The sequence below is a fragment of the Heptranchias perlo genome, chromosome 9 (assembly GCF_035084215.1).
Source record: "Heptranchias perlo isolate sHepPer1 chromosome 9, sHepPer1.hap1, whole genome shotgun sequence".
Lineage (NCBI taxonomy): Eukaryota > Metazoa > Chordata > Chondrichthyes > Hexanchiformes > Hexanchidae > Heptranchias > Heptranchias perlo.
In genome coordinates, this window is record NC_090333.1 from 45,458,237 (window position 1) to 45,561,394 (window position 103,158).

At 43.2% G+C, this 103,158-nt stretch overlaps 1 protein-coding gene across 1 annotated transcript; it reads right to left on the minus strand.

Moving 5' to 3' along the window:
• Nucleotides 1-9,789: 9,789 nt before the first annotated feature.
• On the minus strand, nt 9,790-80,546 carry cyp4t8 (cytochrome P450, family 4, subfamily T, polypeptide 8). The gene is made up of 12 exons (XM_067990323.1): nt 80,239-80,546; nt 74,492-74,636; nt 64,476-64,520; nt 60,764-60,891; nt 52,503-52,630; nt 43,760-43,911; nt 39,325-39,431; nt 21,658-21,848; nt 18,189-18,322; nt 15,011-15,075; nt 13,739-13,821; nt 9,790-12,520 (listed from the first exon to the last, which is right to left on the minus strand). The coding sequence occupies exons 1-12, from the start codon at nt 80,434-80,436 to the stop codon at nt 12,352-12,354; spliced, it is 1,545 nt and encodes a 514-aa protein (XP_067846424.1). The 5' UTR covers nt 80,437-80,546; the 3' UTR covers nt 9,790-12,351.
• Nucleotides 80,547-103,158: the final 22,612 nt, after the last annotated feature.

Sequence of the window (103,158 nt, forward strand, 5' to 3'; positions counted from 1 at the left end):
ATAACCTCAGTTCTTGTATCGTCCTTGTAAATCTTTTTTGCATCTTCTCCTGTACCATTCCCTAGCTAACATAATTTATATTGTGCAGTTACACAATGCATGGTTTTTACTATAAATCAAACCATTGTGCAATTTTTTTTTTGCATGACAATGTTCAGAAATAAACTGGGAGAATCAGCCACACTGCTGTACTGGCAAGGCAGTCTCAAAGGCTAATTTTGAGAGGATGAGAATGGAACAAGGAAAAGTAAACTGGAAAAAAAAATTGACAAAGAGAGAGGACAGCAGTGGGAAATATTTAAAATGGTGAGTTCAGGAGAAATATATTCCTCTATAAAACAAGAACAAACTAGCAAATAATGAAACACCATGGATGAATAAAAAGATAAGGGTAAAATTGAAACTAAAGACAAAGGCTTACTCTAAGTATGGGGGTGTCTCGGCCCTCGGAGGGGGGGTCTCAGCCTTCAGGGGGGTTTCGGCCATCGGAGGAGTTTCGGCCGTTGGGGTGGGTCTCCGACAATGTGGAGGGTCAGCCGATCGTGGGGGTCCGATCGTGGCAGGTGAGCTTTGTTGGGCCTGGAGGAAACACTCCTGCTCCTCCTGGCCCACAAGCAGTGCAATAAAGGCACTTACTTCATGATCCGGCCCCTCTTGTCTCCTTTTTTCCTGGCAAGATTCACGAGTCCCGGGAAAGCCGTCCTGGAGGCATTAAATTTAAAGCTCAGTTGAATTCAATTAAAAAAAACGCTACTTAACGTCTCTTAAGGCCATTAAGTGCCCCGCTGAATGCCCACCCGCCGACACTAATTGGGAACGTGATCTCGGCCAGTGCATTCCTCGCAAGCATCCAAACATGCCAATGTTAAACCCGGAAGTGGGCGGGTTGGAGACGGGTTGTGGTCGCGACCCAAAAATCTACTATTTTCACCTCCCACCTGCCCCTCAACCCACCTGTTCTTGGGAGTTAAAATTCCCCCTTTACATCAGTATTTATCAGGGAGACTATCAAGGTGGGCATGATAGTAGAAGAAAAGATCATGTTAAAACATTTAAGATAGAAAAGGGGAACTAATTGATAAATTAATCATACTTAGAGAGGATAAAATCCCTAGTCCAGATGGATCGCATCCGTGAATATTAAAAAAATGCTAGGGAGGAGATAACAGAGGCACTATAACATATATAAAAAAATTAATTAGAAAAGGGAATAGTGCCAGAGGGCTTGTGGACAGCTAATGTTATTCCTATATTTAAAAAAGGGGATAGAACAAGTCCAGGGAATTATAGACCAGATAGCTTAACTTCGGTGGTAGGAAAGATAATGAAATCTTTACTCAAAGATGTAATAGAAAAACATCTAGAAACTGAAAATATAATAAAGAATAGTCAGCATGGATTTCAGAAGGGAAAGTTATGCTTGACCAACCTTATTGAATTCTTTGAAGTAGCAGAAAGGGTGGACAAGGGTAATGCTGTAGATGTAATATATTTGGATTTTCAGTAAGGAACCGCATTGCAGACTCATGACTAAGGTCAGAGCATGGGGAGTCAGGGGACAGGTAGCAGAATGGATAGCAAGCTGGCTACAAAACAGAAAATAGAGAGTAGGGGTTAAGGGTAGCTACTCAGACTTGCAAAAGGTGGGAAGTGATGTTCCACAGGGATTGGGGACAGCTGTTGTTCACAATTTACATTAACGATTTGGACTCAGGAATCGGAAGTACAATCTCAAAATTTGCAGACAACACCAAATTGGGGGTTATAGTTAATCAAAAGGAAGAATGCAACAAAATACAAGAAGACATTGATAAACTTGCAGAATGGGCATGTAATTGGAAAATGAAATTCAATATAGGTAAGTGTGAGGTGGTGCATTTTGGTAGAAGAATAAAGAGGCCACTTACTGCTTGGATAATAAGAGGCTAAATGGGGTAAAGGAGCAAAGGGATCTCAGGGTATAGATACATAAATCACTAAAAGTAGTGACGAGGTTAATAAAAAAGCATATTGGATCCTGGGCTTTATAAATAGAGGCAGAGTACAAAAGCAAGGAAGTTATGTTGAACTTTCATAAAACACTACTTCGGTCACAACAGGAGTATTGTGTCCAATTCTGGGCAACGCACTTTAGGAAGGATGTGAAGGCCTTGGAGAGTGTGCAGAAAAGATTTACTAGAATGGATCCAGGGATGAGGGACTTCTGTTATGTGGATAGACTGGAGAAGCTGGGGTTGTTCTCCTTAGAGCAGAGAAGGTTGAGAGGAGATTTGATAGAAGTATTCAAAATCATGACGGGTTTAGATAAAATAAATAAAGAGAAACTGTTCCCAACAGCGGAAGGGTCGAGAACCAGAGGACACAGATTTAAGGTGATTGGCAAAAGAACCAAAGGTGACATGAGGAAAAACTTTTTTACGCAGCGAGTAGTTATGATCTGGAATACAGTGCCTGAAAGGGTGGTGGATACAGATTCAATGGTGGCTTTCAAAAAGTAATTGGATAAATATTTGAAGGGAAAAAATTTGCAGGACTACGAGGATAAAGCAGGGGAATGGGACTAACTGGATTGATCTTACAAAGGGCTGGCACAGGCTCGGTGGGCCGAATGGCCTCCTTCTATGCTGGTAATGATTCTATGATTCTACAAGGCCATAAAAAAGGGCAAACCAAGCACTGGGGTTCATTTCTAGAGAGATAGAATTGAAAAGCAAAGAAGTTATGTTAAACTTGTATAGAACCTTGGTTAGACCACACTTGGAGTACTGTGCACAGTTCTGTTCTCGATATTATAAAAAGGATATAGAGGCATTGGAGAAGATGCAAAAAAGATTCACAAGGATGATACCAGAACTGACAGAGGATTTCAAGATTATGAAAGGGTTTATAGGGTAGATGTAGAGAAGAAGTTTCCATGTGTGGGAGAGATCAGAACTTTTTTTTTATTCGTTCATGGAATGTGGGCGTCACTGGCGAGGCCGGCATTTATTGCCCATCCCTAATTGCCCTTGAGAAGGTGATGGTGAGCCGCCTTCTTGAGCCGCTGCAGTCCGTGCGGTGAAGGTTCTCCCACAGTGCTGTTAGGTAGGGAGTTCCAGGATTTTGACCCAGTGACGATGAAGGAACGGTGATATATTTCCAAGTCGGGATGGTGTGTGACTTGGAGGGGAACGTCAAGGTGGTGTTGTTCCCATGTGCCTGCTGCTCTTGTCCTTCTAAGTGGTAGAGGTCATGGGTTTGGGAAGTGCTGTCGACGAAGCCTTGGTGAGTTGCTGCAGTGCATCCTGTGGATGGTACACACTGCAGCCACAGTGCGCCGGTGGTGAAGGGAGTGAATGTTTAGGGTGGTGGATGGGGTGCCAATCAAGCGGGCTGCTTTGTCCTGGATGGTGTCGAGCCTCTTGAGTGTTGTTGGAGCTGCACTCATCCAGGCAAGTGGAGAGTATTCCATCACACTCCTGACTTGTGCCTTGTAGATGGTGGAAAGGCTTTAGGGAGTCAGGAGGTGAGTCACTCGCCGCAGAATACCCAGCCTCTGACCTGCTCTTGAAGCCACAGTATTTATATGGCTGGTCCAGTTAAGTTTCTGGTCAGTGGTGACCCCCAGGATGTTGATGGTGGGGGATTTGGCGATGGTAATGCCGTTGAATGTCAAGGGGAGGTGGTTAGACTCTCTCTTGTTGGAGATGGTCATTGCCTGGCACTTGTCTGGCGCGAACTAGGGGCCATTAATGTAAGATCGTCACTAATAAATCCAACAGGGAATTCAGGAGAGACTTCTTACCCAGTGGTTAGAATGTGGAACGCGTTACCACAAGGGTTAGTTGAGGCAATTGGATAGATGCATTTAAGGGGAAGCTAAATAAGCGCACGAAGGAGAAAGGAAAAGTAGAGCATGCTGATGGGGTTAGATGAAGAGGGGTGGGAGGAGGCTCGTGTGGAGCATAAACGTCAGCATAGACCAGTTGGGCTGAATGACCTGTTTCTGCACTGTAGACTCGATGTAACTGGTTTAGCCATCCATCACCAGATCTGCTTGGACCACACCAAGTGCTGTCGGTCCTTAATCTTCTCTGCCAGAACCACCCACTGCTCCAGGATCATCCTGGAAAGCAAAGATAACCCCCGGTCTCTGGTCTACACTACTAACCATCTTCTTAAATCCCCCCTCACCTCAAATACTTCACTTAGACTGAGAGCATCTGTTCAGCTGGTTCTGCTCCTTCACCCCGTTCTCCTTGCCCACCAAGCCAGACCTACCTCCATGCTCCATCCTCCCCTAGTCCTGAACCTGCATCTTTCTCCAGTTTCTCTCCTATTCCCCCCATGCCCTCTGCGCTCATCTTGTCTATGAGATGCATCTTTCAGCCATCTAGGTTCCATGCTCTGTAATTCCCTCCCTCTATTTCTCTCTCTCTCTTCCTTTAAGGCCCTCCTTAAAACCCATCTCTCTGATTAAGCTTTTGGTGAGCTCTCTTAAGTCTCGGTTGTCTGATTGTGCCTCTGTAAAATGCCTTGAAATGTTTTTCTATGTTAAAGGGACTATATAAATGCAAGTTTTGTTGTTGTAGGAGAGTTCCACAGATAAATGTAGAGATTAAAGCAAAAATTAAATACAAAGAAGAGGCAGAAGACAAATATACAGGGAAAATACAGAAAAAAACTTTGAGATGTATACAATGTATATAAATGAAGCAAAAGGAAAATTAGGAAGGCTGAGAGTATGAAAGAAAATTAACAGTCAACACAAAGGGAAATAGCAAGAACTTTTATAAACACACACATAAAAGGGTGGGTCATAGAAGGGGTGGGGCCACTTAGTGATGAAGTAGGTCTTCCTCTATTTGAGAGTGCAGGAAGGTGGGAGGTGCTTAGCATGTTTTTGCAGGGGAAGGTGAAAGTGGAGTACCTGAGGAGATATGAAAGAGCTATAATTCGAGATAAGGACTACATGTTCCGCTATTGGCGAACTGGGGTGCATCTTCAGCATGGCATGACTTCCACCATTCACAAGGATACAACCCAATTCTGCCCAATTTTCTAGCCTTGGACATTTACAAGTGTTTGCCAACCTCACTGACCCCTGCTTGGGAGTCTGCCTGGAGGAGGGGGGTGGGGCTTTGGCTGCAGCAGAGGCATCAGAGGCCTGCCACAGCATAGCGTGGCTGGCAGAAGATTATTTTTTTTTAAAAATCACATTTTTGAAAATTGCTTCAAAACCTGTGCAATCGAGTGCCCCGCAATTGGTGCACAGACTTTGCAGGCATGAAATTTTAAATAGCTCCCTCTACCACCATAACAACACAAGACTCCAAGAACAGTTGTCCCCAGTGTTCAGCATTGCAGTGGCACAAATGATTGAAAATACATCAGTTGTAGTATTTCCATCACTTGAATATCACTATAATACGCTCCCCCATATATGGATGGACATACTGTACATTGGCCTATGAATTCGGCCGTGCAGCGCCCGCTTTTCAGGAGCTAACTGGCCGACTATGCCCCCAATATGGCTGACAGGAAGCGCGTGCACATTTCCAGTCAGATATGCACCGCTCGCCATATTGGGAAAGGAACAAAAATCGTCGTGCAGTGCCCATGCCTGAAACAGGCATTAGGCACTTTGCACATGCAAATAAGGCGCCTAAAGCCTGTTTGAAGTCCTCACTGCAAGATTGGTTTGCCCAGAGGCAGCCAGCGACAGGAAAACCAGACCTTGGGATCACCTGGTACCAACAAGGTAATTTTTGTGAAATTTACTTACCTGAACGTGGAGCTGGGAGGAATCAGAGTGCTCCTCCCAATCCCACATTTAAAGGATGCGGGCCGCTACTCCCCTGACTCAGCTTCTGATGCCCCCAGCCTCTGATTCCCACCCCTCCCGACCTCTTATCTCCTGACCCAGCCTCCATTCCCCCCCCCCCCCCAACAACCCGGCTTCTGCTTCTCCCCCTCTCCGTCCTCCGTTTTTCCCTCCCCAGCCTTCACTTACCTGAGGTTCGCTGCAATGTTAGCACTGGCCCGATCTTTGTTGATGGCGGCTTGATGTCAATAAGGCTTGAGGCCCAATATCAGGGGCGCCTTGAGCCTCACCATTCAGACGCAGGAACTGTACCCTGTGCCCCCCCCCCACGAATGGACACACTCGAATTTCTACCCCATTACTCATCACTTCCAGAGAAAATCAAAACAATGTAAAAGTGGACAGGGGTGCACAGAGCGTGTCCATGACCCATTTCCCCACCCACAACCTACCCCTGTTCCACTGAAAATTCAGCACAGGAAAGATAGAATGTCCTGGCCATTTATTCAAAAGGAAACTGCATCAAAAAAAGTTAATGGAACTAAAAGTGGAAAAGTCACCAGGCCCGGGTGGTATGCATCCCAGAATAATGAAGGAGATAGGGGAGACACTACCAGATAATTTTCCAAAAATCTTTGTAAATGGGAATTGTGCTAAAGGACTGGAGGATGGTAAATGTTTCAGCTCTGTTCAAAAAGGGGAAAGGGATAGGCCAGGAAATTATAAGGCAGTTAGTCTTAGTTGTGGGTAAACTTCTAAACTGAAATTAATGAATGCTTGGAGAGGTTTGGCCTAATCAGAACAGTCGGCATGGATTTGTAAAGAGCAGGACATACTTGATTAACTTGATTGAATTTTTTGAGGAATTAATAGTACATAGATCGAGGGAATACAGTGAATGTTGTGCATACAGATTTTCAGAAGGTATGTGATAAATTCCCACATAAGAGACCTGTTATGAAAATTAAGGCATAAAGTATGAAAGAGAATGTAGCTAAATGGAGAAATGGCTAGGGGACACAAAGCAGAAGCACCATAGAGGATGAAGGAGATGGGGAAGGAGGTTTACCGTCAGCTCTGGGTTTCCTAAAAAAGTTTGGCTGCTCATTGTTCCCATTCTATTCTCCAATTCACTTACAGTCGGCCAGAGATATATCAAGCCATGTTACTCCTTCTGCAGATATATGTGTAGGTTGCTTATCAGGACACCATTGTAACCTGTCTGTCTCTTTCTTTCCTCCAGCGGTGCCACAGGAACCAGAGCCCCCCTACTATTTTTTGTCTTCTTCTTGATGTGCCAGGGAGCCTTTCTCTGCTTGGGCCTTCATGTTGGTGCCTCTTTGTGGGGCAACGTTGTGCAGTATGCAGCATTCTGCAATAATACTTGGAATCCTTGCCGGTCCATATTGCAGTATGGCCCAGATCTATCTAGGCTTCCGAAGTACTGCTTCAACATGCTAATAGTGTGCTAGACGATTTTTCTGGTGGATGCATGCACCTTATTATACCTGTGTCTAATTCTTGCCCTGGCATACTGCACGTCATAATCCAGGAGCCACTCTGAGTCTTCCCTTTTGTTGATCAGATAATGGTGGACTGCCTTGAAATGAAAGCATCATAATAGGTACATTTGAAGTGAGCATTAACTTGCTTAATCTGTTGCTGATGGTCACAAGCAAGCTGCACATTCAGAGAGTGGAATCTTTTTCTATTCATGTGGTGGCAATGTGTAACGGAGCATGTAGATTCATTCGGGTACAATTTATAACGCCCTAGACCTTCAGGAATCCTGACGCTCTTTAAGATTGCAAAGCTCTCCGGTGTTGCTATCAGTCGTCTATGGGGAAGATAAAATTGTTTGCACAGGGGCATTAACCCTTATTTGACGGATGATTGACTTGTGTTGCTGATGTCTACAGTGGAATCCTAAATTGGAATGAATGAATAGAAAACTGTAGGTTGTGCACCTGTGATTTTGCAATATACCGACCACTGTGTGTGAAGTCCTACCAGCAGCACAATGTTTCGGAAACTTTTACTTCACTTGCCTGATTCTGTCAATAGCTGCACCTTATAATTCTCAGGCTAACTTACTCTGAGTGCATTACAAATGAAAAAGCAGGAAACTCAGATTTGCTGAGCCACTGGCCCGCTTTATGAGGTTTGTTAATGACCTCACTTGGAACTAGGTGGGACAACTTCCATATCCAATGAAGCTTGAACAATTGTGGTCAGAACCTCTACTATTTTTTCTTTGACTTCCTTCAGCATTCTAGGATGCATGACTTCAGGGTCCAGTGCTTTTTCCATTTCAGCTCCACCAACGTTTTCAGTATTACTTTCTTATTTATAGTTATCCTATCTGGTTACTTCTCCTCTTGTACCTTTTCATTACTATTCTCACACTCTTCTGTGAAAACTGTGGCAAGGTACTCATTTAGTCTTGTCTTCATCCTTCAGGAGATTTCTTTTTCCATCTTCAATCAGTCCTACTTATAGGAACATTAGGAACAGGACTGGCCAGTTCCACCATTCAATCAGATTATGGTTGATCTGCACCTCAACTCCATTTTCCACCTTTGCTCCTTATCCCTTGATACTCTTACCAAACAAAAATCTATGTATCACAGTCTTGAAAGCTCAAATTGTCCTAGAATCCACAGCCTTTTGGGGGAGAGAGTTCCAAATTTCTATTACCCTTTATGTGAAAAAGTGCTTCCTGATTTTGGCCCTGAATGGCCTAGCTCTAATTTTAAGATTATGTCCCCTTGTTCTTGATTCCCCCACCAGAGGAAATAATTTCTCTGCATCTACCCTATCAAATTCTTTTAACAATTTAAACACCTTGATCAGATCATCACTCAATCTCCTACACTCAAGAGAATACAAGCCAAGATAGACTTTTGGATTCTAAGGGAATCAAGGGATATGGGGTTTGGGCGGGAAAGTGGAGTTGAGGTCGAAGATCAGCCATGATCTTATTAAATGGTGGAGCAGGCTTGAAGGGTCATATGGCCTACTCCTACTCCTGTTTCTTATGTTCAAATGTAATCTGTCCTCATAATTTAACCCTCTAAGCCCCATATCATTCTGGTGAATCTGCATTGCACCCCCTCCAAGGCCAATATATCGTTCCTGAGGTGCAGTGCCCAAAATTCTTCAACTATTTTACTTATTATTTGTTTATAAAATCCTTTACTATTTATTTTCAGAACCACAGATACTGCTGTCACTGACTTCAAACATTGTCTATGCATCACAAAATGTTATTTTTTGAAATAAATCTATCTAATTTTCATTTGACTGAATCAATACTAACTGCTTCCACCGTTTCCCTAGGGAGTCTATTCCATAGATTGACCACTCGCTCACTGAAATATTGTTTCCGCAGATTAGTTTTGAATTTACCCCCTTCAAATGCAGGCTGTGTCTTCTGATTCTACTGTTCTAGACAAGGTGAAACGACTTGTTACAGTCTATATTATCTAGTCCCTTTTGAATCCTAAAAACAGCAATCATATCGCCTCTCAACCTCTTTTCCAGTGAGACATGCACAATTTACATAATTGCTCTTCATAATCCAATCCCTCCATCTCCTCAATCAATCTGGTTGCTCTCTTCTCTTTCCTTTCAATAGCTGGAACATATATCTAAACAATGTGAAGGAGAACAAATTAACAACTAGTGGCGTGAGACAACTGCTACTCTACAGTCAACAAACATTAAAAAAGGCCAACTTTATGGAAGTTGAACACAAATACCAGCTTTTTAAAAGAACATGTTTGTATATCCTCTTTTCAGCTCTTAAAGCCAATTCCTATCTATACATATATCATTTCTCCATAATCTATTGTGCTCTTATATAAAGTTTTGGTCGCTGAATCAGTTTGCTTATTATATGGCCTGTTTTAAGTTCTTCTTGTTTTGTTAGGTTACCTGATCTTATAATTTTTAACTCAGTAGGACAATGTACAAAGAGAAAACTATTAACAAATTAGCTACTTTATTAACAACAATCAAAAATAATAAGCACATTGCAGATTATGTCATTTGCAACAAAAACATCTCATTGCCCTTTGATGTACTTGCTCAATTGTCAAAGGATGAAGAGTTGTGACAAGTTAGTAGTTCTTTAAGGTACTACTTTAGTCATTTGTCTGCAAGCAGAAGCAGGACTCTTGCTTTGGGTCAAGGCTGTTAGTCTAGTTCCAGAACAACTAACTTTTCAGCAGATTTAAAACTACAAAGGACAGAAAGATGTTTCTTATACATCAATCTTCTTTATAACGATTAAAGTACTGTAGTTAAATCACACATAAATTTTAAGCATAATTAAAAATACAAAGATCACATTTTCAAGTCCATGCAACATTCTTTTTAGGAAAGGCTTTGATCTTTGATAATGTCATTAAATTTCTTTAGAGACATGTCCATGGCCAGGATTTTCTGGGCTGATACTGGTATATACTTCCTACCACTGTTTCCCCTGCTGACAGTAAGTATATTATTTCATGTTACAGATCTTCTGCAATAGTTTACAGGTGCATTAATGTCACAAAATATACTCAATGATGGCTAGAGATCTAACTCATTAGCATAGCACAGGATGGATGTAAAACACGAAACTCCATCACCCCCTATGAAAACATGATTATTATGAAAACAATCATCCAGGAACTTGCCATACAATGATTGTGGCTGTGTCAGAAGATTTTACTCTTTTGCAATTCATTTGTTTTTTTTAATATACTTTGTTACATTTGATTAGCAAAGACTGGAAAAATTGTAACAAGCATTCATCCCCCATCAGATTTATTTATCATCAGGCTGAAGCTTCTTGATTACCTTATTCTGCCAATATTGGCAATAAGTGATTACTACCAATACAAGCGCAAAGTGGAAAATTGGTTTACTGGATCCAAGAAAATCTGAAAAGTAATGCAATAATAATCCAGAGAAAAATGTAATCCAAGCCACTGAGCAATTTACAAATCATGGAATAAATTTGGGGGGGGGTGGGGGGGGGAGGCTGAAGATCCACATAATTGCTCGACCAGCATTAGGTGCTGGAGAGTGCCCACTGGGAATCTGTTTCTGACCCTGCCGAAGTATCTGGGGTCAGGGAGAGGTTCTTCCATTAAAATAATCCAGGCAGGTGTCTGTGTCACAATGGGAGCATCCTGGGTGCCCACTAGAAGGGGGAAAATGGAAAATGCAGCCATAGCCAGCTGCATGAATTAATGCCAGTGCCACAGTGGAACTATTTACTAAGTTTACTAAGGGGTTGGCCATTTAGGACTGAGATGAGGAAAAATTTCTTCACTCAGAAGGTTGTGAATCTTTGGAATTTTCTACTCCAGAGGGCTGTGGATGCTCAGTTGTTGAGTGTATTTAAAACTGAGATTGATAGATTTTTGGACACTAAGGGAATCAAGGGATATAGGGATAGGGCGGGAAAATGGAGTTGAGGTATAAGATCAACTGTGATCTTATTGAATGGCGGAGCAGGCTCGAGGGGCCGTATGGCCTACTCCTGCTTCTATTTCTTTTGTTCTTATTACAGATTGAGCTAATTGGGTGAAAGGCAGCCTTTAGACTTTCTTTACTCATGAAACGGTGGTCTCCTTTGCCAACTTTTACTCTGTCCCCCACTCCCCTCCCCCCCTAATCTGGGGACAAGTCCTTTTGTGCATTCAATCCATGTTAGAAATAGTGAACAGCTGCAGCAGGAGAAACAATTTGCTCTGAGTGATGTTGGTTATATGGTCTTCCCACCCTTGCTCTGTAATAATGGTTGTAGTTTGTTGTACCTTATTGAATTTCCAATAAAATTGAGTTATTCAAACAAAAACACTTCATTTTTTTAAACCCTGGTCAGACTCTGTGACCTGTGGTTGTTAATTAGCTCAAGGGGTAACTAATAAGTACTGTTATTTCCCAGTTATCTACTATTATTGCTTGTTTACTGTGAAGTAATTAAATAACAATAGTTGGTTGTACAATGTGGATATCATCATGTATCAATTGTAGGAATTGCCACAATAAATTGTCCCACTTACAGATTGATTTGTCTGACCTTGAAGTTATTACAATTTTTATGTTTTTCCAAATTTACTTATCCTTGCAGCTGACGTTAATCCAGTTTTTTAATCTTCAGGTGTACCAAAATATCCACCACCACCAACAATAGATGGAGACAGAATAAAGCTGTCCCCAAGGAACATCAGAGTTTACATGAGATATATAGGATACAAGGGAGAAATATAATGATTGTCGGAATCAGATGATGGTTATAAACTGCAATTAATCTTGCATTTTCTGACATGATTTGAATCCTTAACGAGATTCCAACATTAACACATTTATGAAATTATATCGCAGGACTGGTGAAACACCTTCAACACAGATATGCCACAATTTTTTAATACTCCTTACTGTCACATTAACTTTGCCACAATAAATTGTCCCACTTACAGATTGATTTGTCTGACCTTGAAGTTATTACAATTTTTATGTTTTTCCAAATTTACTTATCCTTGCAGCTGACGTTAATCCAGTTTTTTAATCTTCAGGTGTATTCCATTTTTGGATCTGAGGACTAACTGGGGTATTTTAATTGGTAGTTTTGTTTCATCAACTTCCAGTTCAAATCGATTAAGAATCAGCGCGACAGCCACCTTCATTTCATTCATGGCAAAGTGCTGACCAATGCAGTTCCTGCAGAAGAAGTGAATCAAGAGGGAAGTTTTGAATCTAACTCCATGAGATCATCAAAGTCAAAGAAATCATTTAAGCCAGAAATGTATTTTATTGGATTATTACATAATCCTAAATATAAAAGGTGGGAGGTAACTATATATTTAACAGTGCCTCTCAGCCTTCCATTGTTCCTGTGTTTTACACTTTCAAATTGCTAGTTAGATGCAGATTGAGAGATGACATGTGTGTAAATCGATCTATTCAATAATATGAAATTCCTCCCTAAATAGAGAGTGCTGTCAACAGCTCAATGTCCTTATTCATAATGACACCGGAGAGGAATTTGTTCCGAAACCTCTGCTCCTAGATGCCTCTCCACCGGCAGTTTCAAAGCATAAAACACAAAAACAGAGAGGATTGGGAGAAACCAGGCATGGAGTGCTACAATGTTTACAATAATGAAGCCACTCAGTAGAATACCATTCCCCTTTAATATTCTAACCTCAACCCATGAAATTGTGATCAACTTCCCCTAAAATACCTGGTTCATTTTCTTATATGTACAATTCCTCAAGTTACAACTGTCTAGTATGTCAAACACCTCATAGGAATTGAAACAAGTATGCCATGGTTGTCAGAAAATACAGCACATTACTAGGAGCTAAAGAAGGCAATCTGTTTCACAAAAAAATCCTAGCAACATGTGTCATGAAGGTAGTCAACAGAAGTTAATTTTAGCATCACGCAGTTCATGTACTGATGCCAGAGACTTTCACTCCTTTCACTCCACCCACCCCCATGTTCTGACTGTATAGTTGGCAGGATCCTGAGGTAAGAAGAAAAAATCAGTGACATAAATACACAACTGGGTTTCACAAGAAAGCTTCCTGAACTCCATTCTGCACAATGAAAAAACTAGTTTTGCAACTGTTATGGGGGGGGGACGGGACACTATTTTAAATAACAAATCTTACTGTGAGTAATATCATCTCCCAAAAACAACCTGGTCGTGTTACCATTTTATTTTCCCTTGAAAATTGATCTTCGTGCAGTAACTCCCAATATCAAGTGTCAGTCAACACTAACAGAAAGAATTTGGAACTGCTCCAGTGAACTGGAACACACCCATTTGATAAACTATAAACCAGGCCTTCATTGAAAACAAATTAGCTCAAGAACTACACTAAATTGACCATCAGCTGCTCTATTTTGCTAATATTAGAAATATTTTGCTACCTTGGTCCAGCAGAAAAAGGTATGAAGGCAAGTGGGTGTCTGTTTGCTGAATTTTCAGGGGAAAATCTTAAAGGGTCAAACACCTACAAAAGAATAAGGTATTAGCAAACTATATGGTTCAAAAATACATTCTTTATATGAGATCACCAGTGCATACAAACACTAGTCATTGCTAGATAATTGTTAATCAGATCTGTAAAGAGTTCACTATGTCAGCTATAGTCCAGTTGATTATTGATTTAAATACACTGCTCATAAACTAAGAATGTTCAATCAGAAACTCAACGTGGAATTTATCTCAAAAAGACAGAGATCGAGTAACTCAGAATTCTACTCATGAGTGAGGTAAATTCTACATTCTATAGCTTGACATTGATTATTCAGTTTATACTAAGTGAGAACATTCTTCAATATATACCTGTCAATTTCCCATGGCATTGTTCATGGGCAGTTAAGAATAAGTGCAGCCTTCAAGTTGAGAAGGGTTAGAAGGCTGGCCTATAATTGCACCAGGGTCAAGAGAGGGCTGATGCTGGAGGCCAGAAGAGGATGGCGGTGTAGGGTGGTGGGGAGGAGGAATGTAGGGTTAAAGGGGGGGAGGTGGTAACCAGGGAAGTAGAAAAGAGTGAGAGACTGGAGACTGGAGGGTGGAGGGAGAAGGTAAGGTTCCAGAGAGAGTTAGAGGTAAAGGGGGTGGGTTGGGGGTATAATTTCAAGGCCACCAGAGGGAGGAAGTGGTCTCACCTAACATTCCATGTTAGGCAAAAGGCCCATGGAAGCACATCTACTGAATCAAGTAAAAACTGCAAGTCCACTTTAATATGCAATACATTTTTTATTTGCTTTCTTCTTTGTACAGCTCTTTGCCTTCCAATATAGTGTTGGCTATTAAGGTGTTTAAGCAGCACCATCCATTATCCTATGGTTTTTAAAATAATGCATTTATGATATACATATTCCTAATACAGTTGGTTACACATTCTGGGCATACCATGTTTTATGTGTGATATATACCCTAAATATGTAATAGTATAATAAATGAATCCAATAAAATATAAATACATCCAAGAGGTATTTTTAAAGTTACATCTATATTTAAGTTTTAAACTCTACTTGCTATGAGTTAGCAATGATATTGTAGGTTACTTCAATGGAAAAGCATCCAGTGGTACTTGTATAGAGGTAGTGGCACAATGTACAAAAGCAAGGAGTGCATATTGTTAAGGTAATGGTGTGAACACTTCATATTCTAGTAATGGAAGAGGAAGTTACCTCTGGATTATCCCAAATCATCGAATTCCTGTGAATGCAGTAGATACTTACACCGACCAGACAACCTGTGAAAATACAACTGAACATTAACAACAGTTGCACAAGCATGTAGGGATGTACTGCTTCCTTCTGTTTTTAAGGTCTCCTATACTGTGCATCATTTTCCTGCCTTTCATGTATGCTCAAAATAACATCCTCCTGACTTCTGCTGCCTATGTTTGGTAAACAGGATCAGCAATGCAGGCAGAGACCAAAATGGAGTTGGGGGGTCGTAATTATGTCATTTGACCCCAATATGCACGCATTCATGAGGTTTCTGCCTGTTTCAGGTGGGAGATCTGACTGCCTAAATCAAGGTCTGTCCAAAAATCAGAACAGGCAGACAACAAGCGGTCGGTCCGATGAATTTGGTCCCGTTACTACGCCTACAGCCCCCACCCGCCCCCATTTTTAAAGTGCTAACAGGGTGGGAAACACAAGAAAATTACTCCCCTTCTGTCTTAATTTCAAGAATACTTAAAAAGTACAGGAAGATTTTTGTGTAAAAAATATTTTTAGGGTTGAATATCACAGTGGATTCGATGTTGGTCATTCACCTCGGCAACCTGGGCACAAGTTCAGCCCAAACTGATGTCTATGCGAGACCTACATAGAATCTGTTTGGCCAGTCATTCCAGTTCCAGTGGCATGAGCCCAATGCATAAAACTGCCTCTAATTCAGCATTAAACTGGCAATCTCACTTTGACAGGAATGGAAAAAATGTCACAATGGTAGAGTAGAGCATGCTGTTCTGAAGTGGAGCTAAGGTACATGCTGGGGCAGACTAGTAGAAGCTTTACTCTGCATTTAACCATGCTCAATGCGACTTGGCAATGCTGGACAATGGGGGGCTAATTGTTGGCCCAAATGTTGGAAATGGGGCAATATCGGAGTTAAAATTGCTGTGCACTTAACACTCCGTTACTGCTCCGCTGCCATATTTACTGGGGCCTTCTGTTACATGGTCCAGGCAGTAGCCTTATTGATGCATGCAAATTGAGGCCCTACGATGTACCAGCCTCAAAAAGGCTTGGGCCTACCGCTGCCAGGAGCGGACGGGCATTCCGCCCTCTGCCCACTTGTTCCAAACCTACTGTTAAAATCTACTTGCAGGTTTCTGAAATGGAAAGAACTACAATCCATCTCCTTGATAAACACAGAGCGATGGTTAATTCTGCAGTTGAGAACATAATAAAGCAAGGAATGAAATTCAGTCCACAACAGGCCAAGTTTTTATAAAACACTGGTTTGGCCACAACTGGAGTATCATGTCCAGTTCTGGGCACCGTACTTTAGGAAAGATATGAAGGCCTTAGAAAGGGTGCAGAAGAGATTTACTAGAATGATTCCAGGGATGAGGGACTTTAGTTTCTTGGATAGACTGGAGAAGCTGGGGTTGTTCTCCTTAGAACAGAGAAGGTTGAGAGGAGATTTGATAGAGGTATTCAAAATCATGAATGGTCTAGACAGAGTAGATAGAGAGAAACCGTTCCCATTGGTGGAAGGGTCAAGAACCAGAGGACATAGATTTAAGGTGATTGGCAAAAGAACCAAAGGCGACATGAGGAAAAACTTCTTTATACAGCGAGTGGTTAGGATCTGGAATGCACTGCCTGAGGGGGTGGTGGAGGCAGATTCAATCATGGCTTTCAAAAGGGAACTGGATAAGTACTTGAAAGGAAAAAATTTGCAGGGCTACGGGGATAGGGCGGGGGAATAGGACTAGCTGGATTGCTCTTGCATAGGGCCGGCACGGACTCGTTGGGCCGAATGGCCTCCTTCCGTGCTGCAACCTTTCTATGATTCTACAATTTCTACTATCATGTACTCTGTCCACCTTGGGGAATAGAATACATGATGGTACAAATTGATCAATTTCTTCAGGGAGCTGAATAATCACAGGTTAAACTGTCAAAATGATTAAACCCTGTAAAATTTCTCCATACGCACAAAGGTAGCTGAGGGCATCAAATAAACATCATGATCTACATTTTTCAAACTTGCTTTCCATAGACGATCATCGCAGCCCTTGATGGACAATCTATCCCAATGGTTATCCTTATAACAACTCTAGTTTTAAAAGAATGAATTGATATAGCATTGACTGTTTGGCAGGACTATATTCCATACTTGTCTGTGTGAGCAAAAGTTTCCAGTCTCGCTTGAAGTTTACTAATTTTGTATTTACAAAGGGTAGTGGAAATCTGGAATTCTATTCCCATAAAAGCTATTGAGGCTAGGTCAATTGAAAATTTCAAAACTGAGATTGATAAGATTTTTGTTAGATTAGGATATTTAAAAGTTATGGAACCAAGGTGGGTAGATGGAGGTAAGATACAAATTAGCCATGATCTAATTGAATGGCAACAGGCTCGAGGGGCTGAATGGCCTACTCCTGTTCCTATGTTTCTATTTGTGTCCTCTCGTTTATTACAATCACATTTAGCATCCAATTTACACAAAGAAGAGGATATCTAAAAAAAAACATGGATAACTTACAGCTGCAGTTATCTAGCCAGAAAAAAATGATCAGCTCTTTGTTTTCAAACCCAGCAGAAGCATAACCACAGAAAGAAAAGAGCTCTTCAGCACTCAACAATCTGTTCTTCAGTGAGCCTTACTCGACAATGCAGTGAAAATTATAATATTGTTAAGCATATAAACAGTTCTTGAATCCAGCATTTTGTTCCATCAAATGAAGTCACTATCCTAACTGATTTACACCCTGTAATGTGATGGTTAACAGAAGTTACAGAAGTAGAGGAGGGAAAAGCAAGAGACACACAAATGAGGCAGTGGCAGTAGTGCCAGGTGTGCAATATTTCAGAGAATTGGCAATGATAAGATATAAAACCCACCAGCACGGTTAAACTCAAAACTTTCACCTCCTGTTTTTAAAGGGGCATTGTCATTCTTAAGCTTAGCTCATAGGGCTTTGATTTTGAATGGATAAATGACTATTACTTTGCTGGCACATGACATCATTATATGTCATGCTCATCATGATGCTGCATCCATTGTACTCTCTTTGGAAAAAGGCAGTTGCTTAAAAGTAGATTCATAGATATTAGTACAGACTCAGAAGCTCAGTGTTTAATAAGAATTCTCTAATATCATAAATGTACTTAAAAATGAAACCTTCAGGTAATTTCCTCCCATCAAAGAATGTGAGTGGTTTGGTCAGCCTCCTGGATATTCCTGGGACAGGGGGGCAAAGTCGCAGAGACTCCTTTATGCACATTGTAGTGTAAGGCATCTTACTGAGTAATTCCCTGCAAAGGAACAAAAGGATGTGACTTAGTAAGACAAGGGTGAATTTATGTGCATAAAACAGAAGAGTAATGGGGTACAAATTCATTGGCACCCGATGTGGCTGAACATGAGCCCGAACCGGGAAGCCTGATGCCGGCCCATATTGGGCCTCAGGCCTCATTAATATTAATTGGGCGAGCTGCCGGTGCCTGTGGTAACTCGTCCATTTGAAGAAATAAAGTTCAAGCCGCTTATGATCAATATACTGTGGATTGGGGGAGTACTCCCACTCCTTCTAGTTCGACAGCAATGATTTATTGGGAGGGGTTTTTTGATGGCAGTTGCCCAGTTACCATTTAAGAATCTCAAGCGGAGCAAGTCCACTTCTTGTTCCACACTGATATCGAATTTCGGTGAGGGGGCCTAAAACAGGCATTGGCCTCTCATTTACACACTTTAGTAATACCTCGACCATGCCAGTAAATACTTCAGCTTATTAAAGTCTTAAATAAAACTGGCACATTCTGAAAGAAGCTACAGCCCTGATTTTAACCTGGAGTGGGAACAGGATGGTGGGTCATGAGGCTAGCGCCAGCCCCCCACCCACCTCGGCAGCGGAGGCGTGGCCAATTTTAACTCCTGAGCTTCATCTGCATGTCGCCAATCAGCCCGCCCAAAATGGGAAGCGGCAACTGTCCGATGGGCGGGAGCGGAATTTCGGATGACAGGGGGCTGCTCGCTGACACTCAGGTAAGTTAAGGGGAAGGGTTTTCGGGAGGATCTAGCAGGAGGGAAGGAGGGTAGGGGGGAACCCAGAGCAAGGAAGCCTGAAGAACTTTTGGTCTCCTCTGGTTCCAGATCTCCTTCCCCCTGTCTTCATCTGGCAGGAATGCTGCAATGATTTCCTCACACAGGCTACAGGTAAAATTGCAGTAGGCGCCTGACGACATCATCAGATCCTGATCCGTAAATTTAAAGGACCCCGCTGGCTTCAGCGGGTGTCCTGCTGCTTGCTCAGAAGAGCAGATTTAAATTGATGATGGCAGGATCTGTGTGATACATCAGCAGGTATGTGTCGCGGACAATTTTAACTGCCCAACCATCTGGTTCCTGTTGGGCGAGTAAAGGTAAAATTGCCCCTTACACGTAGTTTCTATTGAATTTCAATCTCATTGCTGCAATGTTAGCTTTTTGGTGCCAGTGATTTTCTGTAGTATTGTTCAGGTGAAGTTTGTAAGATACTCTTTTCACATAAGGCTGGCTAGTTCAGTTCTTGATATGTTTAATAACTGATTTCTTTGGGTAGAGACAGATAAGACTGAGATTGTAGCCCAGATTTTTCAACTGATTACACCTGGTGTAAAGTGGATGTAAGTGATTGGTAAATGTGGTGGAGCTCTGTGATGCTGTACTTCTGCCAATTTAATGCATCATGAGTATTTCTGGAGGGGGACACGGTGGCCACAGGCAACTCCCATGAAATAGGTGGGAGAGTCATTTCAATATGCTATCTCACTGATAGCATTTAGATATCTATGAAATTTCCTGACATTTGTGTATGCCTAACACTGAGTCATCTATACACCCACATAAAATGAGCTCAAAGGTTGCTAGAGATTGAGCTGTAAGCAGAAGGTCATTTAAAGAGCCCATTAAAAAGATTCTTTGCATAACTTTCAGTCCATTTGTTAGCCATTTTTCTTGGTTTTTTGTTTTTTTTTGCTGCTGTCACTTAGGTGTTCGGGAATCTTTGCGTCAACTGTGGCATAGCCATTTGTTCACAGCAGCTACAGTAATGCCAGAATGGGTTTCCCCATTGGAAGGAAGGATGTCAAGGCCTTAGAGAGGGTACAGAGAAGATTTACTAGAATGGTATCAGGGATGCGTGACTTCAGTTATGTGGAGAGACAAGAGAAGCTGGGTTTGTTCTCCTCAGAGCACAGAAGATTAAGGGGAGATTTGATCGGGTGTTCAAAATCATGAAGGATTTTGCTAGAATACATAAGGAGAAACTGTTTCCAGTGGCAGAGCGTTGGTAACCAGAGAACACAAATTTAAGGTAATTGGCAAACGAACCAGAGGCGACATGAGGAAATGTTTTTTTATGCAGCGAGTTGTAATGATCTGGAATGCACTGCCTGAAAGGGTGGCGGAAGCAGATTCAATAGTAACTTTCAAAAGGGAATTAGATAAATACTTGAAGAGGAAAATTTGCAGGGCTATGGGGAAACAGCAGGGGAGTGGGACTAATTGGATAGCTCTTTCAAAGAGCCGGCACAGGCATGATGGGCCGAATGGCCTCCTTCTGTGCTGTATCATTCTATGAACTGGGTCCGCCCATTTGTACACAGATTTCAATCGGGGTCTTACATCCAGCATTAGGACCCCAATTTGCATATGCAAGGCATCTAGTGCCTGTTTTAGGTACACCTAACAGCCGGCCACTTCCAATTCGGTGCACTACTGAGGGTGATTGAGCGCAGGAGATTGTGACACAAAATTGGTCTCCTCAACATTAATTTACGCCTTTAAAAGGGGTGAAACAATGTTGAATTTCTACCCCAAGTCTTTATCAGCCTCTTCTTTAGCTATTTCAACACTGAGTATGTGCATTGCCCATTTTTTATGTAGTACTTTACACTTGTCGTCTGCCATTGTTCTTCCTAGATTCTATATATTAAATACCACATCATCTTAATCTGTGGTATATCTGAGGTTTATTATCTTGTCCCTTTCTAAAACTTCACAGCATTTTCTTTTATTTCAACTCATAATAGAAAATGCACCAAAGACCTTTGAGTTGCAATATTTATTCAAAGCGAAGATCTGATACTGCAACACACAAACAGTTGAGTTCACCTCTTGGACCGATATCATATGCAAATGGACCACAAGGCCTATTCTTCATATTTAAGAATGCAATGATTATGCAATGACAACATCGTCATCTCGCGTATGTATCATGGGAAAGTAGTGCCAATAAAAACAAGTTGTAATAGCGAAAGCTGTTCAAGAATGTTTGTGCGACAGCGCAAACTGAGCTCCAGCTGCTATTATGATGTTTTTAGCAGCACAGGGCGTTCCATGTTAGCTACAACATTGCCCGAGTATCAGAGGAGCAATGGTCGTGCACCAACGGTTCACAAGGGAGGGTGTTGTGCCGCATGCTGCAAACTGACCGACAGCCAACCTCATGCACAGTCCAGTGGCTGGTTTCTGGCCAAGAAAAATTCTGCAGAATCATTCTGACTCTTCAAGTAAAGCACAATGACATTAAAGCCCATTTTCCTGATTAAGTGCAGCTGGCTCTGTACCATTTAACAACAGATAAAAGTAAGATTAGCTTAAAACTCACCATTCGATTTGTTTGTGCTCCTGCAGAAGTTCCTGGATCTCTTCTCTACACTTTTGCTGGTGTTCTGGATGTTGAGCCAGACAGTACAAGAGCCAGGAGATTCCACTTGCTGTAGTATCATGGCCTTCAAACATAAACGTGTCCACCTCTGCTCGAATTTCTTCATCCATTAATCCTTTTCCATCTTCATCCTGCAGCATAACATTAAATGACCTTTGAAAGAACCTTAGCCTTTATGTACAATTAGGATTTTTCAACAGACACAGGCATTTTTTTTAATCTGAGAAAGCCCTTAAACAGCAATTATGCTCAGGTCGTCTTCCTAACTACAATGCATACAATTGTTCATTCTGGATTGTACCCAATGAGGATGATTTTCCCCATAGTCATTTGTAGCCAGATTATAAACAGGAAGATTTCCTTCAGTGAGTAGAGAGAAATCTTTTTGACCATGTTTACAATTTCGCTAGAAATAATGAGCCAAGGAAATCTACACAAATCTGTTTACAATGTTACTATACGACGAGTGGAAATCATCTCCCTTAGTTTTTTAACAGTAGACAACATAGACTTTGAATGGCAATGCAATACAAAAAAATTCACACCTAACAACTTATTCAAATGCCATCTATTGCTATGTTACGTTGGGATCATGCTATATTGCAACCAATGACAAATAAATACTCAGCACAATGTTCAAGTCCAGTGCATGGCAATTAAGAGCTAATTTTCCAAAATTATGTTCATGCCGGAGAGCCTTGCTCACCAGAAATGCATATTGGAAATTAGAGCAAGGTTGTGCATGCTTTTCTGACTATTGAAATGAACGGTCAGAAAATTGTGTTCCTAAATTTCCGATATGTGCTCCTGAAGACTGAAGCTCCCCAACAGGAGTGCAAAGCTACAAAATTACCTCTGGAATTCATCTACTGTGTAGTGCGTTAATGTTGGCAGCTTAAGTTGGTATGGTGCTGCCCCTTAGTGCTTGCACTTCATTCCAGATGTGTGACACCTAACATCTCACTCCTTCTAAGAGATTCCCTTGCTGAAGCAGTAAGTGTTTTGGCTAGCTGCAGGGTTTCACTTACAAATTGCTGGGATCTGGTGACCCTAGAACTCCCTGGGCTGTGGACTGTGAGGGTCTTGCATGTGAGTCTGCCACATCCAGAACTATGGCGATTGAATGGTATTGCTACCTTTAAGTTACCTTCTCCAATCACTGGTACCAAAGGCATCTGGCGGGGGTGTGCCTTCTCTCCCTGAGTCTTTAGAGAAAGTTTCCCTTGGTCAGTATCACATAAATCTACAGCAAATTGGTGAGCTATCAGCAATCTTTGCCTTTCCAGTGTTTTTTTGCGTGCTTTTAATTACAGATTACAGCTGATTTAGAGGATCAATGCTGCTCTCTTCACATTGGCTACCCAACTGTGTGGAAAAGAACGCCCACACTTGTACTCACAGACTGAAAATAGTAATATTGTGGGTAAACCAGCCGGAGTAAATCTCCCAGAAACCTTTAGTAACCCACAGCTTAGCGTACCAACAATTTCTAGGCTGTAACGAACCAAACACTTTGGGCTCGATTTTCGGACATCCGAGCCAGTGGGTTCGTGGCGGGGAGCTCCGAAAATCGGGGCACTTCCGGATTCCCCAGTGATGCACTTAGATGCGCGCGCAGCCCCCGCATGCGGGACTCCCGCCTGCAATTAAAGCCAGCAGGATCCCACTTGAACCAAGTAAGTAGATAGTTCAGATCGTTTGCTTACCTGATTTGTAGGATATTTTAGGAGGGATGGGATTTTCAACTCAACTGAGACTGTTTCCCGTACTGGGGGAAACACTCCCAGTTGAAATGGACGTGTTGCAGCCACCAGCCTGTGGCAGCTGCAAAGGTGATGGGGGAGACCCTCACTCATTACAGGCGGCCACTCTGTCACTTTGGACAAAGTTTGGCCTCCACCACCCTCCTCCTAACAATAACATTCACAAACTTGCACACTTAACCCGGTGTGTAGACACATTTACCCACCTTGCGGACCCCTTCAAATGTACATCTTCTGGATGGGGGCCGCCATAGCTGCAGTCATGACCTCCTCGGAGGACGAACAGCATCACCGGCCACGCCGTCCACCTCTGACATGTGGAGCTCCACAACACTGTGCTGTGACACATGCACCTGCACAGCAGGAGGGAGGGCAACCGCAGAGAGAGATGCGTCGCAGAAGGCACTACCCTCGCCACAGGGTCCACAGACCAAGGCTCAGCTTCCTGGACCTCTCTGAGCAGCAGTGCACACGGAGGCTCAGAGTCACTCGACATGTAGTCGTGGACATCTGCAGCCTCCTTCATGCCGAGCTGCTCCCGGCTGGCCCGAGCACCATCTTCTTATCTGTCGCTGTCAAAGTCACCACTGCCCTCAACAACTTCTCCTCCGCATCCTTCCAGGGTGCAACCGGGGACATCGCCGACGTCTCTCAGTCGTCTGCACAAAAGAGCCCTGCAAATACACCTACATCCACTCTGCAGTGACACAATGGGTGGCATCAGGTGTGGGTCTTCATGGTGATCCTCAGGAAGGGGCATTATTGCACAAACCAGATAAGATTTGCAAAGACGTGGCAGTAGTGGTGACAATATAATATGTAATGTGAGTTGATCAGAAATCAAATATAAGTAAAAACCATGACAAACCCTCAAACACCCTTGTGCATCCCCTTCATGCTCACAACACGTTTGCCTTACGCTTCCTACTACACATATGTGATGCATGCCCTGTGGCTGCAGCACAGGTAGTGGCAGATTGAGTGAGGCTGATGGTGAAAGAGATGCATGAGAGGGTGAGTATGAGACGGAGCCATGAGATTGTAAGAGGATTGGGTTGAGTGGTAGTGGTGGGATGAGTACTGGTGAGGGGAGTAAGTGCAGGTAAGATGAGGATGAGCTTTGAGTGGGTGTGAGGAGTGATGTGATAGAGTAGTGTTGGCCGTGCAGAAGATGACATGGGGTGGGGGCGGTGATGTGGCAGACGGAGTGTAGGGGAATGAGTAAGTGTACTCACTTTGGCTGACCTACTTAGGTCATTGAAGCGCCTCCTGCATTGTATGCAGGTGAGTGATATGTTGGTGGTGCTGGTGACCTCCTCTGCCATCTCGAGCCAGGCCTTCGTGGTAGCAGAGGCAGGCCACTTCCTCCCGTCCGCTGGGGAGAAGATCTCTGTCCTCCTCCTCCTTACCCCATCCAGTGGGACCTGGAGTGAGGCATCATTAAACCTGGGAACAGCCTTCCCCCTGGGCTGCTCCATGCTGTAATTTTGGCTCCTTTCTGCAGCATCAGTCAGTGGAGGACTGCCCCTTTAAATAGGGCTCCTCCAGCTGACAGCCTATGATGCGGCTGCACAGTCCGCCCACTGCGCAGCTTTCCAGCGCGAAACCCGGAAGCCAAGGTAAGTGCCTTCAATTAGGCTGCAATCGCGTGCGGAGCACCCCGAATTCACTGGGCGCGTTACCCACGCACCCAGTCGACCTCCCGCTGCCAACCCGCCTCCCTCCTAAAATCGAGCCCATTGATTGAGTTCTTAAAATGATTAGCGGTATAGATAAATGTTGATAATGTGGACTATATAACTTGGATTTTAGACTTCTTTAGACACAGGTTTAAAATTAAGAGGTCTCCAGTGAGACTATAGGTGAGAAGAAACATTTATTCCTTCCCACTTGTGTGCCATCAATGTCTATAGCATTTCCAACGGACATTACCGCAACTTACCCATATGATCACTCGAAGCGCGTGTGTGACATCCCATTGTATTCATTAACGGAAAAGGATACTATTCAACAAATATCCAAATGGTCTCTGACTATCACCAAATTATTACACAAGTGAATGCATGATTTCCAGGAAATGTCCACAATGTCCATATCTTAAGGGTGTTATGGGATTCCCAATATTCCAGAGTGAAGACAAGTTGCATAGATGGGTTCCTCAGTTATTCCAGGGTAATAGAAGTTTGGTAGCTGCCTTCTTCAAAAAATGGGTTACCATACCAAGACACTGCTGCACAACTCCTTGTAACCCTGGTAAACAGCATACAATGATGCATATTTGAGAGACACAAGCCTGATCAAGCAGACATTTGATATGCTCAAGCAATGGTTTGTATGTATGGACCGCACTACAGTGCTCTATAAATTGTCTCAGAGAGAACTGGCAGAATGGCAGTGGTGTGCTACATGCTGCATAACATTGCCATTGAAAGATGCATATACTCGTTTGTGGAAGAAGAACATCAGTGTTGCACAGGAAGGAGAAGAGGTACAGGATGATAATTGAAAGCTATCAGAAGCTCAGCAACCTTTGGAGAAAAAAGCACGGTTTCACCAGGTTCTGATTGAATAGTCTTTTTTCGAGGCCTGCTTTTATATTGCATTGGATTTTTTTTTAACTGAACTTGTTTATGTGGGACTGTTTAATTTCAAAAGTTAATAATGAGGTACATTTTCCACAATGTGCATGGTTATGGCTAGAACATTACACTAAAGACTTTGCACCTGTCTGAGTAGCACATGGCCGGCTAAGGTGAATTTTTTCTGGGTTATTTATTGCGATCACCTGGTAGGTAATCCACTTGGTGCTCGCAGATTCAGGAGTAGGATATCTGGCATTGGTACAGCTAGTTAAAGGGCAGCATCAGTCCATCATAGAATCATAGAATGATACAGCACAGAAGGAGATCATTCAGCCCATTATGTCTGTGCTGGCTCTTTGAAAGAACTATCCAATTAGTCCAATTCCCCTGCTCTTTCCCCATTGACCTACAAATGTTTCCCCTTCAAGTATTTATAAAGCATTTCCAGATTAATTCTTCTTTTGTGCAATCCATTGAAATATGACTGATTCATATGTTACACTTTACTCAGGAGTGAATGATCATTGATGATTTTCTTAGCCTTATCACAGTCTGAATGATTTCCAGTATTAGACAGCATGTCAAATATTCACCCTCTGAAATGAATCTCCTCCCCCCAGCCCCCATCACTACTATTCCCATTAAGTAAGATTAGGTTCTGCCCGTGTACTGTTCTTTGAAAGATAAGGAAGCTATTATCAGTCAAAAAATTAAGCAGAGTTGTTGTTCTTTGTGTATTGATATAAGTATCTCCACATATTGATATAAGAGCAGCACCAAGAAAGAACACCCATGTTTACAGATCCAATAGTCAAGATGCTCATGCAACAAAAAGGAGAAAGGAGAGTTGCCCTGTTTAGCATTCTAGGGCTTCCTCCCATTGAGAGAGCAGTCTAAAATGCCTGGCAGGAGATTGCACAGCATGTAAGGGCAGTGGCACATATTAGGAAAAAGTTTTTGAATCAGAAGAATTAGCCAATGTAAGGCTGTCCACCAGTAACTTACACAAAGTATATGGGTGAAGTTGGCATGTCAAAAAAATGTTTCCTCATAGCTTGTTACACATTCATTGCTGTTGCATGCAAAGAAATCAGTCTTCCTTAAAAGCTACAAGGCACAAATTTGAGCTGCAACTTGTACTGAAATTCTTGGCAAACTAACACTGTGCTGCAGAAACCCCATTTTCAGGTCTTTATGTGCTCCAAGCACTACCAACGTTGCAATACTTCTTTATTTCAATACTACTCTGCTTGCAGGAGAATGTTTCACATAAGAACATAAGAGATAGGAGTAGGCCATTTGGCCCTATGAGTCTGCTCCGCCATTCAATGAGATCATGGCTGATCTGATTTTTACCTCAACTCCACTTTCCCGTCTGTTCCCCATATCCTTTGACTCCCTTGCTGATCAAAATTTTGTCTAACTCAGCCTTGAATATATTCATTGACTCCGCCTCCACCGCTCTTTGGGGCAAAGAATTCCAAAGGTTCACAACCTGAAATTTCTCCTCATCTCCGTCTTAAATGGGTGACCCCTTATTCTCAGACTATGCCCCCTAGTTCTAGATTCCCCTTTGAGGGGAAACATCCTCTCAGTATTTATCCTGTCAAGCACCCTCAGAATCTTATACATTTCAATAAAATCTCCTCTCATTCTTCTAAATTCCAGTGATTATAGGCCCAACCTGCTCAATTTTTCCTCATCAGACAACCCTTCCATACCCGGAATCAACCTAGTGAACCTTCTCTGAACCGCCTCCAATGCAAGTATATCCTTCCTTAAATAAGGGGAACAAAACTGTACGCAGTACTCTAGGTATCCTCAATGATGGCGGAGTCCAGCACGTGATTGCAAAAGACAAGGCTTAAGTGTTTGCAACCATCTTCAGCCAGAAATGCCAAGTGGATGATCCATCTCGGCCTCCTCCCGATGTCCCCACCATCATAGAAGCCAGTCTTCAGCCAACTCCATTCACTCCACATGATATCAAGAAACGGCTGAGTGCACTGGATACAGCAAAGACTTTGGGCCCCGACAGCATCCCAGCTGTAGTGCTGAAGACTTGTGCTCCAGAACTAGCCGTGCCTCTAGCCAAACTGTTCCAGTACAGCTACAACACTGGCATCTACCCGACAATGTGGAAAATTTCCCAGGTATGTCCTGTCCACAAAAAGCAGGACAAATCCAATCCGGCCAATTACCGCTCCATCAGTCTACTCTCAATCATCAGCAAAGTGATGGAAGGTGTCATCGACAGTGCTATCAAACAGCACTTACTCACCAATAACCTGCTCACCGATGCTCAGTTTGGGTTCCGCCAGGACCATTCGGCTCCAGACCTCATTACAGCCTTGGTCCAAACACAGACAAAAGAGCTAAATTCCAAAGGTGAGGTGAGAGTGACTGCCCTTGACATCAAGGCAGCATTTGAACGAGTTTGGCACCAAGGAGCCCTAGTAAAACTGAAGTCAATGGGAATCAGGGGGAAAACTCTCCATTGGCTGGAGTCATACCTAGCTCAAAGGAAGATGGTAGTGGTTGTTGGAGGCCAATCATCTCAGCCCCAGGACATTGCTGCAGGACTTCCTCAGGGCAGTGTCCAAGGCCCAACCATCTTCAGCTGCTTCATCAATGACCTTCCCTCCATCAGAAGGTCAGAAATGTGGATGTTTGCTGATGATTGCACAGTGTTCAGTTCCATTCGCAACCCCTCAGATAATGAAGCTGTCCGGGCCCGCATGCAGCAAGACCTGGACAGCATCCAGGCTTGGGCTGATAAGTGGCAAGTAACATTCGCACCAGACAAGTGCCAAGCAATGACCATCTCCAACAAGAGAGAGTCTGACCACCTCCCCTTGACATTCAACGGCATTACCATCGCCGAATCCCCCACCATCAACATCCTGGGGATCACCATTGACCAGAAACTTAACTGGACCAGCCATATAAATACTGTGGTTACAAGAGCAGGTCAGAGGCTGGGTATTCTGCGGTGAGTGACTCACCTCCTGACTCCCCAAAGCCTTTCCACCATCTACAAGGCACAAGTCAGGAGTGTGATGGAATACTCTCCACTTGCCTGGATGAGTGCAGCTCCAACAATATTCAAGAAGCTCGACACCATCCAGGACAAAGCAGCCCGCTTGATTGGCACCCCATCCACCACCCTAAACATTCACCCCCTTCACCACTGGCACACTGTGGCTGCAGTGTGTACCATCCACAGGATGCACTGCAGCAACTCGCCAAGGCTTCTTCGACAGCACCTCCCAAACCCGTGACCTCTACCACCTAAAAGGACAAGGGCAGCAGGCACATGGGAACAACACCACCTGCACATTCCCCTCCAAGTCACACACCAGCCCGACTTGGAAATATATCACCGTTCCTTCATCGTCGCTGGGTCAAAATCCTGGAACTCCCTTCCTAACAGCACTGTGGGAGAACCTTCACATTCGGACTGCAGCGGTTCAAGAAGGTGGCTCACCACCACCTTCTCAAGGGCAATTAGGGATGGGCAATAAATGCCGGCCTTGCCAGTGACGCCCACATCCCATGAACGAATAAAAAAAATGTGTTCTCACCTGATAGAAGGGAACAGATCTGAACTGGAGGTGGGGCATGCAACTATAAGCCCTTGAGTGCCTTCATAGCAGCCACCTTGGGATTGACAGCATAGAGAGCATGGAGCAAGATGAAGCCAGGGGCCTACCCCATTTAGGGTCTAATACTTTCTTCTCTCATTCATTCACTGGCACCCAGGTATACACTCCAGCACAACACCACGGCACATGCTTTATGCTCAGTACTTCACCTTGTGCTCCTTTCCAAGCTCACTAACTAATTTCCCTGGGGTGGATGTATCTATGCTGGTGTTTTTGACAGCGAGAGTGAGCAAAGCAGGGTGTTCTGAGTTGCTGACTTCTTCAGTGGCACTAGAAGCTTCAGCTGGTTTTTGGGAGACTCCTATAAACATAGAAGAGGAGCAAAACCCCTTAAAATATTACTTGTATGCCAATATACTGTGTGCCATGGTGTTTGCACATTATTTCAACTTTGCCCAGAATGTTTCTCTGCTGTTTTTCTACTGGTGTAAAATGAAGTAGAAGCAAATCCAAGGCTAGGCTGCCTTGGTAGTTGAGCTAGTGCAGAGGACAATGTTGGGAATGGTTTATTGGGCAATTGTATCATACATATGCCCACAGAAGTGTTTTAGATTTGGGTGGCTCGGGTGCCTCATCTGCAGCCTCATGCACTGGACTTTCTGGATGAAAAGGCATTTCAGCGGTGACATTCTCTGGTCTATAGTCAGTATTGTCTTTTAATTTTGGATGCTGATGACCCACATCTTTGATGGTTAGATCTTTTTTGAAGGCAAAGTGTGGAGCATACACCAGACAACTATGATCTTGGAGTCCTTGGTGGTGTTGTACTGCAAGACAATCTCTGATCTGTCCAGGCAACTAAAGCGTTGCATCAAGATACCAATAATCTGTTCTGTGATCACCCCAGTAGAAGCATGGCCCTCACTAAATCTTGAAGGATTTTGGACTTTTCAACATAAGACCAAAATATCAGTTTTATGGAAACTAAAAAAATGCGCTAGAAACCCTGGATTAATTACTTGCTAAAGGAGCTGAATTTGGTTAAAAGCATTAATCCAATAAAGGAACTGTTAAATTGGCAGCATGCTAGGGAGGTTGGCCAAATTCAAAAAGTATTATTCAGATTGCCTGGAAGACTACAGATAAGGAAGCCTTGAAAGACTGGGAAGCCGTCATAAATACCAGGTGTTGTTTTAGTAGCATCAGTCTGTATAACCATGGGAAATTGAGAGAGGAAAGTTATTGAAAACTTGTTTTTGTCAGCGAGAATGGTATAAGAGCAGCCATTCTAAAGTGAAGGAAGGAGAACACGAAGACAAACCAGAGACTAACGAGAAGAACACCACGCAGTATGTCAATGGAGAATTAACCTCTCAGTGTCTTGACACAGAAGAATTGGTCATTCTGAGTTTCGAATTGTAATTCTAATTAAGGTTGTATGAATCACTATCTGTAAAACTTGTTGTATTTTAATGTTAATAAAACCAATTGTTAAAAAAGTTTAAAGCCTTGGTTGATCTTACCTCTGATTACACTAAAGAGCAAAAACCCTACAATCTGAATTCATTTTCTGACCATGCGTCTTGCAAGGGTGTCACTGCCCAAGAGCTTGAGAGAGCAGCTTTAGTCTCTTAGGAGCCATCCTTCAAGTTTTCCTTCTTCTTTAATTAAACCAGGTACTGAGGAGCGCCTAAAATAAAATAATCATGATTGCTTCCTGGGAAGGAGGCACTGACCTGCATGATCTTGTCCTGTTGGTCACTGACCACCTGGAAAGTGAAAGCCCTTGTGTTTAATAAAAGCCACAGTCCTGTGTTCAGGAATTCAAATGTCTGCATAGGTGCAATGGATTTTGGGATCATAAGATTTGCATCCTGTCATTCTGCTGTTGTTTTTTTTTCATGAGGAAAGTAATGAAGCTGTTTGCTCAGGTTAAGAGAGCATCAGTGACTTGCTTAATGCCTCTCTGCACTGTGGATTGACTAATAATGCAGATGTCCCCTATGAATTACTCAGAGGTTTAGAAGTTAGTTAGCACGCAGCTTTAGGCACCACACTATAGGAAGGATATGAAAGTAATGGCAAATCTGCAGCATAGATTCACTCAGCAGATAAAAGAGATGAGGAATTACACTGATGAAGAGAGACCGGAGACGTTATGGCATTTTTCACTGGAGCTGGGAAGGTAAAGGGGTGATCTGATAGAGGCCTTCAAAATAATGAAAGATTACATTAGGGTAAAGAGTGATGGAATAAAAACAGAAAATGCTGGAGAAGCTCAGCAAGTCAGGCAGCATCTGTGAGAAAGAAACAGAGTTAATGTTTCAGGTCTTCGAAATGTAAGGTAATCCAAAAAGAACTAAAAGGGAGGTTAAGAAAAATTATTTATACAGATGGTGGCTAGAATGTGGAATTCTCTGTCAAAAACCATTATTGATGTCCATAAATACTTTTAAAGGGGAATTAGACAGTTGCTTGCAATATTAAAGAGTATCAGGAGTTAAGCAGGAGAGTAGGTTTCAACAGGACAGCTCATGCACCGGTGCAGACTTGAGTATCCGAATGGTCTATTTATATGCTGTAACATTCTATGATTCTAAATTGAGGACGATTGTGACCTTGATTGCTGCTATAAATATCGGCTTTGTTGTGAAGCTCTCTTCAGATCAACTTGCACTAGTTGGCACAACTCCACTACTGACTCGCTGGTAAACTTTAGACTGTAAAGGCATTTTTGTCTAACCATCCAAGTTTGCTACACTTGGATCTGTAAACGTACCTCAGTGGATAAGTGTGAGCAAAGGAGTAATGTTTCTGGTTCAGGCGCAACTTCTTGACACCCCTTTATTCATTTTCTTCTTCATCTCCAAAAATTGCAGGGTTAGAGATGAGAATCCCTACGTGGTCAGTTTTCAGTAAAATATTAAAATGCCTACGTGGCAAAGAAGCAGAATGCAAAATGGTTAGAAAGGGTTAATTAGTTAGTAACTGAGATTGATACAAGTGGCCTGGCCCTCCTGCTGGGCCATATGTTTGCTTAGTCAGCAGGCCTGCATTGTCTTATCAATGATAGGTCTTTGATGTGAGTCAAGGACTGGTCTGAATGTCTCCATGTTTATGGCAGATCAATATAGGTAACGAGCTTAGCCAAAGTTGAAAGACATTCCAGGTTGGGAGATAAGGAACAGAAGGAACGGGGAAGAACATTCCAAGTTGGAAAGTGAGGAAGTTATCCCCTTTGATGTCTAACAGCAGCATGATCAGCACATGGACGATTTATGATTGGCCGGAAATAATGTAACCTCGCATGGCAACCTATGCCCGGCTTATGATTGGTGTTGACCCTCGTTAAGTATGTTCCAACCCTATTGATTTGTATAAAAACGTGTGGATTTCTGTATGTTTTTGTTCTTGCTCTGCCAGCATAGAGGGACTCTATCAGGAGTCCAAATCAATGCTGCAGACTAAGAACCCTGCTATTAAAGATGTGTTGGACTTTAAAATGTATTCGACTTCAGTTATTACTGAACCAGACTGAGGGGAAAGAATCCGGATCGTCATTTGGTGGCAGCGGTGGGATCTTAACGGTCGTTCACCGAGAGTTCGCGGAGTAAGAGGCGGATTTTCTCAGACACGGAGGAAGGAAATGGCGCCCCGATGTAAGTAGTCTTAATTTACTACGTCGGTTTTCCTCCAATCCGTCAGTCTGACGACGAATCGTCCAATCGCTAACACTCGTGTGCGTCCTTACAAGATTCAGGTCAGTCTGGCGAATACACAGAAATAGCAGGTAGGTCAGTGGTTAATATCACTGAGGGGATAACTTGTAAGCGGTAGGTCAGTGGTTAATATCACTGAGGGTAGTCAGGGTTTAAGTTCCTGATGATTGGATATAAATGTTCGGAAATACCATGAGGAAGAAGAGACTGGCCAGCAGAAAGTTAATATCCAAGAACACTAAGCTCATTCCTATGAGATGCTGCTAGTATGCGGAGATACATGAAGAAGATACAGTGAAGAATGAGTCTCAGACAGGCTCAGTTACTTGACAACAGCACAACAGGAGAATGGTTAATGTGGTCCAGGCGAGTGAGAAATCCTTTTAAACAAGGCACTGACACATGGTCCATAGAGAAACCAACTAATTAATGAAACAGTCAGGAAACACTGGTATCAATCAAAAGGACTGAAATTAAAGTAAAGAGGGACACAGTAATTTGGATTTCCAAAATTCAGGGTTAGGTTCCCATCAGTTAACAATAAAATTGGGAGAAACAATATTTAGAAGATATCCGCACGATGGATACAAAATTACAAGATTATGAGGGGCCCAGATAAAGTAGACCGGAAGTACCTGTTTCCTCTAGCAGAGGGTTCAAGAACTAGAGGATGTAGATTTAAGCTGATTGGCTGGAACAAAATTAAAGGGATGTGTTACCAGACATGCTGTCACTGTGTGTCCACATAGTGTTGGACACAGCCTAGAAGCACAGTGTGGGTTTAATAATACCGGTACCAATCGGGATATTAACTGTACCATGGAGGCCCTAGAGGTGGATCTAAAACCCACTTAAGTGGTATATGCCGGAGAGGGCGAATATTGTGTTACAACTAATTTGAAAACGTTTAAATATGCCAATCTAACTTGTGATATTTTAAGTCCAGAATTCTACTCCATTTCTGAAGTCCTGGTTCGGATTGGACCCGAGGAACTGGTAGAGATACATCGGCATAACCTCACCACCTTACAAGTTTCTGAGAATGTCAGAAAGGACTTAAAAGCATATCAGGACACATTTGGGTATCTGACACCCCTGTTGCCTAAATACTTGGAAGCATTGCGAATGGAGATACGCCTCTCCCAGAAGGTTTATTATAACCTACAACAGGACAATAACAACATTAAGCATGACATTGACCAAATTAAAGTCACCACCTGGTGAAATGACCTCTGGAATTTGGGACTGAATATACAGATCCATCTTTGGATTAGATTAGTTTCATATGTATTAGTCGTAGTGCAGTTTGTTGTAATGTGCTTCTTGATTTTCATTGCATGTAATAAATGTAAGCAGAGGATGAAGGGTTTGGCAAAGATAGTAAAACAGAGCCTGGGTGAGAATGTCCCCATTGTCTCTGTGGTTTCAACTAAGAACACATCTTAATGGTACCGGGAGTAGCACCCGCTGGGGTAAGGTGCATGTAAAAGGGAAGACAATTATAGTTTGATAGGATTATCAGATGCTCTGCCTCTCTTCCACCCGGACTGGTAGCCAACACGAAGGGAACCTGGTTAAGATGAGGTACAGCATCTAACGGGATATTGTAGGGAGAATTTGGATTAAGGGATATAATGGGGAGGGCACCAATTCACAGGTGTAAAATGGTCTGAAAGGTACCATTCAGTCTAGTTAGGCTGGAAACAAAATATAAAGCACCATGAGATATGTGACTATGTTAGCCTTTTCAAACTAACATGAATAGGTTTAGCTGACCAAGGACATTCGCAGCTTACTTGAGAGATGTTTAGAAGGAGTCTGTTCCTGAGAACAGATAAGAGTACAAAGGCGTATTGATGAAACATGTCTGTGTTCTATTGGGACTTCTCTAGTTCAAGGGCTAGTCATATTCATTGTTATAATTCTTATAGTTTATTGCTTACTTAAATGTTGCTGCACTGCAGAACCAGTGAGCACCGTAATAATTGGTTATCATGAAATGATAAAAGGGGGGAATGAGAATCCCTACGTGGTCAGTTTTCAGTAAAATATTAAAATGCCTACGTGGCAAAGAAGCAGAATGCAAAATGGTTAGAAAGGGTTAATTAGTTAGTAACTGAGATTGATACAAGTGGCCTGGCCCTCCTGCTGGGCCATATGTTTGCTTAGTCAGCAGGCCTGCATTGTCTTATCAATGATAGGTCTTTGATGTGAGTCAAGGACTGGTCTGAATGTCTCCATGTTTATGGCAGATCAATATAGGTAACGAGCTTAGCCAAAGTTGAAAGACATTCCAGGTTGGGAGATAAGGAACAGAAGGAACAGGGAAGAACATTCCAAGTTGGAAAGTGAGGAAGTTATCCCCTTTGATGTCTAACAGCAGCATGATCAGCACATGGACGATTTATGATTGGCCGGAAATAATGTAACCTCGCATGGCAACCTATGCCCGGCTTATGATTGGTGTTGACCCTCGTTAAGTATGTTCCAACCCTATTGATTTGTATAAAAACGTGTGGATTTCTGTATGTTTTTGTTCTTGCTCTGCCAGCATAGAGGGACTCTATCAGGAGTCCAAATCAATGCTGCAGACTAAGAACCCTGCTATTAAAGATGTGTTGGACTTTAAAATGTATTCGACTTCAGTTATTACTGAACCAGACTGAGGGGAAAGAATCCGGATCGTCAGAAACATTCAATGCTATACCCATTTTCACAATTTTGGTTGCAAGAATGAAAATTCCAGCAGTCCAGCTTTAAGAAACTGCTTCCTGAAAGAGCAGTATGTGAATGGTCATTAATGCCCATTTTATATGAGCTGGATAAGCACAGTATGATTCATTCATAAAACATGTGACATTGCATCACATTATCATTAAATTGTCCAAAAACCAGCCATAAAATAGTATATCATGGAAATCCAGTGGGGAGCTGATAAAGTTAGAATTTCCAACATTCTTGGCCCCAGTATTCCCAAATCGTGCCAGCTGGGATGACTCTGTTGGATGTAAAATCCATCCCCACTAGGGTAAAATTAAAGGTTGATGTGCTGAGCATTTATTAAAAATAATAGTGAAGTGTAACAGGTGGTTAAACATGATGTACATACCTGTTGTAGGACATGAACAAATGTAGCATATTTCTACTCCTATAAGAACTAAGAACATAAGAAATAGGAGCAGGAATAGGCCCCTTGAGCCGGCTCCGCCATTCAATAAGATCATGGCTGATCTTCTACCTCAACTCCACTTACCCACCCTATCCCCATATCCCTTGAATCCCTTAGTGTCCAAATATCCATCGATCTCAGTCTTGAATACACTCAACAACTGAGCATCCACAGCCCTCTGGGGTAGAGAATTCCAAAGATTCACAACCCTCTGAGTGAAGAAATTTTTCCTCATCTTGGTCCTAAATGGCCGACCCCTTATCTTGAAACTATGACACCTAGTTCTAGACTCGCCAGCCAGGGGAAACAGCCTTTCAGCATCTACCCTGTCAAGCCCTCTAAGAATTTAATACATTTCAATGAGATCACTTCTCATTCTTCTAAATTCCAGAGAACATAGGCCCATTCTACTTAATCTCTCCTCATAGGATAACCCTCTCATCCCAGGTATCAATCTAGTGAACCTTCGTTGCACCCCCCTCAGGCAAGTATATCCTTCCTTAGGTATGATGTGGAGATGCCGGTGATGGACTGGGGTTGACAAATGTAAGGAATCTTACAACACCAGGTTATAGTCCAACAGTTTTGTTTGAAAATCACAAGCTTTCGGAGGCTTTCTCCTTCGTCAGGTGAAGTGTGGGATTCCTTGAAGGTTACCGCATTTATAGTCAGAGAACAATGCCTGGTGATTACAGATAATCTTTCCAACTCCTTAGGTAAGGAGACCAAAGCTGTACACAGTACTCCAGGTGTGGTCTCATCAGAGCCCTATATAATTGCAGCAAGACCTCTTTACTCTTGTACTCCAACCCCCTTGCAATAAAGGCTAACATACCATTTGCCTTCCTAATTGCTTGCTGTATCTGCATGTTAACTTTCTGCGATTCGTGTACAAGGACACCCAAATCTCTCTGAACGCCAACATTTCTTAGTCTCTCACCTTTTAAAAAATATTCTACTTTTCTATCCTTCCTACCAAAGTGGATAATTTCACATTTCCCCACATTATACTCCACCTGCCACCTTCTTGCCCACTCACCTAAACTGTCTATATCCCTTTGCAGCCTCTTTGTGTCCTCCTTACAGCTTACTTTCCCACCTAGCTTTGTATCATTAGCAAACTTGAATACATTGTACTCGGTCCCCTCATCTAAGTCATTGATATATGTTGTAAACAGCTGAGGCCCAAGCACTCAACCTTGTGGCACTCCACAAGTTTACAACCTGCCAATCTGAAAATGACCCGTTTATTCCTACTCTCTGTTTTCTGTCCGTTAACCAATCCTCAACCCATGCTTATATATTACCCTCAATCTCATAAGCCCTAATCTTGCATAACAACCTCTTGTGTGGCACCTTATCGAATGCCTTTTGAAAATCCAAATATACTACACCCACTGGTTCCCCCTTATCTACCCTGCTAGTTACATCCTCAAAAAACTCTAATAGATTTGTCAAACACGATTTCCCTTTCATAAAACCGTGTTGACTCTGCCTAATCATATTATGATTTTCTAAGTGCCTTGTTATTACGTCCTTAATAAGAGATTCTAACATTTTCCCTACTACTGATGTCACCTCTAATTCCTTGTTTTCTCTCTCACTCCTTTCTTGAATAGTGGGGTCACATTTGCCACTTTCCAATCCACGGGGACCGTTTTAGAATTTTGGCAACTCTGGAAGATCAAAACCAATGCATCCACTATCTCTGCAGCCACCTCTTTTAAAATCCGAGGATGTAGGCCATGAGGTCCAGGGGATTTGTCAGCTTTTTGTCCCATTAATTTCTCCAGTACTTTTTTCTTTACTAATCTTAACTACTTTAAGTTCTTCACTCTCATTAGACCCGTGGTTCCCCATTATTTCCGGTATGTTTTGTGTCTTCTACAGTGAAGACAAATACAAAATATTTGGGTAACATCGCTGCCATTTCCTTATTCCCCATTCTAATTTCTCCTGTCTCTGCCTCTAAGGGACCCACGTTTACTTTCACTAATCTCTTCCTTTTTACATACTTGTAGAAGCTCTTACAATCTGTTTTTATATTTCTTGCTAGTTTACTCTTATTTAATTTTCTCCCTCTTTATCAATTTCTTGGTGATCCTTTGCTGATTTCTAAAACTCTCCCAATCCTCAGGCTTACTACTCTTTTTGTCAACATTATAAACCTCTTCTTTTAATCTAATACTATCCTTAACTTCTCTAGTTAGCCACAGTTGGATCATTGTGATCCATTACTTCAAGGAGTAGGTATGGAGGTTTCCTCCTATGTTTGCTGTAACCCAATATGATTCAGCTGGCTGATTACCTCAGATGCTAGGAATAGACTGTCCAGGGCTAGCTATGTGTGGGGGCTTGTTTGCTTCTGGCAGCTTCTCCGATCTCCTATTAAGAGGCAGCTGCAGGCATTGGACTGGTGGTGAGTTGAGAGCCACAAACCTGTGCTTCCAGCCCTTACTGGAGGCCAAGGCCTCACTGCAACCACCACTCTGTTCACTGTACTACTATGAGGTCAGTGAATCTTTCATTCATGGTTATCTAGAGTCTGTCTCCAAGTGCACTGAAGCTAGTTTTAATCAGATCCTGCGTGCTGACATCAATGCCCTGATATCGTTGGTAGGAGCATTCCTGAGATATGCTTCATCGTTAGTACAGGGTGAAGTTGAAACTACTGCAGATTTCATTACAAAAGTTAATTAAAAACAGTAGGAAACCATCTACAAAATGGTTAATTAGGACAATTAACTATTACTACATATAGACACTTACCCTTGCACAAAGCAGAATATCCAAGAAGTCTAGGTATCTCTTGTCCTTGATTTTTTCCAATTCCTTTTCATTTTTCAGTGCCTCCTTCCTCTGACGTATCACTTCCTCTATCAGACAGAAAGCCTCATTGGGACTTAACGTACATACAAACTATATTATTATTCTATGCATGCTTGCTGATTTCACTAGTCCAGGAAAGCAATAACTCTTCGCAGAAATGTTTCTGATTTTTTGTTTTCTGTCCTTTTTAAATATTTCTTTTAATTAGTTCGGAAAATTATGCGTGCATCAAAGTGAGGAATGTTGATGCTGGGGAACAGGACAAGTGTATTTCATACACTACAGTGTCAACATCAAGTACTCTCAGGTCAAGGATTGCAAAGTTAGAAGCAGAGTAAATCACATAGAATTACAAAGAACTTACAACATGGAAACAGGGCATTCGACCCAACCAATCTATGTTAATTTTTACCCTCCGCACGAATAGCTGTCTTAATCTCATGTGCACGCCCTTTATCACCATGTCTTTCAATCACTTATCTGACCTATTCTTAAATATTGACATGGTGTCTGTTCAATCATTAATTCCAGTAGTGCATTCCACAGCCTCACAACACTCTGTAAAAAAGGTTTCTCTTGCTCTCTGTCCTAAATCTCTTACATTTAATCTTGTATCTATGTATCCTCATTCTAGACCCCTCAACTAATGGAAACAGTTGGTTTCTATCTATCCTGTCCCATTATTCATAATTTTAAACACCTCTACCAAATCACCAATAATCTCCTCTAACAAAAACAGCCCCAATTTTTTGAGTCTTTCTTCATATTTGTATTTCCTCATACCTGGCAGCACCCTACTGAATCTACGCTGTACCCAGTTTATTGCCTCAATATTATCCTTCCATTAATGTGGAGCCCAAAACTGCACACAGTATTCCTGTACACAGCACTGTGGACTTATTAAGGTTTCGCTAAGATTCCATATTTTCGACTTTTATATTCTAAACCACTTGCCACAAAACCTAGTATTCCGTTAGCTTTTTTTTAATAGCCTTATTCACTTGAGGTGCTGTTTATATTGTCTTGTGAATCTGAACCCCAAATCCCTTTGCTCTTCCACATCACCCAGCCTTCCCCCATTCAAAGTAGAATTATTACTTTTATTTTATTACCAAAATGTACCATCTCATATTTCCTAATGAGAATCCCTGTGTGGTCAGTGTCCAGTAAAATATTAAAATGCCTACGTGGCAAAATAGCAGAAGTAGCAATGTGGTTAGGAAAGGGTTAATAAGTTGATAGGCGAGGTTGGTAAAGGCCCCCCCCCCCACCGCTGGGCCATATGTTTGCGTAGTCAGCAGGCCTGCATTGTCTTATCAATGTAGAGTCTTTGATGTGTTTCAGGGTCTGGTCTGAGTGTCTCCATGTTGCAAGCTAATCAAGATTGGTAACACCTTAGCAAGACCAAAAGGCACATTCCTAGTGAGAAGAAAGGATGCATCCATCAGTGTCTGTCACTGCGGCATGATCAGGCCATGGGCTACCTGTGATTGGCTTGAAATCATGTAACCTAGCATGGCCAACCTGTGCCCGGCTTATGATTGGTGTTGACCCTCGTGTTAAAGATGTTCCAACCCATATTGATCTGTATAAAGGTATGAATTTCTGTATGTGTCTTTGTCTCCTTATTCTGTTAGAATCGTCCAGACTCCCTCAGGAGTCTGAATCGAAGCTACAGACTAAGACCTGCTATTAAAGTTGTGTTGAACTTTAAAGGTGTATTCGACTCAGTGTTTACTGAACCAGACTGAGGGGAAAAAAGAATCCAGTTCATCACTGACATTGAATTCTAGCTGCACTTTTTTTTTGCCCACTCCACCAACTTATCAATATCCTTTGGAAAGCTCTATGTAACCTACACTAATAATGTGACCCAACAGTAACCTCAGAAGAATACTCTGCTGCGATATTTCATTACCCATACCAGTCACTCTTATACCCTCACGGAATGAGCCTATCAATATATGGGTAGATTTGTGGCATGGGCCCAGCCATTGGATGCTGGGTTGAGCCAACACAAATTTAATGAAGCCTTACAGCCACTAGAGAGAGGAGACTTTCATAGCTTTGGGCTGGATTAAAATGAAAGAACAGTATACAATTCCAATACCATACAGGTGAAATAATAGTATGTTTACCAACTGTGACACCCAATCTCCACAGAATCATAGAAGATTAAAAACACAAAAGGAGGTCATTTGATCCAACCATTCTATGCCAGCTCTTTAATAGAGCAGTCCAAAACTAATCCCACTGCCTGAGTCTCTGCTCATATACCTTTAACTTCCTCCACTTCAAATATTTACCCACTTTTCCCTTAAAGGATGCAATGGTCTTTGCCTCAACTATTCCCTATGTCAAAGCATTCTACGTTCCAACACTCTTCTACATATATAAATTTCTCCTACCTTCTCTTCTCATTCTCTTAGTGCCAATTTTGATGCATCAAAAGGGGAGATTTAATAGGGGTGTTCAAAATTGTAGCGCATTTCAGAAGGAAGAAGGAGGAGAGGCAATATAAACTAAATCGTAGAATTTTAAAGGGGATGCAGGAACAGAGAGACCTGGGGTGCACATGCAGAAATCTTTGGAGGTGGCAGGACAAGTTCAAAAGGCTGTTAAAATAGCATACAGGTTCATGGGCTTTATAAGAGGCATAGAGTACAAAAGCAAGGAAGTTATGCTAAACCTTCATAAATCACTGGCTAGGCCTCAGCTGGTTCAATTCTGTGTTCAATTCTGGGCACCACACTTTAGGAAGGATGTGAAGGCCTTAGAGAGGGTGCAGAAGAGATTTACTAGAATGGCGCCAGGGATGAGGGACTTCAGTTATGTGGAGGGACTACAGAAAATGGGATTGTTCTCCTTAGAGCAGAGAAGGTTAAGGGGAGATTTAATAGAGGTGTTCAAAATTCTGAGAGATTTTGATAAAGTGAATAAGGAGAAACTGTTTCCACTGGCAGAAGGGTCAGTAACCAGAGGACACAGATTTAAGGTAATTGGCAAAAGAATCGGAGAGGAGATTAGGAGAACTGTTTTTACGCCGCAAGTTGTTAAGATCGAGAATGCGCTGCCTGAAAGAGTAATGGAAACAGTTTCAATGTAATTTTCAAAAGGGAATTGGATAAATACTTGAAAATGAAAAATTTGCAGGGCTATGGGGAAAGGGCAGGGGAATGGGACTAGTTGGATAGCTCTATCAAAGAGCCAGCACAGGCACCATGGGCTGAATGGCCTCCTTCTGTGCTGTATGATTCTATGATAATTTGCCCACAATAGACATTAGACTAATTGATCTATAATTACCCGATTTATTCTTCTCTCCTTTCTTGAACGAAGGTGATGCATTGGCGATTCTCCAGTCCCATGGAACAATTTGCGTTTTTAAGGAGTATTGAAAAATTGTAGCCAAAGCTTCTGCTATCTCCTCTCTGAGTTCTTTTTACAGCCCAAGGTGTATGTCATCAGGGCCCAATGACATCCACCTTGAATTCTGTTAATTTTTTGAGAAACAATTACTGTTCTGTAGTTATCGCTAACAATTGATTTATATCTTCTTCAAGTACACCTACATTTACAAGGTGTCAGCTATAGCTCAGTGCTGGCACTCTTGCCTCTGAGTCAGAAGGTTGTGGGTTTAAGTCCCACTCCAGAGACTTGAGCACATAATCTAGGCTGATACCTCAATGCAGTAGTGAGGGAGTGCTGCACTGTTGGAGATACTGTCTTTTGAATGAGATGTTAAAAAGAGGCCCCATCTGCCCTCTCAGGTGAACGTAAAAGATTCCATGACATTAAGCAAAAAGAGTAGGTGAATTCTGACCAATATTTATCCCTCAATGGTGTTTCCCTACATTACAACAGTATTCATTTTAAAAGTATTTCATTGGCTTTGGGACAACCTGAGGTCCTGAAAGCTATATAAATGCAGTAGCCCAAATGCCACAGGAAACATTAGCTAATTATTTTGTTTTCTCTTTGCTTTTATGTGTCCCTATATTCTTCCCTGGCCAAGAGGGTGCGTAGACTACCTCCTCACCTAGGTCCCTTCCCTTCCCTTGCCAATGTTTTAGGGAGAGTAGCCAAGGATAATTAGCCTTCTAATTTTAATGCACATTTTTTGGACCTCTGCTCAGCATCTTACAGATATCACAGCTGATAATGGGGGTCAAAAGTGGATGAAGATTTTTATTCCCACTACTGACATCCCTCAATTTGATGAGAACAAAAGCAGTCACTAAAAGCATCTAGGTTTAAAATCAAAAATATTCCTTAAGGCAAACTAGGTCATCTTCACAACTTTACATGTTGTGACCTTGTCTAATTAACATAGTTCAGTTGTGCCACAGTAATTTGGTAAGTGCATCACACTTACCAGTGTGGCGGTGTGCCAGGTTGCAGGCTTTCCGAAAACGGAATCCATGGGGACTCAGATAGTAGATAAGGTTGTTGTGATATGGAAAAGTTCTAAACCGCTGATTGGAGAGGATGCACAGTTCATACACAGCCTGGACGTACGAGCTGTCACTGGAAAATTAAAAGAGAATCTTTGAAATTCCATTTAGTTAATAGTCATTTTCATGTATCATGCAATTAAAATGCTGACATTTATAATATATTGTCGCATTTGAAATATCGATTTTGATAAGGAAATTCATTACTTCAGGACTTCTGCTGGCCCCTGATGTTGGCTGATCTTCCAGCCTAGAAGTAATTTACATTTTGGAAATGGTCTCTCCGCCTTTGCCGTGGGAGTCTCACCAGATTGATGACGGAGCTTTGCTACTGCCTCCTCTTCAGCCTGTACAAAGTAATAATCTGTGAGTGCTTGTACAGGCTCCATAATAATAAAAAGATTCTGGGACCCGCCGCTGACCTTAGAGTGCTGGATACCTCGGCGTGACAGATGTTCCTTTCCTTCAGCATTCAAACAACACAAACCATCATCATCATCATCATCATCAACTTGCATTTATAGATGGAAATATGCGGGAGGATATAGTTATCTCATTTGCCTGTCATTTCAATACATCTTCCCTTACTGAATGATGACTGACCTGAGCAGGTGCATCAGGGGGCGACGTGTGCCCTTGAGCTATTTTCTTCCCTGCCCACAGGGAATTTAGAGGTGGGATGAATTTATCAGTTTGTTATTTTGCAACTTTTTAAATAATAAAGTTGGATGATTCAACCATTATAGTCAGTAGAGGAACTCCAACTTCAACGTAGGAACATGAATAGGCCATTCAGCCCCTCGAGCCTGTTCCACCATTCAATGAGATCATGGCTGATCTGTATCCTAACCCCATCCACCCGCCTTGGCTCCATATCTCTTAATACCCTTGGCTAGCAAAAATCTATCGATTTCAAGTTTAAAATTATTAATTGAGCTAGCATCTACTGCTTTTTGTGGGTGAGAGTTCCACACTTTTACCACCCTTTGCGTGAAGAAGGGTTTCCTAACTTCTCCCCTGAATGGCCTGACTTTGATTTTAAGATTATGTCCCCCTGTCCTAGACTCCCCCAGCGGCAAAAGTTTCTCTCTACCCTATCAATTCCTTTCAAAATCATAAAAAACTCAATCAAATCACTCCTTGACCTTCTATATTCCAGGGAATACAAGCCTAGTTTATGTAATCTCTCCTCATAATTTAACCCTTGGAGCCCTGGTAACATTCTGGTGAATTTGCGCTACAGTCCTTCCAAGGCCAATATATCCTTTCTAAGGTGCAGTGCCCAGAACGGTACACAGTACTCCAGATGTGGTCAAACAGGACTTTGTACTGCTGCAGCAAAACTTCCTCCCCTTTATATTCTAGCCCTCTAGTTATAAAGGCTAACATTCCATTAGCCTTTTTGATTACTTTTTGTACCTGACCACTACGTTTTAGTGATCTGTGTACATGGACCCCTAAATCCCTTTGGACCACTGTTCCTAACTTTTCACCATTTAAAAAATACTTGGATCTATCCTTTTTTGGTCCAAAATGGATGACCTCACACTTACCTGTGTTGAAATCCATCTGCCACAGTTTTGCCCACTCACTTAATCTATCAATGTCTCTTTGTAATTTTATGTTCTTGACTACACTACTTACTATGCCACCAATCTTTGTGTCATTGGCAAACTTGGATATATGGCTCACTATTGTATTACCTAAGTCCTTAGTAAATATAGTGAATAGTTGAGGCCCCAGCACAGATCCTTGTGGGACACCACTAGTCACTTCCTTCCAATTTGAGTACATACCCATTATCCCTACTCTCTACTCTCTATTCTACCACCTAAACAATCTCCTAACCAGGTCAATAATTTACCTTCAATTCCATGAGCTTTAATTTTAGCTAACAGTCTCTTACATGGAACCTTACTGAATGCCATCTGGAAGTCCATATAAACTACATCCATAGACATTCCCCTGTCTACTACTTTAGTTACTTCGTCAAAAAATTCAATGAAGATCGTTAGACATGACCTACCCTTTACAAATCCATGTTGGCTCTCTCTAATCAGCTCAAATTTCTCTAAGTGATCAGTCACTCTTTCCTTAATTATAGATTCCAATAACTTCCCCACAACGATGTTAGACTAACAGGTCTATAATTTCCTGGTTTCTCTCTCTCACCTTTCTTAAATAATGGAGTTACATTTACAATTTTCCAATCTAAAGGGACAATTGCTGAATCGAGAGAACTTTGGAAGATTATGGCTAAAGCATCTGCAATTTCCTCACCTACTAGCTTTAAAACGCTGGGGTGGAAACCATCAGGTCCTGGGGATTTGTCAGTCTTTAGTGCCATTATTTTTTCTAATATTGTTTTCTTGCTTACTTTAACTTTAGTGAGTTCCAGTCCGTGATTCATTATTAGTTTCCCTGGAATGTCAGGTGTATCATCAGTCATAGAAGTTATTTTGTGAGTCTTTTATAACAAGATTTGGTTGTTTGTTAAAAGAGTACAGTTAAATAATTATTACTTTGCAAGAGGCTCAAAGCTCAACTGTTAAAATATTATCAAGTGAGCTGCCTTCTTTAATCTGGAATTGTTGGTAATCAGCCAAACCAAATTTTTACATTTAGAAATCCATTTTTAAATTTTTTTGTGTGACTGTTGTGCATATTACCACAAAACTCTCCTCCATGTCCTTTACAAATAGTACAAACAGCAAGTCTGTGGAACTCCACTATTCACTACCACTACGACATATTACGTCCATTTATCATGATATTCTTCTGTGTACCCTTAATCATTAATTTCTTTTGTACTATTGTCAAGCCAATTTTAAATCCAGCAACTTTTTAATGTTACTAATGTACTGTTATCCTTTTAAAGGCTCAGATGCAGGACCATCAAGAGCTGAAAATCCAAATAAATAGTTCTGGGTGAAATTGTATCTTTCATTCATTCATCAATTCAGTTATTTCCTACAACAATGTCAGAAGATTTGTCAGACATGACAATATTAGTCTAGATTTGCTGATCAAGCATACCTGAGAAGAACAGGCACCTCACCTATAGTGTGCATCACTGTGTTTGGAAACATATCGGCAAGCATTTCAAGGAAGCACACACTGTCTGTCCCATGTTACATTTTTGGGACTTTTCTACCCTTTTTACTCTCATATTTTAAATCACTGTCTTGGGCAAGTCCCAAGTCCATATACCTTCAAGAGTTTCTATCTTAGCCTTGAGATCGAGATAAGTTTTTTGGTAACATGCATAACAAATTGAAATAGAAAACCCTGTATGTTAATTGCTTTTAATAACTGGACTTATCCTGTTGTCTATGATAAGAAAATAGGGCATCGTACCGTCAAAATTTGTTATAAGTTTAAATCGATTAAGTAAATTTATTTTAACAAAAGACAAGTAACAAATAAGTGATAGTCATATAATAGTTATATATTTACAGTAGGAACTGTTATTTGACTGTTCAAGTAGACAAATAATATAGATTTCAACTTTATTGACTAAACTAACCCTTTGCAAATAACTTTCAAACACACACAGTGGCCTGGACTTTTCTTAGAAAAAGTGTACATTTTCCGGCGGTGCAGAGGCAGCCTGGCAAAGAAAATGGGGTGGAGAGGCCTTCTGTCAAAACCTCACTCCAAAATATGGCTACTGTGATTTGCCTCCCATGATTCTGCTGTGACCTTGGGCTGTCTACCAGAAGCCCACCCCACTGCTTGCATCAGAAGGAGGGAGCATGGCCAAGTGCTCCTCAAGATTTCCCTTCATTTCCATCGTTTATCACCTCTGCAAATTACCACCACTACAAAGGTGGTGCTGTTGAGTCTGTCTACTGACCCACAGGCAGGAAGAAATAGGGAAAGTGAAAAGTCACGTAGGATTGCGATTCTGCAACACTCTCTTGGCTGGGAGCCACTTCCATTACTGAGAGCAGCATTTGAATGTACTTCGTGAAACCTGCAGAGAATTTAAAGGGAGCTGTGCATAGTGAAGTAATGGATTTTCCTCTAAGCATTCCATTGTTCCTGTGCTTTGAGGAGAAGGATGATGAGGACATGGAAGAAAGACTTGAAGCCAGGAGAGTGCAGCATCATACACCCAATCCATAGATATCTATGCCACATGGTTTACAGACCACAGAGGTCCTGTCTGAATTTTTCCTATAGGCAGTGTTTGAGAAGTATGTGATTTCCCCATGACCGTGTGACAGAGATATGCCAGTAATTGGAACCTGACTTGCAGCTTCTTTCCATCAGGAGCATTACCTTTTCTATGGCTGTGAGGGTAACAAGTGTACTTAACATTTATACATTCAGATGCTTCCAGGCAGCCTTTGGTGACATTAGTCGCATCGGACAGTCAGCAGTTTTACTGCTGCATTCGAAACATCACAGATGATATGTTCAGGGAGGCTTTTAAGTTTATTCAGTTCCACATAGTTCCAGCAAAACAGAGAGAGCTATCAACTCCCTAAAATGCCTAGATTCTTACAAGTGCAGGGTACCACTGATGATACCCATGTAGCTATCAAAGCCCTGTCTGAAATCCCCATCTACCTCATCAATATGATGTCAGAATAGCTTCAGTGGTAGCACTGACGTCTCTGAGTCAGAAGGTTGTGGGTTAAAGTCCCACTCCACAGACTTGTGCACATAAGGGAGTACTGCACTGTTGGAGTTGCCATCTTTCAAATGAGACGTTAAACCAAGGCCCTGTCTGCCCTCTCAGGTGAACATAAAAGGACCCATGGCAGTATTCAAAAATTCATTCATCTCATTGCTGTTTGTGGCACCTTGCTGTGCACAAATTGGCTGCCGAGTTTCCTACATTATAATAGTGGCTACACTTCAAAAGTATTTAATTGACTGAAGCTCTTTGGGATCTCCTGACATTATGAAAGGCGCTATGTAAATGCAAATTCTTTTTTCTTTCTTATCAATATGAAGGGATTTCATTCCCTGAACGTCCAGGTAGTTTGTGATCTAAGGCACTTCATTATGTATATCAATGCATGCTACCTGGGGTTATTGTCAGGAAATCCAAAATACCTGCAGTACTCAGCCAGAGCAACGTGACAGGGTGGCTGATAGGAGATTAGAGGTGCGGGCTTCAGACTTGGCTGATGGCTCCTTTTCAATATTCCATAATAGAGGTCGAAAACAGCTTCAATGACGCCTTGGGGGCTACCTCCAGGATCATTGTGGAACAGACCATCAAAATTCTCAGGTCCCACTTCTGGTGCCTGGACAGGTAAGTGGAAGCCCTGCAGTATAGTCCAGCAAGGGTTTCCAGAAGTGTAGTAGCTTGCTGCATCCTCCATAATTTGGCCATTACAAAGGGATTGGGCCTTCCAAGCACAGAAGGTGAAAAGGAAGGTAATGGAGACCAAACCTCTGCTCATAACGTGGATGCCCAGACAAGGAAAGAGGTGAGCCCAGACCCCCGCTGCCAGCAGCATGTGCCAGTAAGCAGGTCATCATTACCAACTTCTTCCAATCAAGAGGGTGCCACCTTCTTCTGTATGACAGGATGAAGCCCTTTATGATCCTTTGCCTTGCTCTCAGAGAACCATTATGCAAATCTGTAATACCTCAAATATCCTCTCCGGAGGGGGCAGTTATAACATTAACCACCATAGAAGATAAATAACAAGTGACCTCTCTGGAAAAATTAAGGAAACACACTGAATTGCTAGATACATACATGTTTACTACCATCTTGTCTCTTCATTGTGCCTTACTACTACTGCTACTTTTTTTTATCACTGTGACTACCTCTTGTGCCTAAAACTCCTTTCATTCATGACCCTAACCTCTTACTCCTACATGGTACTACCTGAGTGTCAGGAGGTTTATGGCTGGGATTGTAGCGTTGAAGCCCTCAAGGACTGAGTTGGCACTTGACAGTGATGTCCTTGCAGGACCTGCTTCCAGTGTCATGTCATTTTTGCGCCCAATGCCTAGTGGGCCCAGACCAGAAGTTCTCTCTTGTGCTGGCACTTGAGGGGGCTATATTGGTGTCAGTGCATCGTCACTGTTTTGAGAAGCAGCAGCATCTGTGACTATTTCTTTCAGCCCTGGACATTGGCACAGTTGGGTTAATGGTCTGAGTGAGAGCAGACCGAATAGTCCCAATTAAATTTTATGAAAGCAGTCATTGCTGCCACTCTAAAAGTGACAACTGCCTTCACAGCCTCTTTCTGATGTCTTGAGGCTCCATTTATCTGGACTGCCACACTCACCAGGGTGTTCCTCACATCATCCCATACCTCCTGCATGGTGTTACAGATGTGGTTTGTGGATTCCTTCAACTTGTACACCATCTGCATGACACAAGAGCATTGTCTCCACTGATTGTACATGAGATTTATGTTCCTGAATCATAAATCATAGATAAATGTTTCTGCCATTGAACAGTCATTCGTAAAGTTGTAGAGTTGGCACTGATGCCAGTGGCCCCTCCCTCCAGACTGCCCGCACATCCTTTATCTGGGGCATCATTCCTTGGCTGCCAGAGTCTTTCTCTTCTTGCCCTTATCTCTGCCAGTATTATCAGCACTGCAACTTCTGAAAACCTTAGGGCCTTTGTCATTGTAGACTCTCTGGATGGTGCTCCTCTACCATCTAGCTCCAGTTTCTCTCACTCCCCTTCTCATCCTCCTGCTGTGCTCTGGCCATTAACCTTTTAACTACTGCAGTTAGACCTAATTCCCTCCCTCCCAGCAGCGGTGAACCCACCCTGCAAACTCAATGAGGCCCCCTCAAAGAAAATGCAGTCAGGCGCTGTCGGGATCATGTGGGCAGGCAGAGGTCCTGTGCTGCAATTCCTCTGATGATCTCAGGTAAATCTAGCCCAATGTTTCTTCTTTTTTTGAATTTCTTTTCACTTGCCCTTCAGGCAATTTGCTCAACAAGAATGGCAGGAGGTACCAACCAATGTGAATACATGATGAATTTGTACAAAACTGTTAGACCACAGTTAAGAGTACTTTATGCAGTTTTGGACACTCCTTTATAGAACGGACATTAAAGCCATGGAGAGCTTTTAGCATACATTCACGAGATGGGAAGCTATGGTTATGACTTAAATTACTGGGACTATTATTGGGCAAGTGAAAAGAAATTCAAAAGGTTAGAAAATTAACAGCAAGGGAGTTTGACAGTGCTTAAAGGTATACACATCAATGCAAGTAGTATAGTGAATAAGGCAGATGAGCTGAGGGCACAGATAGACACGTGGCAGTACGATATCTTAGCTATTACAGAAACATGGCTTAAAGGGCAGGAATGGCAGCTCAATGTTCCTGGTTACAGGGTTTTCAGACGAGATAGAGAAGGGGATAAAAAAGGAGGGGTAGGTGGCAATTTTGGTTAAAGAAACAATTACAGCTGTGAGAGGGACGATATGTTAGAAGGATCATCAAATGAGGCCATATGGGTTGAGCTAAGGAACAAAAAAGGGGCAGTCACACTACTGGGAGTGTACTATAGATCCCCGAACAGTCAGAGAGAGATAGAAGAGCAAATATGTAGGCAGGTTTCTGAGAAGTGCAAAAACAGTAGGGCAGTAATAGTAGGGGATTTCAACTACCCTAATATTAACTGGGACACAAACTGTGTGAAAGGTATAGAGGGTGCAAAATTCTTAAATTGCATTCAGGAGAACTTTTTAGCCAGTATGTAGCAAGCCCAACAAGGGAGGGGGAAGTTCTGGATTTAGTTTTAGGAAATGAGGCTGGGCAGTTGGAAGGAGTATCAGTGGGAGAGTATTTTGGTGGTAGTGATCATAATTCAGTTAGTTTTAGCATAGTTATGGAAAAGGACAAAGATAGAACAGGAGTTAAAGTTCTCAATTGGGAAAGGCCGATTTTACTAAGCTAAGAAGTGATTTAGCAAAAGTGGACTGGAAACAGCTACTTGAAGGTAAATCAATGTCAGAGCAGTGGGAGGCATTCAAGGGGAAGATTCAAGGGGTGCAGAGTAAACATGTTCCCACAAAGAAAAAGGGTGGGGCTGCCAAATCTAGAGCCCCCTGGATGTCAAGCAGATAAGGCCAAAAATCTGGGTCCTCTTTTGCCAGATTTCGGCCAATAATACCTAAACTGAAGAGTCCATAAATTTGTGGGCCCAGTACTGTGACGAACCAACAGATGTTCCAGTGATCTAAAATGTTTCAGACACAGGATGACTGCCAAGCCCCTTTAAGCTGCTTTAGCCAGTTTAATGCCGCAGCAGCATCAGCTCTCCTTCCCCCGCCCCCCTCCCCCACCCCGACCAGATACAAACTCCTACAACAGGATGCAAATAGTGCTAGGAGCCCGCTGACAATATCAAAATGAAGTTGACCAATGATAATTGGACAGAGTCATGGCAGGATCACCCTGAGGGCAGAAGTGTAGTTTAGGTAAACCTGCCGTGGTGAAAAACCTCACCCAGTTCTCCAGTTCTGGATATAGATCCTATCATTCGATAACATTTTTAACTGATTTGCCACATTGCCCCTTGAAAGTGGCATCACAAGCACATTATATCATTTGATACAAACAACACACAGCTCTTCTCTCTCTCATGCATACATTTTCCCAAACAAGTTTTTCATAAAAGCTGTACTGCAAGTTATTTTGTAGTACTTTTTCAAATGCTGACCTTTCAATCTGGCAGTTGCTATGGTAACTGAAGGCACATTTCAGAATACTATCCAATGTCATAAGGCTGACATGCTGGTAGAGCTCCAGGGAATGATTTTCTTTTGTGCAAAGTTGTTCCCATTTATCCTGTGCAGACAGACATATTTATTTGCAACTTATTTTAAGAAGCAATTTATAAACAACAAACAGCTATTAGGTTATTAATCAGCATTGAAAAAACACAATGTAATACTTTCATTGTAGATTTTTTTTCTATTTCCAAAACAACCATTAGACTGGCCTCATGGTTAAATGATTTACCATAAATATGTTAATACAGTTTTATATAGTAAATATCCAAAACATAAAGGGGCTGAGATTCCACTATGGGCTCACCAATGGTGCTTGTGAATTTTGGCTGGACAATTTTGCAATGTTGGTACAAAGAGGGAATATCCCCAGGTTTTCCGCTATCCTCTTAATTAAATGCAGCTGGTGCATTCCCAGTGCAGACGTCAGGGTTTTCGAGGCAGGAACACAAATGTGCTTGTGCAGCTTTGTAAAATGGCACCTGCAGTTCCTGTTGATGGCAGAGATGGAAACTGGGTATTTTCTAGTGTGTTTTGTGCTGAAATGAGGCCGGAGGCTACTGGTGTCCAGGGGGCAGGCAGAGCAGCGTACGCCAGGTAAAGTTTTGTGAATGGTGAGGTCCAGCAGTAAAGTTCAAAGCAAACAAAAGGCAACAAATAAACATCCAATAATAAAAATGATCAAAGTCATAACGTTATGTCTGCAGCTTAAGCTATGACAAGCTTATGCGCTACTGCACATTCAGTCGGACTCCTTGGGGTAAATTTTAACCCCACGAACAGGTGGGTTGGGGGCGGACAGGAAGGTAAAAATTGTAAAAAAGTAAAACCCGACCCCAACCCGCCCACTTCTGGTTTTAATAGAGGTGGGCCGAGGGGCGGCCAACCAACCCTCTCTCAGGAGGTGTGTCGGACAGTAAAATCTTTTAAGGAGGCTGTGGGCCTCCATTTTAATAGGTTTTTTATTTTTAACTCCTGGGGGCTGGCATTCCTGGGCCTTCTGCTTTACGCCACATAAGAGAACATGAGAAGGCCACGATCAGCAGTTAAGTGTCTTTATTGCACAGCTTGTGGGCTAGGAGGAGCAGGAGTGTTTCCTCCAGGCCCAACAAGCATACCTGCCACAATCCCATGCCCGACCCCCCCTCCCACGATCTCCGACCCCTCCATAATCTCAGACACCCCCACAAGATCTCCGACCCCCACAAGATCTCTGACCCCCACAAGATCTCCAACCCTCCTCCATGATCTCCGAATCCCCCATGTCCGACCTCCCCATGATCTCCGACCCCCTCCCCAAGGATCTACAACCCTCTCTACGAACTCCGACCCCCCCCATGTTCGACCTCCCCATGATCTCCGACCCTCCCCATGACTGAGCCCCTGATGACGGACCCTCCCCAATGACCGCCGACCCCCGATGACTCCCCTTGATGACCGACCCTCCCCTGATGACCGACCCTCGCCTGATGACCGAACCTCCCCACCCTCAAAATCGTACGGAAGTCCGGGAAACTCATTCTTCTGGGTTTCCCGTCAGGAAATCCCACACCCCCATCCCGCTAAAATTTACCCCCTTGTCTACTTGTGTCAAAAGGCTTATATTCTAGGCTGTTTCTCAGCTGTCAGCTTTTTGTGCCGTTAGTCAGTCAGCTTTTGCTAATTTTGCAGGTTGTAATGTAAGAAAACTGTGTTTATTTTTCAGTGACACAATTTAGAAACACCATAATTCGAATTATAGAGAAACCCCCATTACTGGCCACAAAGGAGAGGACTTCCCCCTCCACCCTGGTGAATAATGAAAATTGGTGAATTATTCCCACATTTTGGCTGTACGGATTTTCTTTTGGTCATCTAGGTCATGATGTTTAAGAGTTTTCAAACTAGAAATCCACACAAGTCTTTTCTTTTTCCTGATATGGAATGCACACTCCTCCCGTAGTTTCAAACCACTTATACCCTAGTCCAGAGAGCTTAGATGCAGGTTGGCAAGAACCAAGATATGGGGACCCCCAAGTGTTCACAGGGACACTATTGGAGCTTAACCAGGTAAAATTGCACAGCCTATCAGCACAGAGCAAAGGTAAGATTCCCACTGTTGGTCCATACCCATTAGGGCCCTGGCTTGCAGGGTTATCTGGAGCTGAATGGGAACAATCCCAATCCCAGTGACAGGTCTATCCCTCCAGATTCCACTATTGAAGCAGGCTAGCTGGTCAATCAGCAACAGTGTCACACAGAGTTGCCAGTCATGTCATCTTGGAGCCACCTCAACCCCAAAGACAGCCCACTCACTTCCTCCCCAAGTCGGATAGTTACTAGTCATAGCAATTGACAGGAGCAGGTTTGAGCCCTTGCCAGGCAGACAAGCACCAGGAGTTCCTTATGAACAATATGGGAAGCACTAAATGTGTGATTGCATTGCCACCATCCTCCTGATCACTGCATGGACAAATATACCACATACCATCGCATGGTGGTTCCACCAGCTGGAGGTGCAGAACTCCAGCAACTGCTGCATTCCAAATCATGGTCAGCACTGAGCCCTGAATAAATGAGTATTCTCATACTCAGCCTCCAAGTAATACCTTTCAGCAACTGTCATCCCAATTCTCAGTTTCCTCATCAAATATCTGGTGGACATCTGCCTTCAGCATGATGGAAGGACTAACCAGTGACATGCCAGCTTCCTTGATGTTCTAGATGTTCAAGTATTGCATACCAGGCTTAATTGAGCTCCTCATGTGAGGGGCTTTAGCAAGTAGGCGTTCCCACAGTGAAGCTGATTCCCTTCCAGGGAACTCAGTAACAGCTTGATATGGGTCAAAGTCCTCCTGCCCTGCAACTGTTTTCCTTTTTGCCATAAATCCATCTCACAGCTTGATTCTAGATCTTGCATTTGAACTTGAAGAAGCCTTTCCATTGTATGCCTGGGAGGCTTGAACATGAAAGAGCTGTTTGGATACTTTTTATAAGCCACAAACTTGATCTATACTAGGGCTTTGCTGTTAGTGAAGAAAGGCAAGACCTAAGTGCCCTACACCCCATCTCAGCACTGTCCGAAAGCATTGTGAAGGCAATATCCTTCATGGCTCCTGGTTCTAATGTGAATCAACAAATGGACCCCTTGTATTTTCCAATCAATGTATTTAAGATGCCCTTTTGAGCCATACTAAGCCATTATTACCACCACTATATCTCACTGATTAATCCAATGTTCAAGATAGTGAGTACAGTGCACTAGATTTCCAGATGGGTCCACCAACAACACAGTATCTTCAAAAAGGAACACAACAATATTTTCAGAAATGCCCGAAACAGATACTCCTATACCATTTTTTATGGTGCCATCCAACACATCTTGGACAAATCTTAAGATGCCATCCAACACATCTTACATGTATAATACAGCTACCGTACACACAGGAAGTACATTACGAGCAACATAAATTGAATTTAACATTTCTTGAGCTGTGAGGTTGATTTATGTCAAGACAGGCAGAGATTGATGTTAGACATCGTGTGCAAGGCTTTGTCCCGTGAAAATTCTGCTGGGAAATTAGGATGGCAGATTGTTGGAGGTTCCACTGTTGCTTGTTGATATTAATGAATGCACTTCATACCCATGAAAAAAAAATTGAAGTGTAATTTGTTCATTGTTAGCACAATTTAAAAAAGTTAATGAATGTTTTTATGCTTGTTCCTTTGATGAAAATAACCCACTGTTCCATTCTCTACATTTGAAATGCCGGTGCCAAAATCCCGATTGTTATTGGCAAGATAGGAATGTAATGCAGATGCATCTCAATTTTGAGTCTCAGATTTAAGGGTGGGATCTGTTTCTGCTGGGTTTATGTCCAGGTTTGATTCCAGCGAAATTTTCAGTTCAGGTTGAAGGGATCAATTCTTCTGCCTGCTGTTCAAGCAATGCACACATACAGACATAGGGCCCAATATTACCAGGGCGGCGGGTTCGTGGCGGGGGGTGATTGGGCGCGTGGGTAACGCGCCCGGTAAAATCAGTCTGCCCCGCGTGCAATCGCAGGCTAATTGGATCCACTTACCTCTTGTTCCAGGTTCCCCGCTGCTGATCTGCGCGTCGGGCGGACCGCGCATGCGCAGTAAGGTCTGTCAGCTGGAGGAGCTCTATTTAAAGGGGCAGTCCTCCACTGACTGATGCTGCAACAAATAGGAAAAATTACAGCATGGAGCAGCCCAGGGGGAAGGCTGCTCCCAGGTTTAATGATGCCTCACTCCAGGTATCATTGGATGGGGTGAGGAGGAGGGGGAGGACAGAGATCATCCCCCCGGCGGGCAGGAGGAAGCGGCCTGCCTCTGCCACCAAGAAGGCCTGGCTCCAGTTGGCAGAGGAGGTCACCTGCACCACCAACATATCGCCCACCTGCATACAGTGCAGGAGGCGCTGCAATGACCTAAGTAGGTCATCCCCTACACTCCGTCTGCCACATCACCGCCCCCACCCCACATCTCCTTCTGCACTGCCAACACTACTCTGTCACATCACCCCTCACACCCACTCAAAGCTCATCCTCATCTTACCTGCACTTACTCACCTCGCCAGTACTCATCCCGCCACTACCACTCAACCCAATCCTCATACAATCTCATGGCTCTATCTCATACTCACCCTCTCATGCATCTCTTTCACCGTCAGCCTCACTCAACCTGCCTCTACCTGAGCTGCAGCCACAGGGCATGCATCACATATGTGCAGTAGGCAACGTAAGGCAAACGTGTCGTGAGCATGAAGGGGATGCACAAGGGTGTTTGAGGGTTTGTCATGGTTTTTCCTTATATTTAATTTCTGAGCAACTCACATTACATATTGTATTGGTACCACCACTGTCACGTCTTTGCGAATCTTGTCTGGTTTGTGCAATAATGCCCTTTCCTGAGGATCACTATGAAGACCCACAACTGATGCCACCCATTGTGTCACTGCAGAGTGGGTGCAGGTGTATTTGCAGGGCTCTTTTGTGCAGACGACTGAGAGACGTCGGCGATCTCCCCGGTGGCACCCTGGAAGGATGCGGAGGAGAAGTTGTTGAGGGCAGTGGTGACTTTGACAGTGACAGGTGAGAAGATGGTGCTCGGGCCAACCGGGAGCAGCTCAGCATGAAGGAGGCTGCAGAAGTCCACGACTACATGTCAAGTGACTCTGAGCCTCCGTGTGCACTGCTGCTCAGAGAGGTCCAGGAAGCTGAGCCTTGGTCTGTGGACCCTGTGGCGAGGGTAGTGCCCTCTGCGACGCGTCTCTCTCTGTGGTTGCCCTCCCTCCTGCTGTGCAGGTGGATGTGTCACAGCACTGTGTTCTGGAGCTCCACGTGTCAGAGGTGGACGGCATGGCCGGCGAGGCTGGTGATGCTGTTCGCCCTCCAAGGAGGTCATGACTGCAGCTACAGCGGCCCCATCCGGAAGATGTACATCTGAGGGGGTCCGTAAGGTAGGTACATGTCTCAGCACCCCTGGGTAAGTGTGCAAGTTTGTGAATTTTATTGTTAGGAGGAGGGTGATGGAGGCCAAACTTTGTCCAAAGTGACAGAGTGGCCTCCTGCAATGAGTGAGGGTCTCCCCCCCCACACCTGTCAAATGGACCTTTGCAGCTGCCACAGGCTGATGGCTGCAACACGTCCATTTGAACTGGGAGTGTATCCCCCAGTATGGGAAACAGTCCCAGTTGTTTGTAAAATCCCAACCCTCCTGAAATATCTCCTTCATCAGGTCTGTTAACGACCTGAAATACCTAAATAAATAGCTTAAGTGGCACCCTGCCGGCTTTAATTGCCGGCGGGAGTCCCACCAGCGGGGCTGCGCGCGCATGTCAGCGCATCTGTGGGAAACCCGGAAGTGGGCGGGTTGGAGCCAGGCTTCCGTCCCGCCCCAGGATTCCCCAATTTTCGGAGCCCCCCCCGCCAGGTGCTAAAATCGACCCCGTGATGTCAGAATTTCCATCATGTTGGTCCTCACTAGACATAACTTCTGTCGATGTAACTTCTGAGCAGGTGGTGTAACTTTGTCAGGAACAGATCCACCTGGGGAAATGAGCTATTTAAAGGTGCTCACTGCTGGACAACTTCAGCCCATATCACAAGTTTGCTTGCTTCTTTCAGGAAATTTGATTTTTTAGCTTTGAGGGCCTACTGAACTAAACCTTAAACTGCCAGATTCTCTAGTTACCAGAACATTTTCGCCCCTTAACCAAAGTTAGAGATACCATAGAACAGCATGAGCTTTGCTATGAGGATTCCTTTGTTTGCACTCTTGATGGAGGAGGAGGAGCACAACAGGAAGGAGCAAAAAACAGTGAGGCACCAAAGGAGGAGGAGGAGGCCAACCTGCTATTATTCCCCCCCCCCGATTAGTCTATAGGCCCTGAAGATAGTATGGGACTCAGTGAGGATCTGTGCCTTCATTGACTTCCATTCACCAAGGAAGCCCTGAATCAAATATGCCACCTTCTACACGATGACCTGAAGCCCAGATCAAAAAATGAACAGCTCTGCCAATGGCTTCAGTCAGTACAGTTCACAACTTTTATGCCACTGACTCCTTCCAAGCTGCAACCAGTTAAAATTTAAAAATCAGGGAACGTGTCCCCAACCCGCCATATACGCACCTGCCACCATTTTTATAGTGGCGAGTTATGTGGCGTGCATGTGTTCCACCTTGGAGAGGCTTTAATATCATATTTAAATCAGGCTCTCACACTGCAGTTGAGAGCCTGATTTAAATTTAACAGCTGCCAGCTGGGCTTCCCAGGGCTCGGAAAACCAAGCAGTGAAATGGGGGCGAGAGCTGCCGGATCAAGCAGGTCAGTGCTTTTCAGAGCACTCCTTGTGGGCCAGGAGGAGCAGGAGTGCTCCCCCCGCCCCTCAAGGAAGCTTTCGGCCTCCCTGCTGCCGATCACGGTCTCTGCTCGCTGCCGTGATCGGGCCTACCCCCAACAAGCTCCGATCTCGAGCCCCGATCTCTCCCTCCGTCCCAATTGCTGGGTTCGGACCACCCCCCACCCCCCACCCCCCCCACCAAGCTCCGATCACTCCCAATTGCTGGGGACTGTCCCGAACGGTCCCCGCTGTGGCCGCCTGGCCCTGGTTTTCCTGCTTGGCAGGCGGCCAGCCTGTCAATGTGGCAGTTTATTCCTTGGATATCTGTACCCCTCCCTCAGTAAGGTTTAGAAGAATTTATGCACAAATTTCTGAGTAGTTGAAGGTTTAATTTAATAGTTGACCTTTCCATCTGCTAATAGCTCATCTCATCCACCAAAGAAAGTATATTTTTTGTCTCCTATCTGATGATTCACAGAACAGCCAACAAAAGTCTGCACTCCTATTTAATTCTCCCTTTCCGGATGGCAGCATTTCGTCAGAGGAACCAGAGTCAGATTGAACGCAACAAAAAGAAACAAAATTATAAAAGAAACAGAAAAATAAAACAAAATAAAACCCTGAACTCTTATGTGGACTACTACATGTTTACCACTCAGTTTTACAATGGATTTGGCTATCGTCCTTTATCATAGAATCATAGAATCATAGAAGTTACAACATGGAAACAGGCCCTTCGGCCCAACATGTCCATGTCGCCCAGTTTATACCACTAAGCTAGTCCCAATTGCCTATAGAATCATAGAAGTTACAACATGGAAACAGTTGTAATAATGATCCTTTTCTCACTGGCGTTTACTGACTGCAGGAATAGAATAGGACGGTCAGAGCAGATGGTAGCAATTCCTCCTTCGTACCACATTTGATAGGTTTCGGGAAAGAATGGTGATAACAGTACATAGAGTCTCCCTTTTCCCACTGTAAGGCTGGAGTTGGCTCAATTGTATTTTTCAGCTGGGCAGGACACAGCCATATATTTAAACAGCTTTTGTAGCCTGTATTTCATCACTGAACTGAATGTCCCTTATTCAATAGCACTATTCATTTTTTCAGGTACCATGACTGTTTAGGCACAAAAAGGAATGTAAATTATGCACTAGGTGCAGTTAGTGAATGTACTGGCTGTACTAAAGTGATCTCTTTACCACCAGAAGAAAGCAATTACTACATGCTTACTGGAAAATTAAAGCCTAAAAAATTTACAAACAGTTTTACCAGAAAAGAACAAAGAAATCATCACATGAGTTACACATTATCATCAGAGATCTCCCAAAAGAACATACCAGCATGATTTTGGTGGAGTCTGCAACCAGTTTTACATATGGCTTCAAAACATCATAGTGAAATCCAGGCGTTAACAGTCGCCGATGGCGGAACCATTTCTGTCCAGCACTCACCAGTAAACCATCACCTGGGAATCAAAGATATTCGCTTCTGAACATCATCAATTTTTTAACTGTATGTCTCCTAATCTTCTAGTAAAATCATTAGCCCCTTGCCCTGGCATGTTTCAGTGACTCAGTGGGGAAATATACTGCCCATTTGATTGAGCCATACAGGCCAAGTTCAATCCTTGATCTCGACTGACATTGCTGAGATCAGTTAGGTTGGTAGTCGGAGCATTACAATTGGCTTCAGCGTCCTTTCACTAAGCAATAAGAAACTAGCCAGGGTGCCTGCTCCCAACTGCCATGATGTCAGGTGAGAACAGGATTAAGTTTAGATATGATGCCCTCCATGATTACAATCACTGTCTAGAATCACACTTGGGTGAAGTAATTCAAGGCAGGTGATACACATGGAGAGAACCACAAAGAAAAACAGCTTAGTCTACAAACATGAGCATATAACTTTGGTTCCAACTATTTGTGTCCTTCCTAAGGGACATGCTCCACAAGCTAGGAAAAGGCTAGGATCCTACCTATTCTGGTATAAAACATGTTAAGAAATCTTCTCTCCCCCCCAATAATCTAGTGGTTAAGGTACAGCACTAACCCATACAGACAAAAAGTCCCAGTTTCAATTGCCATTCTGTGCTGACTTTGTTGATTGCAGCTGGGCAACTGTTGGGCACTACAATTGGTCTCAGCGCCCCTCTGCTAGGGAGGGGAATAAATCAACCAGGACCGCTTCTCCTGATCTCTATCTCGTAACTCATGTTCGAAAAGGGAAGTGCATAGATGTTGGGTGAGAACAAGTCTTGGCTCTGCTGAGTTATCCTCCATGCTCAAGTCCTGGCAATACTCACTGTCCTGACCCAAACATGAACAGCCATTTAGGTGAGGTACCGGAGGGCAGTAGGCAGCCATAGAACTGTCACCCAGCAAGAGTGAGCATCTCCAGGCAAGTAGGTGAGAACGCTTGGCTGAATGAAAAAATACCAACTTTTGTTTTAGCTGATAAGAGCATCTCCTTAGATTTTTGCCTAGGAGACAAGCCTCCCGTAATAAATCATGCAACTAGAACTGAGTTGACCACTCAAGATGTAGAATCTGGCCTTAGAGGAAGGAAACTGTGTCCAGCCTTTAGACCAAATTATTCAGGTCAAGTATTAGTAGTTTTATCAAGGGTAGGATGGCCAGTTCCACGTTTTCCAGTGAAACTGATGCCAAAGCATTTCATGGAGCATTTGATGGTTTTTGCCTATACATATCCAACTGATTTTCAATTATTTATAACCAGTTATCTGTTCAATGATATTTAGTGGGTATCTGTTCCACATTTTTACTAATTCACGTGGAGAGGGGCGTTGATTTTCAGGTCCAAGTCCAATTCCAGGACTTGAACACATAACCTAGGCTGGTACTTCAATGCAATAATGAAGGAGTGCAGTATTGTCATAGGTGCTGTCTTTCAGATGAAAGATAACGTTAAATCAGGTTCAGGTACACATAAAAAAATCCAATGGTGCTATTCAAAGAGCAAAGAATTCTCCTGGAGGCTTGGTCAACATTTTTCCCTCAACTAAGGAGCAGGAAGTTACAAAGGTGCACAGACAGACTAAGTGATTGGGCAAAACTATGGCAGATGGAACTCTGCGTGAAGAAGTATGAGGTCATTCACTTTGGATCTAAGACAAATTGGAATATTTTCTTAATGGTGAGAGACTACGAGCTATGAAGGGGCAAAGAGATTTAGGTGTCCATGTACACAAATCACTAAAAGCACAGGTACAAAATGTAATAAAAAAGGCTAATAGAATGTTGGCCTTTATCTCAAGAGGGTTGGAATTCAAAAGTGAGGAAGTTATGTCTCACTTGTATAGAGTTTCGGTCAGACCCCATCTGGATTCAGTTTTATACACCGAACCTCAGGACAGATATTTTGGCTTTGGATGGGTTACAGCGCAGATTCACCAGAACAATACCTTTGGTTTAAAGGGTTAAATCATGAGGACAGGTTGCATAAATCTGGTTTGTATTCTCTTGAGTTTACACGGTTGAGGGATGATCTAATCGAGGTGTTTAAAATGATAAAGAGACTCAATAGGGTAGAAACAGAGAAATTATTTCCACCGGTGGGAGAATCTTAAAATTAAAGGCATAATCTTAAAATTAAAGCTAGGCCATTTAGGAGTGAAATCAGGAAGCATTTTTTAACTCAAATGGTAATGGAAATCTGGAACTCTCCCAAAAGGCTGAGTCAATTGAAATTTTTAAGACTTAAACGACGGGTAAATGGAGTTAAAGTTCAGATCAACCATGATCTCAATGGATGGCGGAACAGGCTCGAGAGGCCGAATGACCTGCTCCTGTTCCTTTGTTCCTATGGGCCAAATGGCTTGTTTCTATGCTGTAACATTCGATGATTTATCAGTAACTTTTCAATAAAAATAATGCACCTTTAATATATTATTAGTAGCGACATCTCTACTTTGTGGAAAATAAACGCTAACTGGTGTTGTTAAACAATTACAGTGTCTGAACTGAGTGAAGCCACAAAGATGGGGAAAAGAAAAATATGTACTTTTCAAAATCCACTGTCTGCGTGCACCTCCTGTCAGCATTTTCCATTATGTATTTTGATGTCCGCATTTATAATTGAAAATGCCAATGCAAAACTTGTCAAACTGTAATTATACCGTCCTCCACTGGCAGGAAGGTGTAATTACAGCATGACAAGTTTACATTGGCAGATGTCTTCATAAAAGTTAACACAGAAATTAATAATGGAAATACAAAAATAAGGATAGAGGTATATGGACTGAATTGTATCTGTGCACCCTGGTCCAATTATCCCCTGTCTTCTAACTCCATTTCTTCTGAAAACTACCCTTTGCCTTGGCTCCCTCTGTGCAACACCATGAAAGATCTATAATTCTATATATAGTCGATCTCCCATGGTGCTGCACAGAGATAGTCAAGACCAATCTGAATTTTTCAGGTCAAGCAGGGTTAGAAGGTGGGGATAATGGAACCAATGTCGGGGAGCTAGAAGGGAGGAGGAGTCTAATAGAAGGGGGAGGGAAAGGGGAGGCAGGTAAGGGAGTGTGGGAAAGGATGGGAGGAAGAAGCCAGTGAGAGAGTAGCAGATAGGGGCTGAAGGGAAGGGTGGGGGTGGAGAGGAAGGAAATGGGGTGGGTGCAAGGAAGAGAATGCTGAGAAAGGAGAATTCAGATCAGCGGAAGTATGGGGTATTGGTGTATGGCATGGCCAGCCATCGGGGTAGGAGAAATACATCCAGTTGTGAGGAGGGAGGGCTGTGGAAGGGAATTGTGGGGGGGGCGGGGTTTGCTGTAAAAGGATAAGTGAGGCGGGGTTGGGGTAGCCTGTTAGGGACAACTGCAATGTGAGGGCTGGGAGGGAAGGGATTGGCAGTCAGCGGGTAGGGGTCAAAATCATTCATCGGGGGGAGTAGGGCTGAAGTCTTGCTCAGAGGATGAAAGCCAAAATTATTCTCAGTGAGGGTGGGCGTTTTGTACCACAAATCTTGCTCAATGGGACCCAATGCTCCACATACTGTAATGTTGCTGGAAGTAAGAATTAAATTACTTACCAATCCAGGGAGTTATAAACTGGTATACCATATCATCTTTTGGCTCTGTAACACATTTAAGCGCAACAGCATATAACTCAGAGACAAACAAACAAATGGACTTTAATTTTTTTTTCTCGATTATTCTAAGTACAAATTACTGGGAAATAAAATGAACACTATCGGGGAATGTTCTACCACACCGAGTAATCCTTTCACATTAGGGATAATCAAGCAGACCGTTAAAACATTTACATTCTTTGGAATTTATTACTGCCATTTTATATGTGAAAATATTATCTGTTGCTTTAAGTACGAAAAATGTTTAACAAATTGAAATTTGGATTAACAGTAATCACAAAAATGCAATTTGGATTGAATGTTCAAAACCAACATTCTGATTGTAAAACCCAAAGTATTTTCAATCTATGATGCTAATCAAAGCATTATTATTTTTTTCAATGTATCTAATGATTCAAGATAGACACAACGAAGTCTGAAAAATAACAGAAAAAAAATCCAATCATCTTTTAAATTCATGACAAACAAATCTAGTCATCTAAATGAATGATTTTTAAAGGCAGTGAATGGGATAAAAATCATGCTTGAACGATGAACAAGACCATTAAAATGCAGTTTCAATGGAATGGCTGCAACCCACATTTAGAATATTTTAAATTTTTTTCTCTTTCATAATAGCTAACACATTTTGACTGAATTGATTCGATGCATTTGCTTTGGGGCAATTTCTGTTGCTTTGTAACATTGTCATTAGAGCCAAAAGTACATCTTCAATGCTGAGTCCTTCAATGAACAATTGTAATTTGAAATTTCTAAGTCAAACTCAAAATGGCTTCTTCTTTATGCAGAGATAATGGGCCCGATATTAGGAGGGAGGCGAGTTGCCAGCGGCAGGGGGGGGGGGGTCGGCTGGGCGCGTGGGTAACGCGCCCAGTGAAATCGGTGCATTCCCCCCCGATCGTAAGTAAATTAAAGCCACTTACCTTGGCTTCCGGGTTTCGCGCTGGAAAGCTGCGCAGCGGGCGGACTGCGCACCCACATCATAGGCTGTCAGCTGGAGGAGCCCTATTTAAAGGGGCAGTCCTCCACTGACTGATGCTGCAGAAAGGAGCCAAAATTACAGCATGGAGCAGCCCAGGGGGAAGGCTGCTCCCAGGTTTAATGATGCCTCACTGTAGGTCCTACTGGATGGGGTGAGGAGGAAGGGGAGGACAGAGATCTTCTCCCCGGTGGACGGGAGGAAGTGGCCTGCCTCTGCCACCACGAAGGTCTGGCTTGAGGTGGTAGAGGAGGTCACCAGCATCACCAACATATCACGCACCTGCATACAGTGCAGGAGGCGCTTCAATGACCTAAGTAGGTCAGCCAAAGTGAGTACACTTACTCATTCCCCTAAACTCTGTCTGTCACATCACCGCCCCCACCCCATGTCTCCTCCTGCACGGTCAACACTACTCTATCACATCACTCCTCACACCCACTCAAAGCTCATCCTCATCTTACCTGCACTTACTCACCTCGCCAGTACTCATCCCACCACTACCACTCAACCCAATCCTCATACAATCTCATGGCTCTATTGCATACTCATCCTCTGATGCATCTCTTTCACGGTCAACCTCACCCAACCTGCCACTACCTGTGCTGCAGCCACAGGGCATGCATCACGTATGTGTAGTGGGAAGCATAAGGCAAACGTGTCGTGAGCATGAAGGGGATGCACAAAGGTGTTTGAGGGTTTGTCATGGTTTTTACTTATATTCGATTTCCGATCAACTCACATTACATATTATATTATCACCACCACTGCCATGTCTTGGTCATTCTTGACTGGCTTGTGCAATAATGCCCTTTCATGAGGTTCTCCATGAACACCCTTGATGCCACCCATTGGGTCACCCTACAGTGGGTGTATGTGTAGTTGCACGACTACTTTGTGCAGGTGCCTGTTGCACAGCACTGTGTTGTGTAGCTCCACGTGGCAGAGGTGGACGGCATGCCTGGCGAGGCTGGTGATGTTGCTCGTCCTCCAATGGAGTGATGAATGCAGCAATGGACCACCCCCCCATCCTGACGGTGTAAGTGTGAGGGGGTCCACAAAGTAGGTAAATGTGTTTGGACAGCAGAGTTTAGGGTATGATTTAATAATTTAGAGTGTGAAGACAATGGTGTGGCAGGTAAAACTTTGTCTGAGGTGACAAAGTGCCCTGCTGCAATGAATGAGAGTTTACCCGGCACCTGTTAAATGGACCTTTGCAGCTGCCACTGGCTGCTGGTTACAACACATCTGTTTAAACAGGGAGTGTATCCTACCCAGGGAAACACGCTCTGGGTAGTCCAAAATCTGAATCCTCCTAAAATCTCCAACTAATGAGGTCTGTAAACAACCTCAAGGACCCAGATAATGATCTTAAGTAGGATCCCGCCGGCTTTGATTGCCGGTGGGATGCCCGCATGCGGGGGCTGCGCAGGCACGGATTTGCGTCATTGGGGAACCCAGAAGCGGGCGGGTTGGAGCCGGGCTCCGGACCCGCTCCGGGAATCCCCAATTTTAGGAGCCCCCCCGCCACGAATGCACCCACTCGGCCATCTGAAAATTGACCCCAATGACTTTCATACAGTTTTGTACTTGAATGCAAATCCTTTCTGCAATAATCCTGCTGATTGTGATCTCAAATACAACTGGTGTGGTTTAAGTTTCACTGGGAACACAAAGCAATGTGTGGCAATATCTTCCCAATGCACAAAAGTGCTCATTGCCTTCCCTCTCCAAATAAATTTGATATGTAAGCCCATTGTCACCCCAAACACACACACACCACAATCTGATGGCTAATAATACATGAAGCAAAAAAGTCCAAAACTGAACTTTGTAAATCAAAACTGGTCTGTCTGGATTCAGTTTGAGATAGAAAAATATTTTAGGTATCAGTCAGATGAGGAGGAGCAAGAGGAAAACAAATCTTTATTGAACAAGACCATTAAAATGCAGTTTCAATGGAATGGCTGCAACCCACATTTAGAATGTTTTAATTTTTTTTCTAATTGCTTGCACTTTTTCTTTAACTGTTCAAATGCTTGTATTTTCCATGTTTGCTGAACAATTTTTAGGTACAATCATAATTCTGCTACCTTACTTATTGTACCTCATTAGGTGGGAATATTGCCTCTGTTGCAATGTCATAAATGAGTTCATAAAGAATTTGTTTATAATTTTACCTGAAATAGCAAGTAGAGGATTTCTTTCCTCCAAGTAAGTAATAAATGAAACTTGAATTGAAATTTGCTTATTAATGTGACAATATTTATGATTTATGGCAGCATCATGCTAGTTCTAAGATGTACTGCTACAGTTACATTTTATATTGCTACCTACAGCAGCCCTCAGTTGCAGCAATCTCCTAATATAAATGGAATGCCAGTTTAAAGGAGACAGTCCAGTTGCATCCCTGAAAGGAGGGAGGAAGTATCATGACAGTTGTATCTTGGTGGTCTTACAACTGTCTGACACTTACAAATCACAGATTAATGTTAATCTGGGAATGTTGATGCCTACATCATGAAACATTCAAGTATTTGAAATAGTAACAAGCAATTATCAGCCAGCTATTTGTGAACAAAGGACACCCTTATAGTTCTAAGAGAAGCTACATTGTAATGGCCCAGGGGATCTATCCTGTTCCAGAATCTCTTACATGTTTTTGTGAGAATTTTTACCAATGCCACATTTGTAACAACTTTAATATAGCTTCTGTTACTGAATTCTGCTCTTTATTTTTCTATATTGGGGAAAGGTTGGGAACACACAGCCCTGTCTAGTGGGATGGCTGTCCCAGCGGGGAGGCACATGGAGAGACTCTCATCCATTATGGGACTTTTGCTTTGTTCTAGAGGTATGAAAATTGTATCAGGAAGCTCAAGAGGCAAAACCTGATTTGATCAACGGATCTGTCACTGCAATTCGTGATTCAAAGTCAAACAGTTTTGATTAACTGAGTAGAATATCCTCTTATCTTGCATTATGCCAACCTAGACATCAAAGTGAAGAGAGAAAAATAAGCAGGTTAATGACCATGTTCTTTTTCATTTCACTGTGCCACGATATGAATTAACGGCAAATAAGTGTCTCTATGGGGTTCTTCTCTCACATAAAAACTTTTCATCATGGATACATAGTCCAAGATTACTGAAGAGAACTGCCCAGGCAGAGTTTTTTGTTGTTTTGGAATAAGTGGTGTAAAGTTAAGTGAATTACTGTAACCTGCTAATTTGTTCTTGCATCGGTTTAATCTGACTTCTTAATAAACACAAATTAGCACTTGATACTCTGAGCTAACAAACTGTCAGCATGATGTTTTCTGTCACTTGCAGAGATCAGGAGGGCACAGTGGTATTGCATACTATTTCTACTGCGTACCCCAATAGTAAAAGAATTCATTGTTTGTACAAACGCCCATTATTCTAGATACTTTGCACACAAAATCACATTTCAGGTCCTAGGAATGCATGCTTGCCTATAGAAGCTGGCTTTTGCATTGAGCATAAATAAAAAGTATTACGAATGGGTCTAAGCTGTAACATTGCATACAGAGAAAATGGAGTACCTCCCCTGGGGTAAAATATATACACTTTCACTCCTGTAAAGGAATCTCAGTACTCAAGTGAAACCATTAAAATTCTTTCACCTATTAGGAGATGGCAGCCTCCGATTGCCAAAGTAGGTGATAGCCATTTAAACTGGTTTGTACCACCAAATTTAGTCCACACTTTGGATTGTAACAACATCTGACAGGAACATAAATATTTGCTTTTGGAGGAGATAAAGTTTATGGCCTTATCAGACTGAGAAGGGTTTAGATAACGTAGATAAAGAGGAGCTGTTCCTATTGGTGGAAGGGTCGAGAACCAGAGGACACAGATTTAAGGTGATCGGAAAAACTTTTTTTACGCAGCGAGTAGTTATGGACTGGAATGCGCAGCCTGAAAGGGTGGTGGAACCTGATTCAATAGTGGCTTTCAAAAAGGAATTGAATAAATACTTGAAGGTGAAAAATTTGCAGGGCTATGGGGAAAGAGCGGGGGAATGGGACTAACTGGATTGCTCTTACAAAGAGTCGGCATGGGGTCAATAGGCCAAATGGTGGCCTCCGTCTGTGTTGTAACCATCCTATGATTCTATGAGTGCTGAACTGTTTGTGCCCACTCTGTACGGGTCAGAAACACACTCTCACTCTCATTGGCCTGTACAGCACCTGCCCCAAGCAAAACATCATAGAGTATTCAGTGCTATAAAAACTGTTTATGCTGTGGAGCAATTTCTATAGATGTGGTAGAGGCAATCACCATTGCAGAATTACTACCTGAAGCATTTGTGCAATATAAATGCAGCACGTTATGGATCTTTCATGAAAGAATCATTTTGACTTCCCTTATATTTCTTTATGGTAAATTTTGAACCATTTAGTTTGAAGTAAATGTAAGAGCTAAAGAACCAACACAGAAAAGAATCTAAAGTAATACAATTTCAAAACTTCATGAGGAGGGAAGGTCTATATAAAATGTAGTTTTCTGGGGAGCCACTCATCACTAGCTATAATTTCAGAATGATACCAGAGCTCAAAGGATTAAATTATGAGCACAGGTTGCATAATCTTGGCTTGTATTCTCTTGAGTACAGGAAATTGAGGGGTGATCTGATTAATATTAAAAGGATTTGATAGGGTAGATACGGAGAAACTATTTCCTCTGGTGAGGGAAATCAAGAACAAGGGGACATAATCTTAAAATTAAAGGTAGGCTATTCAGAAGTGAAATCACGAAGCACTCTTTCACACAAAGGGTAGTAGAAATTTGGAACTCTGATCCCCCATAAGGCTGTGGGTGTTAGGATAATTAGAGCTTTCAAGACTGAGATTGATAGGGCACGATTTTAAAAGCAAAGTGAGGGTGCGTTGGGGGCGGAGGCAAAGAAAATCGGGATTTTTTGGAGCGTGAAAGAATCCCGGCTCCAACCCTCCAAAAAAGGCGCACGACCCAGAGCTATCTGGGTGTGCGCGCTGTTCCCGAACCCAGAAGTCCCGCCGGCTATTAAAGCCAGCGGGAAGATATTTAAAGCAGCAATTCAATATTTAAAGTACTTGGAATGTATATAAATGTAATTAACAATGATGGCAAGCAATTTCAACGCTGCATCAACGTATTTCCCGTGCTGTGTGAAACATGGCATGGGAAACTCGTCGGGTTGCAGCCGGCAGCCATTTGGACATTTAAATCCCTGTTTGACAGATTGGGGTAAAAAGTGAGTTATTGCAGCAGGGCACTCAGTTCTCTCAGACAAACTTTTGGCTGGGAGATCTTTGTGTTTAGGCTTGACATTCTTGGTTTACCCTCAGAATTGTTTTGTTTAAACATATTTACCTACTTTTTGGACCCCCTCAAACTGACAACATCAGGATGAGGGGCGTAATGGCTGCATTCACCAGTACATCCGAGGAGAAGGAACATCATCATCCTCGTCAGGCACGTTGTGCACTTCCACCACTTGCAGCTCCGCCATACAGAGGTTAGCCACAGGCACCTGCACAATAGCAGAGAGGGGAACAACAGAGGGACCGACATGGCAGGAGGCACTACCCTCGTCAGAGAGTCTACAGACTGAGGCTGGGCTTCCTGGACCTCTCTGAGGAGCAGTGCTTATGAAAGCTGAGAGTGAGTCGCCAGGGGGTCGCAGACGTCTGCAGCCTCCTTCATGCCGAGCTGCTCCTGGCCGGGCCAAGTGGCATCGCATTGCCCGTCGCAGTTAAAGTGACCACTGCCCTCAACATTTTTGCCTCCGGATCATGCCAGGGCACCACCAGGGACATCACCAGGACCTCTCAGCTCGTTTACGACCACCGGAAAAGATTTTTTCACGTGTATGCCAGATTCCCTGACAGCTGTCATAATTCATTCATTCTGAGGGAATCCAACATCCCGACCCTCTTCCATGCACCAAACAGCCTTAAGGGATGGCTCCTTGGAGACAAGGGATATCCCCTGTACACATGGCTCATGCCACCTCTGAAGGACGCCATCAGCGAAGAATGGCGTCAATACATCGTCACATCGTCACTAGGACTGTCATTGAACATGCGATAAGACTGCTGAAGATGCGATTTCGGTGCCTGGATCGGTCTGAGGGAGCGCTTCAATACGCACCAGCGAGAGTGGGTCACATTATAGTCGTCTGTTGTGTCCTGCACAACATGGCCCAACAGAGAGGGGTACCATACCCTCATTCAGCATCCATATCTGCCATCAACATTGAGGAGGAGGATGAGGACGAGGACGAGGAAGAGGAGGAGGAAGAGCAGAAGGAGGGGGAGGAACCCATCGGCAGAGCAGTGTTCAACATGTCAAGCATTGTTAACATCAATTCATGTTGTGTGTGATGAATGTTAAAGTTGTGGCACCAGAGGTTTGTGGGGTGCCAGTCTCGGCATCCCCGACGGACAGGCACTCGACGGTGCGGCTGATCTCCAGAGCCTCCTCCTCCGTCTCTGTGAGGACCACTATTTGTTGTTTCTCACCATTTAAAAATATTCTGTTTTTCTATTCTTCCTACCAAAGTGAATAACCTCACATTTCCCCACATTATACTCCATCTGCCACCTTCTTGTGCACTCACTTAACCTGTCTCTTTCCCTTTGCAGACTCTTTGGGCTCAATTTTGAAATGGTGGTGGGTTGGCAGCGGGGGTGGGGGGGTGGTGGGTAAGGTGAGCGTGGCAAAACCGAATAAATAAAAACTTACCTTTTCCAACGCGATCGCGATGTAACTGATGGCGATTAAAGTTGTTTCTGGATTTCGAGCCTGGCAGCCAGCCTGATTGACAGGAGCTGCAATGCCAAGGGTGTTGGGCGGGGGGGCCGGAGAGAAAGAAAGAGAGCAAGACGTCATCCGGCACTGGAACAGAGAGTGGAGGGCACTGAAGATGGGGGGGGGGGGGGGAGAGGGGAAGATCGAGGGGGAGAGTGGAAGATTGGGGGGGGGAGAGGGGAAGATCACGGGGGAGAGGGGAGATCAGGGGGGGAGGGGAGATCGGGGGAGAGGGGAGATTGGGGGGGGAGAGGGGAAGATCGGGGGGAGGGGGAAATCAGAGAGGAACATCGGTGGGGGGCAGAGGGGGAGATCGGAGAGGGAGACATTGGGTGCTGAGAGGGACGTCGGAAAGCGAGACATCGGATTGGAGAGGGAGTCATCGGGGGGAGAGGGGGACATTAGAGAGGGGGACATTGGAGAGGGAGACATCGGACATCGGAGCAGGGTGGAAAGGTAGGTTGATTTTGTTTTTCAACTTTGTGCAATGGTTTTTTATTTAATTTATTTTGTTTATTTCCAGGCATGAATTGGAAGCCATGGGAAAGCCGCTCAGATAAGTTTAAAACCGTTTTAACGATCTACTACGTCAGAAATAAAGTACCTTAAGTACCTCAATGAGGTACATTTGGTTCTTTAATTATCATCCCGCCAGCTTTAATTGCCGGCGAGAATTCCGCATTCGTGAGGCGTGCGTGCACTCAGACGCGTCTGTGGGGAACCTGGAAGTCGGCTGGTTGGAGCCGGCTTCCTTACCCGCTCGGGATTTCCCCGATTTTCGCAGCCCCTCCGCCCCCAATGCACCCGCAATTTCCTTTGAAAATCGGGGGCTTTGTGTCCTCCTCACAGCTTACTTTCCCACCTAACTTTGTATCGTCAGCAAACATGGATACATTACACTCGGTCCCTTCATCTAAGTCATTAATATAGATTGTAAATAGCTGAGGCCCAAGCACCGATTCTTGCAGCACCCCAATAGTTGCAACCTGCCAACCTGAGAATGACCCGTTTATCCTTACTCTCTGTTTTCTGTCCTTTAACCAATTCTCTATCCATGAGCCCTTATCTTGTGTAACAACCTTTTATGTGGCACCTTATCAAATGCCTTTTGAAAATCCAAATATACTACACCCACTGGTTCCTCTTTATCTACCCTACTAGTTACATCCTCAAAAAACTAATAAATTTGTCAAACACGATTTCCCTCTCATAAAACCATGTTGACTCTGTCTAATCATATTATGATTTTCTAAGTGCCCTATTACCACTTCCTTAATAATGGATTCCGGCATTTTCCCGATGACCGATGTCAGGCTAACTGGCCTGTAGTTCCCTGTTTTCTCTCTCCCTCCCTTCTTGAATAGAGGTCTATTCTGAAATGATGCGAATGATGATCTAATTGAATGGCAGAGCAGGCCCGAGCAGTTGAATGGCCTACTCCTGTTCCTAATGTTCTGATGTTCATATGCAGAATGGAATGTCTGAGAGACAACGGTAGTGTACAGACGGCTCTCTTTACAGCATTAAAAATTATGGGACAGTTCCGTACAATAAATTTTCCCTTTAAATATGCGTGCAGCCAGCCATTAATAAACTAAAAGTGTCTAAGCTGCTTCTTCGGCATATAAAAATGATTAATAACTGTGGCATACTGAATAGCACTCATGAAATCAAAATAAAAATCAGTGACTAACATTTTAAAGAGGTATTGTTACCTTAATATATTGTTGAGCAAACTTACTTCACCATTGGATAAACACACGCCAGATGCTCATGTATGATCAAAAATATAATTGTGTCATTAAAGCATGGTAGGGGTCGAGCGGGGGGGTGATGTAATTTTAACTTTCGTCGATGGGGGTAAAAGGGTGATATCGGATCTGCTGACCATTATACAGCCCGTTCGATTTTCCTTTCCATTATTGGTAACGAAATTCAGATGGGATGTATAGTGGGTGGCTGATCCAATATCGTTCGTTGTACACCATTGCCAAAAGTTAAAATTACCCCCATGCGGGTTCCTTGTGCACAACACAAACTATCTTACTGCTGTTCCCCTCTTTGATATGGTGACGATAACAAGTAACATTAGGAAGCTGGTCCTTGCAACTAAATAAATAATTGTTGGTTGCATTCCAAAAAAGAAATTAAATTCTTACCTGTAGTTACAAGTAAAGTTCTAACATAATCAGGGTGGTTGATATTTAAGAAGGCTGTAAACGGACCAAACCAAATTGGGTGGGCATATGGATATTGGTTTGTCCATGTCACGGTCTTGTCTAAATCTGTCCCATCCTGAGGAAACTGTAATGAGATTTAACAAGATGAAACAAAACATTAAAAAATTTAAAAGATTTTACCTCTGGAACCCATTCTTGACATTCTCAGGATGAGTAATCACCAGATAAGAAACAAAAGGCTCAAAGTAGGCAAAGTTAGCACGAGAATATTTTCTTGACCATTTCAAGAAGTTAATGAAAGTTCTTTCATCAGCTGGGTGCTGATAAATAAGAAAAGTTACTACCTTAAACCATTACGGCAATAATGAATCCCAGTAAATTTTAGGTTGCTTTTAATTGCATTCTGATAGTTACATAAAAAGGCATGGAAGGAGAAGGGAAAATTCAACATCAGAAGCAGGAGCTGAAATGTAAAAGTTATCAAGTGGGAAGCATAAAAATATTACAAACAAAATAATGACATTTCATATGCACATGTAAAAATGAAGCAGTAAAGTTTTACTCATTTTAGATTTTTGGCTGGTTGGTTGTTTTTCTTCCTTACCTGGTTGTCCTTCCTCTGTCAACAACCCCTCCCCCACCCCCCACCCCCATTGCCTTAAACATCTTGAGTCTTGGTAGATTTAATTAAAGGAGAATATTTTGGGAAGTGAAGTACTTTTTCTGTTAAATCAACTGCCTTCTTTTGAGAGTTTATCCAATCTATCCAGTATCCTATGGGAAAACAATGTTTTCTAAATCTCGGACCTTACTTGTGCCCTTTAGTGCTGTTCTAATTGCCTAAGTTAAATAGCTTGTTTACTTCAACCTCATCCACACCTTTCATTATTTTAAAGGCCACTTCTTTAGTGAAAGTAAGTTTAAAACAACCAGCACTCTGAAAGCTTTTTTTTAAATCTGGAGAGAGTTCCTGTTAAGATTAAAGTAAATAGTGGAAAAGAAAAAGAAGCACAATAAAAAGTATGCGTATTGCATGCTAGCCAATTTTTCCTCAAAGAATCAACAAGTATCTGTGTCAGCTGATATTTGTAAACAAAGAGCCCCAGCTTGTTCATTTCTACTTTGGATTTTGGACTGTGTCATCTATTTACAGCTAGTGCACACAATCATGTTCAATGTATGAAAATACATTAAAAACAGACACAGAGTTGCTTCGAGTCTCCAGCACAGAAACAGGCCATTTGGCCAAATTTGTCTATGCCGGCGTTTAAGCTCCACACGAGCCTCATCCCACCCCTCTTCATTTAACCCTATCAGCATACCCTTCTGTTCCTTTCTCCCTCATGTGCTTATCTAACTTCCCCTTTAAATGTATCTATTCTATTTGCCTCAACTACTCCTTGTAGTAGCACGTTCCACATTCTTACCACTCTTTGGATAAAAAAGTTTCTCCTGAATTCCCTATTGGATTTATTAGTGACTATCTTATATTTATGACCTCTAGTTTTGGACACCCTTGCAAGTGGAAACATTTTCTCTATGTCTGCCCTATCAAATCCTTTTATTATCTTAAAGATCTCCATCAGGTCACTCCTCAGCCTTCTCTTTTATAGAAAAAAGAGCCCCAGCTTGTTCAGCCTTTCTGATAAGTATACCCTCTCAGTTCTGGTTTCATCCTTATGAATCTTCTTTGCACCTTCTCCAATGCCACTATATCCTTTTTATAATATGGAGATCAGAGCTGTGCACAATACTTTAATGTGAAGCTTTGTTTCCATTTGTGTTTGCATCCGTTGCCATTTTCACAGTGGCGGGATTTGTGGCGTGCGAGTGTCCCATCGTGGAGAAGTGAGACACTTCATTAATATATTTAAATCAGGCTCCCACAGTGCAATTGGGAGCCGATTTAAATCTTATAGCTGCTGCACAAGTTTTCCCAGGCTCCTGCTGCTAGTTTTTCCGCCCAGCAGCTGGCCAGGCTGTAAATTTGGTTGGCTGTCAGATGGGAAAATAATGACAATGAGGTCCTAGAATCATAGAATCATAGAAGTTTACAACATGGAAATAGGCCCTTCGGCCCAACATGTCCATGTCGCCCAGTTTATACCACTAAGCTAGTCCCAATTGCCTGCACTTGGCTCATATCCCTCTATACCCATCTTACTCATGTAACTGTCCAAATGCTTTTTAAAAGATAAAATTGTAATAGAATCATAAATTTGGCAGGCTTCCGCGTCCCTGGCCTTGCCAGTTCTTCGGCCGTTTCCAGCTTCCCACACCCTCCCCATAAATATCCGGACCGTTAACTTTGTAATGAACGAGGACAATGCAAACCTCAAAAAATAAGACTGAACAGTTAAGAGATAGGTTGAGAGATCTCCAGAAGGAGAGTAATAATTGGAGCATCAATTATATTTGATATTTAAATAAAGAAAATATTCGAACAATATTTCTATACAGGGCATTGGTGAGGCCACACTTGGAGTACTGTGTACAGTTCTGGTCACCCTATTATAGAAAGGATATTATTAAACTAGAAAGAGTGCAGAAAAGATTTACTAGGATGCTACCGGGACTTGATGGTTTGACTTATAGGGAGAGGTTAGACAGACTGGGACTTTTTTCCCTGGAGAGTAAGAGGTTAAGGGGTGATCTTATAGAAGTCTATAAGATCACCCCTATGAGGGGCATAGATAAGGTAGATAGTCAAAATCTTTTCCCAAAGGTAGGGGGGTCTATAACGAGGGGGCATAGATTTAAGGTGAGAGGGGAGAGATACAAAAGGGTCCAGAGGGGCAATTTATTCACTCAAAGGGTGGTGAGTGTCTGGAACGAGCTGCCAGAGGCAGTAGTAGAGGCGGGTACAATTTTGTCTTTTAAAAAGCATTTGGACAGTTACATGGGTAAGATGGGTATAGAGGGATATGGGCCAAGTGCAGGAAATTGGGACTAGCTTAGTGGTATAAACTGGGCGACATGGACACGTTGGGCCGAAGGGCCTGTTTCCATGTTGTAACTTCTATGATTCTATGATTCTATGTCTGTTTTCTGATTCAGAAATTTAAGAACATAAGAAATAGGAGCAGGAATAGGCCATCCAGCCCCTCAAGCCTGCTCCACCATTCAACAAGATCATGGCTGATCTTCTACCTCATTGCCATTTTCTTGCACTATCCTCATATCCCTTGATGCCTTTAATATCTAGAAATCTATCGATCTCTGCTTTGAATGTACTCAATGACTGAGCCTCCACAGCCCTCTGGGGTAGAGAATTCCAAAGATTCACCACCCTCCGAGTGAAGAAATTTCTCCTCATCTCAGTCCTAAATGGCCTACCCCTTATTCTGAGACTGTGACTCCTGGTTCGAGACTCCCCAGCCAGGGGAAACATCCTCCCTGCATCTACCCTGTCAAGCCCTATAAGAATTTTGTATGTTTCAATGAGATCACCTCTCATTCTTCTAAACTCTAGAGAATACAGGTCTAGTCTACTCTATCTCTCCTCCTACGACAATCCCGCCATTCCAGGAATCAGTCTGGTGAACCTTTGTTGCACTCCCTCTATGGCAAGTATATCCTTTCTTAGGTAAGGAGACCAAAATTGTACATAATACTCCAGGTGCGGTCTCACATTTGGTCCCCTCATCCAAATCATTGATATAGATTGTGAATAGCTGGGGCCCAAGCACCGATTCCTGTGGTACCCCACTAGCCACAGTCTGCCAACCTGAATAAGACCCGTTTATTCCTACTCTCTGTTTTCTGTCTGTTAACCAATTCTCAATCCATGCCAGTATATTACCCCCAATTCCATGTGCTCTAGCTTTATTCACCATCTCCTGTGTGGGACCTTATCGAAAGCCTTCTGAAAATCCAAATACACCACACCCACTGGTTCCCCCTTATCTATTCTACTTGTTACATCCTCAAAGAACTCTAATAGGTTTGTCAAACATGATTTCCCTTTCAGAAATCCATGTTGACTCTGCCAAATCCTATTATTATTTTCTAGGTGTCCTCTTATCACATCCTTTATAATAGATTCTAGCATTTTCCCTACAACTGATGTCAGGCTAACAGGTCTGTAGTTCTCTGTTTTCTCTCTCCCTCCTTTCTTAAATAGTGGGGTTACATTTGCCACACTCCAATCTGTAGAAATCATTCCAGAATCTATAGAATTTTTGGAAGATGAAAACCAATGCATCCATTATCTCTATAGCCACCTCTTTCAAAACCCTGAGATGTAAATTTTAGGTAAATGCCTTAATTTACTTGTCACTGTTAAGTAAATTAAAGCAATTAACTTAAAGGGCAAGGAAGTCTCAAAGTCCTTCTGCAATGACTACATAAAGAATACAAACAAGAAGTTAATTTAGAAAACATTATGTCACTGAGCTGAAGTAGGAGTCCATCCTTCACAATAAAATTATTTTTAATGAATGGTTTTGCAACTTTTTTGAAATTGCTGGTGAATGTTAACGATGTGGTGGTTTGTGTTTTGAAGATTTGCTTGCATTATAAAACTATGTTAAATTAATTTTGGTTTACTTTGTTATATAAATAACTGGAATTATTATTAAAAATGTATCATGACTCAACACTATTTTCATGCCAGTGACCGATGCTGAAAAGTGTGCACACGGACAACAGGCAAAGACATAAATGGACCTGGTTATGATGCTACCGGTGATTAAATATGCTACCAATACTTAAGGTTCAGGCTCACACATTGAGAATGGCCACTTGGATGATGTATTGGAGGATGGCTGGAACCAGTGGAACTGTACCCCAGAATCAGCCACTGTCTTCAGGAGTGGAGAAGTGAAAATTGGGGTGAGGAGGAAGTAAAAGGCTACTCCTAGAATGCTACTCTGACAGACTGAGCCATGGGGTGCCAGGAATCAATTAGGTTCAATATATAGACTAGGCTGATCAGTGCTACAATTAGCATCAGGGAAGGGAAGGAAAAACAATCAGCCAGTGTCCCACTTCTGATTCCTATCCAGCTACCCCTGAATATAGATTCATGCTTTGGATGAGGAGGGCAGGATCGGATAAGGTTGTGATATCCTACGTAATCAGATTTCCTGCCACTACTCGCCACCTAAACTCACATAAGAACAGTCACTAAGCTGAGATACCAAAGGATTAGTGGAACCCTATCCCAGCAAGAGTCACCTCCCTCATGGGAAGAGAGGAAAAATTGTTCATTATGACTTCTGTTACAAGGAAACCAACCAGCAACCTATGTTCTTAAACTAACTTGTCATCACTTGCAGACCGTCCTCCAGTACTGAATTGCTCTTATAGCTATCCAGGAAGTCATATAGCGCTGTGCTGACGCTTAAAAGAACAACTGAAAACGTGGGAGTGAACTCAGGTTACACCAGCGTTTCATGTTTATAAAGCAGGAAAGGGAGGACTTTCTTCATACCCCCAGTAAGACTGTTGCCCATTGTTCTCTGAGTAATGCCAAAATGCACTCAATCTGGTGTTTCTGCTTTAAAAATACACTCTCGCAATCCTTTGGATTGAGTCAATGATTTACTGTTCAAGCCCTTAACTGCAGTCAGTATATTGCTGGTAATACTAGGAAACGACCCAACACACACCGGATACACAGCCAATTTGTGTTTTTTTAAAGAATACAATTGTCATTATTTATCCTGTCCTATTCTGCCACAAAAGGGAAGACTCAAAAATCTAGGATGGTGATCAATACCGACCTCCCGTACGTGTCCAAATAACCAGTGCGCTGGGGGTCCGGGGAAAAGTTGCAACGCTTCTATCATCTCCCATCTTCTACGGACGAGCTTCACCGCTTTGAACAGAAAGGACACTAAACAAAAAACAGCGATCAAGTGAAACAGCCGACAGAGATCGACGGGAAACCACAGCGTCTTCAACGCTTCAACAAATGCCATCTGTAGAGGCAGAGGATAAGGTCGAACACAAAAGATAAGAGCCTAACGGATCTAATGCCCCAACTATCAGGTTTGACATTACATTCGACTTTGTCTGCAGCCACGCCTCAACGTGAAATAAATCTGACACCCCCACTGTACGTGCTCTAACTCTTAAAGCTAGATTCCCTCCTCGTAGTTTCCAACAGAAACTCAACCATTTACTGGCCACCTCCTTATCATTTTTGTGTCACTGAGTTTTGTTACTGAATATTTTTTAAAACACTTACAAAAGAAATGCAGTTGTTACAGGAGATTTGACAGTCAGGGGTTTCTGCAACCACCGACATGAGTCCCACATGGTGTGTGGCCTCCCTGGTGCCAGGTTAAAGGACATCACTGAGAGGGTGCAGAATATTTTGAGGGGGAAGGGGAACAGCCAGAAGTCGTGGTCCACGTGGGAACCAATGACATAAGAAGAAAAAGGGTCGAGGTCCCGCAGTCAGAGTTTCAGGAGCTACGGAGGAAGTTAAAAAGCAGGACCTCAAAGCTGGTAATCTCTGGATTACTCGCAGTGCCACGCGCTAGTGAGTATAAGAACTGTAGGGTAAGACAGGTTAATTCATGGCTGAAGCAATGGTGCAGGAGGGAGGGCTTCAGATTCCTGGAGAATTGGGACCAGTTCTGGGGCAGGACGGATCTGTTCAAGATGGATAGTTTGCACCTCAACAAAGCTGGGACCAATGTCCTCGCGAGGAGGTTAACCAGTGCTGTGGGGGAGTGTTTAAGCTAATTTGGCAGGGGGATGGGCACCAGGAGGAAACGTCAGGGAGGAGAAACAAGGCGCACAGAGGACAGGGAAGAACAAGTAGGAGTAGATAGTGGACGTATTGGTTATGATCTTCCAAAATTCCCTAAATTCTAGAACAGTTCCTGCGGATTAGAAGGTAGCAAATGTAACCCCGCTGTTCAAAAAAGGAGGGAGAGAGAAAACAGAGAACTACAGGCTAGTTAGCCTGACATCAGATGTCAGGAAAATGCTGGAATCCATTATTAAGGAGTGGTAACAGGACACTTAGAACATCATAATATGATTAGGCAGAGTCAACATGGTTTTATGAAAGGAAAATCGTGTTTGACAAATTCATTAGAGTTTTTTGAGGATGTAACTAGCAGGTAGATAAAGGGGAACCAGTGGATGTAGTATATTTGGATTTTCAAAAGGCATTCAATAAAGTGCCACATAAAAGGTTGTTGTGCTAGATAAGAGCTCATGAAGTTGGGGGTAATATATTTGCATGGATAGAGAATTGGTTAAAGGACAGAAAACAGAGAGTAGGGATAAACGGGTCATTTTCAGGTTGGCAGGCTGTAACTAGTGGGGTGCTGCCGGGATCAGTGCTTGGGCCTCAGCTATTTACAATCTACATTAATGACTTGGATGAAGGGACAGAGCGTGTATCCAGGTTTACTGACGATACAAAGCTAGGTGGTAAAGTAAGCTGTGGAGAGGACACAAAGAGTCTGCAAAGACGAGTTAAGTGAGTGGGCAAGAAGGTGGCAGTTGGAATATAATGTGAAGAAATGTGAGGTCATTCACTTTGGTAGGAAGAATAGAAAAATATTTTTTAAGTGGTGAGAAACTATTAAATGTTGGTGTCCAGAGAGACTTGGGTGCCCTGGTACAAGAAACACAAAAAGTTAGTATGCAGGTAGAGCAAACAATTAGGAAGGCAAATGGCATTTTAGCCTTCAACGCAAGAGGGTTGGAGTACAAGAGTAAGGAAGTCTTACTCCAATTATATAGGGCTTTGGTGAGACCTCACCTGGGGTACTGCATACAGTTTTGGTCACCTTATCTAAGGAAGGATATACTTGCCTTAGAGGCGGTGTAACGAAGGTTCACTAGATTGATTCCTGGGATGAGAGGGTTGTCCTTTGAGGAGAGGTTGAGTAGAATGGGCCTATTCTCTCTGGAGTTTAGAAGAATGAGAGGTGATCTCATTGAAACATATATGATTCTGAGGGGGCTTGACAGGGTAGAGGTGGGAGGTTTTTCCCCTGGTTGGAGAGTCTAGAACTAGGGGGCATAGTCGCAGGATAAGGAGTCAGCTATTTAAGATTGAGATGAAGAGGAATTTCTTCACTCGGAGGGTTCTGAATCTTTGGAATTCTCTTCCTAGAGGGCTGTGGATGCTGAGTCATTGAGTATATACAAGGCTGAGATATATAAATTTTTGGACTCTAGGGGAATCAAGGGATTTGGGGATCAGGCAGGAAAGTGGAGTTGAGGTTGATGATTAGCCATGATGTGATTGAATGGCGGAGCAGGCTCGAGGGGCCATGTGGCCTACTCCTGCTCCTATTTCTTATGTTCTTATGTTCATATTAGAATAAAGAGTAGTTCAGAAATAGGAGGGACCAGACAGGGGGAAAATGTGAGGCAATCTAACGTGAGATTGGAGTGCATGGGAATAAATGCACGTAGCGTGGTAAATAAGGTTGGTGACCTGCAGGCTTAAGTCACCACATGGAACTATGATACAGTGGCAATAACAGATCTGGCTCAAAAAAAGTGAGTATTGGGTGCTTAATATTCCTGACTACAAGGTATTCAGGAAAGATGGAGAAGGAAAGAAAGGAGGGGGGTGGTAGCATTTGGGGTCAAAGACAGAATCTATTTGGTTAGAAATAAGGAACAATAGAGGAGTTATTACGCTACTGGGTGTATACTATAGTCCACCAAATAGTAGGAAGAAGATAGAGGAGAATGTGTGCAGGCAAATTACAGAAAGATGCAAGTACTATAGAGTAGTGATAATGGGGGATGTCAATTTCCCAATATAGACTGGGACAGTAACAGTGTAAAGTGTAAATTCCTGAAATGTGTTCAAGAGAACTTTCTGGAACAGTGTGTGTCCAACCCAACCAGGAAGGAAACAGTGCTGGATCTAGTTCTGGGGAACGAAGTGGGGCAGGTGGAGCATGTTTCTGTGGGGGAGCATTTGGGGAACAGTGATCATAATATCATTAGGATTAGAATAGTTATGGAAAAGGACAAGGAATAATCAAATGTGAAAATGCTTAACTGGAGGAGGGAAAATTTCACTGAGTTAAAAAAGGAATCGTGCCCAGGTGAATTGGAGTCAAAAGTTGGAAGGCAAAACAGTAATTGAACAACGGGAGGCCTTCAAGTAGGAACTGGTTCAGGTACAGAGTAGACACATCCCAATGAGGGGGATAGGAAGGGCATCCAAAGCTAGAGCTTACTGGATGTCTAAAGATTTAGAGATTAAAATGAAACAGAAACAGGAGGCTTTTTTTTTATTCGTTCATGGGATGTGGGCTTCGCTGGCAAGGCCAGCATTTATTGTCCATCCTTAATTGCCCTTGAGAAGGTGGTGATGATGCCGCCTTCTTGAACCGCTGCAGTCCGTGTGGTGCTGTTGGGTAGGGAGTTCCAGGATTTTGACCCACGGTGCTGTTGGGTAGGGAGTTCCAGGATTTTGACCCAGCGACGACGAAGGAACGGCGATATATTTCCAAGTCGGGATGGTATGTGACTAGGAGGGGAACATGCAGGTGGTGTTGTTCCCATGTACCTGCTGCCCTTGTCCTTCTAGGTGGTAGAGGTCGCGGGTTTGGGAGGTGCTGTCGAAGAAGCTTTGGCGAGTTGCTGCGGTGCAGCCACGGTGTGCCGGTGGTGAAGGGAGTGAATGTTTAGGATGGTGAATGGGGTGCCAATCAAGCAGGCTGCTTTGTCCTGGATGGTGTCGAGCTTCTTGAGTGTTGTTGGAGCTGAAATCATCCAGGCAAATGGAGAGTATTCGATCACACTCCTGACTTGTGCCTTGTAGATGGTGGAAAGGCTTTGGGGAGTCAGGAGGTGAGTTACTCACCACAGAATACCCAGCCTCTGACCTGCTCTTGTAGCCACAATATTTATGTGGCTGGTCCAGTTAAGCTTCTGTCAATGGTGACCCCCAGGATGTTGATGGTGGGGGAATTCGGCGATGGTAATGCCGTTGAATGTCAAGGGGAAGTGGTTAGACTTTCTCTTGTTGGAGATGGTCATTGCCTGGCACTTGTCTGGCGCGAATGTTACTTGCCACTTATCAGCCCAATCCTGGATGTTGTCCAGGTCTTGCTGTGTGCGGGCACAGACTGCTTCATTATTTGAGGGGTTAAGAATGGAACTGAACACTGTGCAATCATCAGCAAACTTCCCCATTTCTGACCTTGTGATGGAGAGAAGGTCATTGATGAAGCAGCTGAAGATGGTTGGGCCGAGGACACTGCCCTGAGGAAGTCCTGCAGCAATGTCCTGGGGCTGAGATGATTGGCCTCCAACAACCACAACCATATTCCTTTGTGCTAGGTATGATTCCAGCCACTGGAGAGTTTTCCTCCTGATTCCCATTGACTTCAAATTTACTAGGGCTCCTTGGTGCCATTGTCGATCAAATGCTGCCTTGATGTCAAGGGCAGTCACTCTCGTCTCACCTCTGGAATTCAGCTCTTTTGTCCATGTTTGGACCAAGGCTGTAATGAGGTCTGGAGCCGAGTGGTCCTGGCGGAACCCAAGCTGAGCATTGGTGAGCAGGTTAATGGTGAGTAAATGCCACTTGATAGCACTGTCGACAACACCTTCCATCACTTTGATGATGATTGAGAGTAGACTGATGGGGTGGTAATTGGTCGGATTGGATTTGCCCTGCTTTTTGTGGACAGGACATATCTGAGTAATTTTCCACATTGTCGGGTAGATGCCAGTGTTGTAGCTGTACTGGAACAGCTTGGCTAGAGGCACGGCTAGTTCTGGAGCACAAGTCTTCAGCATTACAGCTGGGATGTTGTCGGGGCCCATAGCCTTTGCTGTATCCAATGCACTCAGCCGTTTCTTGATATCACGTGGAGTGAATTGAATTGGCTGAGGACTAGCTTCTGTGATGGTGGGGATATCGGGAGGAGGCAGAGATGGATCATCCACTCGGCACTTCTGGCTGAAAATGGTTGATGAATGTAAAGTTCATAATAAGTAGAGAACCAGGTTGAATACAGAAAGTACAGAGGATCTCCAAAAAAGGGAATAATAGGGGCAAAGAGAGAGTATGAGAATAGATTAGCAGCTAACATAAAAGGGAATCCAAAAGTCTTTTATAAACATATAAATTGTAATAGGTAGTCAAAGGAAGGGTGGGACTGATTAGGGACAAAAAGGGAGATCTTCTTGCGGAGGCAGGAGGCATGGCTGAGGCACTAAATGAATACGTCACATCCGTCTTCACTGGAGTAGAGGATGCTGCAATTGTAGCAGTAAAGGAGGAGGTAGTAGTGATATTGGATACGATAAAAATAGATAAAGAGGTATTTAAATGATGGGCAGAACTCAAAGTAGACAAGTCACTTGGTCCAGATGGTATGCATCGTAGGATACTGAGGGAAGTAAGGGTGGAAATTGCGGAGGCTCTGGCCACAATCTTTCAGTCCTCCTTAGATATGAGGATGGTGCCCTGGGACTGGAGGATTGTAAATGTTACACCCCTGTTCAAAACAGGGGAGAGGGATAAACCCAGCAATTACAGGCTAGTCAGCCTAACATTGGTGGTGAGGAAACTTTTAGAGACAATAATTCGGGCCAAAATAAATTGGCACTTGAAAAAGTATGGGCTAATAAATGGAAGTCAGCACAGATTTATTAAAGGAAAATCGTGTTTGATTAACTTGATTGAGTTCTTTGATGAAGTAATGAAGAGGGTTGATGAGGGTAGTGTGGTTGATGTTATATGAACTTTCAAAAGGCATTTGATAAAGTATCACATAATAGACTTGTTAGCAAAATTAAAGCCCATGGGATTAAAGGGACAGTGGCAGTGTGGATACAAAATTGGCTAGGGGACAGAAAGCAGAGAGTAATGGTGAATGGTTGTTTTTCAGACTGGAGGGAAGTATACAGTGGTGTTCCCCAGGGGTCAGTACTCGGACCACTGCTCTTCTTGATATACATTAATGACCTGGACTTGGGTATACAGGGTATAATTACAAAGTTTGCAGATGACACGAAACTTGGAAATATAGAAAACAAAGTTAAGGGTAGTAACAGACTTCAGGAGGACATAGACAGACTGATGAAATGGGCAGACACGTGGCACATGAAATTTAACGCAGATAAGTGTGAAGTGATGCATTTTGGTAGGAAGAATGAGGAGAGGCAATATAAACTAAATGGTAGAATTTTAATGGGAGTGCAGGAATAGAGAGACCTGGAGGTGCACATACACAAATTTCTGAAGGTGGCAGGACAAGTTGAGAAGGCTCATGTTGAAAAAGCATATGGGATCCTGGGCTTTATTAATAGACGCATAGAGTACAAAAGCAAGGAAGTTATGCTAAACCTTTATAAAACAGTGGTTAGGCCTCAACTGGAGTATTGTGTTCAATTTTGGGCACCACATTTTAGGAAAGATGTCAAGGCCTTAGAGAGGGTGCAGAGGGTGTCAGGCATGAGGGACTCCAGTTATGTGGAGAGTCTGGAGAAGCTGGGGTTGTTCTTCTTCGGACAGAGAAGGTTAAGAGGAGATTTGATAGAGGTGTTGAAAATCATGAACGGTTTTGACAGTGTAAATAAGGAGAACCTTTTCCAGTGACAGAAGGGTCGGTAACCAGAGGATACAAATTTAAGGTGATCGGCAAAAGAGACAGAGGCGACATGAGGAAACATTTTTTTACGCAGCGAGTTGTAATGGTCTGGAAAGCACTGTCTGAAAGGGTGATGGAAGCAGATTCAATAGAAACTTTCCAAAGGGAATTGGATAAATACTTGAAGGGAAAAAAATTACAGGGCTATGGGGAAAGAACAGGGGGAATTGGACTAAATGGATATCTCTTTCAAAGAGCCAGCATAGGCATGATGGACCAAATGGCCTCCTCCTGTGCTGTACCTACTATGATACCATGATACTAGTCAAACTGCACATCGGGAGTGAAAACCAAATGCAGTCTTCAGGATAATTGGACCAGAGCACACAGATTACTTTAGTCCTCAGTTTAATGTCATACATTTTGTCCTTATTTTTATATATCTTGTAATATTTTATATTACCACTTGTAGTTAAATAGCAAAACGTAATGGCAATTTGGGAAACAGACAAATAGTGTTGGGTGGTGCATAGAAGTTTATTTGCAGTCCAGGCTGAGAAGCTGCTAAAAGATATAATTACAGTGTGATTACATCGAATGTACAGAACAGAAACAGGCCATTCGGACCAACAGATCCATGCTGGTGTTTATGCTCCACACGAGCCTCCTCCTTCCCTAATTCATCTGACCCAATCAGCATATCCTTCTATTCCTTTCTCCCTCATATGTTTATCCAGCTTCTTCTTAAATGCATCTATGCTAATCGCCTCAACTATTCCAAGTGGTAGCGAATTCCATATTCTAACTATTTTCTGGGTAAAGAAGTTTCTCCTGAATTCCCTATTGGATTTATTAGTGACTATCTTGTATTTATGGCCTCTGTTTCTGGTCTCCCTCGGAAGTGGAAACATTTTCTCTAAGTCTACTTTATCAAACCCTTTTATAATCTTAAAGACCTCTATCAGGTCACCTGTCAGTCTTCTCTTTTCTAGAGAAAAGTGCCCCAGCCTGCTCAATCTTTCCTGATAGATATAACCTCTCAGTTCTGATATCATCCTAGTAAATCTTTTTTGCACCTTCTCCAGTGCCTTCTGGAGACCAGAACTGTTCACAGTACTCCAAATGTGGGTCTATCCAAAGTTCTATGCAAGTTTTAAATAACTTCTCTGCTTTTCAATTCTATCTCTTTAGAAATGAACCCCAGTGCTTGGTTTGCTTTTTTAAATGGCCTTATTAACCTGCGTCACTACTTTTAGTGATTTGTGTATTTGTACCCCCAGATCCCTCTGCTCCTCTATCCAATTTAGACTCTTACTATTCAAGCAGAATGTGGCCCTCTTATTCTTCCTACCAAAATGAAATACCTCACACTTACCTATATTGAAATTCATTTGCCAATTACATGCCCATCCTGCAAGTTTATTAATGTCTTCCTATATTTTGTTGCAGTCCTCCTAAAACCCCAATTTGGTGTCATTCGCAAATTTTAAAATTGTACTTCTGATTCCTGAGTCCAAAACGTTTATGTAAATAGTGAACAACAGTGGTCCCAGCACTGATCCTTGTGGAACACCACTTCCCATCTTTCGCCAGTTTGAGTAACTACCTTTAACCCCTACTCTCTCTTTTCTGTTTTGTAGCCAGCTTGCTATCCATTCTGCTACTTGTTCCTTGACTCCACATGCTCTGACCTTAGTCATGTGTCTTCTATGCGGTACTTTATCGCAGGCCTGATTAAAATCCAAACATATATCTACTGCATTACCCTCGTCTACCCTTTCTGTTGCTTCTTCAAAGAATTCAATAAGGTTGGTCAAGCATGACTTTCCCTTTTGACATCCGTGCTGACTACTCTTCATTATATTTTTGGTTTCCATTTTTGTCAGACTTTGGTAGCAACTTTTTCCATTATAAATGTGGACATTGATATTTATACAACAACTTGCATTTATATATCGCATTTAACGTAATGAAACGTCCTAAGGCACTTCACAGGAGCGATTATCAGACAATATTTGACACTGAGCCACATAAGGAGATGTTAGGGCAGAAAGGCTTGGTCAAAGAGGTAGGTTTCAAGGAGCGTCTTAAAGGAGGAGAGAGGTAGAGAGGCAGAGAGGTTTAGGAAGGGAATTCCAGAGTTTGGGGCCTAGACATATGAAGGCACAACTACCAATGGTGGAGCAATGAAAAACGGGGATGCACAGTCAGCCAGAATTGGAGGAGAGCAGAGATTTCGGCACGTGTAGGAATGGAGGAGGTTACAGCGATAGAGAGGAGTGAGGCCATGGAGGGATTTTAACGAAAGGATGAGGATTTTAAATTTGAAGTGTTGCTGGACCGGGAGCCAATGTAGGTCAGCGAGCATAATAATGGAGAAAGTAAGGTTTTTTTAGACAGAAAGTGTATGCAGGTGTAAGATTTTTACAAGAGAATCATAGAACCACAGAAAGGTTACAGCATGGAAGGAGGCCATTCAGCTCAGCGAGTCTGCGCAGGCTCTATGTAAGAGCAATCCAGTTAGTCTCACTCCCCCACCCTATTCCTGTAGCGCTGCAAATTTTTGCCATTCAAGTACTTATCCAGTTCCCTTTTGAAAGCCATGATTGAATCTGCCTCCACCACCCCCTCAGGCAGTGCATTCCAGATCCTAACCACTCACTGTGTAAAAAAGTTTTTCCTCATGTCACCTTTGGTTCTTTTGCCAATCACCTTAAATCTATGTCCTCTGGTTCTTGACCCTTCCGCCATATCTACTCTGTCTAGACCCTTCATGATTTTGAATACCTCTATCAAATCTCCTCACAACTTTCTCTGTTCCAAGGAGAACAACCCCAGCTTCTCCAGTCTATTCACGTAACTAAAGTCCCTCATCCCTGGAATCATTCTAGTAAATCTCTTCTGCACCCTCTCTAAGGTCTTCACATCTTTCCTAAAAGGCGATGCCCAGAACTGGACACAATACTCCAGCTGTGGCCGAACCATTGTTTTATAAAGGTTCATCATGACTTCCTTACTTTTGTACTCTATGCCTCTATTTATAAAGTCCAGCATCGCGTATGCTTTTTTAACCGCTTTCTCAACCTGCCCTGCCACCTTCAACGATTTGAGTACATATACCCCCAGATTTCTCTGTTCCTTTACCCCTTTTAGAATTGTGCCCTTTAGTTTATATTGCCTCTTCTCATTCTTCCTACCGAAATGCATCACCTCGCATTTTTCTGTGTTAAATTTCATCTGCCACCAACCTGTCTATATCTTCTTGAAGTCTATCACTATCCTCCTCACTGTTCACTACCCTTCCAAGTTTTGTGTCATCTGAAAATTTTGAAATTGTGCACCCAAGTCCAAGTCATTAACATATATCAAGAAAAGCAGTGGTCTCTAATATATTACTAGCTGATTTCCAGTGGCATTCATACGGGGAGTCAAGGCCAAAGTGAGGTTAGAGGGGAGGGATAATCAGACCCAGAGTAGGCTGATAGAATCCAGTTCCCATTTTAAAGTCATACATTCTATCCTTATTTTTATATTTCCATTATAAATTCTTTGTCCACATTTATAATGGAAACTGACCAGGTAAACTTGCCATTCTGTAATTGAATTCTCCCACTAGGGAGAAGTCAGATTGGGAGTGGGATAGGGAATTATAGTGGTGAAGTCAGAGTGGGAGTGAGATAGGGAATTATAGTGGTGAAGTCAGAGTGGGAGTGGGATAGGGAATTATAGTGGTGAAGTCAGAGTGGGAGTGGGATAGGGAATTATAGTGATGAAGTCAGAGTGGGAGTGGGATAGGGAATTATAGTGGTGAAGTCAGAGTGTGAGTGGGATAGGGAATTATTGTGGTGAAGTCAGAGTGGGAGTGAGATAGGGAATTATAGTGGTGAAGTCAGAGTGGGAGTGGGATAGGGAATTATAGTGGTGAAGTCAGAGTGGGAGTGAGATAGGGAATTAAAGTGGTGAAGTCAGGGTGGGAGTGAGATAGGGAATTATAGTGGTGAAGTCAGAGTGGGAGTGGGATAGGGAATTAAAGTGGTGAAGTCAGAGTGGGATAGGGAATTAAAGTGGTGAAGTTAGAGTGGGAGTGGGATAGGGAATTATGGTGGTGAAGTCAGAGTGGGAGTGAGATAGAGAATTATAGTGGTGAAATCAGAGTGGGAGTGGGATAGAGAATTATAGTGGTGAAGTCAGAGTGGGAGTGGGATAGGGAATTATAGTGGTGAAATCAGAGTGGGAGTGGGATAGCAAATTATAGCGGTGAAGTCAGAGTGGGAGTGGGATAGGGAATTATAGTGGTGAAATCAGAGTGGGAGTGAGATAGCAAATTATAGTGGTGAAGTCAGAGTGGGGGTGGGATAGGGAATTATAGTGGTTAAGTCAGAGTGGGATAGGGAATTATAGTGGTTAAGTCAGAGTGGGAGTGGGATAGGGAATTATAGTGGTTAAGTCGGAGTGGGGGTGGGATAGGGAATTAAAGTGGTGAAGTCAGAGTGGGAGTGGAATAGGGAATTATTGGTGTTGGCATACTATTCCCTTTTTGTGGCTGGCAGACCCCACCCTGTTTGTCCAGCTCCTGCTGTTTTAATTTAGACCTGATTTATAGGCTTTCAATTCATCTGATTGCCTCTTCCTTGAGTTGCCTTTCATTGTCTTAGCTAGTCACAAGTTCTTCGTTTCTCTAGTATCTTTAAATCCTTTCCATCGTTTGGTGTAACAATCACCTTAGTCATCTATTCATCTCATGTTTTTCTTTCAAGCACGTTACAAGACAGTCTACCAAGACTTTCTTTCTCTTTTTCCTTCCCCTTTGTGTATTAAATCCTCTGTCTCTCAGCCCTTTTCTTGTGTTTAGTACATGTATGCCAGGTAGATTTTTTTTCTCTGATTAGTGCCTTTCATCTCAGTATCAGGAATAGTGGCAGCTTCCTGCCATCTGTTGTGACTGCCAGCAGGGCAGTTCATCTGTTTTCATTGCCCATCATTCTAATGCAAATGGTAGAGAATCTTTTTTCATTCACTATCATGTTACTAGGGTACATCACTGAAGTTGTGTTTTACCATTTGGCTGAAGGCAAAATCATACTTGCACAACTTTATGGTGCAGCATTGATAATGTACCAGCTCGATTTCATAGACCCATGGCAAGGATTAGCAGATTGCTCTATGGTGTTGTAAGGCAAAACCTTATTAAACAGTGTACCCCTCCTAGGTTTGCTTCAAACTCCTCATCCGAGATATTTTTCCTTTCTGCGGTTTGCAGTGCTTTTGTCTGAAGAGCTTCAATTATCATCGCATTGCCATTTTTTTTGAGGGCCAGGTGCCTTTCCAAGTAAACATGTTTCATGCTTAATTTCTGGATTTTTTCATCAAGCCATGTCAACTAGCTTCTGTTTCCTCCAACAATGTTTGCGTTTCTTACACAGCTCAAATTCACGGGCAGCAGCATCATAGGTTTTATTTTCTGCAAAAGCTACAGTTTGTATATTGCTGTTGCTTCTCCTTTCTTCCGATAACTTTACTATTGGAACAATTAAATGTCTTTGGGCGTCTATTTCTGTTGCTCCCAGAACTTTCATTTAGGTATGCAGTATGCTTTGAAGCCAGAGAATCACCTTTCATTGGCTTACTGCCACTGGGAGGGAGGAAAATAAAGTTCTGGTGCAGCCTTTAAAGTGCTGCAGGCAGTTGAAGGGCAACATCACTTCTCAGTAAGATGGCATGACCAGCAGTAGCCTTGGGGGTTTCAGCAACTGGAATGGCCCCCCAGATTTTCCAATGCATTCATAGAAGTGCTGCCCAGGAGCGAGGCCAAAGAACAGTGTTCTGATGAGCACTGAGGGCACGAGACGCCATAAGAGAGAGTCAGAAGCTGTCTGGAGGGAGGTGGCAGAGGCAGTCAGTGCACCCTCCAGCACACCAAGAACTGCCACATAGTGTAGGAAAAGGTTCAATGACCTCACATGGGTGGCCAAGGTAAACCGAGGTTCTGGTGCCATTACACATCCTCTACCACTTATACATCTTCACGCACCTCCTTATCTCATACTTTTTCACCCTCAATACCTGAGTGTCAGTACCTGAACTCATTTCTGCTAAAGGCAACCTTTTCAAACATTTAAGCAGCTTCTTTACAGACGGCACTCACAACTCACTTTGCCTGCCACAAGAGTTTCTGCCGGTCTTCGAGGACATTTCTTTTAAAGGGACAAGGTATCTTCAGCTCTCATCCTCATGGCATGTGTAACCTCATATAGGGAAGTCTCTATGACAGTCACAGGCCGGTAAAATTGTCTAATCTCCCTTCAAAAGGAAAATGTTTCCAAGTAGTAGCTTGAGATGATGAATAAGTGGGAGAAGTCCACTACCTTCATCTTCAACACATTGTAGGACATTTCTCATGTCCTGCAGAACACCTTGGAGACTGTGACAGCCCGAGAAATTACTGCAGCATCAAGATTCCAGCACCACAGAAGGAAAATTGGGGGAGGACCACCATCAATGAAAACCTTGAGCGCGCAGGAAGAAGAAGCATTAGATTTAATAGGCAGATGGATGGAAGAGCCTGCAGGAGAGGGCAAGATTGGAGGAAAGCTGGCAAAAGAAGGTTGGTAAAGGCTGGGCAAGGTCCGTTATATACAGTTTTAGCTTCTTATGTTCACTTAAAGTATTGCCATGCCTCTACACTCACTCGTTATTTCTTCAAGAGCAAATGTCACTGTGCACAGCTAAACACGCACTTCTATCTTTCACTTCATAGGGGGTACCTTGAAGGGATCGGCCAGCCACTCCGATGACTGCCCAGGCACTTCCAGATCCACAGCTGCTGCCATGTTCTCACCAACTAGCATCTTACCAGTGCAAGCATCAGTGCAGAGATGCCATGCATGAGAAATTAGTTTGGCAGTAAGAAGGATTGTCACCAGTGAGTCAATGAGAACTAGTAGAGTGGGAGCGTGCCATTCCTTCAAGGGTGGGGGGAGAATCTACCACCCTCAGCAGAGGAGCCCAGGGACCAAGATCTGAGGGTCCCAGTTCGGCAAAAGAATAATGATTCAGGAGCATTGATGTCATGTGCAGGCAGTGGAGATGGTTTCCAAGTAGTAGCTTGAGATGATGAATAAGTGGGAGAAGTCCACTACCTTCATCTTCAACACATTGTAGGACATTTCTCATGTCCTGCAGAACACCTTGGAGACTGTGACAGCCCGAGAAATTACTGCAGCATCAAGATTCCAGGAAGAACTTCTAAGGACATTGGTGGCTTCCAGAGTGGCAGCTACCAATGCTTCAATAGATGCTTTGAACAGGACACCACTGTCAACTCAGTGGGGAACAGGCCCTTGCAAAGCCCGAGGAACAGTGGTTATCTGCCCTTATGTCTAAGTTAGTGTTTAGAAGCCTTGGCATGACACATCACCTTGGTCCAACAGGAAGGCAGCTGTGAGAAGGGAAATGTATAAAAGTGTATTCTTAAACTGACTATCTAAATGTAGGTTCAGCTGACAAGGATAAAACCCCCCTTCATCAATACAGAAACCTTCATCAATACAAAATCATATGCATGTGCAGAGGACTGCCATAGAATCAGGACTTCTTTGGGCTGTAAAAATTCTTAACCCTTGCCACAAAACTCCAACATCTTGTGAGAAAAGGTAGTGGGGTAAACTTTCTAAATTTGTGCCAGTGTCAAAGTACCTCATCCACTGCACAACATCAAAATTGTGGGTGCTCTGCCTGAGAATTTTCAATACACACCAGTGTGGAATTGGAAAATTTAGGCTGTAAGAATATAGATATGTTGTTACATTATTCTAATACAGAACAAAGACAGAACAGCTAATATAGCAGAATTGGTTTAAACTGTTTGCTCATAAATCCTGTCTTTTCCCTTCAATGACATTGGAGAAGATGAATTTTAGGGCCGAAGACATTAGGCTTTAACACAGGCTTTTGATCACAGCAGGGGGTAGTGGAGAGAGGAGATTACTGTAATATACAAAGGCAATGGCTTCCTGTTGCTATAGAGCTTAACATCAAAGGGTTGTATAACAAAAACTATGGTGCACGAGATTGAGAGAACAGGAAAATTACTGGAAAAAAATGGTGTGTTACTGTGAAGGACTAAACAGGGCTGGGTATAGCAGTGGCTAGATAAATTCATTGAGAATGCAGCCAAAAGACTGTAGCCACCAAATACAAACAGTAATTGTACCTGTGCAAATTTAATTTTAAACAATTTTACAACACCAAGTTATAGTCCAACAATTTTATTTTAAAATCCACAAGCTTTCGGAGGCTTCCTCCTTCCTCAGGTGAATGTGGAAATGAAATCCTCGAACCTATCGCATTTATAAATCACAGAACAATGCCTGGTGATTACAGATAGTCTTTTCAACTGCCCGTTGCCGAGGCAACCAAAGTGTTCAGACAGATAGGTGTTACCTACAGGGCCACCGAATATACAAATGGCCAGAACTAAAAAAACAGATGATGTGGAGATGCCAATTAAAAAAACAGAGCGAGAGAGGCAGAAACATCCGGAAGGAAAAGGCAGCAATTGACCCGTTATATTAAAAACAGATAACATTTGTTCGCTGGTGGGGTAACGTGTAGCGTGACATGATCCCGGTTGAGGCCATCCTCATGGGTGCGGAACTTGGCTATCAATTTCTGCTCGACGATTTTGCGTTGTCGAGTGTCTCGAAGGCCGCCTTGGAGTACGCTTACCTGAAGGTCGGTGGCTGAATGTCCTTGACTGCTGAAGTGTTCCCCAACTGGGAGGGAACCCTCCTGTCTGGCGATTGTTGCGCGGTGTCCGTTCATCTGTTGTCGCAGCGTCTGCATGGTCTCGCCAATGTACCATGCTCTGGGGCATCCTTTCCTGCAACGTATGAGGTAGACAACGTTGGCCGAGTCACAGGAGTATGAATCATGCACCTGGAGGGTGGTGTCCTCTCGTGTGATGGTGGTATCTGTGTCGATGATCTGGCATGTCTTGCAGAGGTTACCGTGGCAGGGTTGTGTGGTGTCGTGGACGCTGTTCTCCTGAAAGTTGGGTAATTTGCTGCGAACGATGGTCTGTTTGAGGTTGGGTGGCTGTTTAAAGGCGAGTAGTGGAGGTGTGGGGATGGCCATAGCGAGGTGTTCGTCGTCATTGATGACATGTTGAAGGCTGCGGAGAACATGGCGTAGTTTCTCCGCTCCGGGGAAGTACTGGACGACGAAGGGTACTATGTTGGTTGCGTCCCGTGTTAGTGTTCTGAGGAGGTCTATGCGATTTTTCACTGTGGCCCGTCGGAACTGTCGATCGATGAGTCGAGCGTCATATCCCGTTCTTACTAGGGCGTCTTTCAGCGTCTGTAGGTGTCCATCGCGTTCCTCCTCGTCTGAGCAGATCCTGTGTATTCGCAGGGCCTGTCCATAGGGGATGGCCTCTTTGACGTGGTTAGGGTGGAAGCTGGAAAAGTGGAGCATCGTGAGGTTGTCCGTGGGCTTGCGGTAGAGTGAGGTGCTGAGGTGCCCGTCTTTGATGGAGATTCGTGTGTCCAAGAAAGAAACTGATTCTGAGGAGTAGTCCATGGTGAACTTGATGGTGGGATGGAACTTTTTGATGTTATCGTGTAGTCTCTTTAGTGATTCTTCGCCGTGGGTCCATAGAAAGAAAATGTCGTCGATGTATCTGGTGTATAGCGTTGGTTGGAGGTCCTGCTCGAACTTGTGCATGAAAATGTTGGCGTATTGGGGTGCGAATTTGGTCCCCATGGCTGTTCCGTGTGTTTGGGTAAAGAACTGGTTATCGAAGGTGAAGACATTGTGATCCAGGATGAAGCGGATGAGTTGTAGGATGGCGTCTGGAGATTGGCTGTTGTTGGTGTTGAGTATTGATGCTGTCGCAGCGATGCCGTCATCGTGGGGGATACTGGTGTAGAGTGCCGAGACGTCCATCGTGGTGAGAAGTGTTCCTGGTTCAACTGGTCCGTGGGTACTGAGTTTTTGTAGGAAGTCTGTAGTGTCGCGACAGAAGCTGGGGGTTCCCTGTACGATGGGTTTCAGGATGCCCTCGATGTATCCAGAGAGGTTCTCACACAGGGTTCCGTTGCCTGATACGATAGGACGTCCAGGTGTGTTCGCTTTGTGTATCTTTGGGAGGCAGTCGAAGTCTCCCACGCGGGGAGTACGTGGGATGAGAGTGCGTAGGATGCTTTGAAGGTCTGGATCGAAGGTCTTGATCAGTTTGTTGAGCTGGTGGGTGTGTTCTTTGGTCGGATCTGCGGGTAGCCGTCTGTAGTGTTCCTGGTTGTCCAGTTGTCGGTATGCTTCTTTGCAATAGTCCGTTCTGTTCTGTACGACTATGGCTCCTCTTTTGTCCGCTGGTTTGATGACGATGTTGCGGTTGGTCTTGAGAGCGTTGATGGCGTTGCGTTGTGCTCGGGTGACATTCTGGACTGTCTTCTGAGTGCGCCTGATGAATCTGGCATTGACGCATTTCCTGACAGCTTGAGCATACATGTCAAGCTGAGGGCAGTGACCCTCCGGAGGAGTCCAGTTTGACTCTTTCCTCTTCGGTTGCAGTACCGTGGATCCCTCCGTCTGCTGTTCCGGATCGTTGATTGTCTCATTGGGTTCGCTGCTGGAATTTTGGGGTTTGTGGAAGAATTCCTGGAGCCTCATTCTCCTGATGAATTCCTCTGTGTCCGCCGCGAGACTAATGGGGTCCATTTTGGTGGTGGGGCAGAAATTGAGCCCTCGGCTGAGAACTTCGATTTCGTCTGGTTGAAGGGTGTGGTCGGACAAATTGACGATAGACTTCCCTGTGGTTGCAACCGTGGTACCAGGGGAAGCTTGGTCACTGCCCTCAGCTTGACATGTATGCTCAAATTTAATTTGGCACCACTGCTTTCTTTCTTTCTGGGCAGAGCCTCTGCTTGCTCTATGATTCTATGATTGCCTGCAAAGATTGGATTGCACCATCTGGCTGCAGTTTGTGGAATTACTTTATATCAGGTGCTTTGAAAACTTAACTCCCTATCACCATAACAAAATCATAATCAACACTAAACTAATAAACTAATCAGCACTCTTAATTCAGCACTGGCAGGAAAAAAATCCAGAAGGACCTGATCCACTGAGATAATTGCTGGCTCATCTTACTTTTAAATGTGACTTGTCAAAGTTACATCAAATGGCGTTGATGCTTCTGCATATTATTAAGTGATCAGGTGGTGTTTGACACTTCAGGAAATGTGCACATCCACAGTATCCCAAAATGGCCCTTTTGTTAAATGCTCAGAAGGCATTCGATAGAGTCCAACCGAGGCACTTGTTCTATAGCCAGCAAACATTTGGTTTCAGCCTTGATATAGTAAGGTTAACGAGAACTCTGTACGTAGCTTTTCTAGCTTCAGTTACATTATTTGAGTTGCCTAGGGGTACAAGTGATGCCTGCTTTCTCTGTTATTGTTTGTGACAGTTTTAGATTATCTGATAAAGGCATACGGTTGATAGGTAAACAGCACAAAGTTTGCTTATACGTTTGAAGTATTACTGCTGTTATCTTGACTTTTCACCTAGTTCCATTCTTATCTATCCAGTTGTAGCCAGAGAATCACCTACAGTGGCTTCTCTTTCCGCTCCCCCACCATTACCTCTGGAGTCCCCCAAGGATCGGTGACATCATCCGAAAACACGTCAGGTTCCACATGCTCCTCCCGGCTTCACATTCAGTCAAGTTACTTACCTACTTTGTTGCAGGCCATTCCTAGTGCTGGTTTTCCTGAGTGCAGCCCACGATGGTGCAGACTGCCTCAGGGTAAACCAGTGTTGGAGAGAGGACCTCAAACAGGTGTTAGGCCCCTTATTTGCATTTCCAGACAGAGATGTGCGCATGCTTCCTGCCCGCCATATTGGGGCCATAGTAATCCGAATAGTGCCTGAGAAACGGGCGTTGTACGGACCAATTTCCAAGCCAAGGAGTTAGACTGACAGTGCACTGGTACATGGGACTGTCATAACCTAAGCTGCAGATATACCCTACATTCCATTACTTTTATTGCAGTAGCCAAAGGCAAAGTTAGTAGCAGTGGTAATTTAGAAAGGGGATGTGACTGCTAAAGGTATGAGAATTATGTTCTATAGTGCATGCCCAGACACATAATATTTTGATTTTTGACACCTGATGTAGTGTAGTTATTAACATTTTGGAGCTTACTGTAGCATCTCAGTATAATTTTTAAAAAATTAAATAAAACCTCTCATGACTCCAACCTCACACCAGAAGTGCAGTGACCGGAATTGTCAAATAAAGTCAGTGAATGCATTCACACCAGGAAATATTCGCCTCATCTCAAAAAAGCAGCTGCAACCAGTCAGGTATGTGCCAGAAAGTTCCTTTTGAGGAAAATAAAAAGCGTTTAGAAGCTGCATTTTAGCAGATTATTTGTTATATATAACCTTTGGGACAAATACTAAATAAACACACCCACAACCGGGATTCTCAGAAACCATCAGTTCATTTTAAATTTTTCCGTCTCGGGTTTATGTGCCACAAACAATGGGAGAAATGAACATCCAATTAAAACCACTCCTGCCCTCCAACTTATCTGGCTCTGATAAGTTCTGGTCCCACCTTCCAAATGATCTGATTGGGTGATATTGACAAATTCCAATGCAAGTGAAAAAAGCCATTTTTCTTGTAAAACGTTGACAAACTGACACATGGGTTGAAAGGCTGACAGTTAACATCGATGAATTTTTTGAAATAAAATTGCACTTCACTTGAAATATATATGGGGAAAAATTCGATTGGGCCTATTATTGGGCATAGGTAGCATGATCCGCTATTAACCTGCGCCTAATGACCCCTGTGCAGGCAGGACGAGAACATCGTCTGGCCTCAGTACTCACCGTCAATTTGCATTGAATTCCAATGTCGATTCAATGCAATTCACACTTTTCACCAGCAGGGGAAGCCCCAATCTCTTAAAGGGAGGCTGTCTCTTCAAATCTCTTAAAGGTAGCCAGTACCTGTTATTTGCTAAAAATAACAGTCTGCCATCTGCACGGAGTCTGAACGGAGATCAGACATCGCACACATAAAACACAGATGCAGGTCCCATCTCTATGTTTACACACTGATGAGTTATGTTAAAACATTGAATAAAGGTTGCACACTACTAAATCCCACATCCTCCAGTCTGCATGCCAGACCTCACCAATCTGCCGATCTGAGTTGGTACCAGGCCTGCGAGAGTGCATGCACCAAGGTTCTCTGCTGATGTACTACAGACCTTGAGGCAAGACGTGGACAGAAGGAGGGTCATCCTATATCCGCGTGGGGGGTGTGGGGGTGGTGGTGGTGATGGGGGGGCAAGAGGCCCTCCAGACATATGGCCAAAAAGCAGTGGGAGGCAGAGGGGGACGAAGTTAATGCCAGGTGCACAGCACCGCGAACATAGATACAGTGTAGGAAGAAGTTTAATGCTTTGACACAAGAGGTCAAGGTGAGTGAGGTCAACTGTTAAGTGGCGTCTCCTACCAACTGCACCACTAGCCGCATCCAATGCTTCACGCACTACATCCCCATCACTCACATACCAACAAACTACATCAATATTCAATTCTTCCAATCAGATGCTTCCTCTCACCCTTACACATTACCACTATTGTAAGCGGCCCACCCACAACTCACAGGCCACACACTCTGGCAGCTATTCAACCATGACAGGCACATCACCCAGACACATGTCCCGCTTTCTTGCAGAAGAAGAGGCAGGAGGCAGCAAGTGGCCATGGTGTTTAGCCTCTCGAGCCTGTTCCAACATTCAAAGAAATCATGCTGGACCTGTGACCTAACTCCATATACCCGCCTTAGCCCCTTATCCCTTAATATCCTTGGTTCACAGAAATCTATCAATCTCAGATTTAGAATTCACAATTTTTTTTTATTCGTTCATGGGGTGTGGGTGTCGCTGGCGAGGCCAACATTTATTGACCATCCCTAATTGCCCTTGAGAAGGTGGTGGTGAGCCGCCTTCTTGAACTGCTGCAGTCCGTGTGATGACAGTTCACCCACGGTGCTGTTAGGAAGGAAGTTCCAGGATTTTGACCCAGCGACGATGAAGAAACGGCGATATATTTCCAAGTCAGGATGGTGTGTGACTTGGAGGGGAACGCGCAGGTGGTGTTGTTCCCATGTGCCTACTGCCCTTGTCCTTCTAGGTGGTAGATGTCGCGGGTTTGGGAGGTGCTGTCGAAGAAGCCTTGGCGAGTTGCTGCAGTGCATCCTGTGGATGGTACACACTGCAGTCACAGTGCGCCAGTGGTGAAGGGAATGAATGTTTAGGGTGGTGGATGGGGTGCCAATCAAGCGGGCTGCTTTGTCCTGGACGGTGTCGAGCTTCTTGAGTGTTGTTGGAGCTGCACTCATCCAGGCAAGTGGAGAATATTCCATCGCACTCCTGACTTGTGCCTTGTAGATGGTGGAAAGGCTTTGGGGAGTCAGGAGGTGAGTCACTTGCTGCAGAATACCCAGCCTCTGACCTGCTGTTGTAGCCACAGTATTTATATGGCTGGTCCAGTTAAGTTTCTGGTCAATGGTGACCCCTATGATTTTGATGGTGGGGGATTCGGCGATGGAAATGCCGTTGAATGTCAAGGGGAGGTGGTTAGACTCTCTCTTGTTGGAGATGGTCATTGCCTGGCACTTGTCTGGCGCAAATGTTACTTGCCACTTATCAGCCCAAGCTTGGATATTGTCCAGGTCTTGCTGCATGCGGGCTCGGACTGCTTCATTATCTGAGGGGTTGCGAATAGAACTGAACACTGTGCAATCATCAGCGAACATCCCTATTTCTGACCTTCTGATGGAGGGAAGGTCATTGATGAAGCAGCTGAAGATGGTTGGTCTTAGGACACTGCCCTGAGAAACTCCTTCAGCAATGTCCTGGGGCTGAGATGATTGGCCTGCAACAACCACTACCATCTTCCTTTATGCTAGGTATGACTCCAGCCACTGGAGAGTTTTCCCCCTGATTCCCATTGACTTCAATTTTACTAGGGCTCCTTGGTGCCAGACTCGGTCAAAGGCTGCCTTGATGTCAAGGGCAGTCACTCTCACCTCACCTCTGGATTTCCGCTCTTTTGTCCATGTTTGGACTAAGGCTGTAATGAGGTCTGGAGCTGAGTGGTCCTGGTGGAACCCAAACTGAGCATCGCTGAGCAGGTGGTGAAGGGAGTGAACTGCCATTTGCAGAAGAGCGTTCCAAACTTCTCCAACCCTTTGCGTGTAGAAGCGTTTCCTAACTTCACTCCTGCACATCCTGGCTCTAAATGTTAGCCTACGTCCCCGCGTCCTGGTATTCAAGTATAGGAGACCGCCAAAAACAGTTACAAATGTATTGGTGGGCAGAAGCAATAATCCAGCCACTAACCTGTAAACCCTGTATGGTCCCTTTCAATAGCACTGGTAGAGGTCCTCCAGGCACTCTAAGACACGTTCAGATGGTGGTGGTTAAGACTGTGCGTTGATTTGAGTGTTTCCAAATTGTGGGGTATAATTAATACTGAAGAAGACTGTGATAAATTACAAGATGACATTAACAAACTTGCAGAACGGGCATGTAAATGGCAAATTATTTTCAATATAGGCAAGTATGAGGTGGTGCATTTTGGTAGGAGGAATAAGGAAGCCAGCTACTCCTTGGAAAATAAGAGTAAATTGGGTAGAGGAGCAAAGGGATCTACCAGTACAGATTAATAAATCATTAAAAGTAGCAACACAGGTTAACAAAGCCATAAAAAGTGCAAACAAAGCACTGTCTAAAAGAATAGAATTCAAAAGCAGAGGATTTATGTTAAACTTATATAGAACCTTGGTTAGACCACACTTAGAGTACTGTGCAGTTCTGGTCTCCATATTACAAAAAAATATATAGAGGCACTGGAGAAAGTGCAAAAAAGATTTACAAGGATGATTCCAGAACTGAGAGGATACAACTATCAGGAAAGATTGAACAGGCTGGGGCTCTTTTCTCCAGAAAAGAGAAGACTGAGAGGTGACTTGATAGAGGTCTTTAAAATTATGAAGGTGTTTGATAGAGTAGATGT

Excerpts from the sequence above, each read along its gene's own strand:
- cyp4t8 (XM_067990323.1), bottom strand. The coding sequence starts at position 80,436 with ATGGCATTTGTTGAAGCGTTGAAGACGCTGTGGTTTCCCGTCGATCTC. Across the intron at positions 21,849-39,324 it reads ATATTCTGCTTTGTGCAAGG|GATGAAGATGGAAAAGGATT; the intron begins GTAAGTGTCTAT and ends GTTATGCTGCAG. Across the intron at positions 15,076-18,188 it reads TGGGAGGAAATTACCTGAAG|GTTGTCTGGTCGGTGTAAGT; the intron begins GTTTCATTTTTA and ends GTATTTTCACAG.